Genomic DNA, 121896 nt, shown 5'->3' on the forward strand with positions numbered 1-121896 from the left:
ATATTTTTCGATCCAAAACGCGCAACGTTCAGTTCTGAATCTCTGGAAAATTTCCTTGTTATTCCCTGGTTTTAATACAAACACCGATTTATTCTGTTGCGTGTATCGAGGCCACGTGGTTTTTGATTCCGTACTTTTGGAACTGATCGGTGATATATTTGGATCACTGCTCAGAAAATAATATTGAACTGATCAGAATTTTATTACACTTATATGATACTTTTGAAGTCCTTCTACTTACCCGGTTCTCGCAAAATTAGCCCAATAACGCATTAAACTATAAGCAAAGACCTTATCTTCCTCTTCGTATTTTGACTCTCTCGTAACTTCCCCCATTAAATACCTGTTCAAAATTAATTACAATATTGAAACTCCCACAAGCCTATCATATATAAAACTCTATTAGAAAACATTACTAGCCTGAGTTCGTCTGTATGTGGCGTTCCAACCCACGGAACAAAGTCTATATTCCGTGAACGATGTGTGAAATAATAGTTGTAAACTTTCGAGCCTGATTTCGTGTACATGTCTAGGGCCATTTCCGTCGGACAGTTAAACCATAAATCCGACACGAAGTCGTCTCCACTCTTAAGTGTGCCTAGGAATATAGTTCTGAGTAAAATGCCTTTACCATGATACTTCGAAGTCGTAGGTCAATTTATGAGCTACAATATTGATATTATACTAAACCAACTCTCTTTTGACTACTGTTCACTTACTGTTTGTATTGTTATAATTTCTCCAGTCAGTATACAAGGTTTCCAAACTCTCGCGCAAACAATCGCCTTGATTCGGCAAATAAAACTTAATGATATTAACGAACTCTTCGTGATACGGATTCACTGCATTAGAAAGTGGCGAGTAAACCAAGGGGTTCACCAAGCATTGGAATAACATCCCCTCGTTTTTGACGGTTCCCATCAGGACGTCGTAGTTCGTGACCCTTTTGTTCTCGTGATACGTAGTCCAGGGATGTTCGGTGAAAAACTTTCCGTCTATAACTGGTTTAAATATGAATGGCATAAACGCTTTAACTGGTTCGTTCGCGATTAGAGTGGTAGCGTCAATATTCCTTAAACAGTGCAATAAAGCGTTCTTGTTCGAGGTGTCGGAACAGTTAAGATTCCGCCCGGTCTAAGAATATTTAAAATTTTTAATAATTTTATTAACAATTAGAACTAATTATCAACCATTATCATCAACCATATTCATTAAATTCCACCAACCTGATGGGCCAATTGAATGTTTTCATCTTTCTGAGCTATGAAAAATTCGCTGAAAGCCGTACCACTTTCCATGATACCTCTTTTGAAGAATCCTCTGGACAAAGGTGATAACATATGCCATCCAACACTCATGGCCCCTGCACTGTTCCCGAACAACGTAATCTCGTTGGGATTTCCCCCGAATCCCCTAATATTCCTTTCAACCCATTTCAATGCAAGTAATTGGTCCATCAAACCGCAATTTGGGTCAACGTCGGGATGGTCCAAATTTAAGAAACCCAGAGACGCTAACCTGAAAAAGAGTTCGCATTATAAATACAATTATTTCAACTTAAACTTCTTTCTTCACCTGTAATTCATGGAAACAATAATAACGTTTTCAACACCGGCCAATTCCGAGCCATCGAAATATACCACTGACGAACTACCAATCGAGAATCCACCACCGTGTATGAACACCATAACTGGGGCGTTAATGGGTCTTGGATTAGGAACAAATACGTTCAAAGTCAAACAATCCTCGCTGAAACCCGTCCTTGGGATGAATCTCTCCAATCCCGGAACCCCTTTAAAGATTGTGTAAGGTTGTTGCTGGCATGATTTGCCGTAACGCGTCGCGTCCAAGTAACCATTCCATGAACCAAACGGTACTGGATTCTTGAATCGTAGTTGGTCAAGTGGTGGTACAGCGTAGGGTATACCGCGGTATGACTCGACTGGCTTTCCTGTTGAGGTATACAAAATGGAACCGCTCAAGTACCCGTCTTCGATATGGGCAATGCATGATGACACTATTTGGAGACACCCCTGCAGAAGGAACGCTAGCAACAATAACCGGCCCCTCTGCATTTTGAACTAACATGACTCGAAGTCGCGATAAACCTTAAATACTTAATCTTACCATGCCATTCTCAACCTTGGTTTAAACAAAGCATATTCCTCCACCTTTTTCTTTTATTTTAAAAATACCATTAATAGTAACTCTGTCTAAAACGTATATTTTGCATATATTAGTTAAATTGAGAACCATAACATTTAACATTCAACGATGGGTTAAGTTAACTCGGTTGAAACCTGACCCACCCTCATCGAACCTTACGTAACCTAATCTAACCCCTTAAGCCTGCAAAAGAAGCCCTGTAGAAATCTCACCCCCCCCCATTAAAATTTAACCTAACCCAACCCGAACTATCACACCATAAATATATAATAAGGAAACAGTTGATTTAAGTGAGCGTGTAAGTCCTCGATAAGACCTACATTTTTAAGAAAAAGTTCCTTCTACGTTTAATAAGCGGAGATAATCATAGACTGAGATTCACGAAAGTTGACACTTTAATGAAAAATAGCTCTTTTGTATAAAGGTTCATTTTTTTTCTTTTCGTATGTATGACACTTTCATCATTAATTAAAATGGTTTCCGAAGCTATACTTACCAAAACTTTTGAAGGAAATAAAATGTTCACCACTATTGAAAAAATAATTGAATACTTTTTGACAATATTTCAAGATTTATCCCCTCGCCTTTCAATATAAAACTTATCAAAACAAAGTAATTGTAAGGTTTCGTATCTTTGTAGATTTGATTTTTTTGGCATATTTATTCAAATGATTTTTTGAATACATTTTTGTTGATATTGAGAGAATGTACGTGCTTGCAATATATAATAAGTTAGCTATGGAGATTTCGCGAGTATTATGATAGGAACGATTTTCTAATGGTTTTTCTTCATTTCTAAGGTTGTAAGCGGTAACCATTTCCATAATGGATGTTTAGGAAACGTTTGCCAAGTTTGGAAAAGCGAAAAAAGTAAAATTAAATATGCTAGCAGATACCGCGTGACGTGAAAATGATAAATAACATATTAATTACGCGAAGCCTTCTTTTGCTAATGATTCGTGCATTTTCAGCGTTATATTTTGGGACATGCGCCTGGTTTTGATCTCTTATATTCAGGGTATTTTTCGATCCAAAACGCGCAACGTTCAGTTCTGAATCTCTGAAAAATTTCCTTGTTATTCCCTGGTTTTAACACGAACACTGATTTATTCTGTTGCGTGTATCGAGGCCACGTAGTTTTTGATTCGATACTTTTTGAACCGATCGGTGATATATTTGGATCACTGTTCAGAAAATAATATTGATCTGATCAGAATTTCATTACGCTTATAGAATTGACTTGTACTCACCCAGTTCTAGCAAAATTAGCCCAGTAACGCATTAAACTATAAGCAAAAGCCTTATCTTCCTCATCGTATTTTGACTCTCTCGTAACTTCTCCCATTAAATACCTGCTCAAATTTAATTACAATATTGTAACACTCCTAGATTTAAATGAGGTCTTCATAATTTGGAGTATTTATTTCTCTTTAACCTTAGTTCTTCAGTATGTGGCGTTCCTAACCACTTAACGTAATCGATATTCCGAGAACGATGTGTGAAATAGTAGTTGTAAACTCTCGATCCTGATTTCGTGTACATGTCTAGGGCCATTTCCGTGGGACAGTTAAACCAGAAATCCGACATTAAATCGTCGCCACTCTGAAGTGTACCTATAGAAAGGTAGTTTTTGCTTAAAATGTCATAACCATGGACCTGCCCGTAACCTTGGGAATAACCCTATGACCTTCAAGACAGGGATAATAATCTTAATTTAAACCACTGGGATAATGGACTTCAAGGATAGGTTAACTCTGAAATGGCCTTTGACACCTTCATTCGCATTACTTTTCATTACCATTAGCTTACTGTTTGTATTGTTATAATTTCTCCAGTCTGTGTACAACCTTTCCACGCTTTTGTGCAAAGAATCGCACTGACTTGGCAAATAAAACTTGATGATTTTAACAAATTCTTCGTGATACGGCCCCGCTACGTTGAAAAGTGGCGCGTAGACCAATGGGTACACCATACACTGGAATAACATCCCCTCGTTTTTGACGGTTCCCATCAGGACGTCGTAGTTCATGACCCTTTTGTTCTCGTGATACGTAGTCCATGGATGTTCGGTGAAAAACTTTCCGTCTATAACTGGTTTAAATATGAATGGCATAAACCTCTTTATGGGTTCGTTAGCAATTAGAGTAGTGGCGTCAGCATTCCTTAAACAGCGAAGTAATGCGTCGTTGTTCGAGGTGTTGGAACAATTAAGATTCCGACCTGTCTGAAAAAAATATTTAAGTCTAAACGTTGTCAAACAAATAACGACTAATGGTAATGTCTAATTGTCAATCATTAACTTGAAATCGTTAAGTCGTTGTTCCTTAATAACAATAACAGGTTCGTGTTTGTTTTTATAGATTTTATGTTTAAATAAAAACAATGCCCTGCCCAATGCAAACCGCTTTACGTAGGAATATGAAACTGGTTCTGCCGGGAGGTTAATTTAAAGTGATATCAACTCAATAAGGAAGATTTTCAATCCGCCGCCATCTTGGAAAATGGCGACCAAAAATATAAAATAGCCTTGCTTGCAGAATAATGAAGTATTTAAGCCTTAGTTAAGACGGTAATTACTCCATAACCATGTCAAACTTATAATTGTGGCTCAGAACAACAGTGTAAACCATTATTAATTGCACCCACCTGATGCGCCAGTTGAATGTTTTCATCTTTCTGCGCAATGAAATATTCGCTGAAAGCCGTACCGCTTTCCATGATACCTCGTTTGAAGAGTCCTCTGGACAAAGGTGACAACATGTGCCATCCAACACTAATGGCCCCCGCACTGTTCCCGAACAACGTAATCTCATTGGGATTTCCTCCGAATCTCTTAATATTCCTCTTAACCCATTTCAATGCCAGTAATTGGTCCATTAAACCGCAATTTGGGTCAACGTCGGGATGGTCCAAATTTAAGAAACCCAGAGACGCTAACCTAGAAATAGGGGCGCAATATAAATACAATTATTTCGAACTTAAACATCACTCATCACCTATAATTCATGGAAACAACAATGACATTTTCAACACCGGCCAGTTCCGAGCCATCGAAATATACAACTGACGTACTACCGATGGAGAATCCTCCACCGTGTATGAACACCATAACTGGGGCGTTAATGGGTCTTGGATTTGGAACAAATACGTTCAAAGTCAAACAATCCTCGCTGAAACCCGTCGTTGGGATGAATCTGTCCAGTCCCGGCACTCCGCGAAACACAACATAAGGTTTTTGCTCGCATGATTTGCCGTAACTCGTCGCGTCTAAGTAACCGTTCCATGGCCCAAACGGTACTGCATTCTTGAATCTCATTCGTCCAAGTGGTGGTACAGCGTAGGGTATACCGCGGTATGACTCCACAGGCTTTCCGGTTGAACTGTACAGAATTGAACCCTTCAAGTACCCGTCTTCGATTCGTGAGATGCACGATGACACTGGCGGAACGTAAGGTGGTACCGTTGGCTTGACATAAACCCGCCAAGTACCACGATTAAGTACTACTTGAAAAATCCCGAGCAGAACGAAAGCCGGCAACCCGAACCGCTGCCACATTTTGGACTGACAAGACTCCAAGTTATGCAACGTTGTGAGGAAACTTTGGCACGTCTTACCACGGCATTTTCAACCTTGACAGAAACTAATTCAAGAAATAGATATTGCTACTGCAGCCTATACCTTTTACTTTATAACGAACTTTTATTGTTAATTTTGTATAAAGAGTATACTTTCCTTATATTAGTTAATACGAAAACCCTATCACGGATTAATGATTTGAGATTCAAGGTTGGGTTAAATAACTTTTTATATAGTTTAAGCCTTCAGGGGCAGCCATGTAGAGAGTCATTCAACCATTGAAAGGATTACTTAAAACACATTTAACACAGAAATTGTAGCCCGTTGATTGCCAATCGTTCTGTACTAAATTAGTTTAAAAATTGGGGCAACCCAACTGATTTAATTTCTCTCAAAATTTAATGTTTTCCAGTTGCTTTATTATTTTATAAAGTTTGGTAGTTAGGGTTATCAGTATATTTATTTAAGCAAATTTCTTTTAAGTATCCCTTTATTTAGTAAGATAGTTTGAAGGTCATATTACTCCTTTTTATCTAATACCAAAAATAAAAACTTCGCCTTTAGGTAAAACTTTGAATTTCGTAAATTTGTTATCAAGTTTTGGGTTGTTTATTATATAGGATTCGGAAGACATTTGACTCCTAGTCTATCGTTAACTCAAACCTTATTGGCTAGTTAAATCATCTATTCAGTGTTAGATTGAATTATTTGAAATCTGAGAGAGACTAAGTTCTGCTGGTATTTGCCAAGAATACAACTGTAAAGATAGGAATGTAAAGACGCAATTACGTCTCTCCCCCTAGGCGAGGAATAAACCATTACTAAAGTTTAGCAAATAAATATACGATATATTCAAGTTTTTATTTATCAATTAACTTGTTTACAATCGCAGTCGACGCCAAGAAAGGTAATTAAATCTTTGATAGTGTTCTTTTATGACAACGAATACAGGTTAGTGTAGGAAATGTTTCAATTCAAATCAGTGTTTAAATTTTGTAATACACTTTATTAGTTTGCTGTTAGTGTACCTCTCGCACTCCCCTACCCCTCGGTAGGCGATTGTTAAGTGCTGCCGCGTAGCGCCATTGTATTTGAATAAGAGCTAGCTTCGATTTTTAAGACAGAGGGGGCGTCCTTTACGATTCCGTACTGTCGACCCTACCTAAACGCTGAGGATGCTGGGAGGACTTCAGTATCAGGGGCTACGGAGGCAACGTTATAGGTATGGAGATTTCAACTCCATCCTTCTCTCCTTCAAGGTGGAGTTAGTGTATAAAATGTTTCAAAATCAGCCTCTAAGCTTAAGTTTTGTTGAACACTTATTTTGCTTGCTGTTTTCTCTGATTTGGGGGTAATTTTTCCAAAACGTGCACTCTTTGGTATCCGTTAACCGTAAGGTTTCATTTGACTGCGGTTCTAATACGAGAATTTCACTATTCAAGTTAAATTTCGGCCAACGAATCATTTTCAAAGCTTTGTTCGACGCCGTAGATGGTGACAAGTTAGGATTTCTGAAATAGAAATATCAATATTTTTAGATTAAGAACGGTCGAGGTAAGGGTGAAGGTTTTTCTTTGAACTTACCCGGTTCGAGCAAAATTAGCCCAATATCTTGTAAGTCTAAACGAAAATTGTTTTTCTTTTTCGGAAAATTTCTTCTGAGCCGCGACTTCTCCCATTAAGTATCGCAATTCTTCAGTATGAGGAACTCCCAACCATTTGACAAAGTCAATTGAAGGTGAACGATACGTGAAATGATATCCGTAAACATCGTTCCCATTTGAAGAGTAGAATTCGGAGAAGTGTTTTTGTGGGCATGTGAAAACGTAATCGTTCATGCATTTCACCGCTATTTTCAAATTTGCTGTAATTTTGGTTTTTAATTGGATTAATTGAAGGTTCAACAATGCAAAATAGGTTGTAATTCCGAGGTATCATTTATGAAATGATTTTATTTAGTCCTAACGTCTTGAAAAGTGGTGCTATATGCTTACTTTGAGTTTTGTTGTAATTGTCCCAATCTGTGTAGAGATTCTCTACCGATTTGTAGAAAGATTCGCATTGATTTGGCAAGTAAAACCTCATGACGTCCATAACTTCATTGTGATACGGAGCTATTCGGTCCACAAGTGGCAAGAAAATCAGTGGGTGATATAGAGCCAAGAACCAGGTCGATTCATCACGAACGGTACCAATCATGATGCTTATGTTTTTGAAATGATTTCCATTCTTGGCACTGATAAGTGGATCTTCCACTAAAAATTTCCCATCGATTACTGGCTTGAAGATGAAAGGCATCAGCCTTCGTTTCGGTTCCTTATTAACGAGCTTTTCGGGGTTGATGTTTTTTAAGCATTTCACTAAGAAATTTGGATCCGTGTGCTGTTGACAGTTCAGGTTTTTGCCAGTCTGTAAGAACATTTAGATATGTTTAAACATATCGCAAAGGCAAACTACTTCGTGTGATCTTGAATTGAAAGAGGAATCCAGTTTTAATGGAAAACAGTATACCAGACTAATTAAGAATACTTCTCACGCACACTCTTTTCAAGGTTAACAAGAAGCTTGTTTTCAAAATCGAGTACTCGCGAAAATATGTTATTTTTCGCTTAAAAGAAGTACTTACTTCGACCGCGAATTCTTCGTTTTCTTCTTTGTCCTGTAAGATCCATTCAAGGAATGGTGATCCACTTTGAAGTATGGCTTTGTTGAATAATCCTTTAGTAAGGGGTGATACCAAATGGTATCCAATACTAATTGCGCCGGCACTCTGACCAAATAGAGTCACTTCTTCGGGATTGCCGCCGAAGTTTCCAATGTTTTCATTGATCCATTTTAGGGCTAATACCTGATCCATAAGACCGCAATTTGCGTCCATTTCAGGGTGGTTCACGTAAAGAAACCCCAAAGACGCTATTCTGCGTGAATAATTTGTGAAAATTGTGGTTAGTAATTAAATCGAAGGGTCTAACAGGGAACCCAGCTATATAATTCCAAAGAAATCCTATATTTTTGAACCTGTTCTATATTATCCTATAATTTCATGAAAGGTCCTATAATATCCTATATTTTTGACTTTGTTGAAGTTTTCGTATAGTTAGAATCAAATTTATCCAAATTTTGCTCTTTTATCGAGATCACATTTTACTACACACCGAAGTTACTCTTTTCAAAGTAAAAACCAATCTATTTTGTTGAGATTTTTCTACCTAGTTTAAGCCAAAATACATGACCATTTTTGAAAAATGTCCTATATTTTCCCATAAAACCACTTTTTTCTCCTATAAAAGCCTATTTTTCCTATGAGGAATCTAAATTTTTGCCTAGCCTCCATGGTCTAATGCCAATCACATCTCACCAACTCAAAAGTAGTGACGAAGGTCACCTTACCTGTAATTCATGGAAACCACAATTACATTCTCTTGGGCTGCGAGGTACTGTCCATCGTACATAACACCCGATGTACCGCCAATTGCAAATCCTCCACCGTGAACAAATACCATAACGGCGCTTGTCTTTGGATATGGCACAGGCACGAAAACATTTAGGGTTAAGCAATCTTCACTGAATTTCGTCTTTGGGTTCAAACGGTCAAACCCCGGTAGATTTTTGAAGTAATAGAAGTTCTTTTGATAACAAGTAGGACCGTATTCCGTAGCATTTAGAACTTCGTCCCATGGGTCCGCCGGTAATGGGTGTTTGAAACGTAGGTTACCAATCGGAGCTTTACCATACGGTATGCCGCGAAACGATAATACCTTTTTTCCTATCGAATTTATATCAAGCGTTTTGCCTCTAATGTAACCGTTTGAAGTTTTAACTATATCACTTTCAAAACTAATTTGACACCATATTGGTAATGGTACGATTGTTATGAAGTATATAATATAAACAGCAAACCATACCGCTTGAAGAAAACCCATTTCGATAACCCCTACCGATCGGACGCCCTGAGATCGAATGAATCAGGTATCTGAGATTAACCCTCTCTTAAATGTTCTTGTTTGTTACTATTCCTTGAAGATTTCAAGGTTTTTAGTCTCATTACCGAGGCCTTAGACATGGCATTAAAAACTTGTTACGGATAATTTGCCATTGAAATTAAGAATTGAAAATATGATTTTTGAATTTTAATTAAAAGTTTAACGCATTATTTAACTAGGCCTAGCATCTCTAGTAAATTAGATATGGTAAATTTGTAGTAGAATGCCCATCCTGTGAATGTTTTCGTCGCAGTGTTACGAACATAAATAGTAAATAATTGACTATCAAAATTATGTTTAAGAAGGTTAAGAAAGAATGAACTTGTCTGTTTTTTTTACGCTTTTAGTTCATCGAGGTTAAACAACAGAAATATAAATTCTAATCGAAGGTAAACGCCAGAAAAATAAAATAATTAACTCTACATTAAAAAAAGAAAACTTGTTTTTTATTTCGTGTGGCAAAAATGGTGGTAGGACCCATGTTCAGTGGCTATTTTGAGTTTAAAAAAATTTACTGTGATACTTTGACTCTAGGATCGTAATTTTTATGTTTAGAGTGTTTTACGAATGACCACTTAGATTTAAGTAAATTGGAAAATGAAAGACAAAAATACCAAAAAAAAAACCAAATATTTTAGTATATACATTGAAATTCCCTCCTCGACTCGCAAGGTATTGTGGGATTGATTAAGTTGGTGGTATGGTATTACTGGTTGAATAGACAATGATGATATAATGAGAATTAAAAGGAGAATATAATGAGAATTAAAAGGAGAATATAATGAGAATTAAAAGGAGAATATAATGAGAATTAAAGGGAGTATAAAGAGATTGGAAACATATTCTGGTACAGTTTTACAAGAAGCGTAGAAGGCCACTCGGTATATATAGGTAACTAGCGCCACGGTTAGCGTATGTAAGAGTATCTAATTATCTACGGTTAATTAGTTGATCAACTCAAAATTAGGGTCTTTATAATCCCCTTAACCAATATCACTTGGAAGTAACCGCGATGGAGTTTTTTTATCTTAAAATACAATGATATATACAGTGCTATTATTATTATTATCATTAGAGTCTTGTCGGGCACCTATTCTTCCTGCTGGCTTCTTTCAACGTCGGGAAATTCTCCCAAAATGTGCATCTTTTGGAGTCCATGTGTCGAAATGTTCGGTCCGATTGCGGTTCCAAAATGAGAACCTCGCGATTTGAATTAAATTTCGGCCAGTGAATTAATTTGGTGCCATTGTTCCTCGTTCTTGGTGGCGAGATATTTGGATTACTGAAAAATTAAAATACAAGCGAAAAGAAACGCAATTAAAATAAGTACGGTATTCCCATTGCTTTAAACAGTGCTTAAATTAAATTTAGAATAACCTTGATATGCAAGAATCCTAATCGACTATCGCGGTTTGCAGGATTTGTAAGAAGTTTTTATCCAACTATACATGATAATAATTTGAACTCTTTTGTCTTACCCCGTTCTTGCAAAATTGGCCCAATATCTCATCAATCTGAAGGCGAATTTTTTATCTTTTTCGGAATATTTCTTTAGAGTCGTAACTTCTCCCAATACGTAGCGTAACTCTTCGGTATGCGGAACTCCTAACCATTTGACAAAATCCATTTCCGGTGTTCGGTAAGGGAAGAAGTAAGAATAAACGTTATTTCCCATTGAAGAATACAGATCCGATAGCTTTTTTTGCGGACATTTGAAGAGATAATCATTTATAGTTGTTACGGAGCTATTCAATGTCGCTAGAATTGAAATGGGAAAAGTTTTTTTTATTTATTACTGATTTTACCACTAGTTCATAAGATATGTTCCTTCCATAAGTTTGTCACTGGTAACTTAGAAACTGGAGCTTGTCATGAAGTGATTGAAGTAGGTCATAGATTCAGGGTAAAACGACGCCTGTTGAGGCGGGGCTGTCAAAGGCTTAGTACAGACAGTAAATAGGGGGAGATGGACCACCAAGTGTAGGACTTCAATTCTCGCTTGTCGTTCTCGAACTAGCTCGATCTGTAAGTGTTGTACTTATGGAACGTATCTTATAAATTTATGTTTTTAGCAATATCTCTGACATTCTTATCATGTCTATAAGTAATATTATAGTGAAAATCCCTTTGGGCGTGTAATTACCGATATGTAATTACAAGTTATAAAAAAAACCTCTCCCTAATGCTCTGAATTTAGTTTTTCTTTCAATATCCGATGATAGACTTGTTGAAAACATAGTTGTAAATCATAGAAATTGTTCTTTTTAATTGCGAAATATTTTTACTCGTTCTTAAACGAAGTTAAAATTAACAATATCCTTGAATTAAATTCCAATTATCTTCAAATTAAGTATTTACCGTTTTCAACTAGTCTATTAATATTCAATAAACCTTGAAGTTGTTGATGCAAATTAACTATATTTAAACGTGATGCTAATTCAGAATAAAATATTCACATTGTACGTTTCGTCTTAAATATGATCCAAGTCAGTGTCAGACTGCCAACTTCATTAGGAAATCTAATCACATCGGTGTGGACTGGCACGTACTGCTAAACAACATTTGCCTCCTCCCTTAACGAAAGCTGGCTCCCGCTTTGATCAAACTCGATTAAAAATAGGGACTGAAACGTGTAGGGTCAATTAACCACCTTCGCAAATTGGTATACGTGTTTTAATGTTAAATTAATAGAGACCGTTGTAAAGCGTCGATAATGTCCTTCTATCTAGTGTCTAATATTTCTTCTCACGAGTTTGTTTGAGATAAATGATAGCTTCTGCAGCTTGCGAACTGCATGCTGTCACGTCTTTGTTGAAGGTAAATTATAATAGAGAGGTTTAGCTTTAATTAAAAATCTCTACGTGGAAAAAGTATAGATCCAGATTGTCGTGAAGTTTTAGTATACTTAACATCTCTAACAGTCCTACCCACGTGCTTGAGGTTAATTTAAACTTAAATACCTTTTTATGGAAATCTAATATGAACGTGGAACTCTTATTTTAATTATACCATAAGTTCATAAGATATGTTCCCCATAAGTTTGTTAATTTCTGGTTACAAACTGGAGCTTGTCATGAAGTGAGTGAGATAGATCATAGATTCGAGGTAAAGCGACGCCTGGTGAGGCGCTGTCAAGGGCTTAGAACAGAATAAATAGGACTAGATGGACTACAAAATTAACCGAGTGTAGTAAATTCTTGCTTGTCGTTCTCGAACTAGCTCGAGTTGTAAGTCTCAAGCATTACGAAGTGTCATATATGAAACATATCTTATAAACTTATGATTATGCTTACATTCTGTATTGTTGAAATTCTCCCAATCGGTGTAAAGTTGCTCGACTGCCTTGTAAAAAACGCCGCATTCTTTTGGTAAGAAAAACTTGATAGCTCCCACGAATTCTTCATGGTAGGGTGCGATTCTGTCCACCAATGGTACGAAGACCAGAGGATGATATAACATCAAAAATAGTGTTCCTTCGTCTCGTACTGAACCTATCATGACGTCCATATTTCGAAAATTTCTTCCAGTCTTAGCACCTTCGATGGGATCCTCCAATATATATTTTTGATCTATTATTGGCCTAAAAATGAACGGAAGTAGTTTCCTCTTTGGTTCCTTGTTGACCAGATCTTTAGGATGAACTGTCTTCAAACATTTGACTAGTGAGTTTCGGTTTGTGTACTGGAAACAGTTCAAATTTCTACCAGTCTGAAAAGAGAAAAATCGAGTTATTACCTTGATATTTAGGAAAGATGCCAGTCAAATTTTCTTTCATGAATAATTAATTAAAGCTAATTGTTAATTACCCAAGCGAGAATTATCAATAACTTACTTCGACCGCTAGTTCTTCACTATCGGATTTTGTCTGTAAAATCCAGTCGATTATCGGCGATCCGCTTTGTAAAATCACTCTTTTGAAAAGACCAACTGTTAGCGGTGACACCATGTGATATCCGATGCTAATCGCCCCAGCACTCTGGCCGAATAAAGTCACTTCTTGAGGATCGCCCCCGAAGTAACCGATATTCTGATTAACCCATTTTAATGCCAGAAGTTGATCCATGAGACCGCAGTTAGTATCCATTTCTGGATGATTAACGTATAGAAAACCCAACGAAGCCAGTCTAAAATAATGAATAAAACGTTAGTTGAATCTTTAATGCCTGATTAGCGTAATAGGCCTAAATTAATTCATTTCAAGGCGAATCTCTACAGGTCAACCTTGATATTCTAAGTAGATTATATAAAACTGGATTTAGAATATGGTTAGTTATATAATAATTATTTTGCCATGTCGTTTATTACAGAATATTAAATCTAACTGAAAGTATTTATTGTAGGATAATTATAAAGCTAATATTAAAATCGTGTATAGAAGAAGCACGTTCCGTAGCTACCCACAAAAAAGAACTTGAAATTATTCAACAAATTTCAATATCTTAAACCTCAGTTTTGTCAATATTTTATATAAGGAATTATCGGGGTTAAGGGCTCAATTATGAAAATGTTCCTATGAGAAACCAATTATATAAAACCTGGCATGGAGAGAAATTGTAATCACCCTCCAATTAACTAAAAATTAGATCCACAACGTCAACAGAACAATTAATTTTAACTTGCATCAAAAAATAAATAAATAAAACAAACAACCAATTTTCTCGTACCTGTAATTCACGGTGACAACTATGATATTTTCTGTGGCAGCAAGATATTGTCCATCATATAAAGTCGCAGATGTCCCACCGATAGCGAATCCACCACCATGGATGAAAATCATAACGGATCTTGTCGTTGGGTAGGGTATGGGAACGAAGACATTAAGGGTTAAACAATCCTCACTAAAACGCGTCTTGGGGTTCAAACGGTCAAACCCTGGAAAATCCTTGAAGTAGTAGAAATTTTTTTGATAGCAAGACGCTCCGTACGCGGTGCAATTAAGAATTCCATACCAGGGATCCGCCGGTAAAGGGTGTTTAAAACGGAGTCTACCAATCGGTGCCTTACCATATGGAATACCGAGAAAAGATAGCACTTTCTTGCCTCTGGGTTGATCGACAATTTTGCCTCTAACGTAACCTTTTGTTGTTCTTACGGTGAAAATGTCACGAATATGAGATCGAGTACCGTAGCACGATACGTTTGTCAATTGGTATAAAACGGCGAATAACAACACCAGAGTCAGTACTTGACTGTTCATCGCTTCACCCTTTCCTTTGGATGTTTCTGAGATCAAGTGAGAGAAGCTATGCCGTGCAAATGCTTTTTCCGTTACCTTCCCAAGGTTAATGATCAGTTTTTGATAACATGTTATATCGAATACCGCGTGTCTTACGTGCATTGTCTTAATCTTCAATTCGATCTTGAAATAACGTACCAGCGTCATTACGTATTCATTCTTCTCAGCTTTCAGTACAAGTGATATTTCTTACATAGTGCCACGATTAACGAACTGTGTTCTTGTACACCGAGTGTGTAGATTGAATTTTGTCCCAGCTTCAATTACTTGAAACAACCTTTGACCAGAGCCCAAACCTGAAGTAAAACGAGAAATTAAATATAATTTTTCCTTAACTTGCGTATGGTAAAGTGTAAGTGGACCATTTAGACGTGAAATCGCAAGGTAATTACACTACAACAAGGGTACAACTTTCTATGGTACGTCTAAGTGTGTCGGGTACGTTACAACTTTGAGCAATTAAGTCAATGTTAATTTCAGTTCGTGTTAATTGTTTGATTTCATTTAGTTAATCAAGGTAAACTTGGGTGCTAAATTTTTTTTCTACAGTTTTTCTTTTTTAAATTGCATTTTAATTATTCGTTGAAAAACATTTTGACGAAACATTTTTTGCTTATGCTACCCTCAAATTTTTTTACAAGAGAGAAAAAAAACCTCTTGGGTGTACCCTTGAAAAATTTACAAAATAGACATTGAAAGTTAAATCTTACTATTTCCTTTGCACATCCATTATCAGCGTTAATGAGTTGTAATTGTAGATCAAGTAACACGGAAAAAAATGTATTTTTTTATAATTTAGAGGGTATATTATAATTTGAACACCTGAAAGGTGAGTCGCGACACATTAAGGAGTTTTCGAGGATTTTATAACTAACATCTTGACAAATCACGTTGCAATGGTATATATTAACATATATTAATTTTACTCAATTACATTATAAGAAGGAACCCATTATCCCCACAAAATTCGTTTTATCTATGCGGATATTGATCCTTTCTTTCGTTGTAAATGAGTAAATAGCCTTCTGAATCTTTTGCCCTGCAGAGTTAGATTTTATTTAAAATATATTTCCACAATGTAATTTTATAATTTTTCTTCGTTTATTTCCATGTATGCTGTAGTTAATATTAGTTATAAACTATACATAGCCCATACATAGCATGATCTACGAAATATACAATAACGCGTAGGGAAAACTTAATTACTAAACCTATATGATTAAAATCACAGACTACAATTTTCTAAAATGCTAATTTAGAATCTGTCTGTGTAAGTATATTAAAAGGTTTCATGACGACATTTTAGAATATAATTATTTGAAATGATTACTTATTCTAACCTCGTAAAATAGTAAATTAAAAATTCGAATTTATCAAGAAATTCACTTGATGGAAACGATACTTTAATTCGACCTTCAAATTTTTTTAAGATATTTGATCTATATAAAAGATTTTACTTACTCGAGTTTTTTTTTATTTTTAATTTTCCCAACTTTTATTACAATTATTTTAGCTGAATTTTAATTTATTAGAGTTAGGATCGAACGTAATTATTTTTATATCCTTATTTATAAACAAGATCTTTCTATCTCGCGAAATCAGATATAGCAAACAAACAAAGCCTAACATGTTTTCCCAAACTTTTAGAATTGAGAATTTATTAAAGGTAGAGCCTTCGAAGTTGTTAAATAAAATAAACATCTAATCAAACATCGAAGTACTTACATTTTGATTGGTTTAATTGATCAATTATCGAGGGAAATTGACCGAATAAGTAATCACGTGGTCCACATGGCTCCAAGGTTTTTTCTTTATAACTATTTCCCATTAAGAATATACATTCTTTAACTAAATGGAATCTCAAGGTCTTTAATCGTTTTAATCATTACTTACTGTTCAGAAGGAAACATTGTTATATTTTAAAGAATTCTATCAAAATTGAAAATCGATAATTCACTTTTGTAACAATTGGTTACTATTCGCAAAATAGTAAAGATGGGTGTATAGGGTCCAGTTGACGTTATGGGGAAGGTCATTTAACAACTTCAAAATACGATTTAATAAAGTTTAGTTGCACTAAAGATTTATTGAATTCACAATGAAAATATTAAGGAAATTTTGATTATAATATGTACATATACCATTAATAACATCTAGTTAGCTACAGAAACAAATAATTATTAATTAAATGTAATTTTTCAACAAGACAAGGCAACGTTGACTTATGGTAAGATTCATAAAGTATTTTTTCAATATTCTGGGCACGTGTTCCGTTTCTTAAATTCCTTCAACTGGGGATACGTCAACTTCCAAAATCTGCATTCCTTGGAATCTGTTTGTTTTACCGTTTTTTTCGAATTTGGTTCCAATATTAAGATTTCATTATTGTCATTAAATTTCGGCCAATTAATCAGATTCTTAGCCTCATTTCCTTCCGGTGAGATGTTGGGATTTCTTAAATTTAAGCGAGAGTTGAACCCATGATCAACAATGACTATATCACATTGACCTTACCCGGTTCTGGCAAAATTCGCCCAATATCGCATAATTCTGAAAGCTAATTGTCTGTCTTCTTCAGAGTACTTGTCCATTGTGGTGACTTCACCCATTAGGTAGCGTAGTTCCTCGGTATGCGGAACTCCAATCCATTTGACGTAGTCAACGGCTTCAGCGCGGTAATTGAATAGGTAAGAGTAAACGGCACTTCCAATTGAAGAATAAAATTCAGTAAATTCTTTATGTGGACATTTGAAAACGTAATCAAGCACGGTTGTTTTGGCACTCTCCAAATTGGCTTCATTATTAAAGGAAGAAAGTTAATATAATCCATCTGTTACCCGCAATTACTTGTTATCTTACCTTCGGTTGTGTTGAAATTATCCCAGTCTGTGTAAAGTAGTTCTATAGCCTTAAATAAGACTTCACATTGCTTATCCATGTAAAACCTTATTCCACCGATGAAATCACGGTGGTAAGGACCAATCTTATCGAATAGAGGCAGGAAAACCAATACTTGATACAGAGGCAAAAATAACGTTCCTTCATCACGCGTGAAGCCGGTCATCACTTCCATTTTGCGTAATTTCTCTACATTTTCAACAGGATTTTCAACTACAAACTTCCCGTCGACGATTATCTTGAAAACTAAAGGTAAGAGTTTTCTTTTGGGTTCATTATCTATCAGTTGATTTGGTTGTGCGTTTCTTAGACATTGGACCAGGTCATCGGCGTTGGTAGACAGCGAGCAGTTGAGGTTTTGCGCCATCTGTAAATTAAAAAGCATCACTGTGGTTATTAGTTTTGAAGGTAAATTGTTAGTATATTAATGTAGAAAAATCTGCATAAATTATTAATGCTGTTATTCAATTAAAAAACGATCGTCTCACCCCTCGATTATACTCTCACGTTGTACGGGAAAGTTAGAAAACATTTAAAATACACCAAGAAGTTAATGCTTTAATTGCTTTTACCTCAAAGGTTAGTTTTTCACTTTCATCCTTGTCCATTATAATATAATCAATCAGTGGAGTTCCGCTTTGTAGAATAGCTCTTTTGAAGAGGCCGCTCGATAATGGTGACATCATATGGAGGCCTATAGTCATGGCACCGGAGCTTTGTCCGAATAAGGTCACTTCTTGGGGATTACCACCGAAGAAACCAATATTTTGGTTAATCCATTTTAAGGCGAGTAGTTGATCCATTAAACCGCAATTAGCGTCGATATCGGGATGGTTCAAGTACATAAAACCCAAAGAGGCTATTCTATTTAACACAATTAGGTAAGATTACCTTGGATACATTTGCGCACAGATTTTCAAACTAAACTTTATAGGACCATTTCAAGTTTTGGCGTACCTTACCAAAGGGGACACGATGTCGTAGCTTAGCATTTAAATAATATACCTTTAGGCCTACCTGTAATTTAAGGTGACAACAATAATTCCTTCTTCAGCTGCTAGATACTTTCCTTGGTGAAATGGCGCGGATGAACCACTAATTGCGAAAAATCCCCCATGGATAAATACCATGACTGATTGATTCTTTGGTTTGGGCGATGGCACATAAACATTAAGAGTCAAACAATCCTCGTTTAACTCTGTTGTTGGTAGTAACCGATCAAACCCAGGTACGGATTTAAGGTAATTGTAGTTCCTTTGGTAACACGAAAAACCCAATTTGGTCGCGTCAAGTACACCGTTCCACGGTTCCGCTGGTAATGGGTGTTTAAAACGCAATTGGCCGAGTGGTGGTTTAGCGTAAGGAATGCCCTGGAAGGATTGTATCGCTTTGTTTCTTGGCAAACGTTCCACTTTTCCTTTAATCAACCCATTTGTTGTCCTCATGACGTTACTATCATCGAAATCTCGCGAAAACGATAAGCCTATTAATACTAACACTAATACACAAAAAGAGCAACGTTTTGCAAACATTTTAAACCTTAGTCTAGACACCTTTACTCTATGACATCGCAGACTGAAATGAAAGCAATCAGACAAGGACAATTAAAAAAAATTTTAAAATATATTCATTCCTATGATTAATTTAGTTTTTTTTTTTACTGGCGACTTGCCGCACTACATTTATTTCCTTATTCGTTTTCCCAGTTAAATTCATCTTCAATAATGATAAGATGCCTAAAGTATTTTTTCAAGGTGCTGGGCACATGTTCCTCCTCTTGAAATCCTTGAGCTGGAGGAAGGTCGTCTTCCAAAACGTGCATTTCTTGGACTCAGTTTGTTTTATCGTCTTGCCTGAATTTGGTTCCAATAATAACACTTCATTGTTGTTATTAAATTTCGGCCAATAAATCAGATCCTTATCGTCAAATCCACCCGGTGAAATGTTGGGATTTCTTAAATTTTAGCCAGAGTTGAACAGAAATTGTAGTTGTTCATTAGAAAGTTACTATGAACTTACCCAGTTCTAGCAAAGTTCGCCCAATAACGCATGATTCTGAAAGCCAACTGCTTTTCTTGGTTAGAGTACTTGTCCAGTGTCGTGACTTCTCCCATTAAGTAGCGTAGCTCCTCGGTATGCGGGACTCCAATCCATTTGACGTAGTCAACGGCTTCAGCGCGGTAGTTGAATTGGTAGGAGTAGACCTCATTTCCCATTGATGAATAGAATTCAGTAAATTCTTCATTTGGACATTTGAAAAAGTAATCTTTCAAAACTGTACTTGCGCTTTCGAAATTGGCTAATGTAATAAAGGAAAAAGCGGTTAAGTAATCCGGCTGTACTTTCTGTCGGTTGTTGTCTTACCTTCGGTTGTATTGAAATGGTCCCAGTCAGTGTATAGACGTTCTATGGTCTTAAATACGGTTTCGCATTGTTTATCCAAGTAAAATCTTATAGCACCCATGAACTCGTTGTGGTACGGACCAATTTTATCGAATATAGGAACAAAAACCAAGGGTTGGTACAGAGGCAATAGTAACGTTCCTTCATCACGTGTTATTCCGGTCATAATTTCCATATTACGAAAAAGACCCTGAGATCGTTTCTTTACGCTTTCAACTGGATCTTCAACTATAACCTTTCCATCGACAATTGGTTTGAAAACCAAGGGTACTAGTTTTTTTATTGGTTCCTTTTCCACTATTTGTTTTGGTGGTTTGCTTCTTAAACATTTGACTAAAGAATCGGCATTGGTAGACCGCGGGCAGTTAAGGTTTTGACCTAACTGTAAATTTTTAAAGACAACAATGAGGTTATAAGTGTCGTTCTCGAATAGCTCTCAGCAAGTTTCTAGCATTACGAAGTATAGGTAATGTCATACTTATGGATCATATCTTATAAACTTATGATTCACCTTATAAGCGAGTTTTTCACTTTCATCTTTGTTGATAAAAATGTAATCGGTCAGTGGGCTTCCGCTTTGTAAAATGGCTCTTTTGAAGAGACCGCTCGATAATGGTGACATCATATGGATGCCTATGCTCATGGCGCCGGCGCTTTGTCCGAATAAGGTCACTTCTTGGGGATTTCCACCAAAGAAACCAATATTTTGTTTAATCCATTTTAAAGCCAGGATTTGATCCATTACACCGCAATTAGTGTCGATATCGGGATGGTTTAAGTACAGTAAACCCAAAGAGGCTAGTCTAAATAATACTCGCAATTAGGGAAGTGCATGGTGGGAATGCAAGTACATCTTTAGGGAACCGTAAACGACCTCATTGCTAAGGGAAATCCATAGACACTCTTTAAATAATAAAATTGTTACCTGTAGTTTAAGGTGACAACAATAATTCCTTCTTCGGCTGCTAGAGAGGCTCCATTGTGAAATGGCGCTGACGAACCACTAATTGCAAAAAATCCTCCATGAATAAATACCATGACAGGTTGATTCTTTGGCTTGGGCATTGGCACATAAACATTTATGGTCAAACAATCTTCACTGAATTCTGTTATTGGGAGAGTTCGATCAAACCCGGGTGAGGCTTTCAGGTAATTGTAGTTCCTTTGGTAACAAGAAAAACCCAATTGGATCGCCTCAAGTACACCGTTCCACGGTTCCGCTGGTAATGGGTATTTAAAACGCAATTGGCCGAGTGGTGGTTTCGCGTAAGGAATACCCTGGAAGGACTGTATTACTTTGTTTCTAGGATAACGTTCAGTTTTTCCCTTTATTAATCCATTTGTTATTCTTAGGACGTTACTATCAATGTAATCTTGCGAAAATGACACCTGTACTATAAATAATATACACGTATACAAGCCTTTCGTAAACATTTTAAGCTCTAATTTAAACACCTTTACTGTATGATACCGCATACACAGACTGAAAGGAAACAGATTATTATAATTATCAACGTTCTCTACGAAATTTTAATTCAATCATTAAAATAATTTGTTTGTTTCGTTTGATTACATGGAAATTGGTCTTCATTTTTTAAGAGTTTGTGAGTTTTTCTATGGATTCTTAGGATCATTCTAAGACTGTTATATGAATAATTAATATGTTAATCAAATTCAGAAAATTACCACTTGAATTCAAAACAATATTGCTAATTATCATATATTAATTGTTTATTAAGCAATAGTTTTATTGACATCGTGCATCGCGTTGATTTCCTTATTACTTTTCTTAAGTTCGCCATCGTTCTTATAATAATTTAAATTAATGAGAAACACTTTTGTCAGGGCAAATCGTATTAATTGCTATTGTCAGTTTCAGTTCCAGGAAAACTGATGTTAATGTAAAACCCGTATCTGGTTTTTAGACTATCTCGGTTCTGATATACATGACAAATTTGGCTTTGAATTTCTTTATTTTTAAATATTAATTGTAATATTTGCATTGAGGTAGACTAGGGAGATTCTTTTTATTATTTAATTATAAATATATTTAATTTTCGTTGTTGTTAACTAGTAGGACACATTTGATTTTCATTCAAGGCTTTAAACTGCGGATAAACTGTTCTCCAAAATTGACACCTTTTATTCGCGTGTTGTATGATGACTTCGTTGGTTTTAGGAGCGAGGATTAGAACTTCGTGGTGGTCATTGAATCTTGGCCAGTTGATCCAATCGTAACTTTCAAGGCCCATAGGTGACATATTCGGATTCCTGGAAAGTCAGTTAAATAATGTCAAAACCCAAATGACACCGTAGTTATCAAATGAAATTCATTTACCCAGTTCTGGCAAAATTAGCCCAATAACGCATCAACCGAAAGCCAAATTCTTTGTCCTCTTTGGAGTAGATGTCAGATGTGGTGACTTCACCCATTACGTAACGCAACTCCTCCGTATGAGGAACTCCTAACCATTTAACGTAATCAACTGCTGGTGCTCGGTACGTTAAATAGTAGGAATAGAGTTTAGATCCTCTCGAGGAATAGTGAAGATTGTACTCTTCATTGGGACATTGGAAGAAGTGGTCGGTAGCGAATTCGTTGGCGCTCCGGAAGTTAGCTACAAGACGCGAAGAAATTATTAGTAAAGAAGTATTAACCGACTTCAAACGCGTACTTACAAAATGTTTTATTGAAATTGGCCCAATCCGTATACATCAATTCGACGGACTTGTAAAAGGCTTCGCAAGCATTCGGTATAATGAATCGAACAACGTTCATAAAATCCTCGTGGTGCGGGTCGATGTTGTCCACTAATGGAAAGAAAACCAAGGCTTCGGATAAACTTAAGAACATGGTGCCTTCGTCTTTAACTGTTCCAGTCATGATATCGAAATTATTCGAAAACTTTCCACTTCTAATGGTTTTGATTGGATTCTCAGTTAAAAACTTTCCGTCAACTACTGGTTTGAATATGAATGGTAGTATCTTCCTCTTTGGTTCCTTGTTCATCAATTCCAAAGGATCGGTTGATTTTAAACACTCGACAAGACCGTCTCTTCCCGTATTGTAAGCGCAGAAGAGTTGATTTCCCGTCTAAAACATTAGGGTTAAAGTTATTTCATTTGAAGTAGAAATTGACTAGGAGACTTCTTACCTGAACCGCTAATCCCTCGTTTTCGTATTTCTCTTGAAATAGAAAGTCCGCTAAAGGTGTTCCACTCTGAAGTATAGCTCTTTTGAAAAGTCCTTGTGACATTGGCGATATCATGTGAAGGCCTACACTCAAGCCACCCGCGCTCTGTCCAAATAAGGTCACATCTTTCGGGTTGCCTCCGAAGTAACCGATGTTTTCATTCACCCATTTTAGTGCCAGATTTTGATCCATTAATCCGCAATTGGCGTCCATGTCGGGATGCTCCACGTATAAAAATCCCAATGAAGCTAGTCTATAAACATTGAAGGTTCAATTAGTTCAACTCTTAGCTCTTTCACCACTTTTTTAACAAGTACTTGGCGAAATAATCAGCATCGAAGCCTAACATGGCAAAGTATTGTTATACATTGGTACCAAGACCAGGGTTGGCACGCTGGTATCCAGTCCGGTTTTATCCACCTGGATTAAACCGGTTTAAACCACGTTGAAAAATCCAGTGGATTTTTTAAAAAAAATATAATAACAGATTAAAGCGCAGGCACCATAAAGTGAGATGGAAGGGAAACTTTCACCCACATGTCTTTACCTCTTTATTTCATCGAAATGGTCTATTCCCATATATTGTGGGTTATTTTGACGCACCCTCCTCCCACTGCCCCACCTGAAGCTCGTGAGACTGAGTTGAATTTTTCGCAACGCTAAATGGTTTGGTCGGACCGCGCGTTTAGAAATTTTTTTATCAGACCCTACCCTATTGAAGATCACAAAAAGCCTACCCGGGCCCGACCCTAGCTGCCCTATTCAAGATCACAAAAAGCCTACCCGGGCCCGACCCTAGCCGCCCTATTGAAGATCACAAAAAGCCTACCCGGGCCCGACCCTAGCCGCCCTATTGAAGATCACAAAAAGCCTACCCGGGCCCGACCCTAGCCGCCCTATTGAAGATCACAAAAAGCCTACCCGGGCCCGACCCTAGCTGCCCTATTGAAGATCACAAAAAAGCCTACCCGGGCCCAACCCTGCCCAATTGAAGATAATAAAAATGTCTACCCGGGTAGACGGAATGATAACCCTACCCGACCCGACCAGCAAAACATTTTAAGTAATTTTCTCACCCAACCCGACCTAGGATTTTCCGACACGATATGGGTCGGGTTGGATTGAAAAATCCTGAATAAATCAGGGGCCCTACTTCTCTAAGGAAATGTCTATAGTTTTATCAACTTTTATATACAATAAAAATTATTCTCAATTAGACGGTCTAGCAGAAGACAACTAGTGCGCTAAATGTAAAAAAAGTGCTAAAATTAAGCACTAGAGAGTAGTTTAGAATAAAGCCAGATAAATCCAATAAAATCCGGTTTAAACCAGCAAAAAACCATACCAGTGGCTTTTTCAAGAAAAATCCGGATTTTTGCCAACCCTGACCAAGACTCAACTAACTTCCTGTTTTTTGTGCGATTTCATTTGCCCTTGGTCATATACTATTCCACTAATTCCTGCAGAGAAGCAAACGCGAAAGGACAGACGGCCATGCACCATCTCAGGTTATTTTCATCGTGTTAAGAAGCGCCTCTAGAGGTGGCCCGAGTTGGCTAACCTCCCACGTGACGTGTAGTAGCCTCCCTCGGGCTTCGTCTAGCGTAACCTCTTTGCACGAGGCAAATAATCTAAGATGACTAGACGTACGCGCCCTCCCCTCTTTGTTAAGCGTTTTAAGTGGGTTATTTAAAATTTCACTGACCTGTAATTCATGGTAACAACAATAACATCTTCTTCAGCTGCTAGATAAGCACCGTTGTAATATTTGGCTGATGTTCCACCAATGGCGTATCCACCGCCGTGGATATAAACCATAACAGTCGCGTTCTGGGGAAATGGTACCGGAACGAAGACGTTCAACGTTAAACAATCTTCGTTAAACGGTGTCGTTGGTAGAAGTCGGTCAAATCCAGGAATATCATTAAAGAACTTAAAGTTCCTTTGATGACAGGTAAAACCGAATTCTGTCGTGTTTAGTACACCGTTCCATGGGTTCGCTGGTACAGGGTGTTTAAATCGTAGATCACCAACAGGTGGTAAAGCGTAGGGTATTCCGAGATAAGACGTCACTTCCTTTCCTCGTGGAAGATATTCAAGTTTGCCCTTAACGTAACCATTATACGTCTTGATTATATCTTTACTGTATACCAAACACGAGACGTAACTAAAAGCAATTGCAGCAAATGCGAATACTCGAAATACCCCCATGATAACAGACGCACCGGCGACTCGAACCATTTCCCCTAAACTGTTTAATTTTAGATGAAAAACATTATTTTATACAAAAGTTATTTCTAATGGGAAGGACGAGTTTTCGCAGACTATTTTCTGAAAATTGAATTTTTCAAGGTTTTAACTTGTCTTGGAGGTCAATTTTCCGACATAAACTAGGACTTCCTATGTGTTACAATATTCGAAATAGGACCATTTCTCTATGGACTAAATCATAACGGTGACAGTTCTGACTGGAGATAAATTTTGTAACATCATGAGAAGGTTATAGATGGTTAACTAAATTCAACTGGTTCTGGCCCTCTTTTTTTTTTTTCAAGGACAAAGCGAGACCCGTGCAGCCTCTAGACTTATAAATTAAACTTTACCTCCTGTTCAGATTCTAGTCCGGGATATGAATTGTTCTATATTATAAAATAGTTAAACTAAACGCTTCAGGGATTTTAACTGTATTTTTTTTTTTGAGCCTACACGATGTGATTTTTTTGTTGTTAGATATCGATTAGAAAGTGTTTTTTTTAATACGAAAAGTGTAGTAACTCGTGGCCTGAGGTTTATGATACTTAACGCGTTTATCCACTATAATTTTCGTTAATAGCTTTATTTGATTTAAACCATGAAGATTTAAATTAGAGTCTTCAAGTTCAAATATTTTACGTAATTTCATGGTTAAATTAAAATGAGATGAAAATGTACACACTAAAGCTTGACAAGACCTTGTCATTTAGAGTAAACAGGATAAGTTTAGCAAACGTATTAAACCGGAATAGATACAATTAAGTATAATTATTTGTCTTAATGACTTAAAAATAATATGTAATAATTTTTATATAGGTTATATTTTAATAAAAATAATAATAATAGTTATGGATTTATAATTTTGTAATGTTTCACATTGACACGATTTACTTTGTTATATTTAGTATTTATTTAAACCTAACTGGTCCATGACAACCTTGAACGGGTTTATAAAATTATTTTGGAAAGTTTAGTATCGTTGTTTACTTGTTGATATTTCCTCACTACGAGCATAGCTTATGGAGGTATGGTTTTAAATTAACAAAATAAGATTGAGTTTTATTGCTTTTAAATATGGTTTGCGGAAAAGTATTCCTAAAGGCGCAGTAGTTTTCGGAATCAGCTACTATCAAACCATGAATAATGTTGTCATTTAAGTAAAGGGCCTCTTGGAATTTGATGCACTATAGATTAATGTCTAAGGCTAGGGTTTTGTGAAAGGGGAAGGACATGTTTTGTGCAAAAGGAAACAGGTTCTCGGTCGAGTTTTCACCGTAAGAAGGACCCCAAAAGTCAAGAAACTCTGGTTCTTTTTGTGGTCGGTATGTTCTTAAGAAACAGTTTTACAAGGTTATCCTAATGCACTTGATGTTTTAGCTTTTTACAGTAGGAAGAATTAAGTAATTTATGAAATTCTTAAGACAGTTTTGATAAGTTCAGTTCATTTAATTGAAATATCTTTGAAAAGAGACATAAAATTTTCACTTTTATTAGTTTAATATATACCCATAATGTGCCTCTATAGGTTCCATACAATCTATTCCGAGGGGCCCTAAACTTAAATTTAAGGGGTCCTTCCGTAAATACTCCAAAATATTGAAAAATGTTCGATTCAAAATCGCCCAAAGAACATCCCCCTAATTTATCACAGACTTATCAGATACACCAATTAATGAATTCATTAATAATTGTAAATAGATAATATTTATTTTACTTAAAACAGTAAAAGTTACATAAACTATGCCGCGATATAGTTTACATAATTTGGTTGGTTTTTTATTTGTACCGCATTTTCTGCCATATTGATTGATTATAAAGGTATTTGGACAGATATATAAAATATATGTATATAGTTATATTGGATGGAGTTTAAAAAGAGTTAAAGAAGAACCTTTAAAATGCTCTGAATCGTTATGTTAGTACTTATCTACCCGATATACTTTAGTTAATTCAGTTGATGTTAGCAAATCGTTTTCCTTCAATTACCGCGTCTTATGTACACACATCTATAGCCTTAGCTTACAGTTCATGGGAATTTATAAAAAATGAAATTTTGATAGTCAATTTAGTTTGATTTAAATATAACTGACGTTAGTAGACCATTTCTTAACATCAAATGTTGCATTTGACGAGGAATTATGATCTTCTTTTTTTCTCGTTAAGCCTGACAGAAATTTGTAGCACGCTTTTTCTAATTGAATTATTGGTGATTCGAATATGATTCTTAGTAGAAAAGCCACAATGTGACTCGAAGTGAGAATACCGAGAAATTGAAAAACCTGCAAAATGGCAATTAAAAATAAATTGAAATTAATTTAGTAGACCCACTTAAGAATGGAGTCTGGTGTTTGACCCCCTTGTATTCTTAAGATGGACGCAAAGACGTTAAATATGGCTCCAAACAACAAGGACCACTTTGGTGGACAAGTAACTTTGAAGCCCTGTCTATCGTCTTTGTACCCGTATACCAAATACTACAGGGTCGATTGAATTGTTTCAATAATTCATTAAAGGGGCTGTAAAGAAGAAACACCGGCGGGTGGGTAAAAATAGTTTGAACTACGTCACAGGTACCACGTAACCCCAAGTTACAAAGACACCACATAGAGTTGAACCGTACAGCTTGATTGCAGCGTCAATTTCCCGAAGTGATTGTTTTTCAAAATAAAACGAGCTAAGATTCTTTGAACTAAGCCTTTCCTCAGTCACGTGGTATTCTCTGACGTATTTCAAATAATTTTACCTACCCGACAATGCCTTTTTTACAAACCCTTTAAAAAGCCTTCATTGTACTTACTCGTTCAACGTGTGTTGAATCGGTCAGTCCCTGTCTGGTGTGATTAGTGTAAATGATAAGTAGCGTATGAACTAGATAAATGAGGTTGCTAAGACGAAGTAATGGCTGGAAAATTGGCATTGACATCAAATAATTTGCGACGCCTAAATATTTAAAAAACGAGGATGGTTCTGGTTAAGATGACAAGTACTTTTGCAAGACGTTAAGTTGTTGTTATTACCTCCATTTCCCGTGTAACAAGCTAAGACTACCCAAGCCAGACATAAACCCCATAATGTCCTTTGAGCGGATGAATAAATTACTGATTCGGTAACTGTAAAAGTTTTTCCACCATTCCATGGGTACAATCCATAAACGGCTACTAGACCAGCGGATAATGCGCATGTCCAACCTAGAATCACAGACCACTATGTACGGCAAGATAATGAAAATCAAAAATTAGTACAAAATAAAATTAGATATTCTTGTAAATTTAGATGACGTACTTTAGGTAACACAATCTTGGGATTTCTAGCGATGTATGTCCCCAAGAAAAGTCCAGCGGCGTAGACCCCAAAATGTACGTTTGGTAAGAAGTATACGCCATTAACGTAGTTGTTGAAGTAGCTGTTTAAAAAAGAATGTCATTCAGTTAATATTTATTACAAGTAAATGTTAAATGGCTTGGAAAACAGGTTTAATGAAATTCTTCAAGCAAACTAAGCCTCCTGTGATACGCTTTTGGATATTGTAAACAATTGTCACTTGAGATGTTTTCAAGGTTACATTTACACTTTTTAAGTTATTAAACAAATGGGTGGTGCCATAGCTACATTAATCTAAGTCAATTTTAATTAAACTTCAACTTTTCCGTGATCAATAAGGTGTCAATGTCAAAAATTCACATTTTTCAAGGACGTTTATAATCCAATTAATTTTAAAGAAATGTTTTCAAACTTACCGGTCATCTACAAAAACAGCTAGAAACGCGGGTGGGTATTCAAATATGTAGGTAAGAAGTCCAGTTGAGAAAACTGCCCCAACCAGTAAAAATGCCAGAAAAGAGTATCCAAATTTTTTACACCTTTAATTATATAATTAAATAATTAAAAATCAAACCTTTTAATATTAATTTTTCTCATGATTCTTACTTGAAAAGAATGAATAGATATGCTAATGCCAAAACTAAACATTGAAAATCAGCTGAATAATACCATGCATTGGCTAAACACTGCAAAGTAATTAAATTAAATCAATTTAATAAATAATATTTTTTTGAGAAAAATATATTATATATTTTTCTCAAAAATTAAAAAAGTGTCTTAGTTAAGCTTACCATTTGATCGTATTTGACAAAATTTCCTACGAAGATTATGTTAGTCCACCATTTTTCTCGACACATATTAGCGTAGTGTTTCATTGGTTCGCGGAAATGTGGTCCGGAACCCATTAATGGGACAAGAATTATGAACGAGCTCATCAATAAGATACTAGGCGCGACTCTGATGGTAAAATTAATTAATTTTGGATTAGCCTTTGAGTCTTAATTAAAATTATCTCTTTTATGTTCATAGCTTAATTACCTAATTGCCCGACGAAAGAAAAACGTGACTGGCGAGTATATTTTCTTAAAATCCCATAGTGTCACCAACGTGTAAGCCACTAAAGTAGAACTGTAAAGAAATACAATAGAAATTGTTAACAATTTTGCATAAATATTGCAAATAAGAGAGAGTGTGGCGCGCCTACCTAACGAACATGAAGGATTCAATTGACAACATGGAACTACTTATGACCTGCGACATAAGATCTTCAATTATGACTCGAGAGCGAATTGCCTCTCCTGAAAATTTGCAAAGAGCAAGTACATTTAGTTCACTTGAAATATGAGAGATTAGTTTTATTCTAGAAATTAAGTTATTAATTAAAAGAAGCGGGGATGAATAACACGCCTCATTAATAACATCCTGTTTATAAGGAAATTAATTACTTGAAAGGGTTCTGTCGTAGAGAAGGTATGAATGTCCCAAAACAATCCATGTAACTGAAAAATACTTGATGCCCTTCATGCAATCCAGAGATTTCTTCTCCGGTAATCTAATAGCGATTAAACTCTCGAAATTTCTTCTGACAGAGAAACTTTGAATTACTTGTTGCGGGAAACCTAAAATTATTACGCGAAAAAGTTAATTAGTTAAATTGGAGTAATTTGGAAAGATTATTCAAAGGTACAGTACATACTTAGCTCGAGGAAAGGAATTTTCCTTGGTTTTTCGACCAAATTTTTACTTCTGTATCTTACAAATTCGTCCAAAAACGAAGCGCAAATGTTGACCAAAACAATTACAACGAGGAACATTCTAAAAATTATAAATATGATAATTATTTTCCATTTATAATTAAGGTAAATTAAGTAAATGTAAATAACATACAGAATAGCCAATTGAAAAGTGTCAATTCGTGCAGAGTTTTTGACTTCGCACGATTCTACTTCAGTGTATACTTCGATTTCTTCGGAAACTACACACACAGAGTTTTTGTTAGCCACGGTGATTTTAAATTAAAGTGTCAATAACACGTTGCAATCAACTTACTTGGTTGAAGAATGTTTGAAACATCTTGTTGCGTACAAGCCGACGGTAGACAAACAGCCATTTTATATGGCGCTTCGTACATGTTGAAAAACAACACTTTCAACTGATTGAATAACTACGAAAATTTGTAACAATTTTAAGTATGTTTTGTAAAAACACCGCGACAAAGTCATACTCATCGCATGATGATGCTACTTACCTCGGTGTCAAATGTAGCGTTGATTTGTTTGAAAACATTTTGTAGAAATTTAATTTTCTTTGGCCTTGGTGGAAGTGGTGGCCTAATTTTGATCAGGCAATACTGACCAACGGTTCTATCCTTATTACTTAATCTGACCTCTGGAAAAACGACGTTCGTGCATTGTTGGTAATTGCCAAGTGCCGATGCGGTGCCACTAATTATTCCTCCTCCTGGTATGCCAAATGATTCGATCACTATAGAAAAAATAAAGTTCATATTGCTCCAATTAGAAAATATATTAATACATTATTTTAAAATAATATCGGTTTTAATCACGTGATCAAGAGGATGATCACCTTGACCCCCCTTTATTAAGTTGTAATTGGATATCGTTTATAAATTAAATGCAAGAATGTTTTCCTTATATTCACAAAATACTTAAAGCGTAATTAGTATTAACTTTTTTTGGCATCAAGGTCTAAAATCAAGTTATTGATCGATTAAGGAATGCTCTGGCTTATCGTTAATTACATTAGCATAACCACTATTTAGCGCTGAAAAGGTTGAGTTAGGCTTAGATATCCATGATTTATAATTGAAAAACACCGCTGGCGGCATGCATTTTCAAAAACATTAAAACCCTTTTTCTTAGGGATTAATTTTCTATTTGGGCATTTGACGTTTTGCGTGATGGAAGGGTTTCGACGTAACACCCCATAGACGTTAAGCGCATTAGCATAAAGTTATGGGTACGGTAAGTCTTAGCGAGAGATTCCCGGTCTCAAAAGACGTACGTCATTATCTTCATGGTCAAGGTCCTAGCCACGGGGTTTCCTTCGTTTTTGAAAAAATAAATAGGGAGGTTTCTCTAGACTTCTTTCTCGATTCATCTTGCTACTTTACCTAACCTGACAGCCCTCAAAAAGCTTGACGTCAATCCGTGACATTAAAATTTAGTTAAAATTTAATTATATTTCAAGAGCTTTACTTTCTTTTTGACTAAATTTCATTATAAAAACGGGGGTCATCTAGGGTCAAACGCATGCAAAAAGCTTGTTATATATTTTTAGCTATTTTAGAACCTATCAAACCATAAAATAACAAGTCTTTCTATGGAATATAATGAACCAGTGTACTTAATGTCAGCAGTTGAAAGGTACGGACGTTAATCCGTAAGAAAGGGTTATCACACTTTTAAAATTGGAAAATGACTACCCAAGACCATAAGTTCATAAGATATGTTCCTTCCATAAGTTTGTCACTGGTTACAAACTGGAGCTTGTCATGAAGTGACGCACGTAGGTCATAGATTCGAGATAAAGCGACGCCTGATGAGTCACTGTCAAAGGCTTAGTACAGACTAAATAGGAGATGGAAGTCCTCTAAAAGTAACCGAGTGTATTCTGCAATTCTCGCTAGTCGTTCTCGAACTAACTCGAGCTGTAAGTCCAAATCATGACTTATGGCACATATCTTTATAAACTTATGCTAATGCTTAAGAATAACTTCCCAGCAACAGATAATTAAATTCAAAGGTAGCTTGAAATATTTAACGATCCACACTTCGAAACTGTTCATTTCTATCTTTAAATTTCAATTTAGCAAACAATTTTGTCAAATACAGACAGTATTACCGTCATTTTATTACGACGTAATAAACGCCGAATGTGTCTTTGAAAATTTCAACCGAAGATAAAACTTTATTTATGTATTTATTTAGAAGAATCTTAAAGACTTGGTACGTAATCTTTTCCTCGTTATATAACCTTGAAGTCTCCTGAAACCACCACCACCTTGTTCCATAATCCGTAAATTGATAGTTCAGGAAAAATTAAACAGAAAATAAAAGTTCTCCATTGTATTTAAAAAAGATGGATATATCCTTTAGATGATTAAATTATTAAGTCAATTTAAAATTTATATCTAGGCCTAGTTTTGTTTTTAATAATAAATCTTCCTTATGTTACGAAATTATTTTGGGCTTTATTAGGGTAAAGGAACCTTGAACGCTCTCCATGGCCCCTCTGGGTATATGGTCTTAATTTGAATTGACAAGAGGGAATTCTAGGTATAATATGCCCGAGTTTCCAAGATTCAGAAAGATGCATGCAGGATCTTCTCTTACAAAATCTTGAGATGCCTCTTGGCCTTTCTAATATTATCTCGTGTTCCAATGCTCACGTTTCTGTCTATGAATATATTATTTTGAATAATGCGCTGGGTTTTGACTAGATAATTTTGTCCCGTTTTGCAAGCATTATTATATTGAATTGCAATTCATAGAATTGTTTTAAGATCGATTTCGCAAAGATATCTCAACCCAAGAATGTATACTCTACAATATAGGGGAGAACTGTTGGGCCAACCCCTTAAAGTGCTCTGGAGATGTGGCTCGCAAGCTGCGTTAACAGGGGACACCTTGAAACCGTTTTGGAGAAGTCGAAATGGAATAATTTGTTGTTAAAAGCTAAGATGTTTCATGAGAAAATGCAATTATTAATATAAAATGCATTATGTCTTTTCAAAACGTTTCCAAAGTTCGTGGTGTAAACGCGGCTATAGTTGCACCCAGTTTTGTAATGTTGTGCCACACGATACGTGTTCGAAATGAGCTTCCCAATTATTGCATAAATTGAGCTGCAATTAACTGTAAAACAATCTATTTTGTGTACTTACTCTGAACTGCCCACATTTCGAGATTCCTGAGTCCATAAACGGTTTTCAACAAAGATGACATACATCCATCGCTAAGTTCAACTTCGGAACTGTATCTCACCAACATCGGAAGAGCTTTTCGTATTATCTGTTCCACACCACCGACCAACTTCTTTTCTAAACCTTTCAGCTTTTGAAATGCTATTTCTTCATTTTCTTGAACTGCCGGACCTGGTCCGGTTAATGTCAAACTATCCACTAAAACGCCTGTACTAGCTGCAATTGCAATTGCGAAAACCAAACTAGCTTTAAACCCTGCCATAATGTTCCGCAGTCCGCACGTAGAACTCGCTGATGGTCAAGTAACGGTCAAAACCTTAGCGACTTTCTACGGCCAATTCCTATTCTTCTAACTTTCAAAATACCTTGAATGGTATTTTTAAACTTTTTGAAATATTTCCGTGTCTCAACTGTCTAACTTCTCATGGTTGACTTTGAAAATGCAACCGGAGGCGTGGGGTTTTAAAGTACGAATTTTTTCAGGTTCACGTGACGTCAGCTGTGTCACGTGGTATTCAGCTAACCGGTCATTGGATAACGTCTTAAATTTAACGCGGTTTTTATCCTATAGAAAAATTAAAGAACTTAAACGCGCGGACCTTGAAATTATCCGTAGTGTATTTGACTGCAATATGTTTTATCTGGAGGATAATTTTGATTCGAAAAAATCTTAGTGATATAATTATATATAATTTGACTTATTCGAATTACCCAGAGGAATGTAATTTAAATAATAGATTAGACTGGATAATTCGATTCATTAGTGTTTATTAAAGTAAGGTTTGACAAGGCCTTTTGTATACATATTTATCTTTACTATAGCAATGGTGATTTTGTATATTTGTTATTTTTCAAGCAGTTTATTTTAATATCAAAATATTTTCTCAAAAATGCTAGCGAAATTTCATTACAATTTTAAATGAAAAATCTGTGTCAATATCACTTTAACTCAAAGAAAATAACAAAGTTGTTAAAAATCTAAATAGATTTTTTAACTATCGTTAATACAGCAGGTGAAGAAATAAATTGTTTCACTAATTGAAATCTTATTTTCAATTAAGTTAATTATGGTTGGTTGAGGTCGTTCTCTAAAGGAAATAGGAAAGGCCCTTCCCTTATTACAAAGACCATATATAATGACCTTTGTCTGCATGGTTTATAGCTATCGGGATCGTAAATGAAAGCATTAACGGACGACAGTTAATAACTTTAATAACTAATCTTGCATTATGTGTAGAAACTTGACTTTCAGGGCCCCTGCAATTCCAGAAAGCCCCTTTTTAAGTAATCAGAATTCAACTGAAATTCGTGTAATATATGAGTTGCTATTATTTTGCACTCTGGATTAAATCTGGTTTAGGCCTAACGTTTTTCATCCCATATAAGCGGAAAGTTAGTATTTATATGGATATTAATTACCTCCTCTTTGAGACTAAAGCTATTATTTAACTTAAGAAAAAGGAAATTTCAACCACCAGGCTTATGTCAATATTATAATATTGCGAAAGAGTTGAAATACGATAGGATAATTTACTGAAAATTAAACAAAATAAATAATTTTAATGGATTTTTTGCCCCGACATTGTAAGGAAATATAATATAGTTGTGTAACATCTTATTTATCTATTTCACGAGTAAGTGACAATATGTGAAGTGAATTTGAATATTATTTAATTGAACAATAAATCCTTGACCTAATGCAGAAGAATTTAAGGAAAATCATCACCAATAAATTCGAAAATTATTTTGTCGAGGCAAATTAATCAGGTTTTACCTTAATTTAATTTAATTTAAGTCAATCAAACTAATTAACAGAATTCTAGAGGGCCGGTAGGCCCTTCTAGATAAGATCCCACACCCTCCCGTAATGTTAAATGAAAATTCACAGATTTTCGCCGATTTTCCCATAGGAATAACATGGGGTTTTTGGTGCTCCTGTACATCGAATCATTTAAAAACTAAAGCGAAGTTACGTTTCGGAATACTTTCAAATTAACAAGTAACTATTCAAGGTGTGCCTTTTTCAAGTTTCATCAAAATTAATTAAGTCTAAGTATGTTAATTTAATTAAAAATGTAAGTACCTCAAAAGATTATTCTACAGCAGACGACGCTAATTGTTCATTACTCTACAGTAGACGACGCTAATTTGCCCTTTCACCGCCTTGAAACTTTAACTTGATATTTTTCAATAAATATAACACTATATTTATTAAAAATTTCTTTGGCGGGTCTATTTTTCGTTTAATTATGTGTCTCGGTTGAAATTATATACTTAAGATACCTTTTTAATTTATATTTTAGATGTTAGTTTCGACCAAGGCTTAAGTTGCCTTACTTAGGCCATGGATTTATAATAGAAGCTTACGCTTCATGGATATTTCACTGTAGCCTTCAGTAAGGCATAAGGATAGATGGATCAGTGTTGGAAATAAGGATTTTTTTTTTTTAACTGGACCTGTGGCCTAGGTATTTTTATTAAAACAACTGGCCACGGTGCCACTCACTGTAAACGTACAAGGGCAGTGAACGCAATGTCATGGATAATTGTAATCGTAGAGTGGACTGTAAAAGATACGGATTTGATAGTTTAAAAATCGTGGCAGGATGTTGGTTTTGAAGTTGACTATTAAGCTCGGGTTCTAAAACGAATTGTGAGCCGTATCTTATAAGAATAAGTAGAAGTGTAGAACCATTTTTAACCTCGTTCTAGAAGTGAAAAATTTCGCATTTCAGGCAAAAAAATTGTTTTATAATAGATTAATACAAATGCAGACAGAAGGAACAGATATTATATAAAAAAGGACTTGGTTTGCCCAAGCCTGAAAAACAAAACGATAAGAGTTTTTTCCAATTGACTGAAGCGCGGATATTTTATTTTTCTATATAATTTTAAAGACAATCCGTATTTTACTACTCTTTAGAATTTAATTCAATCTCCTGATTTTACTGGTAATGGATTTATTTCCTATAAATTAATTGAAATAAAAAATTACTTATCTCAGATTTTTCAACAATTCCATTTTCGTAAAATTTTATCCTGAAAAATCTGAGATAAGTAATTTTTTATTTCAATTAATTTATAGGAAATAAATCCATTACCAGTAAAATCAGGAGATTGAATTAAATTCTAAAGAGTAGTAAAATACGGATTGTCTTTAAAATTATATAGAAAAATAAAATATCCGCGCTTCAGTCAATTGGAAAAAACTCTTATCGTTTTGTTTTTCAGGCTTGGGCAAACCAAGTCCTTTTTTATATATTATATAAAGCGTTATTTCACATTGAATTTTCTTTATGACGTCAATTTTTTATAAATGAACCACTTAATTATAGTAACTGCATTAATAGTTTTTAAATTTAATTTTTATGGCAATTTTTGCTTTGGAAATTACGTCAGAAAGCTTCGAGCCATAAACTCAAGGTTGAAGTGCATATAATACTTTCTAATCTGTGCACAAGTACCTCAAGTGCCTCTCAAACCTTTACTGGACCTCAGGCAATTTCACTTAAATCTTGTTACAGCGCGAGACACTCTAGTGGGCGCAACTTAGATTCTGGATGAATCCCCCTGGCGAAGTTGGCTCGCGATATGACCTCGCGCAAGGTCATTTCTGGTTCTACAAATGAGGCCCATTATAGTTCTTCATTACGAAGACTTGGTCACGTAGACACAAAATTTAACCATTTTATCATAAGTTTATTATGTAATGATATCATAAGTTTATTATGTAATTCTATCATAAGTTTATTATGTAAGGCTATCATAAGTTTATTTTGTAAGGCTACCATAAGTGAGAGCTTTGGCTAAAAGAGGTAACCCAACCTGAACCCCATTCACAGGGTTATCCACGCAGGTGCGGCGAAGTTTTTTTATACTTGATAGTTTAAATTCACAACTAAATTAGCTCAAATATCGTTCAACAACGTGGCGCAGTTGGTAGCAGCCGTTAAATGCCGGTGCTACAAATATCAACCTTCTAAGTGGGTCTGTATCGATATTGCGGCATACCGCTGCAAGTTATACCGCGATGAAGTCGTGTCTAGCTAGTGAAGTTCGTGCTCTGGTACTGCTGTACTTTTATATTGTTAGTTTTTACTTCAAATAAGATATAGTCAAACGATGTCCACTTGTATATATATCTGCGGTGTAGTGGGAGGTGACTCTGGAACTTTCCAAGAGCGCCAACTAGCTTCAAGGTACGCGGTTACAGCTAAGAGAAAACCGACTCGTCTCACTTATTTGAACCTTCAATGATTGGCTTATGGTTATGTATATAATACCTACCCGGAAAGGATGCTAAAATATACGGCGATAAAAAAATTTTAATTATATCTTTCAAGTACGACGGGTTAATTCGTAATTAGTTTGAATAAATTTAGTTCTAACACTTAATCGTAGTGTATAACATGTATAACTCGCAATTAAAACACAGCTTTAAGCTCTATTTAGATAATCCTTAACAAAAATCTGCAATATTTGCAGAAATTTATTACTTATTATCAGCGATATCCTTTATTATTGCAATACGTCATTCATCACGAAAAATGCGTTATCAGGCTAACGCAATATAATAAACTTTTTTTCTCATAATTATGAAGTTCAATATGACACCTTAAGTAGTAACCTTTCTCTAACACTATAAGTTCAGTCACTTTTTAGAAAGATGTCAAATGCTCATTGCATCATAATTTTCAGACTGCGAGGATTCATGGTATCATTTACACAAGGAGGCCAAGCTACCTTTAAGAAAAAGTAGCCCCCTCAAGTAGCCTCTGCTCCTTGTTTAAAGTGTATGAATCCTCCTAGTTTGAAAAAAAAATCTGGTATAAGTAAGACGGTATCAAAAACGTCCGTAACTTACGTAAATTAAGAAAATTTGATTAATTTAAGTTTAATTCCGTATTCCTTAGGAATGTGCTTTCATAGCATTAAAACCCATTGTTCTTTATCTAAAATAGGCATTTTTAATAAAGTACCTAACGTATATTATAGGTTTTATGCTAACCAAAAATTAGACATTTTTTTTCCTCATTTGTCTTTTGAAAACGCATTCGCTCATCATCCATCTCTTTCCTCTCGAATGACTTTTAACAAACACAATAAAACATTTTAAATCTTCACGCCGCTCTTAATGTGAACTTTGACTTTATCTTAAGCCTTATCTGCACTGAATTTAAGGAATTTCTGAAAAGATATATTTAAATTAGTCATTAACATTGAATGTCAGATACGCAACTCAACGTCTTCGTGTAAAGTTTTCCTCGTCAGCACGTGCTCGTAAAACACGTGACGTGTATGATGCGTTTGTTATAAGCGTTCCTATAGCAAGTTAATGAATGATAAGTTAATTATTAACTGTATTTTTTAGTAAATAACACGTGACTCGAAGCGAATGAGAATCTTAATTTGCATTCTTGGGTTTGTTACAAACGTTTATGACAAATTAATGATTAGTTATAATTATTAAACGTATTTTATACATATTTAAGTAGCATTTAATGGTATTTTATGCTCCATGATTTAAAATAAAGGCGGATCATTAGCATACTATTTAAATGATTCTCAAGCTTGTACACAATAATTTAGAATAAATTATGGTATTTCCTTTTGTGGAGATGTTTTTAAACTTCTAGGTTGTACTTGTACAACTAACTAGTTTCTACAAAAACATTATCAAAACTAAGGCATCTCATTACGTATCATTAAATTGATCCCCAAGCTTGTACACACTTAGAAAGAATTGACATAACGTCAAATGGTGACATATTTTTTCGCCTTAGAATTTTCCTGAACACGCCCTGTTTCAGGGATTGGTCGCATTGCCTGAATTCATTCAAAGAGTGTTATAATAATAATTTTCTAAGAAAGAAGTACGAAAAAAAAAATAATTTATGGGACCAACAAGGAAAGTCTTAACTATATACCCACGTTTATAAATTATTCTAACCCCTTACAACCTGAAACTACCACCTGACACTAGAGTAAGATTTTTATCTTAGACACCTGAACATGAATATATTTTTATACTTTTATAAGGACCCTGGTGGTACCCAACCCTTGTTGACAGTGATTACAACAGTATACAATTAGGTATTCCGAAATGTGTGGTAGAACTGTTCGCCTGCACTAATGTGTACGGATGAAACAAGATTCGATTCGTGGTAGACAAAGGTTAAGGTAGATCTTCTGCAGTTGCATATCAATGGTGCCGTGGTTAGCTCGTTCGTTTAGGACACAGAAGACCTTACATAAATACACTCTGTATATCGGTTCTATATTCATGGATGTAATGACATGAATTATACGTTTGAAAGTTTTAAATTTCTTTTTCGTGGTTGACAGATAATTAATTTACATTGCGCAAGTCTGGTCTGCTGACTTTATATATGTTTAGTTTCATTTAAACAAAATTTGATTTGATAATTAACATAAGATTCGGCCTTGATATACCAATTTGTTTGATAATATCCTCTCGTTTTTGACAATCCTTGAAGTCTAATTAAACGGTTGTGGTTGAAAATACATAAATTATATATTGTATTAAGAGGTTACCAGAGTACTGTAGAAATAACACCACTCACTGTTACACCAATGCTAACTAACAGAAAGTATGAAAATAATTTTATTTTCGTAGGCGCTTTTTTCGACATTCAATTTCTTCTGAAAGACATTATACATGACTGATGGTCAATTTCCTTAATTAACTAATACTCTATCATTATTTCAAGGTAAATTAGTCTCTTTATCTTCTTCATTTTTACCTTCACGAGTTGTATTCGTCAAACTCAGTTTAATCAATCAATTAAGCAAATTTAATAAAAAGAAACTTAAATGCTTTGAAGGTTTAACCAATGTCACAAACACGTGAAAACCATAATGTTCCTCTTAAATTTAATGTGTTTGAAAACATAAAAAACAAAAATAGCACGTGGTAGATGCACGTGGCGATAACAAAATGGTAACGTGACATAAAGCATAATCAAATTCAATGTCGCGTTTTAGGGAAAGCCCTTGTGTTTTCTTATTTTTTTATAAAATACAAACAATGCGTTTGACCATTAACGAATAAGGAAGGAAATTAAACCATCATTAATTTTATGATAATATTTAATTTAGCACGTGAAGACTATTGTAAGATAAACACCAAAATGGAAAATACATAATCTTTATTACACCAATTTATAAAAACTCCTTGAAAGGGTAAACAAAATATTAATTTTATTTTCTTCTACTCTTAGTAAGATGTTTATTAACTTTTGGTCACACTGTCATGGTGTGCCTTACCTTTTATTACCTCTATTTGCATTTGCTACTATATAGTAATCACTAATCACTAAGGACACGTGCTATTATTAAACCCGTATCGGGGTGACAAAGAATTTTCGTATTGTTATCAGTGTTTTCGAATTATTATCAGTATTGCTGAAGTATTATTCCTGGTTTTATCTTATCGAATTAGTTATTCCGAGGAGCTGTCCATTTACTTGTGACTGTACTGAATGAACTAGGCCGCGCGTAATCTTTGAAATCCCAACCCTAGACAGTGCTTACAAGTAACCCTTAATCGACGTGCATGAACTCCGACAGTGAATAGCCCCTTTGCCCTGCCAGAGATCAGTTGCAAGTACCTACATCTAAACTTATCTATACCTATATAACACACTTGGAAGCTGACCTCCTAAATAGCAAACCGTTATTATAGCGTTTCCTTTTATTGTTTTCAGTCGAATTTTGGTTTTATATTTACGAATTGAATTGTTAGCGTATTTTATGTATCATCTAAAATGTCCTGTGGTTCAACGAAGTCCATAAACTTAATTACAAAATATTCACCGGTAATAATTCGCAAATATGCCACTATGGACGATAGTTTCTCCGATAGTGGTGATGAATACGACAGAGAAATTTCCAGACTCGAAGAAGAAATACGTCGAGAGAAACTTCAAGTAAGTACTTGTGGCCTAATGTCACCCTAATTCTATTGGTTCTAATTGGTCCATGATTATTTTGCTTCCAGATGGTACAAAAAGAAGAATTGGCCAAGAGGCAATTGTTGCAGCTAAAATTTCAAATTGAATCTCAAAAACGAAGAGAAAAGTCCGTTCTTGTAAGAATGTATTTCAGTTTATAGATCAATGGACATAAGGTAGTGATAGTCGCGGATTAGTCTAGGGTCCACAAAACTACCTCTAGTTCCAACGGAAAGGGTTCTGGGGATCTGAAAACCGACCATATAGACTAACAATGGGGCGACAGTACTGATTTTTAAGTTTCTACTGTGGCAAAACATTTAGGGGTTCTAACTGAAAGCCGAGGGGCCAGTAATTGGTGTACACTGCTGAACCTTTGACTGTACTAGAGTAATCTTTAAGTCTAGACCCAGCATTGCACAGCTTTCGGTTAGAAACCCTTAAAATTTGGCCACAGCGCGGGGACTCCAAAATCAGCAGGGTCCATTCCATTGTTAGCCTCGATGCTCGGTTTTCACTTCGCTAGAACCCATCGTTGGAAATCCGCCTTTAAATTTCCTAGTCTTAGGGTGTGATTTTAATTGGACCTTCCAATACTACGTCATAAAACGTCACGTATACTAGAAATCCATCTGAAAGTGGTCGAAAGAGGGGCTGAAATATAGGTTATGGTACTATTAACAATGGTGTTTCATAGGCTGAATTGAACGACGCAGAAAGAGCTATAGAAAATGCCCAAATTGTTACCGGCAGAAACCTCAGAACATTTGCTCAAACAGCGACGGTAAGATTGCAAGAGAAAATTGAACCTGGGTCATCCACAACGGAGACAATACCCAAGCCAAAAGAAGGAAGGTCGCAATGTGTTGTTATGTGACAACTATCTTTACCCGAACTTGGTGTAATTCACATCCAACAGAGTTCTACTTACACCGAGGTAACCTTGATGAAGTACAAAACCCTTTTTCTTATTCTTTTAAGTGTTAATCCCATTGTGCCATACCTAAAAATATTTTCCCATGTAATTTTTACTTATTACCGAAATAAATATCCGTCAATCAATTTAGTTTAATTCTCTTTTATTAATTTAACCATAATTATAAATCAATCATTAAGTTTATTAACCGGAGTTATTTAAATTTAGATTTTTCTTCACGAGAAATTTCTTTCTAAACTTGACGTAAAGAGTAACGATGCTTTTCGCTAACAAATCGGACAAATGTGGTACGGACATCCCAAGCCAAATGCCCAAATATCCTCCCACGTAGCTGAATAGTTCAGTAGGCTTTATAAAATTGAAACAATGTAATTCGATGTAATACGAGTGAAGTGATAGAGAACCTACTCCAATTTGTGGTTTGTGTGTGAAGACCACAACTGCATTCCCTCTCAGTTCTTGGTAGACTTGGGTGTAGGTCAGTTGGTCAACTCTTTAAGTTCAATATAATCAATCACAGGACTTCAGTCTTATAAAATTGGCTTGAAATATGAACTATTTATAACTTACTCGTCTCTGAATGAGTAAATTTTCGATACTCCAAAATCATAATAGTCTGTTCTGTAATATTAAAAAGTGAATCAAACGTCGCTTACTCTCTTGGCGATGTTGTTAGTACTTACCTGCAAGCAACGGGACATTCTTTATTACAAATATCTTCGATGGTACTAAGGTATATCTTGCAGAGACCTTTTCACATTGATAGAAGAAATTTTGAACGTTCATTTTCAGCGATAAAAGTGTTGTATCTTTCAGAAGAGTACTTATACCTTTGGTACTAGCGTTACAGGCGATGTACCCTTCAATGAATGGAGTTGGTGAAGGAATACATCCACATATCTCCATAATTCGTGTCCATAAACAGTCGAAAAAGCAAGCCTAAATTTAGGTAATGTCAATGAAGTTGAACAATTGTAAATACTTTATTGTGAACCCAATACCTCTTGACCCACTATAAGCAACTTTTTGCTTTTGGACCGCTCTTTCTTATATTCGTGACATTTTGTTTGGAAAGGTGGTTTAAGCCGGTGAACCACAGTCTAAGGTCGTCGAATATAAGTAAATTACAATATAAGTGGTTAAAGTTTTCAATATACCGTTTTGAAGTTTATTTTGTAAATGCATCCAAAGATGAGAAAATACGATCGAATATGCCTTGTTGGTATCGAGACTGGGCTATGAACGGATATATCAACTCCGTATGGCTGTCCCAGTTTTTCCCGTAACTGGTTTGGTAAAGTTCCGTGCGAATCGACCGAAAACATGAATTCTAAATGAAGATAGATGATCATATGTTTTGTCGAGCCTTATGGAACAATTTTAAATACGTCTTACCACCAGAACCTTTCTTGTTCAATACGGGTTTCGCCCATTCCGAGTTTATAACGTTGCAAGGTTCGTAACCATTAAAAATCCAAGAACTGTTAAAGCGAAAAATCAGTTTTAGCTAGTGTTTAGCTAGCTAAATTCATGCATACCTTATACATTTATTGAGAGGTACGTCGGAGTCGTGGTTTGTAAAGGACCGAAATAGACATCGTGAAAGCATTCCAATATGATAATCCTTTCTACTCATCAAAGCTATGGCGTTGTCACCTTTGGGTTTGTCCTATTGAAATTCAACTTTTATGGCCGTTTGTTTTATCTTTACCTTGCGACTTACTTTCAGTTCACAGTATTCCTTAGACTTCTGACACATTAGATAATCCAATAGACTAAAAACGGTAAAATAAAATTCAAGTCATCGATCCTCTGACCATGAACTTGAGAACATATGTCACTTACAACTCGTTATAACAGACCGTCATCCCAGGAACTTTGCAATCTTTTTCTATGATGACATCAGCATCAACGGATGTTTTGTAGGACAAATAGTGATCTAAGAATTGAATCAAGTTGATGGTGCACGTGATGCTGCATATTAGGAACACCACTGTTCTTATGCTTTTGTGAACGGCGTTGGCTTTCAACCGCTTGTACTGCATCGATATTTTACCATGACCATTCCTGAACCAGAGCAAACATCCATCGGTGCCCATAAAGAGTAAAATGTTCCAGACGGTGGTGCCAACGCCTATGAAATTAAACAGTTGGGAAAAGTGTTTAGGTTACAAATAAAAACCACCAAAATCATTCAACCGGATTGTCAAGGGACTAATCGCAATCCTTAATCAACACCGATCATAATTTAGATTTAATGAATTCACCCTTATGTCTGATCGTAACATGAAACATTCACGATAAAGTTTAATGCTGTATAGCGTCTTTTCGAAAGATTACTCGCGCTATGATTAGACATAAGGGTAACTGATACAAATGTCATTAGTCTTGAGAATAACGCTTGCACCTTTTATGCTAAACCGCGAAACAATTGGATTTCGTAAATTTCGATAGTGGTCACTCTTGAATCTCCTTTTCATTAGCTAAGTTTATACAAATTTATCACTTTTCGAAGTGTCTCCGTTTAAAATCCTCACTAGTTTGGTTTACCCCTAGATTCTCGGTGGAAAAACAAACCTGAACTACAAATCTGATTCCTTATGTTTTGGAAAAACAACGAACGGGCGTTACAACACTTTACAAAACCTTACCGTTTGTGCAACAAACACACTTAAATAAACTTTAGAATTGGAATATTACGTGACAGTTTTGTGGACACGTGTCGCTCTCTACCCATTGTTATCATTTTGATGTATCGGTGGCCTCGTCCTTTAACGGTGGCACTTTAACTCCATTTTGAAGTATCGGTCTCGTCCCTTAACCGGTGGCACTTAACTCCAGTATGACGCGAAGTAAAAAGCCCTTTGTCCACTACCTATATGATTGATTGTAGGTTTTCAATGCCCTTTAATCCGCCAATATCGATTTCTGATACGTTGTTTGTATCAGCCAACGATGTTTTTTATGGTCCACTTTTATTCGAACAATATTACAGGTGCGCACGTTATATTGGATTTTATATATTGTAAAATATTCAGCCTACAAAGCAAGTCGCCAGTCCCGGGGGAAAACAACAGTTTTTTTCTTGCTGCATTGCATTGATGCGTTTGTTTGTCGTGCGTGTAAATGCGTGAGATTAGCCGTGTATGCTATCCTCGATTGTAAACTTTATTGGAACATCGAATGCATTATTTCAATCATAACGAAATCATACTCTCAATAAGTGTAAGTCGAAGGGATATTTACTACGAGCCGGTATCTTTCGCAAAAATGGGAATATAGTGTCTCCTGGTGACGTATTTGTACGAAAGAGAAGCCATGATTGCCTATACTGTGATTCATTCCATCTTTACTAGTAACTCTACTCGACTCCGAGAAAGAAATAGTGCACAAACCATGCTTCTATTCCGTTCCGTTTTGGACGAGAAATGAAGATGGCAGTAATTTGATCTGTTGAATTTTGTATCGCATGGACGGAAAATGCCTTCATCGTAGACCCATATTTATGGAGATTATTATAGTGTTATGTTTCAATGAAAATAGCACGAATCGGATCGATTTTTCTCACTATGTTTGGAATACGATGGCTCCTTCGATAAATTCAATATTAATTCTGTCGCCCGCAGTGTTGGTAACATAAGGAAAGTTTTCCATAAAAATATGTCTTAATTTAAAATAAAGTTTACTTTGAAAATATGTTGCGTGTAGACACCTAGTGTACGAACGACATAGTTTATAATCGTAAGTTCGATTCAAGTCATAGTTAACTTATTATTAAATTTTCCACTTAAATATTTTTATTAATTAACTTTCTTTTTGATATTAATATCGCGTATTTTATTTTTTGTGTTAATAATTTTTCAATCTGGTTATCAGATGGAAGCACCGTAATTCCCAACTCCCAATAGAATTTAAAATAAGTAGGTTTCCTTAATCCAGAACAGGTTTTCTTTTAGAATTAAAGTTAAGACGCGGGTTATGTCTAGCAGGTACGATATAACTGGTTCGGAGGTAATAAAACCATCGGGAAAAGATATGCATTATCTCCCTTAGTTTTCTACTAATACCAAAGGCAAATAGAAGTAACGGAAAGTAAAGTAGTAGTGCCCAGTATGATGCGAAGATAGTAAGATGAACTACATAACCGAGTGTAGGACTTCAATCCTCGCTTGTTGTTCTCGAACTAGCTCTCTCAGTAAATGTCTAGCATTACGAAGTATAGGTAGTGTTATACTTATGGAACATATCTTATGAACTTTTGTTATGATAATCGTAGATTTATTTTGTAGTCCAAACCTTAATTGGAAATTTAATTCGACATGGCGAATTTTCTCTAGATGTTTGTAGTAAATATTTTTGTTGCCTCGCAGATATTATCAAATGTTCACCACAGGGCATGGAAAATTGGGTTTCAAGTAGAACCATGAACCATGTATATCCACTTATTTGGTTGCGTACACTAGAAACAAGTAACAAATCTATTCGCAAAGTTGTAGCTAGAGGTTATAAATCAAGTTTCAAGCTTACAATATTTAGATCGAAATAAAAAAGCTTATGACAACGATTCTAGGTCAATTATTCACGCCATTACCAATAGGAATAAACCGAATCAAATAGTAATTCGGGATTCTTTCCTTATTCACACATTTCAAGGCCAAGTTTGAAAAAAGAAAAAATTAAAGAGTAGATCGTTTTTGACATGGATACGCTCCAATTACATGTTGAAGAATTTTTATTTTCAACTTTCGGAGAAAATCAAGACGAATGTTGATCATCCAGAACCATTATGTTAATGATGACTTACAATCTATGAACATTAAACTTTGTACATTTTTGAAATATTCCAGCGAAATTGCAAAATACAGGATTTTCTATCATTTTCTGGGACCAATTAATCATAACCTCTATAATCACTTCCAAACAATCAAATAGCAAATTTTTAATATTAAAAAGAGAATAAGTGGAAAAAGATTTAGTTTTCCATTTTCATTTTAATGAAGTGATGTCATAGAGAATATAAAGCAATAGGAGTAGAACACTCTTCCTCCACTATGAAGTTTTTTCACGCCTACATTTTAAATCTAGAAAATCCCACCTAAAGCACCAAACTTGATACTCTGACCTTTGTCTAGAATATAGGCCTAACAAAGTTGAATTACGGAAGTTACCAGCGTTTAAACTAGATTACTAGACGCATCCCGCTATAATTCTCTCTGGTTACATTATATTGTACAGAGATGGGCGCGGTGCTTTCACTTGAATAAGAAGTTTCACTTTAAACTCTTATTTTTAATTATTTTGATCCCAATATAATCTTAAAAATGTTTTATCTACCGCGTGTCTCGGAAAGTCAAATACGTGCGGGGTTTTCTAGGAAAGTTTATTTCCAGGAGCTCGACCTTTTATCGGAATTTATCTCCAATTTTATTTATATGAACTTTAAAAGCAAGCTTCGGTTTCTTAATCTTAACTCTTTGCGTAGGAATTTTTTTGGGTGAAAAACATAGGAAAGTAAAATAAATATTGAAATGCTTATTTTTGGAAATGGGGTCGGTTAATTCTTTTTGTAAAGTAAAATAAATTTGTCGTCACCTATTGTGGTTATATAAGACTGAAAGGTTATCTGGGATTTTAGATTTACCGGCTTTAATTTTACTTTTAAGTTGCATTCGAATATTTTACCAATCCTTTTTCCCATGGTAGGTTTAAACACTCTATTTAAGTGTTCAATTCAGTTCAGTTATTACTTCCTGAACAAGGAATGAGAGGTATATGAACTTTGTATAGATATTATTGACCTTAGTGAGTGCAAACAATATCTATTTGCGTCGTCTGCTTATCGTTCATAGAAAGTTTGAGAAATTGCGACACCAATTCGTGCGTGGAAACGTGTTAATTCTTTCAAGTTTTAATGGCGCGAAACAATTAACATGTTCTTAATAATTATCATTCTCAAATTAGGTCTAAAACACAAGAGTTCTTAAGTTTACCACTAAAGTCCATATCGATCTCTTCCTTTGTATTTTAATTCTGTATATTTCCTCTGGGGGAAATGGACCGTTAAATTCTGACACGATGACACTTTTGTATATAATTTATTATCGTCAAATCTCACGACGCTCGTACATCATCTTAAAAGTTTCCGCTAATTTTCATACTCATTAAGACACCCTAAAATCATTATGTCTTCAATCAACTCAACTTTACCGAAAAAAAATACCTAGCTTTCCTCCTTAATAAATATTTTTTTACATAGAAAGAGTTTTCATCTCATGATAGACCAAAACTCTTCTTGACTTATTCAAGGGCCAATTAAATGGTTTTAAATGTTACATTTCAATTGGTAAAATTTAAGATAAACCGTAATGACTAATAATTTCTGTTTACATGGTGGGTTTTCCCATTCCCTAAGTGTTGCCAGATAGTTGTGGAGCATCTGAGGAGAAAATGATTAGTAGTTCAGTTTTTATCAGTTCCAAAATGGATACTCCGAACTTGAGTTTTTTTCTTTTTTAATCGAAAGAGCGTATTAAATAATGAATATATCAATTGGAACCATGTTTCTAACTACAATATTAAAGAAGATACAAGCAATTTTCGTTAACGTCATGGACACTACGCGTTAGGCTTATTCTTGAAGCACTCTATTGGACGAATAGTATCACCTGACTGAGAAGCCTAACGCGTAGTGCCATCGGAACTTAATTGCTCGTATCTTCCTTAATATTCTAGATAGAAACATGGTTCCAATTGATAATATGCATTAATTTACACTCTCTTTCAATTAATAAAGAAAGAGAAAATAATATTCCGGACTATTTCTTTAAATAACTTGACTCATAGAGGGCCTTAAAAGCAGAGCGAGAGAGGGGAAAAATCCCTTTATCTCCTTTAGTGAAAAATATCTTTAGTTCAGTATCACTTTATTTCCTTCTAGAACAGAAATGGCGCACCCCCAAAAATGTTTGAACCAAAAACTAAGACGAATTTTAGGGAAACTGTTTGGGGGAGGGGGGATCTTGTCCCCCCCCCATCCCGCCTTAATAAACTAACTTAAAAATTTTATTAAGAAAAAGGAGGAAAACTTGATGTACGCATCAGCTGTAACGGGCCATACAAAAAGATTTGAGAACCAGTGGGGTGGGCCAGAAACGAAACACGAGCAGACGAGAGAAGAACTTGCAACGGAATCAAGACAAATATTATTCAAAAATATTCCACGCTAGGGTATAGTTCCAAATTCCATCATTTGGAAGGAATAGATAGGAGATAAGATTTTATTCAGCAGGGTCATTTTGGAAACGGACGGTAACCCTTTCGCACATTTAATTCAGTACTCGGTTAAGTTTAAATTACAAATTAAAATCAAGGCACCACGATGAAGACGGCGGTGGCTTTACTAATTTTCGGAGCCTGTTTAGCAGTGTGTAAGTATTTATTCATAAATTAATTAATTTTATTTAATTTCCTTAATGAGGATTTTATTATATTTTTGGGGGTATTAGTTTTTATTATAATTTTGTAAATTAAATTATTTCTTTTAGTTTTGTTAATGGGTTAGATTTATAATATTGATTTGTGGGTAGTTTATTGCTAGATTTTGCGCTAATTTTTTAAGGATTTTACGCAAATTTTGGAAATTATAACAAAATTACTAAAATTGGCTCTGAAAGTTAGGATATTTCAAACATTTTCTAAAATGGCCAACGTAATTTAGCTAAGATTTCGGAAATGTTATTTATAATTTAAATTATGTTGCTATAGAAATTTACTAGTATTTTTGAAACTTTTAGCAAAATTACTAAAATTCAGCTACATTTCAGTCGCATTTCTAAATTTCTTTACCAAAATTTTATTAAAATGATATCGAGGCATTTATTTTAACCTTGGAGTTAATTGCAAGAGTGTTAATTGAATATTTTAGAATACGTTCAAATAATTTAGTTAACCTTGGAACGACATTCGAATATTAAAAATTTTAATTGCTAGAGAATAAGTTTGCTTTAGGAAATCAAGGTAAACACGAGACTTTTAAATTAATTGAATAGAATGTTTATTTTTTGCAAAGAAAATAAGAAAATCAACAATTGCTAAATTCAAAATTTCGCAAAACAAATATTAGCCTATCTCACACGTGTTTATTCGGTTTGCAACTGCAAAATTGCAACAACACCAAGTTATCGGTGTGAAAAGCAATTTAGAATATCTATATCAACAATGTAAAACAAGATAAACTTCAAAATGGAAGAAAACCCGTTTCGAAATCGGCGTTATATTTAATTTGAAATTGTTATCTAAGAAACCCCACGTTTTATTGATTCAAACCAGCCATAGTTTGTTTTTCCATTGGCATCGTTGCTTTTCATGATAAGAAACTACAGTATTATTATTAAAACTAAATCACGTGACCAATGCACTGCCAAAGTAATACGCAAAGATGCATAAAAACTTGAATGTATTTCCGAAATTTTGAATCTTAACCACATATCCGTCGCATCCGGTTTTAGGTTAGCTCTAAAACTTAAAAACTAGTTATTTATTTTGGTACTCAAGGTTCTTGGGATATTGGGCGTTTTCAAGTTATTATTTGCTAGCGAAAAGAAAAGAAAAGCACTAAAGGCTATTGTTTTTAAATATATACCCCTTTAAATGTATTAAATGGTTAACAATGGGTTACGAATGGTCCATTTAAAAAGAAGTTAACGATAATTCATATTGGTAAAATTTTGAAGAACAATGCTTATCAGACAATGCTGGCAGACTAAAGCACTTATTTTCTTTAAAAAATAAGAATTCAATTGGGTGTTTGGTCAGGTTTTCTTTTTAATTCGAAAATTGAAAGAAATATGCTAATTGGTTTTGATAAATCTGCCATAAATTAGAGGGTCACGTGTTCTTTAGGTCGAAACTGATTGAGTTGGCTCCCAAACATTCATTGGCCCTTAACTAAATATTGTGGACCCCGTGACCTTTGACACTTTGCACTCAGTTTGACCGTAATTGGCCTTTTAATTTATGGCAGACTTACTAACTCCTCGATATTTGCGAACTGAACTGAATAGATCAGAATCAGATCTACCTTAAAATTAACTATGTCCATGCAGCCCTTTAGTTTTAACTTACACTCTTTTTATTGAATATTTAAAATTATTCAATCTTGCCAATTTTATAATTCAGGTCAAATAAACGTGAATAACAGCTATAATTTAATTTAGTCGAATCCATCTATCTTGTTAATTTTGACATCTTAGCACGAGCAAACACAATAACCCCGCCAAAATAACCATAACAATAGAATTAAAATAATTTTTGACTTTTTATCAGCTCCACCTTAATCTTAAATTCAATCGAAAATAGGACATCAAATTGAAAAAGGAAAAGAAACAAAATAGATTAAAGAATTTTTTTATTTAGTCTTTGATTAGCACTCCAAATCTACTCCCATCCGTTTCCAGCGGTAGTGACGTCAAAGTTTGGTGTTCAAAATATTTTAATCATTTTAATTAGGAGTTAATTTAAAAATGGGCATAGTTAATTGATAATTATATTTTTTAGATTCCCTTAAATTTCTAAAATAATTTTATTATTATTACGAGTTATTCAATATTAATCTTACAACATGTCAGATGCCAAGTAAAGAAAGCTAAATTGTCCTCGTAGTAACTTTAAATAGATTAAGTTAAAATTTATTACTTAAATCCGTACGGTATATAAAAAAAACTTGTCTGAAACCGCCCAAATTTTGTTTCAAATGTAGATAAGCTATCACTTTAATCTTATCTCCGTGACTTAAGAACTTAAAGACAGTTTGAAATATATATAAAAAGGAGTCTTAAATTTGATAAATACATTTTCAAACTTCTAAAAATATCAGCCCATGTAGTTTTAATTAAAATGTGGGTCAAACTTTACGGAAAGTGACTTGTCAGAGTCTGGGTTCAGCCGCAGCCGTTGGGGCTTTCACGAATAAGATGTATTTAAAACCAGTTATCTATTACCCGGACAGAAATAAACCCAGAGTTGATTATATTTCGAGGAAACGAAAAAGAAATCTGCACCTTTAAATATTTATTAAGATTATATTTAACGTAGTTTAGTTATCGTTTAACTTTAACTAATGTTTAAATGATATAACTAAATTTGCAATTGCAACAATTTCAAAATACTTGGATACACTCAAGTATTTTAATCTTTTCTTTTTTTTAATTATTTATATTATTAATTTTTTTTTATTCCAAATTATTTCACCTTTTTTAATCTGAGAACCGCGCATCACCCAATAAAATTCTTTATAAGTATGGGTTAAAAGTATACAGGCTAGGAACAATCTCTACTCGACAACTCCGTGCCTCTATAGACCGTTTTCGGCGTAAAAGGGGGTAGACAACCCTCAGTATCGGTACATACAAGGGGGTTGATACAATGCCATCTCTTGTCACTCTCATAATACAAAAAGACTACAGCGCAGGCGCCAGTAAACTAGATGGAGGGCAGAGTTTTACCCCCGTGTCTTTCCCTCTCACTTACATCGAAATAGTCTGTGGGATAAAAAACATTTTACAATAAAACGGCGTCGCAGCCTATTTATTTAACTTTCTAGACAGATCTCCCCAATCAAACCCAAACTTATAAACATTTTAGTTGGGTTATGATATTAATAAACGTTAATTGTAGGCTCGGGCAAAATCTTAATCTTCTAACTTCACCTTGTTTAAAGAAGAAATTAGGCAACAGATAGTTCCTAGTTCTCCAAATTCCTTAGAAGAAAGTTATAAGTTCTATTTAAAAACTAGACGCACCCAAAAAAGTTACAAAAGGAATGTTACATTACACGTATGTATGTTTCGGAAGTTGTCCCGCTGCTGCTGATGCTGTTGTTGGTGTACCTTTCTGTACTCTCCGTGACGCCCTAAACCTCCAACTGGGAGCCGACAAGTTTAACGTTTATAGTTTATTGACCCACTGTTCCACTATTTCTTATTATATACTAAGGTTTTAAAACAAAAAAGCCATAACAGTAGTGAGTTGAGAAATTTCCCCTCAAGTAGTGTAGTGAGTCTATTGACCCAAAGAAAGTGTTTTTTCATTTTTACTTCTACCTATGTTTTACTTTTTAGGAAGAACTACCTGGCTTATTATTATCTTAGGAAATACTTTCATTTTGTGGGTTTTTATTTCTTCTTTTGAGTTTGGGTGTATTATGGATAGATCTTTAATTAGAGGGTACAGTTATGTAATTGGCAGAATTGTCACGATTTCATTTAGTGAAATTTAAAGGTAGCAAAGCGTTGATTTAATAAAAACTCCCCCCTCCCACTTTTAAAGCAATATTGGTAGGTTTAAAATATCAAACTTTATAGACCTGTGTAACAGAGTGTATAATTAGAAATTGGCAAGACTTACTTAGTTAATCTAATGAGTAATAACAAACTAAACTAAATTATTAATAAGTGGATAACGCTTATATTTGTGTCGTGTTTATTTATTTATTTAGGAAATTGTACACTATTTCACATTTGTAAACAAGATGATAAAACGTGTCAACGAGTTTTCCTTTAAATAAATATAAAGTAAATACAGGATTTGAGAAGTAAAATTTAAACATTCTTTAAATTTTAATAGTAAAAAAAAACCAGGTTTTTTATTTGTTTGGGGGTTTTTTTCATCAAAATTATTTCAAAAATACACAACGGAGAGTCGGAGATATGTTTGAATGGTGTAAATAAAGCAAAATCGCTTGACCTAAATTGTAGATGGGTCATCAATTTCAGTAGACAATCTTCAATAGGAATGTTTATATAATTATCTTTGATTCTAAAGATTAAGTTATTTAAACTTTTTATAGCGTCTGGAAAGTTTCTGTGGCATTCCCATAAAACCACATAGACTTTTCAAAAACCTAATTTTTTTTAAAACTCTGAATATTTTAAACATCTTTATTAATATCACATTTAAAGTCCCTTAAACGCGTTATATGGTACGCTTCAATTGATATTTTATTTAAATTTTATTTTAAACTTATTATAAACCCAAAAACAAGAAAAAGCAGACGTTATAGATTACCATATATTACAATTTATAAACTACTTTTTAAAGTGGTTAAAACCAGTTCATTTCCATACTAGTCTGACATGATATAAATGAAGATACAGATATGTCTAACACTTCTAAAATTCTATTAAACGTCTACCTAGACTAAGAATATAGACTTAAATGAGTGTCCTGTCCCTTGGATGGTAGAAAAACATCCATGTGACATCCATAATTTCAAGGACAAAGTTATAAGTATAAAAAAGTGACTTAGAAATTTAAATCTCATCTAAAGCAAAAAGCATATCCCGTCGTTTTGCTGGTAGAATACTAATATCGCTTTGAACCTAGTCTATTTTATTTTAAAGGGAATATTAAGCCTCTACAAGTATTAATTTATGCCTATTTCTCAGTAATGGTGACATAATAACTTTCTACATCATTTACAATCCCTTTAAGATATTGAAAAACAAATGTTAAATGCAGTTTGGTAACATTCCTTAGTAGAATTTTAGGAAAATGGGAAAATTTTTAAATCAATAAATTTAGATCTTTTATGGACTTCTTTACTTGTCAAATTTATCTTAAACATTGTTAGACGTATATTTACCGGTAACCGGTATAAAATAAATAATTCCAAGGTCGGAAATCTAACTAGGCAATCTCGATTGGGGTACCAAGAAATGAATAAGTAACGTTTGAGCTTGAGGAATGTTTGACAATTATATATTTTTTGTGGAAAATCAGCCCATACGGGCTCGTAATTGAGTATTATAACCTTGGTAAATGACAGATATGTTCGGAGAAGACCTAATTAGTAACGGGAATTTAGGAAGGCATATCTTTATGGCGCCTTTCGGTTTCAGTATAAAAGGAAAGTGGGTGTTAAAAGGTCATTTAAAGGTAGTTGAGAAAAATCAGGAAGTAATTAAGGGTTATAAGGATTTAAATACACTTTGGTAAAAGATATGAGGGTTTCTATAAGCTTTGGTAAAAGGTATGAGGGTTTTAATATACTTTGGTAAAAGATATGAGGATTTTAATACACTTTGGTAAAAGATACGAGGATTTTAATACACTTTGGTAAAAGATACGAGGATTTTAATACACTTTGGTAAAAGATACGGGGATTTTTATACACTCTGGTAAAAGATACGAAGGTTTTAATACACTTTGGTAAAGATTTGAGGATTTAAATATACTTTGGAAAATGATAGGAGGATTTAAATACACTCTGGTAAAAGATACGAGGGTTTTATTACACTTTGGTAAAAGATATGAGGATTTAAATACACTTTGAAATTATTTAGGGTCTGTTGAATTGAACTTTTTATTTATTACAATTTTTCTTATTTCTTCCATGCAGCTCTAGCGCAAAGAGATAGAGACAGGGATAATAACAACAATCAACCCAGAGACAAAGTGTGCAAGAAAGACTCTGGTCTCTTCCCACACGAACAATACTGCGATTACTATTACGACTGTTTAGATGGAATTGCAACACTTCAACTCTGTCCCAATGGTCTGGCTTTCGCTGGTAAACAACGTGGATTACTCAATTCCTGCGATTACCCTCATCGTGCTGGATGTCCCGATGAAGATGGAAGAATCATGGGCCGTAAGTTCACTTACATTTAATTCTGATGTTTTAAAATGTTTCATGACAATTTGTCAATGAAAGAGGCGGGACATTTTAGTTACGTCACTTTTTAAGGAACTTAATTCCATTTAGTAAGGAGAGTTGTTCAGTCACGTGGTTTATGACGCATTTTCAAAGAAATCATCACAATTAATCAATATTTATGTCGAAAATTTAACTTTAAACGGGCCCATTAGATTCGCTAACTAGTTTTAAAATTTAAAATAATTTATCTCTTTTTTCTGGGAAATTTTATTTGTAACTTATTCAAATATAATTATATAGAATTTACACACATTATAAAATATGAGAAAAGAAAGGCAGTTTCTTTCAGTAAAGACCAACTTACGGTAGTTACCATTAATAAAATTATAATACAAAGACAAAAAATTCCTGTTTTTCAACTTTTAGGCGTTTAGACGGCTAGCCCATCATAGTTTAGTTGTTTTTTTTTTGTTGAAATTCATGTATTTAACTTCTCATTTAAAACATCTTTTTAGAAGTTAAAAAAGAAACAGGTATATATTAGGTTTAAACAGAAGAAAAAACAACATTTATGTCGTGTGCAATTTTTTTAATGTTTTTAAAACGTTTTTAACACACCAGGATTTCCGGGTATATTCACAATGCCAATAACAATGTTTTCAGGCAATTTTCAATTAAATTTTTAAATTATTAAATTTCTTTTATTATATACCCTTAAGGTTATTAAAAACCAAAACATTAAAAGATTTTTTTTTTCAAATCTCAAACACAATTTTGGAAATAATTTTTTTTTATAAAGAAATTTCCTTGGCAAGTCAAACTTTTAGAAAATCACTTCGACAAAAAAATTAATTTTAAAAAATGCGGAAAATAATTTTTTCAACTTCCGATAAATTCCATTAATTTTTACTTAATTTTATTTAATTTTTTTATTTCTTTCTAAGAAAAGATTATCTTAGTTTGGTATAGAAAAGAAATACAGTGGTGGATTAAGGAAACATTTGGAGATAGATTTATTTTTAGATGGGTCAGTAAGAAAAATTTATTTCGGTGTTAGTAGGTGATCTAAATTTACTTTTAACATCCAAATTTTTGTTGGATTTAAACAAAGAACTAGTTCAATGTGATTTATTTAATTCTAATATTAATACATATCTATAACCCAATACGCCGCAATTATGGAATACGAATTAAGGTTATTCTTAATTACGCTAATTAAATGATACACTAAATTAAATATACCGGTTTTACATTTAGCAAGATCCTTTTGATTTTGATTTTTTTTTTTTTGTAAGAAATAATACGAGATTTGAAACCCGTATAAATGAAAATTTGGTTTGCTAAACGTAAAGTAGGTTAAAAGCAAGTTGAATAAACAAGTTTGGAAAATTTTGTAGAATCGCAAAGGATACATATCGTGTATTGGCGAAAACGGAGTTGCTCTCATTTTGTTTATTATATTTAAATATATTTCGGGGCTAATTTTATCGTTTTGAAAGATGGAAAAACCGGTAAACAAAAATTAATATATTTTTTTATTTCTTAATTTGAGGTCAAAAGTTTACGCTTTTTTCGTCGCGACAGAGTTATTGCAAATCTGTTCACGAGATTTTAGTGTTAAGCCTAAATTACGAATAATATTCGAACATACCCTAGCTTAAGGCGAATTTTCTTAAATATCCCTTATTCGTGGTTTGTGGTTTTAAAATTGTATCAAGGTTGAGTGAAATTTTTCAAAAGGGGCCTAATATTATTCATTACACGTTTTGGAAACCGAACATTTTAAAAAAAAATCACTTTTATTTTATCATTTTGCTTATTTATTTATTTATTTATTTATTTTAATCCATAATTTTTTTGGTGTTATTTTACAGAAACTCCAATTGGATCAGATAACTGTCAATGGCAATATGGAGTCTTCGCTCATCAGACCAGTTGTACTCGATACTGGCAATGCTGGAACGGAACCGCCACCCCTCAACAATGTCCCTTCTCCCTACTCTACAACGATGACATTCACTCTTGCGATTGGCCCGATAATGTCCCCGATTGCCAAAAACATCGTAATGACACTTTAAAAATCAAAAAAAATCAAATGAGATTTCATTCATAATCATTTTTGTAAAGAGACTTCGTTATTTAATCATTCCAATAAACTATAGTCCTTCTTTCTGGTCCATTGCCCGCATGTCCTATCATTATCACTTTAGTCCCTGCAATAGTCGTCTTTAGTTAGTAATCAAGTCAGGTCATGTCATTCATTGCTCGTTAGGCATATTTAGAATTTAAGCCTAATGACAATTTGAAATTCACAGCTCTGTGCAAGGATACTCCCAACGGCAAAATCGCTATTGACAACGCTTGTGTCCGATTTTGGCTTTGCGTCGGTGGATACCCCAGACTTCAACGTTGCGCCGCTGGACTCGCTTTTAACCCTGTCAACTTGAGATGCGAACTTGCCAACCTTGTTCCAGGATGGTTAGTATTATATTTTTCATTTGGAACCTGATTTCAATTGATCCATCCATATCTACTTGATTTGTTCTGGCCTTTCGTTGGTTCTCTTAGGCCAAAGACCTGCAGATAACGAAAGTCCTTTATATAGTCTTTGGGATCAATAGTTATCACTAAAAGGGCTAGAGAAAATTCCACTCTCTCTCTCTCTCTCTCTCATCTTCCAATTCAGTGCAGTGTTGTCAGCCCTCTGTGAGCCAAGAAAGTCAAGTATTGATTCAAACTGAACTGCACTAGTTTGGCTCACAAACGGCCTGGCAACTCTTGGGTGAAAAATATGTATAGAAAGATCATGAAATTGCATTACAGTCCAAACATTAAAACTTTATTTGATAATTTCAGCGAACCACCACCAACTACTCCCAACCCAGATGAAGACCCTGAGGAAGCTGACCGAGCCGCTAGACCAGAAAGGCCACTCAGAGAACGCCGGCCAATTGCGCCAGCGAGCCCCGCTCAAGACCTCGGTGACGATGACCGAAGCCCGGCTCAAGCTCCTCCACCAGCCCGTGGTCGTCGCCCCAACACCAGGCCCCAATTCAGACCACCCCCACCAGATGTTCAAGGATAAGACCTAAAACATCCTGACGTGCCATAATATAAACTTTTTTAATAAAACCGTTTTATTTCATCTTCGTTCGTAGAAGATACATGTAACAAGATTCCATTTCACAATTTTTAATTCTCGGGGCTCACGGATTTCGAGGATTTATTTAAATTAATTAATCCTTTAAAATCGTCAGTCACGTGATTCACCCACTACTGTTTATTCGGGTGCACTTAAAGCAGAAAAAATGCAACGTTAGTTAAAAACCACCAAAACTCTGGAATTAGTTTTATGTAATTTAAAGCTCTTTTTTGCACTCTCTGTAAATATTATTTTTATATTTACATATTTTAGTTGTTTCACGTTTTATATGAAAAAAAATTCCCCTCCCATAATTTTCAATTTCACAGTTGGAACAAATCTTTTTTTAACATTTTCGGTTAATTTAAAAACAAAACCGAATGTGTGTATGCGTGTATCTTGTGAACATTTCTGCGTTTCAAAAATAAAAAACCAAAATATCCCGCCCCGAAAATCGTAATTTAATTTTTTATTTATTCAAAATGAATTTTTTTATTTTAATTTTGAGGCAAGATTCATTTCCAGTTTGGTGATTGTTACTGTAACATACAGTTAAATATATTTGCTCTTCAATTAGTTATAGATAATTAACATTACGTATATAATTTGGTAGAGTATGGCGTCCAATAACATTACTGGATTCAATACGCATAATTTAGAAATGAAATCCTCAAATAATGCACACGATGTTTGTCAGAAGAACGTTGACAAATTACCAGTTTACAATTTCGCTATGCCAAAAGCCATGCGTTTAGAATTGGATGCCAACAATATTACTCACTTTTTGAAATTTGTGGATCAGTTCGCGTTGTCAATTGTAAAGCATTTTGAATCATTACCATCAAAAATAATAGCTTATCAATTTGATGAAAGGAAATCCGAACTGGAAATAACTAATTCTCTGACATCTATTGTCAACGTTTTAGAGTTGGTAAGCATTTAAAGTTGCATATAATAAAATTTAAATACGAATTAACTCGGTTTAATTAGATGACGTCATATCCTGAACTCTCGACATCCGTAGGCAGAAACGTACTTCGTGATTTATTTTCGGCTACAATTAAAGCCTTTGTTGATTTTAAAGACAAAATAGTTCATCTCGAAGAATTAACAAATAAAATATTGGTAGTGTTGATAAAAAGATGTGATCACACCAATGTTTTGTGGTAAGTAATTTATTATAACCTTAGGTCCAGAATTTAATTTTGTAACAATTACAGCGCTCTTATAACATTACTGAATGAATGTATCGAGAAATCATTGTAAGTCTTAGTTACAATTTTTTTAAATGTAAATTTGGGGATAAGAAAATTGATTAACTTCAGGGCTTTACGTGAAATTTCAATGTCGGAAAAAGGTGTATGTACAGTTGAACGCGAGTGTGATCCCAGAGAAGAATTAACTATGAAAGTGAGTTTAATTATTATTGGCAAATATTATATTTCACCTCTTAATTATGTAAATAAAATTTCTTAATTTAGTGCATATGGAAATTGATCAGAATAATGGAGTCGCAGTTTAAAAAATTGGAATTCGAAAAAGTGCTCCACGATTGTCACGTGTTTCTGAAAATGTACCCTGAAGAATTTTGGAATTCATTGAAGTGGGATACGCCATTTAATACAGTTCTAACTGTGGTCACGTTTTTAATCAAACATTGCGGAAAATCGGTGCGTATTTTATGTTGTGTTTATTTCATAGTTTTTGCCGTATCAATGAAATCCAACTTGACTTTTAATCTTATAGTTAGTTTTGAGTTGTACCTGAGATATTACTGACATTCAGAAATAATAATTGCTGACACAAGTCTGTAATATTTCTTGTAACTTGACTGTTTTCTTTGGGTACCAAGGTCAACATAAACGTAAAATAAGAAACTGACCCTAAAACAATTGTCAGCAAAAAACTACGGTCAATTGGGAAACCATTCAGAAAGGTGAATTGCAAATTTGCCTTTAATTTGCAATATAAATAGCTTTCAGTTGAATTTCGTACGCACGACATTGCCCCTATTTTAGTAACTCGTTTGTGCCAGCAATGTTTTAAGTAATCCTTACAATCTGCCATTAACGATAAATTGAACAAAACGATTCCAGTTTCCAAAAGTATGGTAACAGTCTGAACCATTATTAAGAAGAAATATTTTTGAACCTCGAAACTTGCAAGTAGCGTGGTAAAATTGAAGCAAAAAGTGCCTACCCAGTCGATAATCCATAAAAACAGGCACCATCTTAACTTGGAATCCAATTGGTCTAAAATTACCATATATCGCGTATGTTGCTTCGCAAGTTTTTGAACGTCTGCATTCGTTGCGGTCGCTACTCGTACACCAAAATGCCATATTTGCACTCGTAAACTTTCCACTGTAAATGAAGCCATTGCTTTCAATGAATGTTCAAAAATGAAAATGAGTGACTCCAATACTAAACATATTCTACAAATCCATAATTTCAAATTTCTATCAAACTCCAATTTGCCAAACATTATTACGATCTCTTCCTGCGCACTTTCCTCTGTTGAACCGAATATGTACGTGTTAATGATTGCGTGACTTATTGACAAAATTGCCAAAACTATTTGAAAACCGCCAAGAATCTTCATTTTCGAGTTAACAACTTCAGCTGAATGATCAGATGATTTTTCGTTCTCGATCAGGTATTTCAGGCAACTGTTGGTCGGTCCATTTTCAATCAATGACCAGTTGATGACGTATGTTACGATGAATACTTTCATTATCAACATAACAGAAAAGAAAGACTCCACGGTATTCATGAAATGGAAAAATCTAACAGGGAGCGCGTGGTCATTTGCAAGATGATCAGATTGAAGAAAATTATTTTCATTTTGCTTGTTCCATCGCGTCTCGTTTGGATCTCTTATTGCTCCTAAAAATTTTAGAAACTTTACTTCAATGTTAAAGACGGCGTTTTCCGTAACGCAAGATGGTAGAAACATGGTATCGGTTCTAATGCCTACCTAAAGAAGTTCGTTATTTATTCGTATAATAATTTGTATATTTTCTGCTGGGAATTCGCGTGACATAAACAGGTGTAGTATTTTATCGTAAACTGTATTCGTAGTTCGGAAACGTTTTATTTATATAAAATACTTACCGTTTTGGTATCGTTTTCGTGGCATAGTTACGGTTACGACTGCCATTATATTCGTTTTGAGCCATGTACAATAATTGTTTTCCCATGAGGGGATAGTTTTCAAACTTTATTCGTGAGATATGTTCCCATAAGTATAACACTACCTATGCTTCGTAATGCTAGGGACTTACAACTCGAGCTAGTTCGAGAATGACAAGCGGTTAATTTTGCAGTCTATCTTCATATTTATTTAGTCTGTACTAAGCCTTTGACAGCGTTTTACCATGGTGTCGCTTTACCTCGAATCTATGACCTACCTCCTTCACTTCATGACAAGCTCCAGTTTGTAACCAGTGACAAACTTATGGCAGGAACATATCTTATGAACTTATGCTGATATGTAATGTTCATTTGACTCACTCATAACGTTTCAGTCTTTTTATTATTGTTGTTATTCTTATCATTTTTATAGATTTTCAATTACTTGACGTTGGTTCGATTTACTGAGAAGTCTGATTTCAATTTGTATGATTACATTAAAAGTAAGCTTAGTTTCAAGAGGAGAACATCTCAATTACACCAATTTTATAATCTTTTGGATACGGAGAAAGACTCAGAATTGTGTCTTCAAGTAAGCAGTCCAAGTTTGGGACTAGATTCCTTTGTATAATTCAAAATATTTTCAGTTCGAGAATACATTTGAAGTTACTGAAAACTACGTGAAAAAGTCTTGCCATCTCAAAGTAGTTGATGAAAAGGTCAACCGTTTAGTTTCATTTAAATTTTCGAATGATTCTGAATTTACTTACCCGATGGATTTTGATATTTCTGGTATCGTAACTAAAACCGAATACTAAATTACAAAAATTCTAAATATGTAACTTTTGCAGAGTCGTGTAACACGCCAAGATACAACGCAACTCCATTCGAATGTGTAGAATTTTTGAAGAGTTACGCAACAATTCATCAAATTGAGGAGTCGGAAGTACTTGTAAGTATTCATTGGTTTAATTCTGAAGTTTGTGTTTTCGGTTTATGAATCTCGGAGATTATATTAAATTTCAGTTCAAAGATCCGAATTATTTGCGGAAGTTCTGTGATGATATAAACACTCCGGTATGTTTCTAAAACGAGTCTAATTATTTTTCTAATTACGGATGTATTTTAAATTTTATCAGATATCAAATAATCTCGAAGAGGAATGTGAGCTAATTGTAAAACATGCTCTAATAGAATTTTAACAGTTGGAGAAATTTTATGTTGCTGATAATTCACCCGACCTTTGACATAAAATTTATTTGACCTATTTATGGTAACTTATTTTGTAACATTTGTTCATGTTAGATTGTTTTAGTTCAGTGTTTATCTTCATAAAAGTTTTTTTAAAATACCTTCAATCAAAACGTAGTTAAATAAATCTATTTAATCACTTAGACAATTATAATTATTGCAACGAATTAGTTTAATGGCCATATTTATTTATTTAATAATTTAATTTGATTGATTTTCAATTAGTAATCGCTATTTAAAATTTACGGGAAAATTTATATAGGGTGGCGACGTCTAATTCGGAACACGTCTAATTCAGTACACTTTTTTAAAAATCGGCTTAAATTTGTTTTGGGGGCTTCAATTCGGAGAAAACGAGGCCTAAAATATCAATCATTCATCGCGAATCCATTAAAAATCATCCCGAGATTGTAGGAAAACATCCCGAGAAGATACGACAAAAATTAGCAGAGTACCCAAATTAAGCATATTAAATTAATGGAAATTTTAGGGAATGTCACTGCCATGGCCTCAGCAAATAAGGTTTCGAGAACGACTGAGGAAAGGTACGCTCACTCACCTGATTTCAAACGAAAGTACCACTCTTTAGCTACAATTTATGACCATTGGGAATATGGTAGAAAAGATATTTCACTCACAATTCCTAATCAAAAAAATATGCCCATTACGTCTAATTCGGAACGATGAAAAATACACCGCTTGCCCTCTTGATTACTTGTACTAAACTCATCCTAACCTATAATTATGGTAATCGTGAACATCGTTAAGTACAAGACCAAACTTTTAAAGACTGTATAACACCAATAGCAGACTATTTTTTCGCTTCGCGCCAAAACGCGGTATTTCCACCGCTATTTCGCGGCCTCTAAATATTTATATTTATTAACCTCTTTGAAAGTGAGTTTTCTGTTTTCTTAGCCTGTTTACCAAATTAAAACAACCCTGCTCGGATTTGAAACCACCCTTTACCAATTAAAACCACCCTGTTCCGAATTAAAACCCCCCTGTTCCGGATTAAAACCACCCTAGTTCCGAATTAGATGCAATTGTTCCGAATACGACGTAACTACAAAGTTTGGGAAAAACCTATTTTCTCGCTTAATAATTACATTAGAAAGATGAAAAGGGGCTTAAAATATGCGCAAAGGTTCGATCTACAGGTCTACAAACACAAATAATATCTGCAATTGCCAAAAATACGCTATATTATGTAATTTTAAAAAAGTGTTCTGAATTGGACGTCACTACCCTATACTTTTTATTAACGAGATATTCGAATATAACAGAATTAGAATGAAATTGTTTTAATATAATTTAAATAACATTTGTCTCCATCTTCATCTTGGAACGTCTTGTTTACTTCTTGTAATAAGCGGGTTTGCTAAAGTATTTAAAAACCTTGTAAACACTGCTCAGCAAATTAGGCCTAACTTTCATTAGATTTAATTACCATTGAGGGACGTTCTTAATGTCGTCACATCCATAAGTATCGGGGTTGAAAGCCGAACCTTCTCCGCAACCAATCAAACGGGGTTTCTTGTTGACGCAAGTGATAAGTCTGGTGCAATCTGGTGGGTATGGGAAACGTGGGAATGGCTCGAATCTAGCCGAATATCCAGTCACCTTATCAGGGCACTTAAATCCAATGATGGCTGAAAAAAGGTTCAATTCCATTTAGAGTTAACAAACAACTTTACTTGGTTCCTACTACCACGGATGATGTAGGTAGGATGCAAAATTTGAGAGAAGTAGCCGCGCTAACTGTGGAACTGCTTAAGTTGGGTGGGACGCCAAAAATGGGGGAGAAATAGGCGGACGTATTGGTAATTGGTCAAGAAGTGTTACAGACGAACCAATGACAATTGAGTCCGCCTATTCTTCCCCCATTTTCGGCGCCCCACCCAACCTGAGCCGTTCCACAGTTAGCGCGCCTATTTCTCTCAGATATCGCATCCTCTCCCCTTCATCCTTCCTACGACCTTCCCTTTTTGGAACACCTTGTCTACATCTAACCATCTATAAACTCTTAAATTTAAGATTTTGTGAATACCTTCAGAATCACAGCCGGGAACTTCATCGGGCCAATTGCACTTGTGGATGGAGTCTTCGTAGGCCAAACCTGGTTCACAATCGGACAAGATGGGTTGTCCCCATTCGCACTTGATGTATTGCGTGCAGGACTCGCTTTGGTACAAACCAAATTGCCACGGGCAACCTGGGGAGCTGATTGGTCCGGCTAAAACCATCGTGGAAAATTATTAATGAAAGTTCAATTTAAATCTCGTTTGGTAATTGAAACTTACGAATATCGGTACGATCACCGCAATCCACGGCCCAGTTGTAGTTACAGAAGTCGTAAACTGATGGGTGTCCGGCGAAAAGAAGTCCATTTGGACAAACTTCTTCGCTGTAGGTACCATTTTCGCATTTGTAGTAAGCGTCACAGGCTGTCTTGTGTGGAGACGCGAATACACCTTCAGGTGGACAGTTTCCATCTAATGGAACGACTTGAATTGGCTCGGCCAGGCACACTATACAATGAACATAACTCATTATTTTTACTTGATTTTAATGAATGATTATTACATTGCTCATGACCTACTATCAAACAATTGAATTACTTTAAACCAGATCTAAGTCTATTTCTAAGAAGTTTTGGGAATATAGGCTATAGACTACGGTAAAAGGCTTATGGCAAAATGTCTAGGGTTCGAAGTATTGAATTTGATGTGGGTCAATGGATCGTTTAATCATAATTGGTCTAGCTACGAATTTTAGTAGATAATTTTTATCTTTATTTTCTTGTCAAATTATTTTCCTAATTAGTTAATGATTTAGACGATCTTGGCAGTTTGCTTCAGCGGCATCTAAGCTAACACGTGACTTGCTTCTTTAAAATAAGGGAGGGTATTAAACCGCCTACTTTGTTTATCACTTTCAGAGTTAATTCGGTTATTTTCTTTTTTGTTAATTGGCTGGCTGGTTTGAAAACCAGATTTTTAAAGGATAGGTGACACGGTTTAGAACGAAGGTGATTGGACAGTCTTATAAATTCGACTTTTAATCTTTTTCTTAAAGTTAGATCTACAAAAGCTAAATCTTTAGAATATTTTTAAGAGGTTCTCGCTTGAGTGATTTTAAGGATTAATTCTGTTAATTAAAAATTTAATTTCATATAAGCTTTACACCTACACTTCTCTCAACATTGAAGGTTATATTTCGCAAAAACGAAAGGAAAATTTTTGCATTTCAAAGGGTTAAAATTACCGAAAAACTTTATTACCCTTTGCATTTAAAATTGGTTTCAATTCAAGGCCTTTTTGAAAAAGACGAATTCTTACGTGGAAATACTGCTAATTTAAAAGTGCCTTATGGTATACTATAATACTTCGTTAATTTTATTTCGGCTTCAAAGTTAGACATTAATGAATTTATATTAAATTAACTTAAAATGAAGATAATTTAATTGGTTTCATTTTAGGGATTTATTATATAACTACTACAAACGATTAGCAAAGAAAATTTAAAATTAATAAAATTTAACATATGCCGTGGTTTATACACTATCTACCCCTTTGAAATTTTGACATTTCGAAATGAAGGCAGTTAGAAAAAACTGTCCATTGTGACACAATCATGCGTAACCAACATAAAACACCCAATATAATTATCAAACACTATATAACAGAACTAATTTCTTAAGCCTTGGTCAATATTTCACCACTAACACCCTTAAAATAATATAACACCCATAACAACGTTTTTCCCTAAAATAAAATTCCCTTTTTTCCGCCGCTTTTAATTTCTACTCTGTTACTTCCTGACCTGGTAAAGCAGAAAAAGCGAAAGGCTTAATACGTGGGCACGATCAACAACAAGAATGAATGAACGAACCACTTGTCGTCAAAACATGAAGAAATTATAATATTCAAAAATAAATCTTACCCGAGGCGAGGAACACGAGGAAGGTGACCTTAAGGATCATCTTCGCGAGTAAACGTTAATTGTGTTTGGACGTTTCAAAATTAAAACCGAGAAATTGCTTGGGTTACCTCTCGACAAGACGGTGCCAGATGTTTTTTTACAAAGGAAATATATTTCTAGATATCTGGTTCTCCTTCACTTCATGAACCACCGCCACCACCACCAACCAATATTTCGGGGGGCCAAAATAGAGGCCACGTGGTGTTACTTGTCGAACAGGTTACTGGGCTTTATGGTCTTGATACGTGGATACGCGTCTAAGTTGTTTTAAGTAATCATTACTGATTAAGTACGAAACGTCATGTTAAGGTGAAAATGTTACCAAAGTGGTTTTTATATTTTAGTAATTGTGGCAAGTGAAAGGTTTCTAAGATATATGAATTATTGAGACTTTTAAAGGGAAAGTTTAATTTGTTCTTATGTTAATCTGAAAAATTTTGAAGTTATTATTGAACTTTTAGAATGTTTTAATTATGGTTAGTTTTTAACATAGATATTAATTTCCTTTGTAATTAAAGAACAACATAAAGACCTTTTATAGCTTCCCTTCTCTATGTTAAACAAAGAGGGTAGAAATAAACTTTACAGAAGGTTTCTAAACCTTTCTCATATTTCTCGTGAAACTGTGTCTTTAAAAAGCCAATAGAAGTTTTTTCATCTAATGTTTTTAATGAGAGACTGGGGGCTATGAAAAAGGGAAAGCAACATATTAAAAGTCTGAGTACGCCGCCAAGAACCCGTTATAAGGAGGGGTGCTGACCCAAATTCGACCCACAAATTTTGTGAACGTGGATAATATACTATATCCCTAAAACTACAGGTATATATATACCGCGTATTAGGCCATGCAGGTAAAGTGGAATAATGATTCGATACTCGTTTGAAGTTAGAGGGTTTTTTTAAATGTATTTATTAGAAAAGCAGTTTACCTCTCTATCAATGAAAAATCACAACAGGTTTGTTACTCGAGTCACTTTGGGTACGTTTCTAACTAGAAGAGGTTTTTTTTCTTATCAAGATACATAAATGTAATTAAGATCATTAGGAATTTTTGCCCCTTAAAATTTTTATACCCTTATGCTGTCTATTGGCATTTGAACCTAAATTAATTAAAAGAAAAATCAATTTTTGGTTTGGGGAAAATGATATAGATACATACTTATATGATCCAACTTAATGAAAATAGTTATGCTATATTAGGAAAGTATAACCATACCAAAATAAGGCAGCTCGAGGTTGTTCGGATCGCCCTCACTTTTACCACAATATAATAATACAACTCCAAAGGAACAGATGCTTGTTTTCAATATAGACTCTACTATTTGTGAAGTTTGCATAGATCGCCATTGGAACTCGCGCGAAAAGATAAAACTCTCCAAAAACTGTGCGACGAAAGCATTGGGGTATTCAAATTACGCTTACCAGAATAAGTTCGGCCTCATTTTGGCTACGTAATTTTTATAAACCTTGAGGATATATCTTTAACCGAGATAATCGATTAACGACTTAGTCATGTCCAAGAAAAAAAAAATACTGTAAAACTTAACAATAAATAAATTATTAATATTAAAAAAAGAGAATGGTAATGCTGCAAGTTGTTAACTTTTAGTTGTATTGTTATCGTCTACTTTTAATTTGAAAAACGAAGTTTTGGGCATACTTTATGGCGCTGCTAACCAATACCTTGTTGAACGACTCGTACTGCTGCAAGTTCTTCCCTTGCAGATGTATTATTACCGTCTACTTTTAATTTGCATTACTTAGTCGTGGCCATGAAGTGTGTCGCAAGTGCTAACCAAGAACTTGTTGAACAAGTAGATTTTTTCGACTGACTAGAGTATTAACTAATAATTATAATGCCATTTTCTTTGCTTCCAGACTGTTCATAGTTAAGTTTTGTACGTTTAAATTTCGAGTCTCTTAACCCGTTATTATATATAATGACCAACACTTATACCTTACACAGATGCATTTCGAAAAAGATTTTTAACCAGGCCCCTTTTGGAACTTAACCAATAATTGTTCTAACGACAATCCAATTTCATTTTGTAAAATCAGTTTGTTCGGATTTCTATGCACAAGAAGTTCAAACCAACTAATAATGTTTTCATTTTTAGTTAAAGGATTAACTATTCTTTGCATTGTAAACGTAACTAATTGTGGTTTATTATTGGATAATCCGTCGACTGAAGCCACTCAACTTGCGGCGTATGAGAAGTTATTGGAAGGCGAAAACAAGCTTTTGAATGGAGTTGAACTCATAATCAAGAACATGTTGCCAACCGTAATGAGGGCTGCTTACGAAGTAGAATTAGACGCCCAGTGTATGGGCTCTTTGTTGAAATTAGTCAACGGATTAAGGGAGCTCAAACTATGGGCTGTTGAAAGTAAGTTGGCGCAGAATTTAGGGTTTATGTTAAAAAACGTTAAATATAATGCTTAATTTCAGTGGTGGACGCCACTGCCAAGCCGGAAAGTGGTATTGTCAAAGGAGCTATAGGAAATTTAGGAGACTATCATCAATGTCTCAACATTTTGGGACCGGAGACAACAGTCACTGATAATCGGATTCGTGGGAAATACTGTTTGATAAATTTGAGAGTCGCATTACCACCGAAACCTCATTACGTTCGTTTATTCGAGCCGCTCTTTGACCAAATTAACGCCACTTTTAGAACAGAGGTAAAATTAATTTGGATCTTAGTTTCAATATTTATAACTCTACATTTTTTGCAATATAGATAATGAATTATTTGGTAAGAAATATGCTATTTTCAATGTACGATGGTGCAATAAAGTGGGCAGTGTGCGTTCCATCACAATGCACGGCTGATGACGTTGCTAAGATTGCCAAACAAGGTAAAATAAGTTTTATTGGAGACTTAGAACTATTTTAATGGATATTTTATGCAAATTTAGTTACGAAACAAGTGGATATGAAAGCCGAGCTACATTCCTGCGAAATTAAAGGGATAAAGGCGGCGGATGGAATTCAACTTGGCATCATGTAAGAATATTTGCTTGAAAGCTTAGTTTACTCGAAAGAAAAAACCATTATTACCTTGAACCAGCAAACGAATTAAGGTTTTCCATTACAGTTTCACAATTCTAATACTAGTTGTAACCTGCATCTTTTCAACATGTCTCGATTGGAAAGGCTCGTATAGTGCCTCCTCGAACGGTAATTAAAATAATTAACATTTTCTAATAGATAATACGCTTTAAATAAATATATTTTAATTATTCATATAGTTCTGCACCGACAGATTGTCCGTGCATTTTCAATTAGGGATAATTTTGTAAAAGGTTTCGATACAAGCCGAATGCAATACAACAATTTGGATTTTATCTATGGGCTTCGTTACATTTCAGTGCTATGGTTCATGTACGGCCATAGTTATATATTAGTGGATAAGCACGTTCACAGTAAACACTTAACTGTTTCACTTCAAAATTAAAAGTGTTTAACAAAACTCTTATTTAATTAAACTAGAGAATTTAATGAACATCGATAGCCATAGAAATCAAATTCAGAATACTCTGTTGCACAATTTTTTTCTTTCTGTGGATACATTTTTATTTGTTGGCTAATGAATGAACTGCAATAACTAGGCCTAGTAAATACAAATTTTGTTGATATCAATTCATTTCAGTGCAACCTCATTGTCATACTTGGCTATAGTTCAATATGAGAGAAAATCAGAACATTTTCAGTATATTCGCACTATTGTATGCAGAATTTGGAGGTACGAATAACAACTACTTTATGTTTGAATTATTTTCTTTAATATCCACATAAATCAACAGGCTTTTGCCATCGTCAATGTTAACTGTTGGAATTGCAATTATTTTCCCTTTGTTGTCTTCTGGTCCATTGTGGAACACAGAGGCCGGAAACATCGCAACAAAATGCAGGGAAAGCTGGTGGATGAATTTTTTATTTATAAACAATGCTTTGTCGTTTCACAATATGGTATATTTAAGTCTTAAAAAGCACATACTTACGTGTTAAAGTGATATGGCATAACGCGTATATTATAGTGTGTTGTATCAACGTGGTATTTGGCTGTTGATGTGCAGTGCTATTTACTTGGAATTGTATTTATCGTCATTTATATCAAGTAGGTTATGATTTAACACATTGATGGAAATTTGAAGTGAATTTACTGGGTTTTTTCTTCATATTCAGAAACCCAAAATACGGCATAGTATATTTGATATTCTTGCTTTTAACTTCAATTTTCTCGAGCGGGATTGTAACTTACCTCTATGAATACCCTCCATTGATAGTATACGCGGCTCTTTTTATGACAGATGCCAAGTAATCAGTGACATTTTTCACACATTGTATTATAAACCATAAATATGTTTTATAAATAATTATGCGCAGATACGGATCTGAATATATGACAAGAATGTACACAACTCCAAACGTTCACTTGTGTGTCTATGCAGCTGGACTCTTCACTGGAACAATACTTGCCAAGAGAGATTTCAAAATGAGTTTCGTAAGTATACAAAGTTCAAAATTGGGCACATCCTTTAATTTTTACGTAAATGCTCTTAATTAATATTTCAGCTTGTGTTTTTAATGTCTCGAAGTTCTAAATCTCTTATCTAATAATTACGTAATTGTCCTACACCTACGTTGTTGTATTCGCAAAGTGTTAGGCCTATATACACAAACTACACGTTACTGAAGATAAGATAGTTAATTTCCACTTGGAGATGAGTTTAAATGCTGAACAAATAACCATGAAGTTAAAAGAGTACTCTTATTTGAAATGATAAACTTATGGAGTACTTTCAGTGGTGACGTCAAATCCTAGGTCAAAGGTCAACGTTTTAGTGAGCAGTTTTTTTTCCCCAACTTAACAATTATGAACAGATTTTTTTATGGATTTATTCATGACTCAACCACCTTTCATAATAATCAAGAGTTGTTGTTTTAAATTCACTAATACCCAAAGCCGTTCGCAACGTAATGCTGAGCAATAAGGTCTACTTAATCATATTGCCTCCAATCTTACGCATCTACAGTGTATTGATTTCTGCGTACGAGTTAAGGTAGAGGGGAAGTCAATTCTAGCGCCGGAGGAGGAACTACGCCAGGCTTATCGATCCGTTTCGCGCCGTTTATAAAGGCCAGGGACCCTCGCGACGTCTGCCTAAGCACGAAGAATGCTTAAGCTGAGTTCGTTTCCTTCGCATTCATAGAAGCGTGCAAAGTTCCCTTCTCTCCAAAAAGGAAGAGCGTTCGGCGCTACTACGGCGTCCATTTTCGTAGCCGGTTTCTAAGGGCAAAGTCGCAGTCTTTTTGGGAGATTCGCTAAGTTGATAAGCTGCGTTGTTATTAAGAGTTTAAGACGCGCTGCGTTTTAGTATACATTGTAACGCAAGTTCAGATGTTTTTTCGGTCTCCATTTACCGTATGGACATTTTAGTTAAGTTTGTTAAAGGAACCAGTAACTGAGAACAACTCAGGAAGAAGTTGTTGAGTACCTCAAGTCTAGAAACAATTTGGTAAGTTCCTAGGCTTAGCGTTGCTTAAGGGACTGCTGGTATCTTGGCTGGGGTTGTAAGGGAGCGCGGCAGGTTCTGGGAAACGTTGGCATGGCGGGAAGTTGAAAACAACCTCGCCTGACAGTAGTGGCGATATGTCGTGGCCATGATATAAGGAAGTGCGGCAAATTGACTCTCTGGTGGCTTAAACGGGCTGTTTGGGTTGTAGATCTAAGAGGGTGGGACAGACCTTTTAATAGAAGGCAACGTAATTAGGGAGGGAACCAGCAAGGTTGGCGTCTTTTTCTACGACCTGAGCCAAGATACAGTTCCCTTTTAATGACCTTGCTTGACCTAGGGAATGGGTAATAATTAACATGTTTTTTATGCATTTCAGAAATTAGTCTACTGTTGCCATTATGAAACGTCGACCAAATTTTTCCGAAGACGAAAAGTCGGCTCTAGTTAACTCCGTCCTAGAGCGTTACGAGTTGATATGCGGTCGATTTACCGACGTAATTACACCAACCACTAAAGAAGATGCTTGGAAAGAGGTTATGGAGTCGGTCAATTGCGTTAGCCAGTACACCAGATCCTTGACTGAAGTGAAGAAAAAATATCAAGGACTTAAAAAAGAAATCTACGGCAAAGCAGTCAGTAACGGATTAATTATCAATGGAGAAATTGATTCCATCAACTTTCAAATTAAAGAAGAATTGGAAGAAGAAGATGAAGAAATTGATGTTGAACATGAAGATGAGTCTCAAGTACCATCGGATGGACCCATAAGTGAAAATGGTAAGTAACCGAAAGTTTCCCCTAACCCGGCCTTTGTAGCCAAATTTACGATTCTTCTAGAATCAAACCAATCTGATCAGGGATTACAAGAAGCGAAAAGAGCCGGCGCTAACTCGAAAGTTTCCGTTTACAAACCAAAACCGAAATCGCGACAAAATTACCGCCGCGTAAATGATACTCCGCCACAAGAGTCATCTCCAATACCTCAAAATTCACACTCTCAAGATTGGTCAGACAACTTTCCATTTCCTCAGGATAACCATACTGTCTTACTTGCCGCCCAATTGAAACAACTCAAGAGAATTGGTGATCTCATGGAAGAAAGAAATCGAATTGAAATTGAGAAATTACAACTAAAACGAAGGAAAATGAGCCGTGTTACATAGTAGTTGTTTCGACCCAACATTTGACCTCTTTCAAACACATCTTAATTTCTATCACCATTATAGTACTTGTTACCTGACTTTATTTGTAATAAATAATATTTTTTTCAAATAATGTGATATCTTTGTTGTAATTCATTTACTCCCATACCCCAGCAGAACCTTCAAAATTACTCCAAAGTAATTGTGAATACGTTTACCTTCAAAATTCAGAAAATTCAAGTTACTGGTTGGCTTTTGTCTGCTGTTCTGGTTTTTACCATTTTATCAGTGCCCTACAATTGGCATAGAGGTGGACCATATTCCATGACGGAAGCTGTGACGTACGCTTCATTGTACCGAACTGGATGGGCGTTGTTCTTAGTATGGCTTTCAATTGTTTGCTACAACGGATACGGGGGTAATATACCAACAGCCCTAATCGTTCCTAAACACTGACGTATTAATTAATCAAAAAATGTAGGTGTGGTTAATTACTTATTATCATTTTCAATCTACAAGCCACTGGGACAAATAACATTCATGGCTTATTTGTTGCATTATTTTGTGATATACTTTTACGTTGGGTCTATGGTGACTCCCGAACCACATAGCCACATAACTTTCGTAAGGCAATATGGTCTTAAAATTTAGGTGTGTGTGTTTGTAAATAATTTTTGCGGTTTCAGATTTACAGGTTCTTCGCTATCGGGAGCATCTCCCACGTTCTTGCCTTTATTTTCCATATGTTTGTCGAGGCTCCGATGGCTCAAATTGGGAAAATTGTTTCTTCATACTTGCCTCCTCCTAAAAAATTTATAAACACCGTGCCACCTACCATTAATGATGGCAAAACTCGTGATTTAGAGTCGAAAGACATTAACACTAAGCTATAAATAATTTGCGTGTTAGTGGAGCTGTAACTTCTTTTCAGTTCTCTTTGAATTATCTGTCCTTCGTGTCATATGCCGTTTTTATCTATTAACATGGAGCTATATTTAAAGGAGACGTAGCTGCATTGTAAAGCACTTTTAAGGAAAACTGTAACTTCACTCCAATAAAATTACTCCTTGGAATAGGCCATTGGAAAAAATTCATTCATCGCGAAACAAGGACCTTTGGAATCACGTATTAGACATTCGTGTAAGTTCGCCAGCCGAGCTTCTTTCAATTTTGCTTTTTCATTTGCGCGTTAGTCATCGTGGCCTTCGAGTAATTTTCGTGTCGGATTTAAATACTTAATTTGTGTAACGGATTATTAAAATATGTGGAATCAAGTTGAGTTAATTTATTTACAAACACATGTTTTAATTAGTTTAATGTTGATAGTATCACACACGGACGAACTAAATAATATTACATGTATAATGATTAAATTGTTGAAGACGCGAATTGGAAAGTTAAACCACGTGATTGGTTAACGCCTGTGTTGAATCGTGTCACGAATGCGAAAATGTGTTGTAACTTGTACGTGAACCACGTTGATGTCTTAATGTTGGTGCTCATTTACTGAAGTCGTCTGGAATGAAGAGTAATTGTGAGTACATTAAAAATTTTACGTAGTAAACTAATTAAGGCCTACCATAGTTGTAATCATCATTAGCTGGCGCGGCTTGCGTAGTAGTAACTGGTCGTCTAAAAACGACTCTTCTAGCCGGGGGAGCGGTTGTCGCGGCTGCTTCCGGTTCTTCGTCACTTGGCGCTTCTGTGGTTCTTGGTGGACCACGTCTTAGGTTAGGGTTTTGTGATCTAGTAGGTGCTGGTTGGGCAGGTTGCGCCGGTTCAGCCGCGTTTGAAAGATCTACGGGTGGTGGAGGTGGTCCGAAGTTGGGGATTCTTCGTACACCTGCTGGTGGTTGGAAGGGAACCGGAACCGGAAGTGGTAAACTAGGGGGTGCGGGTGGGGCTTCCGAATTATCATTAGCTGGCGCGTCATTGCCTCTTTGTGGCGCAGTGTATGATGGGAATCTCCTAACATTTTGGGGTGGTTGGAACGGAAGTGGTACAGCTACCGGAGCTTCTTGTGGCGGTGGTGGAGGAGGAACTGTAGCTCTGGGTTGAGATTGCCTGTTGCGACTTCCGGCGCGAGAATTACGAGGAGGTTGAGTTGGCTCATCCGTGGGTTGGGCTTCTGGGGCGGGAGATGGACGCCTGGATCGACTTTGGGTACGATCTCTAGATGATTGTCTGTTGGTAACCTAAGACAAGAAATGCGTACTGTTACTTAGAGACTGTTTCTGATAAAATGGTACCTACGGGTCTAGCGGTAGTGGTAACGGTAATGTGATCTTCATCATTTTCCACAACTGCTGGTCCTGGTGCCCCATCCTCGGGGTTTTCGCATCCAGGTACTAGATGGGGCCATTGACAAGTTCCGGTAGTAGGGTTGAAAGCTAGTTGACCTTGGCATCTAATGACACGGGCCAAACCTCCGTTACATTGGTAGAAAGCGCTACAGTCTTTGTCGTGCGGATAAAGACCATTGGCTCGGGGACAATTCCTACGGGATTTTGCCGGTTCTGTTTTGAATAGTATTATCAGTTAACGTTTTAGTTTGATGGTTAAGTGTGACAGGGACATACGCAAGTTTTCACGGCCTGTACAGTCAATGTAAAATGGGTATTGACATCTTTCGTACAAGGGGCTATTGGGGTTGAATACCAAACCATCGGCGCAAAGTTTCGACGTGGCCTTGCCCTTTCTGCATTCCCAGTATTTATCACATTGGTTAGGGTCCGGGTAGAAACCGGAACCTGTCTTAGGACATGGATTTTGACCCAATACTAGAAATATATAAAAAAAAAATCCAACATTTAGTGAATTTCTCGCAATCATTTTGAGAAATTAAGATTTACTTATTGGATAAATATGGTCATTTTCATTGACGCTAACGAAAGACCTACTAGGAAGTATTGCCTATTTTCTAAGCCTTGGTTGATTAATTCTACTTTGAATAATCAAGCAGTAATTACAGCTTATAATTACCGAAGTAAAACTAGCGAAAGTAGACCTTATTTTTAAAAATTTCTCGAAAACTTCAAATTGAGGTTTAGGCGCGGTTGGCATACATAAAGGGCCATTCCACCCTTTCCTTTAAAACTTTTTTAACTTTTTAAAAAAATTGAGGTTAAGCCACGTACGATGGTAGCGTTGTAGTGGCACATAACGACGCCTCGTTTATACGTTAAAATGTACTGTGGCATCAATTGGTACCGTAATTACTACCGGTATTTGAAGAAAATAGAAGATTTCTTGACACACCTGGTTAAGGCATTGGGAATAGGAAAAATTATGGGGTGTTTATATTATGACAAGTGGTTATTTAACACCTCTTACAAATTATTTACTGAAGCTGTTAAGACTTGGCGATAATTTAAAGCAAAATTGAAGAAGCTGTAATGCACGACTAAAATCTAATTAGCAATCACAGATTTTCAAGCAACATCAAACTTAGAAGGACATAGTACATTTTTTAAGAATTTAGTTATTTATCTTTTAGCTTTGACTAAGTTAGGCCTTTTTTAACGGTTTCTATGACGTGCATATACGTTACATACTTAACACTATTAAATTATTGGTTTCGCAAAGCATAAACTGCAATTATACACTTCCTATGCTCTCAACCCGTGCATAATTTTAAAACTAAGCTAATTAATAATTTGCTAAAGCTCGATAGTCGTGGAGCGCCTTGGTTTTCCCCAAATTTTCCCATTGAAAAACCGCTTAAAGACTATACAAAACAAGTACATATATCAACAATTCTTTTAATCTCGTTAATCTCTTCGATTAACATCCCAAAATTAAGTTTCAGCTGTCAAAATCAATTTTAAGAAAGATTAGCCTGTTTTTAATAAAAAAAATGAAAAATCTCTTGAAGAGTCAAGATTACCAGTATTACTTAGTTCCCAAATAAATTACTAACACCTTCAACCTTTGATATCCAAAATAAATAAATCATAGGAACATATTGAATAATCCTTAATCCAGGAAAAATACTAAAATAGAAACCTCTAATATAATAACCCTTATCTTAAGTTGGGTTTAAAATTATACCGCCTTAAGCATCGTAACTTTAAAATAAAACGCCGGCAACGTCTTGAACAAAATAGGGACACCAAGAAAGGATAGAAATTATAATTAAGAACGTGATTAACTAAATTATATTCTCAAATTTAATTCTTAAAAGAAAAACATAATTGAAATCGTGAAATGGAGTTTAATAATTATTATTAATGAAAAAAATAATTTTTTCTTACCGAGTACGGGGACCAATACGGTAAAAACGAAAGCTAAGGAAGTCCACATGATCTTCCTCTATTAACGCAGCAGCGAGTCTGCCAAGTCGAAACGAAAGTTCTTTTTAAACTAGTTTAAGAAGAAATTTTAAATTCGTATTCACGGATACTCGAGAGTAGGTCAAAGTTAGTGAGAGAGAGAATATGAGGGGACCATTTTTTCTTTATCCTCGTAAATTCACCACGTTTCTTAAAAGTAATGTTTGAATTTAGACCCCCAAGGGGTGGAGACATAGACAAAACACGAGATAGTGCCGAAATACGGACGGTGGAATATGTTATGTTAAACCTGTTTCTAAGTTAATTTTTTTACACGGAAAGCGAACTTAACAAGATGACAGGTGTATAAATGTGTCACTTTTACCGCATAAGAAGAATCCCAGAGCTCTGTAGTCATAATTCTTGGTCTTTGGTTTTTAATACACAACGAAATGTTACAGGAGTTGTAATAAGGGAACTGCAAAAGGCTGGGCTTCAAGAAGGCTCCACCCTTTTACATCTACATGGTGGAAGATTTTATTAAGTGAAGTCAAGTGGGGGAGTGAAGCCGATTGGGCAAGCAAGGGTATGACGTCAGGTAGGAGGGGTTTCCCCCGTACTGCTTGGCCCCAATTGGCCAAATCCTACTATTACCTACTCCAATACTGGACACAAGGAGATAAGATAAGAAAGTGTACAAACCACAACCTCGTTCAGTAAACATTTTATACACTTGAAAGTAATTTGGGATGAAGCTTATTTTGATTTTGCAAAATCTATAAAGAGGTCGAACACACGTTTCCATAAGTTCTTTTAAAAAACCAGAAAAATCAAGTTTTCTTCAGCAATCACATCACGGATACTTATACTTTTAAAGCTAATTTTGTCTTTACCTGTTAAACTTGAATCATTTATTAATAGGAAATAATTTTATTAATCTTTAAAATGAAATAAAATCGGTACTGTTCTGAAATGGAAAGTGAGTCATGGATATAACTTCAGGCGTTTGATTCTTTATGGATGGAACCAACGCGGGGTCCTTCAATAAGCAATTATACCTATAAAACACTGACGTTGGCTATACCCTTATTAATATTTATTTCCACGAATATGAAATTACCAAATAAAAATATCAAAAACAGTCTCTCCTTGGACTGGTAACATTATTGATGCGTCCTTAAGTCGCCGCCACTCTAACTTGTTTTTATACCAAATGGAATGAATAATACGTCATCTTTAGAAACTCAATATATATACCCTCATTGTTTTGAAATCTTGATTTATTTCCAAGTATTACGTGATAATTAATTAATGTTAATTATGAAGATTAAAGCTTGATTTTTCAAGGTAAATCACTTAAATTAACATGACCTTTGTATAAATGGAACAAAACATTACGTAAAATGAAATTGGATCCAAGGATACGCTGATTTTCATATTAATGCCATCAGGAAGGAACTCTAAAAGAGGTTCTGAAGTAATTTACTATCATAACTCCATCCATAATTCATAAGTCTAGGTCTGCTTAGGGAGCCCTATTTTAATATAAAATGCTATATTTTAGGTATTATCCTATATAAGCCAATTACAGGTAAAATAATCTGTGTACCATTATGTTGACGAGACAATTTCTCAAAGTAAAATGGCAAATCGGCAATTGCGTATTTGGTCTCCCCGTGACTGGGGGAAAGTTCAAACTGTTTATAAGTAAATGGATGGACCCTCGAAGGTGATAGGTGATTTTCGTTGGGATTCAGTTAGTCGGATATCAGATGTTACGGTTAATATTGATTTAAATGGGTTTAATTTATTAAATTAGTGACATTTTTTCGTTCAAAGATAGATCAGATCACGTGACACTTTGATTTATATTTCCTGGTGGGAATTAAATGTCCCCAATAAACTCAAAATATTCAGAGACGTTTTGGATAAAAACAACTTTATTAACAAGTTCAATTGCATTTAATATAATAAAAAATACGCGGCACTTCCACACGTTGGCGATAAATATTCATTAAACTAAAATATTTATAGTAATTAAGAAATTTCGAGAGACTTTTAATTACGGCGTTGAATATTTGAAAAGGTCCAATACAATATTTAAATAGTTTCACGTACTGTGAGATACGAGGAATTGAAAAAAGGTTCCAAACATATTTAATTTATTACTAAAATGTAAATTTTAAATTTTTCTTTCGTGGGTTTTATCTATTATAGGAAAATGTATGTATTTAAGTCTCCCGCTGATTCGTGTTTATAAAATACCTATTTAAAGTAAAAATTGACGGTGGTTTCAAGATTTCTTTCATAGAATATAAGAATATAACGCTGCTTCTTGAAGATTTTTAGGATAATTTATATGCGGATGTTGTCTTCTCACAAAGCGTTGGGTGCACCAAGGTCATCAGGCTCAGGGGCTCCGTAATAGTTTTCGCTGAAATATCATAATTTTTTCAGTAAAAAGTTAAATTTGTTGAGGTTTCTGGGCAAAAAACTATGTTTTTTATTTTTTATATCCTAAAATGTACGATAATTTTCTATTCAAGGATGAAGATTTGTGAGTTTAAAGGGTCAAATTTTGTAACCTTAGTTTGAATTAACGTTACATTTACGAACATTTTATGCAAAATTAATATTTTCGAAATTTCTCATCACTTGTATGGGGATAACTTAAGTTGCTTTCAATGGTCTGTAACATTTGACTATTGGGTAGATAGTAAAAATTTGTTACATACCATCCAGGAACGTTGATTGGTCGGTCACACTGTGAAGTTTCAATGTTGAAAACGAGTCCTTCTTGACACGCTAAGAGTCTCGGATGTAATTTGTTATCGGCACCATAGACGCAAACGAAGTGCTTTCGACAATCGGTGTTGTGGGCAAAGACATTGAGGTCGTACCTTGAAGCGTATCCTGGACCAGGTTCAGGGCATTGGAAGTCCAACATTGCTAATAATTATAATGTATTGATTAACTACGTCTTAATAACTTAATGACTGACTGAATGAATGTCTTACTTTCGGAACTGCAACGATCTACTTGATCGGGCCAATCGCAATGATTACTTTCGTCGTTAAAGGCAAGTCCTTCTGGACATTGGAATCCGTATGGTGTACCATCGACGCAATTCCAGAAGCGACCGCAATCGTTTTCGTGGGCGAAGAGACCCCAACGACGAGGGCATCTAGATGTTGGTTTTGCTTGTTCTGAAATTACACGTAAAATTTGTTGGACTATCACTGCGGTATTTCAATGATTACATTTAAGACGTAGTTACAAATCCGTATTTCAAAATTGTTTACAATTTAAACAGACCCTTATATAAAAATATTTCCAATTATTAAATTAATTCCGAATTTTTGTAATTAATAAAGTTTGAAATCATCAATGTGGTTCTAATACGCCATAGGAATAATAATTAAAAGGTTCAGTGGAAAAGGTTAAACTTGACTGGGATGGTAATTAAAATTCATAATGCATCATCGAAGCTAATTAAACTACCGGCTCATTATTCGAAATGAAGTTATGTCGGCATCGCCATCCTGCGTTTGATATAGTGACTACTAGCAAACGACAACGTAAACACGTTTCGGGTTTTTTTTTTCTCGTGAAATTTCTTAATACCTTCCGTTGACCCACTTAAAGTGTTTATATCATATTTTATTAATTTTGAGTTCGTAGAGTTTATTCGAAAGTGTGTGTAATCTTTTAGTTTCGACTTAAATACCCCTAATAAAACCGAATGCGAAATTGGTTACCTACAAGCTCCTCAGAGTATTTAGTAACGTAAATGACAAATTGAAGTTCAAATTATAATCTTAACAAATTTTGCAATCAACGACCTATTTATGAACTAGTACCATGTTTGATTTAGTACAAAAAAAAGTTTTGTTGGTATCAACTTGAAAAGTAAGCACTTACAAAGCTAGGCTGTCTTAACTATCTCTGAAGTTAGTTAACCCATCACCTGATTGAATCAGTTTAGTTACAATTTTGAGGATTATGTGTAATATTTTATGACCAAAGCGGGGTTAATTCTGTTGACCATTCACCAGATCCCGTTAATCTACAGTTAGGGGTGACTCACGAAGAACGGGTCTGTCGGTACAATCCACTTCTGTCGGGTAATCGCAGCGGGCGGACTGAATGGAACGCTTTTCGTTGAACACGAGGCCATCGGGACATTTGACCTCGGTTTCGGTACCATTAATACACTCGTAGTAGGCGTCGCATTGTTGAGGATGAGCGTAGAAGGCAACTCCATCGCGAGGGCATTGAGAAAAAGCTAAAGTCACAGGGATTAATGTTTAATTAATCAAATTTAATGATTTCAGTCGTTAATTTATTTTAGGCTAAGTTAATTATGTATTAGTTTCATTGTGTGAACTCTTTGAATTTGAGCAAACGCTTTAACGATTAGTAAAAGTCCATCATGACCTTCAAGTGTATCGTCGAGGTCATGAAGAAATTTTTAACAGATTGGCTTAAAATTTTAATTGGTTCATGTTGTTGAACAGAACAATGATATTCCGAGTTTACCAAGCCGCTCAATAAGTATAATTAGTGACGTCAACCAGTTTCAAACTGGTAATTCTTAATCGATTGATTCTTGCAATGCCACTGCATTTCCCAAACCATTACTCTTAATTTGATTTTAATTGCGAGTTAAACTTGATTGTTATTTGTACAAAATAATTTTCCTCATTCAAATACTGTCAATCAATAGTAATTACAAAACCCCCTTGACACGTTATTGAGTAAATAATAAATATCAAAGGTTATTGGACATTAAATTTCACCTTGGAATGTCATTTTAATTTTATTTTTTTTTATTGAATGTGGTATTGATTTTTATATTCGAACCAGTTATCGAAAATCTACACTACAAACACTGGCTAAACCACCTGAGACGACATTCAGAGTGTTTGAAATTAATAGGAATTCAGGCTAAAGGTTAAGTTAAAGTGCCGTTTATTTGAGCCATCTTCTTTTCAACTTTAACCGGTATGATTATGGTATGCCCGTCAAAGATGAGATCCGGTTGGCTATTGGCCAATTTATACTTGGAGGTTTTTGAATAATTTCATGGCAAGCTTTATGTAAAGTGAAATTTAAGTAAACAGGCACAAGGGTTAAAATTTAAATTGAAACCCATGCTTAGAGACACTATAAATCGCACCTTGGCAAAAATTGCGAAATACGAATTTTATGTTAAACTCTATCATCATAGTTCAATGAATATTTAATAAATTCCCACGGAAAAAATTAAATTACTTCTTAGTAACAAATTAAGGAAATTTGATTAAAAATACGATACTATCTTTATATAAAAATATAAATAAGTTTCAACAAACGTGGCCAAGGTACATACATCGTTTAGTTTTTCATCGCTTAATATACATCGTAACTCACGAACTTATCGCCCCATTCATTTCCTCATAATGTAAAATTGGAAACCAACACCTTTCCCAAAGGTCAAAAACTGAAATGAAGATGATACTTTTCTTCCTTAATTCTCCCCCATCTAAATTTATGTTGTATAATAAGGAGGTCAAGTAGCAGAGATTCACTTTTTCTTCACGACCTACACAATACGCCCTAAGGTTATTCCGTATAAACAAAAACCCCCACAATATAAATTTTCCCTTAATATTCCAAAAACCATAAAGTATAGTTTGGTAATAAGATAAAGATGAAAGATTTGTAATGGGATGGGCAAATATTTTCTGTCATTTGCGGTAAGGAATTGCGAGATAAAAGCTAAGGAAAACCCAAAGTTATAGGCGTCCATGCTGACGACGTAATTCAATGATCCAACCTAAATAATTACGGCATCAACTGTTTCGAGTTTGTCACGATTAGAAATGAGAAGATAATAATGGCGAGACCCCTACTGACCTACTGACGAAAACTAAAAAAAAATTACCAACAAAATTCTCTCTGCTCCGAAAAATTGGCAGTTTGAACTTTGGTAAAACAAGACGATCAAGTCTTAATGCAATGTTTTACATTTGTGTTCATAATTGAGCTCGTTAGGAAAATATAAAGTTTCATCATACTGTAGGAGCTTGTATATTTAATGTAAGCTGTTGAAAAGTGCAGACGGTTATCAATGATTACAAGGTTTTTGTACATTTCTAATTGCTTTTTTTCCAAGATGGCGGTTTTATAAAGAGACCTAGTTACTACTTTGAAGTAAGGTATGTTGGAAAATTAGCTTAAAATTCCTTAAGATAAATCGTTTTGTACTGGGCAAGACTTATACTGGGTGCTGGGAGATTACCTATTAATATATTACGAATTACGTATAATCATTTCAGCACTGTCAAGGGTAGGGTTTTTAAAAGTCAAAGGTAAGGCCGTATACACCGACCAATTACACTAAGTGACCGGTCCCTCGGATTATCAGCCCTAAATTTAGTCATTTTCCCAACAACTGGTGCTATATCCTGATTTAAATGTATTTCAACAACACAAACACTGTTAAACTTCTTTCTTCACCCTCCAATATGGCGCAACTAAAAAACTAACCTCACGAGACACGAGGTTGACTATGACGCAAGTTACAATTACTTTTACCCTCAGTAAACTCGCTTCGTCTCGATTTGTACCCCCTAGAGACTAATTAAAGTGTGGGCGGTCGCAGTCGCATCCGAAAAAAAATAGAAGTTAGGTTCTCGTCTAATGATTATTGCCTCACAAGCACTAACGTCTCACGCTCCACAAAGCTATTGATTGTTTTAAAGGTACCGAATTCCAGGTTAAACATTCGATACCGTGCCCATATCGTTCGCCACAAAACAATAGACATCGAGGGTACAAAGAAAATGCTTTCACGCCTTTTGTTTTAAAAATAAGAAGAAAAAAATGTTACTTGGTATTATTTACGATATTGTCTCGTGTAATACAAGATTGTATATAGATAAGAACACATTTAGGAACCGAGAACATTCAAATATCGATTATAAGCTTAGCTTTATTCCAGGTTTTCTTACGTATCAACCACGATACGTTCTCAAGTTTTAAATGAGTTCTTGTTAGAGAAAATATTGTAGATCAAAGAAATTTGCTGTTAGGCTAGTTTGGATGTAATTCGGGGCATGGATCTAGATTATTTCAGAAAAAAAAACTATTTATAAGAAGATATGCAAATATAGTAGCGTATCGGCCATAAATCTTTGCATTCTATTGTTTGCCTATCGTATTCTTCAATTTTGATGATATTTACTTCTATTTTTTATTCATCTTGAATATTCAGAAATATATGCAAATTATTTTGATTTATTGCGCCATGGAAAATATGAGAGCTTAAAGTATTTGTGTTTGATAATAGCTTCCATCCAGATAAGGGCCCATATAGAGAATATGATAGCATTATTTACGATGTTAAGGAATTGTCTGTCTGTAAGTCACGCGGTGGAGTGGTGCTATTCGTCCAATAGAGTTTTATCTCCAAACATTATCTCTACTTCAATTCATCATATCCTCTATAATATTGTAGAACATTTATACTTAATTCTAATTTAATATATTAATTATCTGAACTACTTCAAAGTAGAAATGTGAAACGTTCTACTCTAGCAATTACAGGCGTCTACAAAATGTTCTAAATTATATATTGTCAAATTGCAACTTCAGACTCCTTCGCATATAATCCATAAACAAAATACTCTACTTTACAGTTCCATAAAACAAACGAAACTATCTTATAAATTGTCAAAAATAATTGTTGATGACAGCTCCTACATGCATTGCTGCTTACAAACAATTGCCGTCAACATAAACGTACCCATTTCCGTAATATAAACCTGCAAAAACCACACGCTTATGATTTTTATAAATCTAGGGCCTAGAAAGGACTAGCTCTTCTTTAAAGGTCTTTATGAATTAGAAATACTGTACCATATCAACGGCGTAGAACACCATTCACGCAACTCCGACAGAATATGACCCCTTTTTCTATGATAATGTTAAAAAAAATTTAAAATGTAGAATTTTTCATCGCCTAGACATAATGGTGCCTTAAAAACTATAATTTTTTAAATATTTTCTCACGACGAACAAAGGTCTTAGTGAAAATCCCCGAATTCCAACGCCAATATGATTAAAACAAATACCCGTCAATAGAAATAACCTTGGGTATCTCAAGACTGGGATTTTTCCAAACTTCTACGCATGGAATTATTTGGTTGGTGTATGCTATGTTTAACCAGCGAAGTTGAATATAATCGTGACCGGTTGTAATTTGATGAGCATGAAATACCCAAAAGTTAACTATGACTGTCTGAAAGTGTCCTTCAAAGGTTGTTGCGAGAATTAACTTCATGGTCCAGTAAAGACAGACGAGAAACGTGAATTGAAACTGAGATTTTTATCACGGTTTAGATTGGTCAATATGCGGTTAGCTAAAGGCAAATTGAAATAAGTAATTATATATTAGCATTTCGCAGTGCCCAGTATGATGTTTAAGACTCAAAGTATCTTTTGGTCGACCAATCGGCGCTCTTAGAAAGGGGGTAGTAGATCTATGTATCATTTATAATGGCAGTGTTTAATTGATCTTCAATAAAATTTTCAACTTCCCATATATAAGTTCCGTATGGTTGGTCGACCAATCAGCAAACGGCAGTAACTATTTCATATTTTATTGATGTTTAATCATATCAAATTTAGGAGTTGTATGTGAAAATATTAATTAGTTACGTTATTTCTAATAAAAATTAATAATTCAAAGTAAAAAATCAAAACTTGAAAGAAAATTTCTGTCAATTTCAAAAGCTATTCATCCCATTCGCAAACTTATAAATAATTAAATGAAAATTATATTTATAAATGTTTATGTTTACATGTTTATGTGACTGTCGATGTATACTTCCTCTGAAATACAAACTAATGTCAATTAAGTCACATTCTATTCTCAAAGTGCCGTTACTTTTCAATGCAAGCCGTTAAATACTAGTTAGTATTTAAATAGGGTTATGACATACTCACCTATAACCTAAAAGTTCTTAACAAACACCTTTTTAACAGGTTTTAATATTTTGGTTGGCCCCCGGTTTGTTTATCACCAAACACATTCCTCAAAACTTTAAAAATCACAAGTTGTTTTTGGCTCTCGAGAGGGTTTTTGCAGGAAATATTATTTTATTTATTTATTTTTATTATAAAAAATCTAATAGAGGGTATAATTTAAGTTAGCAATAATCCAAAAAAGGCCTTGTCTAGACAGGTATAATTATCTATCATTATTTGGCTCTTCTTCAAAATTCATCCCATGCGCATTTAAAATTGTTAATAGCCTCAATGAGAATCATTAAGGTTGTAAAGATTCATTTATATTTTATTTTTATTTTAATAATTTAATTACGATTTAAATAATGACATCAGAGAAGGAAAATAAACCTAGGGAGATATCGTTTGAAGGAATTTCATTTGTATATTTTTAAATATTCAAGAGGCCTTATATCTAACGGGTGTGTTTCAATATATATAGAATTTTCCACCGTTACGGTTTTGTCTGAGCTAGGGGCCTTTGAAATTAAGGCAGTAAATATTATACCAGACTTACAAGTAAAAGCCACGAAAAACCTTGAAATAATGGTTAAGGTACATTTACTATGAGGCCCGATTTATATGTTAAAAAATGTAAGGCATTTTTCATACTTAATAATTAACCTTTTATAATAATAATAATAATAATAATCTTACAATTTTTTAAATAAAAGATTAACTTTATTTAAAATCACCATTATTCCTAATTAATTCCAAAGATAAAATCCCACATTCATTCTAAAAAAAAATTCCATGCTACAAAATGTAACGCATTTTTCATATTAAATAACCAAGCTTAATTTTTAATTAGTTTATTAAAAAAAAGCACGTATCCTAATTAAAAGATTAGATTAGATGACATTCCATTCATTAGAATCTTTTAGTAAAATACAAATATAAATCAAAAATATCTTCAAATAATTTCACACCCAATGCGATAACTCTGATAAAACCGCAATAAAAAGCGTATAAATAAAGAATAATTACCTGATTGGGCCCAAAAGCAGACAGATAAAACGAATAACACGAAGAATCCCATGATGGTAATCACGATAACGTTTGTTGTTAATACTTTATCTTCAGTTCCTCCTCTTTATCTCTTTAAACGTTTACCCGAAAGGCAAAGCGAATAGAAAAACTTCTTTGAAATCTCTCCTTAAAAATCGGAAACTTGGGTATATCTTTTAAGTGAGAGTGAAGCCTGTGTGATTCTCTTTGATATGGCACGAAGAATGATCTTCAAAATAGGTTCCTTTCCCTAATAAAAACGGAGAGACCTCAAATTCTCAATTTACGCGACCCATGACCCCCGACACGGTACTATCTTTCTTCCCTACACACTATACGAGTGAAGCAGCAAATATGTAAAGGAGTGGTTTTCCTCCAATCAGGAATGGATGATGTGATCATCCTTCCTTCTTATTCGCCGCCGACAAGGAGGTCTCCTCTGCTGTATAGGATCTTCACTATCTACCTTAACTTCTTTCCCCTCTGGCGGTGTATTAAATTATTTTGGTCCTTCTATGTCGTAATATTAACAAAAAACGGTTTTACTAGCTTCTATGCTCTTTGAAAGTGAAAACATTACCTTCCTCTCTCTTACTCTCTCACTCTCTCTTGCTCTCTCTTACTCTCTTTCTCTCTTTCTCTGGGAAATAACATTTTTCCATCCCTGGGGCGAAGATTCTAGGATTTAGGGATTGAAGAAGGTGGATGAATTTAAGACTCTCTTCTTCTCCTATTTTTTCTTTGACTCTTATTTCTTTCTTTTATTGGGTTTGAATTTCTTGAGGAGGGAGTTGTGATCATCTTCCATTCTACCCCCTATTATTATTCTGCTACCTGTTGGAGTTTTTGACTGCGAAAACATTGTAAGTCGTATTTAGACTAAACCAAGAGAATATTCAGTTAGTGGACCATTTCGATGTGACTAAGAGGGAAAAACACGGTGCCTTCCATCTCGCTTTTTGACGCGTGCGCTGTAGTAATTTTGTACCATGAGAGTACACAGAGACTGCAATCAATGTATCAAGTCCATTGTAAGTCCCTTGCCTACCCAGTTTTTTACGTCGAAAAGGTCTATTACTTGCCAAGAATCCAACACACAGGCTTGAGGTTATTTCCCTGAACATAAACCAAACCATAGCCTTACCTTTATTTATTTATTGTTTTCACGTAATTTTAACACTTAGTGTTGGCAAAATTTAACGAAACTAATTCACACCTTCATTGTTTAATGTTTCAAATAATGTAAATCTATCTATGATTTGGGTCAAAGTGAAATTATCGATAAATTTCTGTCGAATTAATAATTAATTGAATTCAACCTGATTTTATTTCACTTTAATCTCGAAAACTTACGAAACTTAATTCGATTTAATATATTTTAACACTGCGTCTCTCATAACGAAGTAGCTAGCTTCGATAAGGAATAAATCTTCAAACGCACAGGTGATGTACCAGGAAACTGGTTTCTCAAAATCTCTCCTTGACCCAGAGAGAGAGAGGCAAAAGATCCACTCTAAACGAATCCTCCTTTTGCGTTCTGCCTTTTTTTTCTTCTTCTAAATTTTACCATTAGGGTCCGTAAAGAATTAAACAAAATGAAGGCTTTTTTTCAATTCGTCTTCTTCTATTTTTCCAAACTGGATACACTCCTATTATTATGATTTCGAAAATAAAAGAGGAAAAAAGAAATTCTGAATTATATTAAAAAGCTTTGTACTTTTATGATGGATATTTTTTTATTTAATTTTTCAAGTGACCTTTAAAGGTGACGGGCTTGGATTTCAGGTTTTTATTAAAGTATGATGAAGGATCTGTACTTAACTCCCACTCATTTACGAGTACTTAAAATTAATTGTTACAAAACGTATTTAATAATGATTCATCATAAGAAATTTTTAAATTTATATATTTTTAAAAAAAATTATTATTTTCATTGCCTGTAGGTGATTGAAATAATTATCGAAAGATCGCGATAGTTAGATCGATTTTGTAAATATATTTACTAAAGGGTTGTCAAAGAAGAAGAGCAAATACATTAGTGAAATATCAATATGGTTAAAATTTAGAAAATCACTATTTATGTTATGAAAAATCAATTGATTTCAAGAAATAAACTTATACCCTTTTTATCTTTCCGCTTATGAACTCATGTTTAAGTACCTTAAAGTTTCGCAACTGCATTTAGTCAAAAGTGAGGTTTGATGCCAAATTAATAGATTTGTATGTGGTTGACCGTGTTTTTTGTATAACGAAGGTAGTTAGTTACCTCATCATTTATATTTATTACCTTGATCTGACGCATCACACTGTCATAAATACAGGTTCCTTTAAATTAATTTTGGCAAGGACTCCTAGATAAGATTCCCAAAATTTACCCCACGCTCGACATGAAGTTAACGAAATTAAAAAGATCAATTCAAGTTTTTATTTATCTCGTGCAATTAAGTTTTCACAATTGTCCTGACTGGAGATCAGTTCCCATTATAATTGTCTGAGCTTGGGTTTGACATCTGTTAAAATTCCGTGACTTTTAAATCGAATTCCTTTGACATTGTGTGCGTGGTAAAATTAAAATTAAAGTTGATTGCTATTGTCAGTTTTTTGACAATGGAAGCACCAAACCGCAAGACTAAAAAAACAAAACCTCGTACACATCCTGTCACGAAATCAAATGAATATTTTGATAACGGCTTTCATTTTAATAATTCTATTGAAGTTTTGCAAGTAATACCGGTGTACGAAGTAGACTTAATTGTTTTTCGTAATTACGTGTTTGTTTTGTATTTGTGTATCATTTAAAAATTATTAAAATGATTAAGTTACAACGATAAGAGGTAGTTACCAAGGGAAACCTAGTTCACGCGCAGAAGAGATCCATCAGCTGAAGTAAAACAGTTTGCTGCACGCCTAGATGTTCAGTAATTGAACTGAACTGGAAGTACCTAATTACCCCTAGCTGACACTGTGATACAATTACACGTGCTAAATGCCAGACCATGTTTTCTAACCTATTTCTTCTCCCTTAACTACAAACGAATTATTTTTATAAGAATGTTCATTATTTATACTATTTTTACTTCATGCACTCTTGAAATAACTCTTCAATTTAAACCTCGTAGCCTTTGACCTTTGCACTGTAACTTGCACGTTCGAAATCACCCAAAACAATCACTTACGCATCCATAAATAGCTAGACTTTAAACCGTTTCGTGATAACCCTGTTAATAAATCCGTAAATACATCAAAATGGCCTTATTTTTGCTATACCAGAATATCCCAAATAATTTCCTTATAACTTAGTGTGATATTAAGTTAAGTAGTTAAAAGTATCTTTTTAAAACATTGTTTTCAAACTAAACCCTAATATTTACATTAAACTATTTTCAAGACAAAGAAGCATAAATGAAGATTCACATTTTTTATATTGGTTTTGTTATATTGTCCCTTTAAAAAAAGGAAAAACTTATTTGTGGGAGTGTAACATTAAAAAATATACCTGAAATAATTTTTTCCCTAATACCAAAATAAATATCAAGCTAGCCGTGCTAGGGAACAAGGTCAAAGCAGGGATTTCACGTTTTCATTTTATAAAAATATTAACTTAAATAAAATTCACTATAAGAGGTCGGGGCTACGAGTGCTCATCTTTCTTTTCTTTCATCAGTCTGGTAATTCACCGCACCATCTTTGATCCATCCTTCTTCCTTTTTTTAAGAGATTGCGTCATTGTTACACTAGAAACCGCCCTTAATCCTCCGAGCAACGTTAGTTAAGACTATGATCTTAAATTTTACTGTGACTCAAACCTATTGATGTCAGTCGTGAGCTGACAAATGAATTTTTCGTTGATGATTTCACTTTTAATTTTTTTGTCTTTCATTTTCTTCTTTACATGTTATTTTAAATGAATAGAATTATTTTACTTAAATACCGTGCTAGAACAAATGGACCTGCACCTGCCATGAAATTACATAGGGGTTTCATCCTTTATCGAATTTACGTGAACTTTTTCTTCCCATAACCCTTTTCCAGTAAATTTTTTGAACTTAATTAACATATAGGTTTTGAAATTTATGTAACAGTTCAAATAGTTTTGAGTAGAAAATGTTAGAACTATGACATTATGCCCTAAGAACCATCGTCTACAAATTAAAGAGTGAAGTGTTTTACGGATAACCCTTTAATTTTAATTAACATTGTATTTCATCTTCTTAATTAAAATTAAAGGGTAATTAATCCAATAATCTTAAATTGAATATTGTGACCCTAGATGGCAAGATGTCGTTTCAGAATCAACCTTTTATGTAGTTTACACATGCGCACATTAAACTTGAAACTATAGACCTAATGACCTCACGCCGCATACATGTAGAGTGTGATCGTGACGTAATGTCTGAGACATTCTTGTCAAAAATGTCGCCCCTTTTTGGAATTTTTGAGGTTGGCAATGCACAAGCCAAGCTCAATTACGTACAATAGAGCAATATACACGTAGTATCTTTGTCCATAATGCGTACGAAACAAATTGACTCGATGAACTGTTTTAGTTCTTTAACTAACTTCCAGTTTGTGTTTTTACTAAAGTGTGTAACATTTCTGGGGTTTTATTTTAAGAAAAAAGTTTATCTTGTATTCATATTGGTTTTATGGGAAGTACAACGCCTAAATTAGTCAAGCACCTACGCGGGGTGGATAACATTCAACATAATAAACGAAGGTAGAAGTTAATTATGTCTCAATTTGAACAGACTTGCACCTTTTTGTGCCCCTTTTGGCATTTGTTGTTACCGAAGAATATCTATGATAATTTCTAATTTATCTCCTTCAGATGCAAACAAACTACCCTGGGTTAGTTGTGTGAAAACTCTGAATAGACCATTTCGATGAAACTAATTGTTAAAGACACGGTGCGTTCCATTTAGCCTTTTGAACATGCACTGTATTACAATCCCTTGTATGTCCCCTTTTTACCGTCGAAAAGGTTGAACCGTGTTTGTATGTAAGCATTTGTTGACGGAAATTGAAAGTAATTTCTCTAAAACCCTTTCTTTCTTTCTTTTGTTTTGGAGATTTATTTAAATTATTTTTTAAACTTTACGGTTTTTAGCTTATTTGGTCTTATCCTAAATGGGTGGTGTTTGGCAACGTTTGCTTAACTACTTATTTGTGTGATTTTTAAACACTTTGGTTTTTTCAAAAGTATATACAAAGTATTTAAGCATTTAAACTTTATTTTCTTCTCATCGGTTTAGGTGTACGCTTTTTATAGGTCAAGCAATGAATGGGTTTGAAAGAAAGGTTTTGGATCTTATTTTTTCTTCGAAAATTGATTTTTGTTTTTCATTGTCTATTGATTTGCGGAAAATTTATGGGTAATCCCATCCCCAAATGTTTCCTTAGTGGTAATTAAGTAAAATAGTAAATTATTTAAACTAATTAAAAATCGAGCATATTTCTCTCTAAAAATAATTGCTAAATTAAATATTTATTTCGAACTATGATTACTGAAGGTTAATTGCTATTATTTTCATACTAAATACTTGAATTAAAGTGTAGATTATAACAATACTTAATTGGGATTTAATTTGAACTTTGAACGCATTCCTGAAATTCCTAACTTCTATTAAAAATTGGTCAAGGTCTCGAATTTAATTTCAAAATCTAATTATTTATGAAAATTAATAGTTTAACTCTTAAACGTGATGCCTCTCTCTCTCTTTCTGTCTCTCGATGATAAACGTTTGATATAAGGGAATATACCTTTTATAAAAAATGAGACGCCAATGATATAATGAGAACCAGATGATGTCACGTTAAAAATGCGTGGATAACGTTTTGATTACTGGCCTTTCGGATAAAACCCGCTATGAATTTTTAAAATTAAGAAACAAAGTGTCCCGTAATATTGAAAACAGATATAAAACATAAATAAAGCCAAATAGAAATAACAAAACGTTAGGAACTGCTTACAGTTAAGCAATGACAGACTTAAACACCATTCAAATAAACCTCTACTTAATTTCTTAAATCTTGAACGACTTTCTTTTGGTTACTTTTTATGAAGTCAAATCTATTATTCTTTAAATCAGCTTCGTTAATATATTTTTTTTGAAACGATATATCTCGGGAAAGAATTAAAGAATGTCTGCAGGAACCGGTTGTCCGTCCTCGCTACTCGGATTTTTTTAATACTTTAATTAATCAATAAGTGACTTAACTCTTCTATTTCTTCTTCAGAAATTTACCGGAACTGTTACCGTACTTCTTAAAAAAGAAGTTATTAAAATAATTTTCAAATTTTAATAAATAAAAAGGCTTGGTAAGTTTATTCCAAGATTGTTTGTTTGTATGTTGTGGCTTGAGAGATGTTTTATTTTGATAACTTCTGTTTAATATACTTCTATACTGAAATGGGTTATTTAGCCATCTTAAAAATTAATTTATATAATGATCTAATCCATTAAAATATTTTTATTTGATTAACGAAATTCATTTTTTTATGTGATAGAAAAAAACTTTTTTTTTATTATCTGACTTCAATGATAATGATAATTATAATTATAATAAGGTTTCGAATTTGATAATTTGAAAACGGGTTTGTAATTTAAACAAAAGCTAAAAAAATACATACTGCAATGGTAATTTATATTTTATCATGGGAACCTTCCCGAGATTAAAAGAAACGTAACTTTAATAAGTATGACACTATAATCCACTATTGGTTTGTGAAGCGCTCCAAGTCCAAAGATGTTGAGCCAAGGCTTGGTTCTTTGCTAAGTTAGAAACGGTTGAAACTTCACGACAAACAAAATACTTTCCTGAAATCTTTCCAAGTGCTTCGGAGACTGCCAAATGTACTAGATTCTTGGCAGCTTCTTTCGGTGTAATTAAAACTAAAGGCGCTAAATATTTCATTAATAATGGGAAATCATGAATTAACGGCGTGTTGACATTGCCTGGATGCAAACAATTAATGGTCACTCGACTTCCTAGCAATCTTCGACTCATTTCCAATGTAAACGCGTTTAATGCTAATTTTGAGTCGCAGAAGCAATTAAACGATGTTTTCCCTGAAGTATCACCAAAGTTATCAGGGTCTAGATTGCCGTATGAGTGCGCCGACGAAGTTACAACTATAATCCTATAAAATTAAAATTACAAACTACTTGGTTTTTCTGCATGTATTTAATGGAATAGTCCATTTGGAAAACTGATTCCATTTTACGTGAAAGGTAAAACTGACTGATGTATCGGCGAGTGCTGCCACTTAGTTTAAAAACGTGAACTATTAACGAATAATTAGTTTTAAATTGTGCATTATGCATTAAAATTTAGAATTTTTTTGGCACTAATTAATTTTTAGGAAATTCTCAATAAGATTTGTCATTTTTTTCTATATACTTTAGTTGCGAATGCCGTGTAAGGCCAATGTCTGTCGCCACCGAAGTACAGTATTATAAAAGATAATATCTTTATTATTTAACTAATTTAATCACTCTTAGCTCATTTATTTACAAACAATTTTATGAGTTTATCATTATGTAATTGAAATTGGACGAAGATTGGTTGTTAGAAAAACGAAACATTTTCCTAAGTTTCGATTTCAAATAATGATATTTTAATATTTTTTTTATTAAATATTACGAGAATGAAACTTGACATTAATCCCCCCGACTACGTTATTAATAATACTAAGTAATATGATCATTTTATCACGTGGGACGTCGGAAGTGACTGAGAAACGACGCAAAATGTGACTTAGAACAACTTTCATCTCTTCCATGGCTAACTTCCAACCTTTAATGTAAAATTTGCGTATGATTTATGTTAGAATTAAAACCGTGCTGTTTTGACTATTGTAAATACCAATGCAGTTCCTCATGCCGACTGAAAATGGTATGAAACCGTAAGGATCTATCGTTTCTTCTAGGAACCTTTCAGGGTTAAAGAGTTCGGGGTCTTTGTAAACGTCTGGGTCACGATGAACCTCGTGAATATTTATTCCGCAATTTGTTCCCTTACGAATGAAATGTCCATCTAAAAATCATATTTAACCAATAAGAAGTTTGTTTTAACCGGCTTGACAAAAATTCGCACCTATTTCAATGTCATGTTTTAACGCCCTTCCAATGACAGCGACAGCCGGATATAGTCTCATAGCTTCCTGCAAAATTATGTAATATATTATAAAGAGTTTTATCGAAAGTGTTACTCGGAAGTAAGTTCCGCTAACCTTTATGACACATTCTAAATACTTCAATTCCTTAACTTGTTCTAACGTTATTGGTGCTTCAGGATCTGTTCCAATAACGTCGTCCAATTCTTCGTGAACTTTGCGTTGTCTTTCCATGTCTTGTCCAAGCAAATATAATGACCATGATATTGCTAAGGATGATGTCTCTGTTGCCTGTAAAAGATGCAAGATTTGTTAATAACTTATTGAATGCAAGTTATATCATAGGAAATCTTACTGCGAGTAGAAACCCTTCGACTTCATTCTGAACATCCTCAAATGCAAATTTCTTTTCATTCAAATGAAGGTCAAGAAGGGTATCCAAGAAACATAATCGTTTTGGTTCCGTTATTTCGTCGTCTGTCCTTTCATTATCTTTTAATTCTTTGCTCATTTTCAAAAATATTGGCGTTCTCATTGCGATAATCTAGGGACATTTGTGGTGTTTAATATTTAGTACCTCCACCCTATTTCTACAACCAGGAATGCATACAGCTTTTAGGAATAATTGTGTGGCCATCCATTTTCCCTCATTTTATATATAGGCTGATTTTGTGGGAAGAGTAGCTAGACGAATTTTACCTCACGAATAATCTACTCTTGTTGCTACCAACCAATGAAATTACGTAAGTTCTCAAGGCCAGCCCACAAAAACCCGCATAGAAATTAACGTTGGAGATATAGTAACACAATTATTCCTAATGTCCGTATGTATCCTGCCCAAGGCAAAAATCTTAGATCTAATCAAACGCTTCGATATAGATGGGATCAACATAGCTACATTTTGCCCAGGGGGTTTTGTCCTTCAAGAGTTTAATTGATTCGTCAATTACTTTGTTCGTGAAATTTCTGGAATACTTCAGGGCTTTGTACCATCTCCTTCCTAAAGGAAATAATTTGAACAAAAAATCTGGCCAGTAATAGAATTTGATAATGCGATCCATTGAAGTGAAACTTAATCTATAGAGTCGTAATTAGTTATTATCGGTGTTAATTTGCAGTTAGTTTAAGTTCTTACGTATGAATGCAATCAATATAGTAAAAGTCCTCGTCTTTCTGGACATCTAATTCAACACCCATTGCGGTTTCTAACCAAGAAAAACAAAATTAGCAAGCAGATAATACAATGTTCAAACGATAACAAACTCACCAATTATAATATTTAAAAAACACATGCTCGTTACGTCTATGATGCTAATTCGCTTGTCGACTTGTTTTTCAAATTTTTCAACCAGAATTTTGGCGTGTTTTTCGAAGCTTGGATAATAGGACTCTATTGTTTTTGAGCTTAAAGTTGGATTAAGCGCTTTACGATGAACTCTCCATATGTGTTCCTGACTTTAAGATTACATTAAAGAATTGTAGTGTAAATAACAACTTGAGGTAATTTGTACAATAAACCAACATACCTAACTAGCAAACTTTCTCTTAACCAGTCTTTAAGAAAGTAATACTGATATGCTTTTCCGACATTGTTCGTACTTCTTAACAACGACTGTAAATTGATAACGTTTTAACGGAGACTTAATTACAATTAAGTTAAATTTAAACATTAATTACTAAAAAATTTCATACTTTGACAGTACGAGCTTTACACAGAAGTACAACTGGAAATGTAAACATGGATGATTGAATTATTCCTTTCCCTTCAGTTAATTTTGCGGCTCCATTAATCGCCTCAAGAATCTCTAATAATAATAGTAATTAAAAATTAATTTACATTGCTTTTTAGAACTGTACCAATTACACAGTGTTCCAAAAATGGACGAACGAAGTACAGTTGGTTTATGGGAAATTAATTTTGAGTCTAAATTGAATGACCTTTTGCCCTAAGGGCCACCAATTACGAGTTATAATTCTAGAACCCCTTAAATTTAAGTAAGTAATTGAAAGATAATGTTAATTTAATTAAGGGGTCATTGGTAACACATCATAACTTGTTTAGGGTAGAACTCTTGTCAAAATGTCATAGAAATTACATTTCTCCCTTTGGAACACACACACACACAAATGTAAAGTACAACTTACTGCACGTTGTTCCGAGATAATTCCTAGTGAACAATGTAATGCTGAGTAAATTTATAGTCGATGTCATTCCATGGCCGAAACGAGGTACTCCTGGTATCGAAGATAAAGTTGTGTAACCAGACAGCAAGGTTTTATTAAATTTAGGTAGATTTATATTTGATATAATGGTCACGATACATTCGGATAATTTTAGTCGTACACTATATAGAAACTCGACTAACAATATCCATAATGGTCTTTCCATTTTGTCTTTCCCCTGAACTACAAAGACTTGTGAAGAGCGGAAACTTTCACTTGTCTTGCAGATGCAGCTTGCCCAAAAGTTTTAAACTCTTGTCAAAACATTTTTCCAAATATATATACTGAATGAACAGTAAATTCTTTGGGTTTGAATCATGATTGTTCTTAAACTAAGAGCAGAGTATGCCTTGGGCCATAGTTTCTTAGCATCTAAATAGGTTTATAGCATCTGATGTATGTTTGCACTGTCGCTTATTGAGGAACGATTGGTTTTGGCAAGGTGGCTAAGTTTTAATTTTTAAACTCTTCTTTGGGCATGATTGGAATATTAAAAACTAAACTTAAGTTATTTGATATTTTCGCGTTTCACTGGATAAAGAAAAACCTTGACGCTATAGTGTTATTTTAACAATTTTTTATAAAATCGTTTAAAAAAAATCGTTATCGGTAATTAATGCAATTTTTTTCTGTAAAGATTAAAGTGTTTAAGAGATAGTTAAATGTACTAACATTTTTTAAATCTAATATTTGCTTCAAATATTGTTATAAAGTTAAGATATAATTATATACGCCATATTTTGTCTGTAAGTAACGCTCTGATAGTTAAACTTGAATTAAAACTACTTATTGTAATATTTATATTTGTTATACGATTTAACTTAAGTATGTCTTTAAAGTTAAATTGGAATCTTAATTTTTTTTAATCTTCAAGGTTTAAAACTAATCGAAAAAAGAAAAATCGAAAGACTTAATAAGAATGTTTTTCATTTCAACGGATTATATTATGTTCCGACGTATGTAGTGGTTAAAATTATCATAGATAATTATGCAGAAATGTGATATAAAATCCTCTACATTGACAGGAAGTGGGAGTGTTTTACTTCCGTGTTTCCATTTAAGAGAATAAGTTCTTGTTATGTTTTGAAATATTTCGAAGATGTCAATATTGTACATCCGTAATTTTCGTTAAATTAATTTAAAAATAAATGTTGAAGTCAAACTCGATCGCGAATTTTGTAGTAGATATAACATACTTCAAGTGTGAGATAAGAAATTTTACTACATGGATAGGTTTCGCTACCTAGCCATAACTTATTTCGCTGTAATTGCTGTATTCGTGATAAATAATCGCTGTTTCTCAATTAGTGATAGTGAGTATATTTAATTAAAAATATATGTCTGTTAATTAGCGATTAGTATCAACATTCATTGTTATTTCAAATGTTAAGACTTAGAATTTTCGTCTCTAATTCAAAACAAAAGTTGTGAAACGGAGGTTGTTGAATCATACGGTGAATACGCGAATATTGTAAGTATTTATTCTAATAATAATTCCAGAAAATTTTAAATTAAATTTAAAATTAATTATAGATTAGATGCATGAAAATTAACATCCTTGACAGTGGAAAATCAATCCCTGTTGGCGTTACGGCCCTAATTTACAGAGAATCTAATGAAAAGGTTCTAAATGAATCTGTCCTTCAACATCTTGGAGAAACTCTTACAGTTTTAAAAATATTATCGGGTAGATTGCGATTTCTTACATCGGACTTTTTCAAGGGTAAGTAATTAAACTGTTAATTAATGACTTAAACCACTGAAGCTTTTTCATCTTCTATCAAACGTCAATGATTTGATCTATCTCTAAATTTTAAATAGGTTTACCTAAATTGATACGAATTAGTTTAAGAGGTAATAACATCTATTCGTTGCCGAGAGATTTACTGCAACATAACCCAAACGTAGAAGAATTTGACATTAGCGGTAATGTGGTTCGATCTTTGAAGACAATTTTTCACGTAACGGTTAATCTTCCGAGATTACTAGTGCTGAAAGCTTCTGAAAATAAGGTAAGTTAATTGTGAATCATTCTATATTTATTTACTGATGGTTATAACAGCGATAGCTTTTATCGTTTAGATTTTGGAAGAGATTCATGATGATGATTTTGACGATGTACGCAATTCGCCGATGGAGCATTTGTACCTTAGCGACTGTGCGATTAGTACCATTACAAGTCAAAGTTTCGCGCCTTTAACTAACTTGAAAGTTCTGGATATTAGCATTAATCCTTTAAACGAAACTGGGTTTGAAAATATGACCTTTGGTTTAGCAAATTCTCGACTTGAAATTTTAACAGCTGGGACGTTGTTTCGACTAAGAAATATTCCTACGAAAGCTCTGTCGTATTTGAATTCGACTAATATAACAGAAATTCGAATGAGGTATATTGCATAATGTAGTGATAGGAAATACAGTTAATTGGAAAATGGCTGCATAGTGATTCCAAGTAGCTCTATGTATTCCTGTTTGTACCTCTTGTTATTGTTTACATTTAGGTATGGAAGGATTATATCACTTGATGAGTTTGCGTTCCCGTATTTACCTACTCTAAAAACACTTGAACTAAATGATGGTACAATTAGAACAATTCATCCCAAGGCTTTTTCCAATTTGCCAAATTTGGAAGATTTAATTTTAAAGGAAAATGAGCTAACTAATACTGATGGACTTACTAATCTAACGCAATTAATCAGATTAGAAATGGCTGAAAATAAACATCCGTATGTAAAACTTCAATCTTTTCTATATTCAATCTTAAACTAGGTTTAAACAATTTAATTTCAAATTAAATTTCAAAGAGGAATTAGTTTTCATCTCTCCGAATATCAACTCACAAGATTAAAAAACCTACAGAAACTATCATTTCGAAGTTGTACCATAAACTCTGCTTTTAAAAAAGGAATTTTGAAAGGGTTAATTTCCCTTGAAAACCTTAATTTGGATGACATGACGATAACCTCCATTGAAGATGGTGCTTTCGAAGATTTGGGGAACCTAACTGTTTTACATCTTTCCGCTAATCGATTACAAACTCTGGAACCCAACGTGTTTAATGGATTATCCAATTTGGATCAGCTATATTTGTACGAAAATATCTTTAACTTTCAAGCTCATGTTAATCCTTTCAGAGACTTGGAAAATTTAGGGTACATTGCGTTGTCGAATAACTTAATTACTGTTAGTATTAATACGAATAAATTTTGTAAAATTATTTCTAATTAATAATTTTAATTGCAGATACTACCAAAGGGGCTCTTTACTCAAATGAATAAACTTGAAATTGTAAATTTGTCTAAAAATAAGATACCATATTGGATATACGATGTTTTCCCAACCAACGCCAATATGAAAGCAATTTATCTTGAATCTAACATGATTCAAACTGTTTCTCCTCGTATGTTGGTTGAATTTTCCAACTTAGATTATGGAGGTCTGTTCTTGGAGTACAACCCGCTGGATTGCAGGGTATATTGCGCGTTTAAAACGTTTTAAAATTGACAAATGTAGCATAAAATATCGCGCTTTGTAGTTAAGTGGAATGTTTGAGTTTCAACAATGGCTTCGAAATACCAGCGTGGTTTATAGAAAAAATCAACTGACTTGCAAAGTTTCTGATACAACTTTTGAGAATTTAGTCTTGGCAAATATTACCGAGCCACATTACCTCCCGGAGTCTGATACTTCGCCTTTAAAAATTGCACTTGCGTCCATATTTGCAGCAATTTTTGCTATGATAATTATACTTACCGCTTACAAGTTGCGTTGGTACTTTAGATACTGGATATTCCTTATGAAAATTAAGGTAAATTAAACATTTATCAAGATTGTGATGTAGATTCATTAAAATTGTGTATCTTAGGCGGATAAGAACTACAAATCCAAGAGCAAACTGTTGTACGAATACGACGCGTTTGTGTCCTACAGTAACGAAGACTCCAATTGGGTTATCGAAACTTTTCTTCCATATTTGGAAAAGTATTCCGTCAAGTTATGTTTGCATCAAAGAGATTTCGAAGTTAGTTTGAATTTAATCTCCCATTGAATCATTTGAACCAGCTGTTAATGTTTCACAGGTTGGAATTCCAATTACGGATAATATACTTCGAGCAATTGAAGTTAGCAAACGAACTGTGATTATATTATCGAGAAATTTCATAAACAGTAACTGGTGTATATTGGAGGCTCACATGGCTGAACACGCCTTGAGAGAAGAGCGTAGAGATGGCATTTTAATTGTCAGTCTTGAGGATATTAAATGGAAAGATATTCCCAAAAATTTAAGGTACACTTTTAATTAATTTTACCTATCATTTAAAATGTACATATATATTATTTTTTAAGTTATTAAATAATAAATTCACAGGTTTCATGATATCCCCTTTAAATTTCTCAGGTATATAATGAAAACCAGAACGCATTTAATCTGGTCGGACAGTAATCAAGGTCAGATTAATTTCTGGAAACAAATGAGATCTGTCTTAGACATAAAAATAGAGAACGAAATTGAAGCTGAAAATTAACTAAATTTTTTTAACTAATAATCTGTCAGTCTGTATTATGACTTTCTTGAGTCCGGTAAGATTTATTTCGAAGTATTTGGAATGTAACCGTGTCGTATGTATTTCCGTCAACAACGTCCTCGCTTGAGTCATTGTTGAAGCAATCTATCTGTAGAAAGGCTGACGTTGCAGCCACGGTTAAGGACACCTTAAACAGTCCACCCTTTACTAGGGATTGTTTGCAAGTAGATAGGAAATTTAGTATTCTGGACGATCTACCAAACGTGTTGAAAGTTTCTTTGGTTTGACTGTTGGGCGAGTAAAATGTGACGGCTTTAGTTGTCGTATCGGGAATGAATGTGAAAGACGTGAACTTGTTTTTAATCGTAACAGTCACCGGAATTTCGAGACTCGTGGTGATCACTTTGGACGTTAGTTGAAGAACGAAGGATCCAAAATCGGTTGAATCGCTAATGTAATAATCCGAGCACCTGTGAGAGTTTTGTGTGAAAAATCTGTTTGCAATATTACTAAAGCCGCGTTTACACGAGACACTTTGGAACCGTTTTCAACCGTTTTGGAAAGGCCTAACACTTTTTAAAAAATAATATTTGCATTTTCTCGTGAAAGATCTCTTGTTTTATCAACTTAATATTCTTTATTGTACATTCCAAAACGGTTTAAAACGGTTTCAAAGTGTCTCGTGTAAACGCGGCTTAAAATATTGATGAAAGCGTTTTATGGCTATGATGTAGTTATATAGTTCCTTACCGTAATCCGTGTTGCAGCAAATGAGACAACATGGTCTCCAGTTGAACATCTCCGTCTGACACCCCACGAACGTAAGCTTGCACGCTGCAATCATTCTGAAAAACGGATTGCAGTAACTGGTCCGAGTTGAAGAGTAATTGCGGATTGCATGACAATATGATAGTGTGGGAAATAGCGGTACTTCTCAATAGCATCTTGACAGTTCTTTGGCAACAGCCTTTACAAAATTCGCAATTTAATTTTCCTTCGGTATATCGAAAATTGCTGATGCTAGGGTAAGCCCCAACGTGAGAGTCAGGGTATATTAAGGGCAATTCTGGGGCTTCGAGAAAACATCGACAATCGCGAAATATGTGCAAGATGAACTTGTATCGAAAATTCTCGCCATTGTCGAATGTTAAAAAATATTCGCTCGGATGTCGGAACTGTCTTGGAAAATAAGTAGCGTGGTTCTTATTCCTAAGACTAATTACCGTTTCACTTTTAACCAATTTTGGGTCGCGATCCGTTACTTTTTGGAATCTTAAAACACTTCTGTAAGACACGAACTCGATGTTGACTGATGATGGACTTGGGTTAAACGTCTTTTTCGCGGTAACCATGACGTAGATGGTTTTCAAAATTATTACTGTTGTAAAAATAGTTACTGTTTGATCCTCTCCTTTGTCGTATACCTTTACTCGAGCTTCGTATCGACTGTATTTCATTACTAGGTTCGAAACAAATTTTTTCTTCTCCATGTCACTTCTCAACGCGATTTCCTGATTGAGGTAAGACACTGCCAAAAACTCCAGGAATATCTTGTGTACCGGTTCGTAACTGGCGCTTTCACGTTTCTCAAACTTGGGTGGCTGTTTCAAGACTCCGCAAGCTTTGATAAAGTGTTCGTCTTCTTTGAATATGGCCTTAATCGTTTCATCTTCGATGTAATACTTGTTTTTCTCCAAGCAGCTAATGAACAACTTGCCCAGTTTAAGGAATAACTCCCATTGTTCGTGCTCGTAGTAGGATAGACCTTCCCGGTACATACATCTTTGAGACAAGAGTCTTAACATGGCTTTCAAAAGATCGTACTCGTGATCAAACAAGCCAAATTGACCGTTTTCGTGCAAGTAACACATGATGTATAATAGAAGCGGCGACCACATTGAGGCAAAGTTCATTTTGGATATTTTTGCTTTTAAGTTTTTCACGTCTTTGGGGTCTTTGAAGTACGTGTTCAGGAAAGTATCAGGGTTTGAAATCATCCGAATTCTTGCGTTTCGGTCAATTAACGTGTAAAACGATGATGGTATCCTGTTAGGCCTTGTCGTGAAGACAAAGGTGCAAGTACGTAAGAAGTTAGGCTGCGTTTCCTGAAAATCTTCGTCCTGGTTGAATGTCAATAAGTCTTGGATTGAACCGAGTTTTTCGTCGTTAATTTCATCTAGACCATCCAATATCAATAGAACTTCACTTCCCAGATCGGATATAATCTCCTTTATTAAGTTTTCTTCAACTCGCGTGCCAAGATTATTTAAGCAAAAATTTATAACGCTTTGGTTAAGGGAGGCTCTCATCGACCGTAATCTCAGAAGTATGACTAGTTTGAATTTCTGCAAGGCAGCGATGTTATCGAGGGCCCAGTCGTGGGCGATTTTGACGCACATGGTCGTTTTACCGTACCCAGCGTCTCCTTGAAGTAAGATACGTCTCGGACCCTTTGGCAAGACGCGCATGGAACCCTCGGAGTTGGATAAGAACAATGCTTCCCAAGGTATATTTTCTCTTCGAATTTGAGTTCCATTACGGTTAAGTTCTTCCAAGTCTAACTTGACAAAGTAATCTTCGGCTTCGTAACAGTTGCTGGTCATCCATGGGAATGGGACGAACCAAGCATTCTGGGAGCTGAAAAGGGTCCTGAGACTTTCTTGTAGTTGTTTTAATACTAGGTAAAGTATTAAAAATACTCGTGTTAATTTATGGAGTTCAAAAAGGTGAAAGTACTTCGGTTATAAACGTTTTGCGAATTGGTAACTTATACCTCTTTCAGTTTGTTCTTTAGAATACCCTCTTTGTTCAGATCCGTAAATATCCCCTTGGTTAATTGTCACGTCACCCTTACGAAAAGAAATACAATACTTAAAAATAATTTAAATTAAAGCTATGGTTAAGGTTGGGTTAGTCTAAGAAGGTGTGTTTACTTGGTTCACTTTGATAGTTGTTTTTTCACCTACTCTGATCGTACCCTTTCCCTGTTGGATACTTAACTGAAACATGATTAAATTAGAAATTAGTCTTAATTAATAAATTAATGAAGGTCTAATTTATTCAACAAAAAGCGAGTCACGAATGCTAGGAATTATGTAGAAATTAATTATCTAGAACTGATATGATAACAGATTTAAATGTCAAAACGAAAGTTCTGATTTAAAGTAAGATATTTATTTTGCTTGGTGATCGAGGATTTTACTCTGCGTGATAAGGCTATTGTCTGACTTTATATGTATTCGCCGAGGGAACAGTAACTTAGCGTAAATGATTACGAGTAACCGCAACCAGTGTAGAGGAAATTAGCCTGTGATTTACCCCTCGCATTACGCAATACACCCAAGAGCGTAATGTACAAGTAGACCTAAGACAATGTCGAGGATATAGTAACGAAATACGTTAAGAATAAAACGTAGAAAAATTAAACAGGAGACGAAACTTGGATTGGAAAAAATTTAGGACAAGAGTTCTACTCTCTTGAAAGATGAGACATCATAGTTATACTGTATAGCTAGCGTCTTTGTAGTGTTTTTATCAAGATATATTATTATACTAAGCAAAAAATACACTATAATAGTACTCCGTGGTTTTGTCTAGGCCATATTATTTTTTAAAAAATATTGCGAATTAGACTTAATTAAAATTAGTAAAAGAACACTCAACAATCCCAATCGAACTGAACGAAGTCAGGTTGTTTTGTAAAATAAACATTTGAATAACTTATACAACAAGCACACTTACGAAAAGAAAAAGCTGACAAATTGAAGTCCAAAACTTCTTACCTTTTCAGCCATTATGATAGTCACAATATATTTATAAGAAATTAGTTATTTTCAAAAATAATATCACCATCACCATGCCCATGCACTGTTCCTCACATAATTAGATAATTAAGTTTATTAAACATTAAAAACGTTATAAATTTTCATAAATTATGCGAGATTGTCTAACTCCGACCGCTGTCTGAATACACTAATTTTAGGAAGCAGTGTCTCAACATTTCTATGAATTCTAAATGACGTTAACACTGTACGTTATCTAAACTTTAAAGTTAACATTAAGAGATTAGATTAACTATGACCAAACTATACACCTTTATATATTTTTGATTATGTTCAAAATTTGCCTAAAATACTTTGAAATCGTTTTATCGCCTTGGTTTATTGTTAAGAGATAAATTTTACATCTATTATCGAACCAATGGAAATCCGGTTTTGTATGAGAACCGGGAACTTCTCTCTAAACGAAGTTAGAAGAATTATCTTTACTGGAAATCCCTCGTACACTTTTAAGCGACATCACATTTAACTCTTAGAAGAACTATAAACTTCACTAATTAGTTTTAATTGATAAAAAACATGTATTGTCAGTTTATAAAAATTGCGAGACTTAATTGTGTATATCAGCTTAATCATAATTAATTTTATATATATTATTTTATTTTATTCATATATATTTATAGATGGAGGCATAAAGACAGCAAAATTCAAAAATTTAACTACTGTTTATAAATATATTTTTCTAATTTTACATATAATTTCTTATTACGATATTCAAAAATCAACCCTGCCGTTTTTAGGTCAAGCAGTTTTTATCATATTCTGATGTCACAATTTATTTACTCGCTTGTTATCAGATTCTGATTTTATTAAATATGTTATTTTGGCTTAAAATATGTTAGAAAATGTTGTGAAGTACATAAATTTATAGAATATATACTCTAACACTTCTTAGGCTTTGTAATGCTACATACATCCTGAGAGACCAGGCATCGCTTTTTTCTAGAATCAGTGACGTTTCAACTACGTCAGTACCCAAACTCTCAAACCTATGTATACTTAATACATCTCATAAACTTATATTAATTACTACGCCGCGACAGTTTGTACAGATTTAGTTTGAAACCTGTCCAAACACACATCAAATGACCATATTATACCGCCTATTACAACAAGAAATCCTAAGGTGATATAAAAATTCCCAAAATTGAGGCTTCCTCCGTTGACCAGTCTTATCAAATAGGGTGAGATGGCTGAAGCTAACCCGCAAACAAACGAAATTATACTGGTACTGAATGCCACAGACTCAGATCCCAATTGATGTGCCAAAACCGTGTTTCTCACGGACAGAAACGGTCCTGACAGAACGCCAGTAACCAAAAACAACGCCAGCAAAATATGCGCGGATTCAAAAACACCACATAGTACCACGGCGCACCCCTTAGTTATTAACAGAAATATTGATAGGGTAGCGGGTTCAAATACACCCTTATCCGATAAGAAACTGAATATAATTGGTCCGAGTAGATCACCAACGTGGTAAATCACGACTGATAATACAGACAGTGATTTTCCAGCTCCAACTGAATCCATATGGGTTACTACCGTCGCTGGAATAAGTTGATTTGAAACTTGCATAAAAACACTTCCAGCGCATATGTAATAAAAACGTGAGTCTTGAAACACACTGCTCAAAGAAACTGGACATAGTAACAATTTGAATCGTTTCAAATGCGTAACCTTTGAGATTAGTTTAGCATTTTCAGACTCGTAAATTTTAATTTTTTCGGTGACGAGTTCAGTCGAAGGTTGAATTTTTGGTGCATGAGGTCGGAGTAACGATGCACCAACTAGGACGTGCGATACTAGACCGCTGAGTATTAAGTAAGCGCCACTCGCGTCATACTCGTCTAGAAAGTACTGTATTAAGACGGGCAAAATCATTCCTCCAATAGTAACTCCGCATAGGGCTAACCCATTTCCAGTGGTACGAAATCGCACAAAGTATTTACTGATCATTGCAAATGCTACTGGGAAAGCCGCAGCGTGAGCTAAACCTGTTATGATTAAATTTATAGCTGATTTAAATTACATTTCACCAACTGAAGAATTTAATCGTATTTGTTATTTACCGAAAATAAAACCGTATCCAATTGTGAAACACAAAATACTAGACGATCCCATGTAACATATGTAAAATCCGGTCGTTGCCAATAAACCAACTACTAATGAAACTTGCTGGCAAGTGAAATGTTCCAGAAAATAACCCACGAAAATACCTAAAATTACTTACTATTACTTCCTTAAGACTTAATTAAATGACGTTTTCTCTTACCGAACATGAATTTAACAGCCAAATTAACCGAAAATGGTACCGCCGCTATATCCGAGGGTACATTGTAACGTATCATCATATCTCTGTACAAAACCCCCGATGAACGCACAACTCCAACGGTGCAAAAACATATTAACCAACATCCAAAAGCTATAAACCAACTGTAGCCTTCGTCAGGCCCGGGATTATCCCAACTCCTTTGGAATTGCTTTAAGACGTACGCGAACATCCTTGGTAACCAAGTCCTAGTCGGTCGGTCTAAATTTGTGGTCACATTTAAAACTTGCACGTGCCCACTATCAATTCGAAATGACTAGATATTTCTTTGCAAATCCTTTTAATCCTTGACTCAAGATGCATTAAATTCATATTTTTTTTCATTTTTTCATCAAAAACAGATAGAAAATAATCTCTATTAGATAAATCGTTCCAAAATTTATTGCGTATGAACTGTTAAGCTGGACGTACTTTTTGGGGTTTTTTTTTAATTTAGTTTAAGTAAATAGTTCAAGATTAATCTGAAATATAGAACGTTCTGTTTACGCATTTGTTTACATTAATAAGCTCTCTTTAAGAAACTTCTTATGCAACCTTTTTTTTGCTTTTTTCGGAGTGCCATTGAGTGTTGTATTTCACGATCAATTGTTTTTGGTCCATATTTTTGAACTTGACCGTATATTGAATCTATTATCCGATAAAGAGTAATAGGAAGGTCTGTAAATTACCCAGACTACCAGACATTTACTTCAGATCACTTTCTCAGCTAGTAAACTCCGAAATCACTCGATCATTTCGACTTCGTTTTTAGTTCACTTTCTAACCCAAAAACCATTTACGTTTTTCGTAGTATTGAAGCGTAAGACCATCTCGGATCACTATATTTACGAGGACCACGACCCCAAAAACATTCATTTCCCATCTGCGGAGTAAAACACGTTAACTAATGCTTGGTTCACGTTGTGACATACAGTATAAACATTGGTTATATTCATCGCCACCCCACGAAACATTCGAAGGAAATTTGGCGTCTTTTAAAATAAACCATTCATAATCTGCACACATTTTTGGAATTATCAACTCGGTGTGATTTCCGTCTGGTCCCCCCTAAAAGTGCTATATACGTATAGTATAAATGTTGGATTGAAATCGTCCTATATTTTAAATCAGTACAGTGTTGATGTATGGACGACTCCAATTTCAATCGAGATAGCAAAAATTTACCAATACTTAATTTAGTTTTATATCGGTGTTTGGGTGAGTTGGTTTCCATTTGTAATACTTAAATTGGTATAGAGAAACTTCAACTTAAATACGTTGTTGTCGGTCCTTTTGTGATTCGTAAGCCCTTGGTCAAGTACTGACCAGTTCTTTCTGCACTCTCTTAGCTCACCAACGTTCTGCTAAATTTATTAATAGGTGTACAGGGACTCGAAAGTAATTAGCTTCGTAATACATTAACTAACTTATCAAATTAAGAATAAGTAAATCTTTAATTTCGCAATTTCCTAATGCGTTAATATCATGACTAAATAAAGGCAAAAAATGTGTCTTTCATAAAAAGAATGACTATAAAATTACACGCTTTGATTACCCTTAAGGGCTCTGGCGTAAATCATTATAAGATTAAATAATTTCGGTAATTCGAAACCGGATTCATTAAACCAACGTCTTTTAATAAAATCATTAAGATTGCCGCCGCCTTTGATACAATTAGGAATGTATAATTTAAACTCCTCTAGTATAAAACCCACGCTACAAAATATTTGTAGGAACACTGACTTTATTTGAAAATATAGAAGAAATAATTCATAAGGCATTTTTTCAATTAGAAAATAAACATTATGTTTATTATGTACCGGGTGTTCTTAATTTGGGCGATGTTCAGTGACATTTTTCCGTCCAGTTCACTGTTTTCATGTTAAGATTGCAGTGTATTAAGGATAACCCTTTAACTATCTGACACAAAAATTACAATATTAATTAAGTTTAAGGAGTGGTTAACATAAGTCTTAAAAATCAGGGCAAATAAAACCACTCATTTTATTTTTAATAAACATATGGATTAACCGCCCTAGATTGTATATCATTTGTATATACACCATAATCTTTAACAAAATTATCAGTAATATTGTTATATTAATCTTATGCAAAAGATAAAAGATTAAATGGAGAAAATGATGGTACCTACGAAAAGGTATTGAAATATATAAAGAATATCTCGTGTATAATATTGTTAAAGAACATGGTGCCATTGTTATCTTAGATAAAATTGGATTATTGATATTCATTTTATTTCACCATAATGTGCAATAAAACTTGTAAACAATTGGCAGCTTTTTAGTAAGGTAGATGAACCACATGTGTTAGGGCGTTACTACACCTTCAAATACAGTATAAGCCTGCATCTATTTTAAAACAAAATGAACTAAACCTAAAACGTTTAAACCCTCTTATCAAAATTTATCAAGCATTGAAGTTCGAGAACAGATGAAATTAAATATTATCAATTCACGAAAAAAAATTGATAAAATTCATTACATTATTAGAGCAGATTTTATAATTAATTTTTATTCGTTAGTTTATATCGCGGAAATTTTCTATGACGTAATTAACTCTAATCAAGACTGCTGCGCAGATTCTTTTGGAGGGTATATAAATGGAGCGTTTATTTGAGCAGTTTTTTTACCGATGTTTGTGAGATCGTTAATTCTCTCCCTCTCTCTCTCTCTTATCACATTGATTTGATTTGACACGATTGTTTTAATTCAATCAATCAATAGTTGATTTTATCGAGGTACCTGAGTTTTTTATCTAGGCGGAATTATTTGACAGAAAAATAATAACGGAGATTTAGAATGTATTCGAAACCAGCTCGTAACTGGACCGACTGCGAATCTTTGACACACGCTGATCTTAAGGTAGGATCAATTTCTCTTAAATACAGAGTGCTTCTGATAATTAAGGGGATGTTCTTTGGGTTATTTTGAGTCGAAAATGTTATATCTATGATATTTTGCCGTTATGATTGGAGTATTTTACGGATGGTCCCTTAAATTTAATAAAGAGACTCAAAGACAATGAAGGATTTTTAACATGCATAGACTAAATGCGTAGTTATTAGTTAAATATCACAACTAAATATCTCTCAAAAACCACCAGATTTCCGGTATACCTTATTTCAAAATACTAAGTAATCTTAATAGAACTTCACACCAATTTATTTGCGTGTTAGTTCAACCACAGAGGATAAATATCCCTTTGATGTACAACATTACGTATCAAACCGCGTCAACCTTCGCGGTATTATCAAATTGAATTGAACAAAACAGTATATCATTTATTCTATCCGGCATTCCTATCTTTTTAGAATCCAGGTTGCAAGTATTAATTACTTTCAAATAATTTAGAATTTCGCACCATCAGTTTCTCACTATCTAGAAAAGAAATGTCAGATTCGTCGAAAATTAATTAAGAACTAAAAACTGTCTTTAATTTAAAATTCTTATCACGCTTTTTGAAAGTTCTTTCGAAATGGTGGATAAATAATTATATTCAGTGGAAGTTAAGTTGTTCATAGGTGTTTAAGTTTTACTTAATGTAGAATTTTCGTTATGAAATGAACGTTTAGAAATCGCTTTCGACAAAATTTGAAATATTGTTGAATAAATCATATAAAAGGTGTTATAATCTGTTGAAAAACCTCTAACGCCTTCGACTCCTTCTTTTTCCTTTTAGTATCTCTTTTATGAATTGATAACATTATCATACCGTATTTGAAAATGATATAAATTGGTTTATATTACAAAGGGGTCTATTAGTTTTCAATACGAATTTCAAAACCAAATCTTAATGTACAAAGAATAAGTCATTTCAAGTAAAATTGTAATTCAATTGCAGGCAATGGTGGGAGTTTTCACGACTTAACACATACGTGCAATTCAAAGGTGCGTTTCTCTGTTAAGCAAACACAAAAGGTGAAATAAGACAGGTGAAACTACCTTAGTTTGTGGAACTGTTTAAAGAAACCTCACTTTAACTGATTTAGTTTTGTAATAGTTCTGGAAAACGTTCCCAAATTCGAATATCTTTGAGAGATTACGAGACGTTAGGCTTAGCTAGTTCTTGCCTTAAGAGTTTCGAAGTATCATCGGAAATTGGTAAGATATAAATTTGCAATCGTGTATGCATGAGGTATTTTTTGTTCAAATTCGACGTCTTGCAAACGCAGACTTTGCGTCTACCCTGTATCTTTGGTTCATTCCTTGGGGGTTATAAAAGGTTTTGGTTACCTTTGATTTTTTTTAGAGTAGAGTTCAGTTAGGACTTTTCACCAGTCTTATTATACCTCGCTTAGTCCTATGAAAGCGTCTGTTACTGAAAATTCAGAGTAAGTTTCATTTTTTTTATTGTCTTCAAGTATAGCCAGGATATCCCCTTCGGATACTATATTATCTTTTAATTGAAATTAGCTCCTAGAATTTAGCGTCTATAGTTGATTTAAATTACGGTTAAATGTTAGACCGACATTATCATTAAGTCCAGAAATAATAAACCAGAAATAGTTTATAATTTAATTCTTGTTAAATTTGATTATTATTCATTTTAATTGACTGTGATATTAGAAATCACACTCTCGGCGCCTCTGAGGCGATAAGTTTAATGTCTGGGTAATTTGAACCGCAAAAAAAATGTATACATAGATTTTGTCAGGAAGGTTAGAACGTCTGTTAATTATCAGTCAACAGTATAAACAATTAACATATAAAATTTTTTCTCCAAGATAAGACCAGTAGTGATATTATTGACTTAATTAGTAGTAACTAAACTAACGGTATAAAATACCTCAGTTTTTCTACCTCAAAGTATTTTACCAAATAAGGAAATATCTTTAAATTGAAAAATTCCAAAATTCCTATATATCTTTTTTAAATCACGTAGTATGAAGCCAACCAAATAAAGGTCACTTAATACCAGAAATATTTGCCGAAAAGTACATAGAACCAATCGTAAATTTTACAAAGATACGAGCTATCGAGCTATCGTTTCTTCAACGCCCATATTTTCTATTTTGACAAATGGCATTAGACCTTTTAACGTTCCTTGTAATTAAATCCTTCTTAATATAACTGATATTTGCTCAATTTGTAAAATCTTTTGAAAGCCTAATAACTTAAGAAAGTCTTTTTTTTTAATATTATTATTATTTCCTTGGATGGTTTTACAAATTGAATAAAATGGAGAGCCTCGAGCTAAGAACTCTAGATCTCTCAGCCGTAGCCTATCTCTCGATTCGTGCGGGGTCATTCGTGAGAGCGCGGGAGCCGTACGTGGGCGACTCCTAGCGTCGACGTCACGAAACTTAAAATGTTTCATACTTCCCTAACTATACTTAATGTTAAACTCTTATGTTGTGACTAGTTTGTAGTTTGGGTTGGTAACAATGGCAAACTTTATTGCTTCTGGAGACTGTTCACAAATTGCGTCACGCCGCCAGGGGGCGTTTTGACCAAGCTACTGTGACCACCATTGCTAAAAGCATAGGGACGTTGTGGTCAAAACATTCAGGAACGTGTGATAAGGTTAATGAATCGATGAATTATAGAAGGCAAAATGAATTGTGACTTTTAATCACCGTGTTTATATTTTGAGCCAATCAGAGGTCTGTTTAGTCACGTGGTTAATTCATTTTATAGATGGTTTGCACTAAATTGCTAGAAAAAAAATTCCTCCCCTCTCAGTTTGCTGTGTGATCATGCCCACTGAGCCAAGTTTGTCAAGAACTGGTTCAAACTGAACTGCTAGCCTTTCTTTCTGTAGTATCTTGGCTTACAAACGGCCTGGCAACACTGAGGTGAAAACTATGCATAAAAACATTGGCGGTGCGCAGTAAGAATTATGAAGTGAAAAAAATCATATCAACTTTTTATTTTGGAAAGTGAAACTAGCGAACATTACGAAACATGCAATCTTGTTTTAATATCCAGCCATTAAACACTGATACGTAGGTATCTTAAAATAATTTATATGAAGCTAAGCCGCTTTAAGAGACTGCGTGGGAGCAAGCTTCATCTTGATTAGACTGGTTTAGCTCTCCTCCCCTAAAACTAACCGCAACTTACATGAACGTTCCTCCCTCATTTCTTAAGATCAACACTACATGTCGACAACACTGTCACGTGTGCCATAACCCTATAATACCCAAGAAATACCAAAAATGCAAAATTACTGTCAAATATTAAACCCCATCGAGTTATAGTTAAATATAGTATTTAAACAATTTAAATGACAAAAAAAATGAGTTTCTAATCTATTTCTTTGAATGAGTTACAACATATTGATACTGTCAGTGGTTTTGTATGGCATCATCACTAAAGTTGGGGTCTTTGCACTAAAATGTTTAGTATACAGGCGTATTTTAACTTGGCGTTTAGATCCGTGAAAGTTACAAATCTTTGCTTTATGGTTTAGCCTAAGAATGCATGATATCATCAAAAGTAGACGATTTATGATCTTAACTGATATGTACGGAGAAATTTCGTGCAATTCTTTTACCTAAAACTATGCCTAAATTTTCTGTTGAAGAAGGGCAAAGGTTATTCTCGTTATGGAATAATAATTATATTTTTAACTGAAGTTGTCAACATAGAATGTTTAAATAGTTACGTTTATTTTCCGTTTCAAAATACTATGCCTAATAAGCAATTCACTCTAGCTTTGATTGATGGTTTGGTTTGAAACTGTTTTAACTGGCACACACCTTTTAGTCGTTATAATAAGAGATTTTTGAAACATTAGAGTGTAAAAAAGACATTTAATCATTCATTTACATAATGGTAGAGCCGGTTTATCCAGGATCCCACGTTCGTTTTTTCGGAAGTCATACTTAAATTTATACGATTTATTAAGCACCATTTAAGTTAAAATGGTGTGAGAATTAAGATGACCCGCATTCAAAATTATCTTGTGGTAGAAAAAACTGGTTTTTATGGTACATTATTTCTTAAATTAAACAGAAACATCATCGAGTGTTTTCGAAAATTGCATCCACTTAGTCGAAAATTATCTTTAACCAGATATCTCGAAATTTAACTACATTATCGATAGGGTTTTTTTTTATTATTTTAAATTTTTTTAAATTTTGGAAAACCAAATCGTGACTAAATATTCACACTTTTTAACACGATAAGTCTAACGATAATAACTTGGTAGAATTGCGTGGTACCTCTTGATTGGTTGTACACCTTGTAATTGCACCAAACTAATTTTAAAGATTAAATCCTTAGTAGTAAAAGAGTTTTTTGAACTGAAACCTTGTAAAGATGAGTACGTATGATAAACGTGATAATTTTGAGAGATTTAAGCCTAGGTTCTCGGGTTTTAAATGAGTTCTTGCTGTAGATCATAGGTACAAATCAAACAACAGATATTTCTAGAATATTCCTAAATTATTTTCATTCTCAACAGCTCATTTTTCATCAATGACTCCTCCATTCATAAGCCTAACACACTCCAAATATATTTTGCAATGATTGAAAATTCGTAGTAAGTAAACACTCACTACACTTCAAACTTGATACCTCATACTTAAATTACACGTAAGTTAATGCGGTATTTAGTTTCGTAAGGCTTAACTAATGTTTAAGAACCACGCCATACAGTTGAATCTTCATTCTTGTAAGTAATAGCTAGCCACTCTCTCCTTAAGTCTTTTCGATTCTTGGAAAACAGGCAAATCCTTCTCTTTCAATTTCATGATGTGGCAAGACATAATACGAACCTTGAGTCTCGTGATTTTGTGACTCAATTATTATTAATCCTATGCCTAACTCTAAGAGGAAAAAATTTTACAAACTGCGTAAGTAAGTTTATCAATCATAGCTCGCTGTATTAGAAATATTCTGACGATCGACCCCAACATCTTTTGCTCGAATGACATCCATCTTAACTTGCGTCATGCTGCGAGTGACGCTGATGTTGGCTTTTGTTTGTCAGATAAGTAGTCATTACGTTGTCTGCAACGTATATTTTTCTATCGAATACTCCTTGTCTGTCAAAAATTAAGATCTGCTCACTTGTTTTGGTCTTTGTTGCCGATAATAAAAACCAATTTTATCTATATAGAATTATTCCCTCAGGCCACACCTCGTAATGACCAATTAAACTGATGTTTTCCGGGCCTAGGGCCAAAAAACTGTCAAAGTAATCATTTATTCCCACCTGTTTATACGTATATTATTTTCTCACGAAAAGAAAGATTGAATTTCGGTTTTAAAAGAAATCATTCATGACTTGCAAATCAACATTGAAGAAAATGATGATATTCTTTTAAACTAAATTGCCTATATTTTAGACCTTCAACACAATCAGAAGATTATAATAAACTTCTGATACAATCTTCTGCGCCTAATAAACAAGCCTAGTTTGAAGTGCTAATGAGTTCATTGAAGCTTCCATACCATATATGAGGAATTAGATTATCAAAACATCTAGCAAGTCAAAGGGTTAATCGATAAAATGGAACTTTCAGGGTATACAGGGTGTTTCTGATAAGTCAGCCATAAATTAAAGGGTGTTTTAACTGAATGGAAAGTTTCATCAAAGAACATGGGATCTACGGAGATATGAGATCCCAAACATTGATTGTTAACCCTTTATCTAGCAAAAATATGCAATTAAATGAGTAAAAGTGTACTTAAACTGGTAAAGCTAATTTCAATGTTGTAGACCAGCGTGTTCTTTAAGACTTTCCAAATAGTTTGACCCCTAAATCTACCCGTTAATGTATGGAATACTTATCAGAATCACCCTGTATATATTTATCAAAACAAACTAAAAATTGGGCTGTCTGGAACTCTTTAGATATTAAAAGTGACACATGTGTTTAAAAATTGAAAACCAGGCTAAGGGCGCGAGACTTTCCATGATGTAAGGGACGGACGCTCTTCCACGTACACTGAATTTACCACTGCGTAGGATTGTAATATTCCAATGTCAGCCTTGTTGTTTCGCTAGAAAATAAAGGCTTTATCACATCACGATTTTAAAATGACTTGAAAAGCGATTGCCGACATCGTTCACAAATGTGGGTGTGCGTGATTTAGGAGCAAGACAATAATTTTGAAGGTTCTTGTGCGTGTTATTGTCTAAAATACTTGGAACAGTATACGTATAACTTTCGATTTCTTGATAGCTTTAAAATAAGGTGTGAGATAATAAAAAGGAAGTAAACATATTTGTTCATAGATAAGGTAAGGTCACAAACACACCACATTTTGTTTGGTATTACAAGCTGCTTTCTTCACACAACTTATAAGTTGAAATCTTTTGCTATCTAATGCGAAACCTTTCTCTTAAAGGCCCAGTCAGACTAAAACTAAAATCTTACGTTGACGTCGGTGAAGTTTTCAAAATTCTTGGTTTGAAAGTCACTACATACGCGACTTGTTTTAAGTCGTCTGCTCTTACATCTAAGCCTAAACAAAACTAAAGAGGCGACTAACGGGAACGTTAGATTTCTTTGTAGTCTGAACAGGCCTTTAGGACGAAGAGTTTTATTTCTTTAATATCAAAACAATAACTTATTTTTTCTTTCCCAAGAATTAACTTTGATATTATCAAAAACTGTTTCATCTGGATCGTATTGATTCAGCTATCACCTCACCCTCTCAAATTGTTTACCAGAAACAAAGTTTAATAAGTGAACCTTGGTATCCCTTTTACCCTATTGATACCATGAAAACATGGCTCTAAGAGATATTATTGGGAAATAGAATGAATTTTGAAGAGAAACTATTACAACTCTTTCTTGCTCAAAAGTGCATTCATTTAACAAGGCGTAACTATCATTAAATTCGTACGTAACCTCGAGTAACCAATGTTTTCAGATAAAGGCCTTATAAATACGAAATTAAGTAAACTAAAAACAAAAACAATTGTTTTCCCAGTAACTGCTCTACTTTCTAACATTGCCAAACGTTTCCCAACAATACGAAGGTACATAATATTACCATTTATTGTTAATCTTAGGATTTGTGTTAGAAACGAAACATTCGTTTCTTTAACAGACAAATTTTCTGTTTCTTATTGCCCCCGGTGTTTTAGCGGAGCCCCACCGTGTACTTTAGTCCCGTTCAATAATTTCCCCCTTAGGTAGTAAATAGCATGATGTTTCACAATAAACTGAAATCTTTAATGATCCAGCAAAATTTTAGATAAGACCACGCGTCTGGTGATTCTGAAGGTCTAACACAAAGGAATATAGCCGGGTTGAAAGTCTTCAACTCAAAAGAATTGCACCGTACCATATTTATTTATCTAGTTTAGAAAACATTTTTGACTACGTGCAAATGCGAGCGTCGGACACGAACGCAACGTTGCTGTAAAAAGTCATTAAATTTAGGAGTTCTAGAAACATACCCAGTCAAAAGAGGGAAGGTGCGAGCGTCGGACACGAACGCAACGTTGCTGTAAAAAGTCATTAAATTTAGGAGTTCTAGAAACATACCCAGTCAAAAGAGGGAAGGTGCAGTGTCGTTGGGTTATGAGGGAACAAAGACGTTATATAGGGCTTCACAGTTACCAGTCCTGCACCAAAGTTCTTCTGTGTAAAGCCAAATTTAATGTCTTTGTCGTCCACATAATAAGCAATGTTAAGACTTTAGACTACACTCTATCTTACCCAATACTTTTAAATAAAGGTCTATAGAACAGACACACGAACACGAGAGATTATTATAGCACTTCCCATAGTTAAGAACAGCGTTTTACTCCTTACAATCTCATATGGTTGACAACCGCAAACTTGCATTTCACGCGCGAATTCTTTCACTTCCTGGTTGTAAAGAAAGGCGTTAAAATGCGCAATTTTGAAAACTAAGCATTAATTGCACGCGATGTGGTCTTTAAAAGACCCTATCTCCCTCCCCTAACATTTGATTTTATGCGAAATACCTTAGTTTGAGTAAATCGCTATTTTTAGAGACTCTTATAATGCGAGGGTTTAATGTTTATCTAAAGAAATATAAATAAAATTCCTTCAAACCTTTTCATTTTCAAGTCACGATTTTGATTACCCAGAATTAAATAGAAATAGAAAAGTAACCGTGAGAAGTTTATGGTTAATTACTTTTTTTCTTCTTTAGCTTTTAGTTAGGTAAACGAATACCCTTAAAAAATACATATACCTTACAGCCAAATTGTCGTAACTTCCAAATTAAATAAATTTTTCTGTGAAAATTTTCCCGAAATTTAGAATTGGCCCTCTGGTTATCGTTAACTGTATACTAAGAATGATTACTGAAGTTGAATTTTTGAAGTAAGCAGCTGCATGATTAGTTTAATTTCGAATTATTTTAATTTGCAGTGGTTTAACAAAGTCCCATAATGTTAAATTTGAAGTCAGATGTGATATTCTTACATCGAAAAAGGCTTGTTACATAGTTAAAACTCCGGTGCCAGACCATAGCTTGGGTAATTTTTGAGTGTGCCTTGGGCATTTGATAAGGAATGGATTGAAATTCACCGAAATGCGTAAAGGAACCCGCACTGTGCTTGGGGCACTTTGTGGATTGTAACTTGCTGTTTGTTCTTAATGCTTGGAAATTCGAGGAATACCTTAAAATTTGCCCTGATAGTTTATAATATTTATTTCTTAAATTCCTTTGTTATACACCTCTTTTAAGCATTTTCAGATTTCTCTATTGAACAATATCACGGATATTGCAAAACTAAAAGAAATGCATGCGCGGTCGTAATTTTATTTCTTTTTTTTTATGATTGTAATTCCGATGTGGTGTGGGTTCAAACAGATTCCGTATTTTTTTTTTTTCAAACCAACTGTTTGTTTACGTAAATCCGCTTCCTTCCTTGATAAAA

General features: G+C 34.3%; 20 protein-coding genes, 2 long non-coding RNA genes and 1 pseudogene across 24 annotated transcripts in view; 7 read left to right on the forward strand and 16 right to left on the reverse strand.

The window, feature by feature from the left end:
• LOC149690535 (cholinesterase-like) overlaps nucleotides 1–2075 on the reverse strand; it is a 2123-nt gene extending 48 nt beyond the window's left edge. Inside the window, exons 1-5 of the mRNA XM_089870513.1 lie at nucleotides 1576–2075; nucleotides 1227–1518; nucleotides 755–1134; nucleotides 242–343; nucleotides 1–166 (exon numbers count right to left, since the gene is read on the reverse strand). The exon at nucleotides 1–166 is cut by the window's left edge and continues 48 nt beyond it. Of these exons, the coding sequence (XP_089726639.1) occupies nucleotides 1–166; nucleotides 242–343; nucleotides 755–1134; nucleotides 1227–1518; nucleotides 1576–2075 (1440 nt within the window). The remainder of the gene's footprint in view (nucleotides 167–241; nucleotides 344–754; nucleotides 1135–1226; nucleotides 1519–1575) is intronic.
• Nucleotides 2076–3139: 1064 nt separating this feature from the next.
• On the reverse strand, nucleotides 3140–4754 carry LOC149690536 (acetylcholinesterase-like). The gene is made up of 5 exons (XM_089870514.1): nucleotides 4744–4754; nucleotides 3976–4328; nucleotides 3602–3779; nucleotides 3417–3518; nucleotides 3140–3350 (listed from the first exon to the last, which is right to left on the reverse strand). Exons 1-5 carry the CDS (start codon nucleotides 4752–4754, stop codon nucleotides 3140–3142), a joined length of 855 nt encoding a protein of 284 aa, XP_089726640.1.
• On the reverse strand, nucleotides 4733–5830 carry LOC149690537 (acetylcholinesterase pseudogene; annotated as a pseudogene).
• A 1201-nt stretch (nucleotides 5831–7031) lies between these two features.
• LOC149690538 (acetylcholinesterase-like) lies at nucleotides 7032–9666 on the reverse strand. Its single transcript, XM_089870515.1, has 5 exons — nucleotides 9134–9666; nucleotides 8370–8661; nucleotides 7738–8152; nucleotides 7328–7607; nucleotides 7032–7254 (listed from the first exon to the last, which is right to left on the reverse strand). Exons 1-5 carry the CDS (start codon nucleotides 9664–9666, stop codon nucleotides 7032–7034), a joined length of 1743 nt encoding a protein of 580 aa, XP_089726641.1.
• A 484-nt stretch (nucleotides 9667–10150) lies between these two features.
• LOC149690539 (uncharacterized) lies at nucleotides 10151–19305 on the reverse strand. Its single transcript, XM_089870516.1, has 11 exons — nucleotides 18878–19305; nucleotides 18433–18724; nucleotides 17822–18227; nucleotides 17477–17756; nucleotides 17308–17416; nucleotides 15240–15258; nucleotides 14391–15129; nucleotides 13559–13850; nucleotides 13020–13434; nucleotides 11205–11484; nucleotides 10151–11008 (listed from the first exon to the last, which is right to left on the reverse strand). The coding sequence occupies exons 1-11, from the start codon at nucleotides 19303–19305 to the stop codon at nucleotides 10798–10800; spliced, it is 3471 nt and encodes a 1156-aa protein (XP_089726642.1). The 3' UTR covers nucleotides 10151–10797.
• Nucleotides 19306–19609: 304 nt separating this feature from the next.
• LOC149690540 (acetylcholinesterase-like) lies at nucleotides 19610–22065 on the reverse strand. Its single transcript, XM_089870517.1, has 6 exons — nucleotides 22048–22065; nucleotides 21189–21589; nucleotides 20775–21066; nucleotides 20225–20645; nucleotides 19880–20159; nucleotides 19610–19814 (listed from the first exon to the last, which is right to left on the reverse strand). The coding sequence occupies exons 1-6, from the start codon at nucleotides 22063–22065 to the stop codon at nucleotides 19610–19612; spliced, it is 1617 nt and encodes a 538-aa protein (XP_089726643.1).
• Nucleotides 22066–22329: 264 nt separating this feature from the next.
• Nucleotides 22330–25668, reverse strand: LOC149690541 (acetylcholinesterase-like). Its single transcript, XM_089870518.1, has 5 exons — nucleotides 25163–25668; nucleotides 23419–23710; nucleotides 22943–23357; nucleotides 22602–22881; nucleotides 22330–22534 (listed from the first exon to the last, which is right to left on the reverse strand). The coding sequence occupies exons 1-5, from the start codon at nucleotides 25666–25668 to the stop codon at nucleotides 22330–22332; spliced, it is 1698 nt and encodes a 565-aa protein (XP_089726644.1).
• A 1731-nt stretch (nucleotides 25669–27399) lies between these two features.
• Nucleotides 27400–34301, reverse strand: LOC149690542 (nose resistant to fluoxetine protein 6-like). Its single transcript, XM_089870818.1, has 15 exons — nucleotides 33938–34301; nucleotides 31280–31515; nucleotides 31081–31195; nucleotides 30919–31006; nucleotides 30728–30846; nucleotides 30477–30650; nucleotides 30236–30329; nucleotides 30070–30159; nucleotides 29823–29988; nucleotides 29638–29717; nucleotides 29448–29570; nucleotides 28993–29113; nucleotides 28728–28914; nucleotides 28508–28650; nucleotides 27400–27989 (listed from the first exon to the last, which is right to left on the reverse strand). Exons 1-15 carry the CDS (start codon nucleotides 34236–34238, stop codon nucleotides 27786–27788), a joined length of 2241 nt encoding a protein of 746 aa, XP_089726944.1. The 5' UTR covers nucleotides 34239–34301; the 3' UTR covers nucleotides 27400–27785.
• Nucleotides 34302–40717: 6416 nt separating this feature from the next.
• LOC149690543 (uncharacterized) lies at nucleotides 40718–43000 on the forward strand. 2 transcript variants are annotated; one of them, XM_089870820.1, is made up of 4 exons: nucleotides 40718–41603; nucleotides 41704–41925; nucleotides 41997–42086; nucleotides 42647–43000. In XM_089870820.1, exons 2-4 carry the CDS (start codon nucleotides 41764–41766, stop codon nucleotides 42824–42826), a joined length of 432 nt encoding a protein of 143 aa, XP_089726946.1. In that variant the 5' UTR covers nucleotides 40718–41603; nucleotides 41704–41763; the 3' UTR covers nucleotides 42827–43000. The 2 variants fall into 2 exon arrangements, with proteins under 2 accessions (XP_089726946.1, XP_089726945.1); XM_089870819.1 differs by having other exon boundaries at nucleotides 40718–41925.
• A 69-nt stretch (nucleotides 43001–43069) lies between these two features.
• LOC149690544 (uncharacterized) lies at nucleotides 43070–44985 on the reverse strand. The gene is made up of 11 exons (XM_089870519.1): nucleotides 44732–44985; nucleotides 44610–44661; nucleotides 44425–44555; nucleotides 44282–44367; nucleotides 44044–44216; nucleotides 43888–43986; nucleotides 43717–43825; nucleotides 43570–43636; nucleotides 43457–43507; nucleotides 43295–43379; nucleotides 43070–43234 (listed from the first exon to the last, which is right to left on the reverse strand). The coding sequence occupies exons 1-11, from the start codon at nucleotides 44983–44985 to the stop codon at nucleotides 43070–43072; spliced, it is 1272 nt and encodes a 423-aa protein (XP_089726645.1).
• Nucleotides 44986–49920: 4935 nt separating this feature from the next.
• On the forward strand, nucleotides 49921–60136 carry LOC149690545 (protein obstructor-E-like). Of its 2 annotated transcripts, none has more exons than XM_089870101.1 (6): nucleotides 49921–50194; nucleotides 50257–50313; nucleotides 56283–56534; nucleotides 58415–58603; nucleotides 58856–59018; nucleotides 59397–60136. In XM_089870101.1, the coding sequence occupies exons 2-6, from the start codon at nucleotides 50265–50267 to the stop codon at nucleotides 59623–59625; spliced, it is 882 nt and encodes a 293-aa protein (XP_089726227.1). In that variant the 5' UTR covers nucleotides 49921–50194; nucleotides 50257–50264; the 3' UTR covers nucleotides 59626–60136. The 2 variants fall into 2 exon arrangements, with proteins under 2 accessions (XP_089726227.1, XP_089726226.1); XM_089870100.1 differs by having other exon boundaries at nucleotides 49923–50113; nucleotides 50175–50313.
• Nucleotides 60137–60298: 162 nt separating this feature from the next.
• On the forward strand, nucleotides 60299–63631 carry LOC149690546 (cytoskeleton-associated protein 5-like). Its single transcript, XM_089870520.1, has 7 exons — nucleotides 60299–60613; nucleotides 60673–60848; nucleotides 60903–60944; nucleotides 61008–61092; nucleotides 61164–61352; nucleotides 63247–63405; nucleotides 63461–63631. The coding sequence occupies exons 1-7, from the start codon at nucleotides 60299–60301 to the stop codon at nucleotides 63629–63631; spliced, it is 1137 nt and encodes a 378-aa protein (XP_089726646.1).
• A 35-nt stretch (nucleotides 63632–63666) lies between these two features.
• On the forward strand, nucleotides 63667–64204 carry LOC149690547 (uncharacterized). Its single transcript, XR_016383754.1, has 3 exons — nucleotides 63667–63765; nucleotides 63840–63890; nucleotides 63953–64204. It is a non-coding gene; the product is annotated as an uncharacterized LOC149690547 (long non-coding RNA).
• A 1132-nt stretch (nucleotides 64205–65336) lies between these two features.
• On the reverse strand, nucleotides 65337–68209 carry LOC149690548 (protein obstructor-E-like). The gene is made up of 5 exons (XM_089870102.1): nucleotides 68010–68209; nucleotides 66368–66595; nucleotides 66115–66300; nucleotides 65515–65716; nucleotides 65337–65445 (listed from the first exon to the last, which is right to left on the reverse strand). Exons 1-5 carry the CDS (start codon nucleotides 68047–68049, stop codon nucleotides 65421–65423), a joined length of 681 nt encoding a protein of 226 aa, XP_089726228.1. The 5' UTR covers nucleotides 68050–68209; the 3' UTR covers nucleotides 65337–65420.
• Nucleotides 68210–72511: 4302 nt separating this feature from the next.
• On the forward strand, nucleotides 72512–76008 carry LOC149690549 (O-acyltransferase like protein-like). The gene is made up of 4 exons (XM_089870109.1): nucleotides 72512–72556; nucleotides 74945–75131; nucleotides 75195–75337; nucleotides 75400–76008. The coding sequence occupies exons 1-4, from the start codon at nucleotides 72548–72550 to the stop codon at nucleotides 75604–75606; spliced, it is 546 nt and encodes a 181-aa protein (XP_089726235.1). The 5' UTR covers nucleotides 72512–72547; the 3' UTR covers nucleotides 75607–76008.
• LOC149690550 (uncharacterized) lies at nucleotides 73152–74851 on the forward strand. Its single transcript, XM_089870108.1, has 3 exons — nucleotides 73152–73571; nucleotides 73948–74348; nucleotides 74409–74851. The coding sequence occupies exons 2-3, from the start codon at nucleotides 73970–73972 to the stop codon at nucleotides 74732–74734; spliced, it is 705 nt and encodes a 234-aa protein (XP_089726234.1). The 5' UTR covers nucleotides 73152–73571; nucleotides 73948–73969; the 3' UTR covers nucleotides 74735–74851.
• Nucleotides 73363–75331, reverse strand: LOC149690551 (uncharacterized). Its single transcript, XR_016383756.1, has 2 exons — nucleotides 74992–75331; nucleotides 73363–74931 (listed from the first exon to the last, which is right to left on the reverse strand). It is a non-coding gene; the product is annotated as an uncharacterized LOC149690551 (long non-coding RNA).
• A 115-nt stretch (nucleotides 76009–76123) lies between the features above and the next one.
• On the reverse strand, nucleotides 76124–79193 carry LOC149690552 (uncharacterized). The gene is made up of 5 exons (XM_089870107.1): nucleotides 78967–79193; nucleotides 77293–77493; nucleotides 76967–77229; nucleotides 76293–76908; nucleotides 76124–76229 (listed from the first exon to the last, which is right to left on the reverse strand). Exons 1-5 carry the CDS (start codon nucleotides 79013–79015, stop codon nucleotides 76213–76215), a joined length of 1146 nt encoding a protein of 381 aa, XP_089726233.1. The 5' UTR covers nucleotides 79016–79193; the 3' UTR covers nucleotides 76124–76212.
• A 1713-nt stretch (nucleotides 79194–80906) lies between these two features.
• On the reverse strand, nucleotides 80907–89622 carry LOC149690553 (protein obstructor-E-like). Its single transcript, XM_089870821.1, has 5 exons — nucleotides 89023–89622; nucleotides 83072–83269; nucleotides 82002–82190; nucleotides 81720–81933; nucleotides 80907–81418 (listed from the first exon to the last, which is right to left on the reverse strand). The coding sequence occupies exons 1-5, from the start codon at nucleotides 89072–89074 to the stop codon at nucleotides 81361–81363; spliced, it is 711 nt and encodes a 236-aa protein (XP_089726947.1). The 5' UTR covers nucleotides 89075–89622; the 3' UTR covers nucleotides 80907–81360.
• Nucleotides 89623–96676: 7054 nt separating this feature from the next.
• Nucleotides 96677–99548, reverse strand: LOC149690554 (cytochrome P450 4C1-like). Its single transcript, XM_089870521.1, has 11 exons — nucleotides 99305–99548; nucleotides 98852–98964; nucleotides 98686–98771; nucleotides 98427–98614; nucleotides 98295–98364; nucleotides 98110–98236; nucleotides 97515–97703; nucleotides 97277–97450; nucleotides 97141–97207; nucleotides 96910–97080; nucleotides 96677–96840 (listed from the first exon to the last, which is right to left on the reverse strand). Exons 1-11 carry the CDS (start codon nucleotides 99546–99548, stop codon nucleotides 96677–96679), a joined length of 1593 nt encoding a protein of 530 aa, XP_089726647.1.
• A 2786-nt stretch (nucleotides 99549–102334) lies between these two features.
• LOC149690555 (toll-like receptor 13) lies at nucleotides 102335–103430 on the forward strand. The gene is made up of 4 exons (XM_089870522.1): nucleotides 102335–102565; nucleotides 102626–102853; nucleotides 102918–103190; nucleotides 103248–103430. The coding sequence occupies exons 1-4, from the start codon at nucleotides 102335–102337 to the stop codon at nucleotides 103428–103430; spliced, it is 915 nt and encodes a 304-aa protein (XP_089726648.1).
• Nucleotides 103431–103730: 300 nt separating this feature from the next.
• On the reverse strand, nucleotides 103731–108131 carry LOC149690556 (uncharacterized). Its single transcript, XM_089870822.1, has 5 exons — nucleotides 107691–108131; nucleotides 106842–106907; nucleotides 106682–106757; nucleotides 104659–106585; nucleotides 103731–104378 (listed from the first exon to the last, which is right to left on the reverse strand). The coding sequence occupies exons 1-5, from the start codon at nucleotides 107700–107702 to the stop codon at nucleotides 103934–103936; spliced, it is 2526 nt and encodes an 841-aa protein (XP_089726948.1). The 5' UTR covers nucleotides 107703–108131; the 3' UTR covers nucleotides 103731–103933.
• Nucleotides 108132–108669: 538 nt separating this feature from the next.
• Nucleotides 108670–111125, reverse strand: LOC149690557 (monocarboxylate transporter 12-like). The gene is made up of 3 exons (XM_089870823.1): nucleotides 110023–111125; nucleotides 109820–109966; nucleotides 108670–109744 (listed from the first exon to the last, which is right to left on the reverse strand). Exons 1-3 carry the CDS (start codon nucleotides 110249–110251, stop codon nucleotides 108777–108779), a joined length of 1344 nt encoding a protein of 447 aa, XP_089726949.1. The 5' UTR covers nucleotides 110252–111125; the 3' UTR covers nucleotides 108670–108776.
• Nucleotides 111126–121896: the final 10771 nt, after the last annotated feature.

This window comes from Phalangium opilio, unplaced genomic scaffold (assembly GCF_054372755.1).
Source record: "Phalangium opilio isolate 3A_F unplaced genomic scaffold, DU_Popi_V2 ptg000031l_1, whole genome shotgun sequence".
In the NCBI taxonomy this organism is placed as follows: Eukaryota; Metazoa; Arthropoda; class Arachnida; order Opiliones; family Phalangiidae; genus Phalangium; species Phalangium opilio.

Excerpts from the sequence above, each read along its gene's own strand:
- LOC149690536 (XM_089870514.1), bottom strand. Across the intron at positions 3,519-3,601 it reads CCACATACTGAAGAACTAAG|GTATTTAATGGGAGAAGTTA; the intron begins GTTAAAGAGAAA and ends AAATTTGAGCAG. Across the intron at positions 3,351-3,416 it reads GCTAATTTTGCTAGAACTGG|TGATCCAAATATATCACCGA; the intron begins GTGAGTACAAGT and ends TTTTCTGAACAG.
- LOC149690538 (XM_089870515.1), bottom strand. The coding sequence starts at position 9,666 with ATGGGTTTTCTTCAAGCGGTATGGTTTGCTGTTTATATTATATACTTC. Across the intron at positions 8,153-8,369 it reads ACGAAGAATTCGCGGTCGAA|ACTGGCAAAAACCTGAACTG; the intron begins GTAAGTACTTCT and ends ATGTTCTTACAG. Across the intron at positions 7,255-7,327 it reads GCTAATTTTGCTCGAACCGG|AAATCCTAACTTGTCACCAT; the intron begins GTAAGTTCAAAG and ends TTTCTATTTCAG.
- LOC149690539 (XM_089870516.1), bottom strand. The coding sequence starts at position 19,305 with ATGAGGACAACAAATGGGTTGATTAAAGGAAAAGTGGAACGTTTGCCA. Across the intron at positions 17,757-17,821 it reads TAATTTCAACACAACCGAAG|CCAATTTGGAGAGTGCCAAA; the intron begins GTAAGATAACAA and ends TTAATAATGAAG. Across the intron at positions 11,009-11,204 it reads GCCAATTTTGCAAGAACGGG|TAATCCAAATATCTCGCCAC; the intron begins GTAAGACAAAAG and ends TTAATTTTTCAG.
- LOC149690540 (XM_089870517.1), bottom strand. Across the intron at positions 20,160-20,224 it reads CCATTTCAATACAACCGAAG|CCAATTTCGAAAGCGCAAGT; the intron begins GTAAGACAACAA and ends TTATTACATTAG. Across the intron at positions 19,815-19,879 it reads GCGAACTTTGCTAGAACTGG|AAATCCCAACATTTCACCGG; the intron begins GTAAGTTCATAG and ends CTAAAATTTAAG.
- LOC149690541 (XM_089870518.1), bottom strand. The coding sequence starts at position 25,668 with ATGGGGGTATTTCGAGTATTCGCATTTGCTGCAATTGCTTTTAGTTAC. Across the intron at positions 23,358-23,418 it reads ACGAGGGATTAGCGGTTCAG|ACGGGAAATCAACTCTTCTG; the intron begins GTAAGAAGTCTC and ends CTAATGTTTTAG. Across the intron at positions 22,882-22,942 it reads CAATTTCAATAAAACATTTT|CTAACTTCCGGAGCGCCAAC; the intron begins GTAAGTACGCGT and ends CGCGTCTTGTAG.
- LOC149690542 (XM_089870818.1), bottom strand. The coding sequence starts at position 34,238 with ATGGCAGGGTTTAAAGCTAGTTTGGTTTTCGCAATTGCAATTGCAGCT. Across the intron at positions 30,330-30,476 it reads CTACGACAGAACCCTTTCAA|GAGAGGCAATTCGCTCTCGA; the intron begins GTAATTAATTTC and ends GCAAATTTTCAG. Across the intron at positions 28,915-28,992 it reads CCAAGATTGTGTTACCTAAA|TGGTCTGTGATTCTAGGTTG; the intron begins GTACGTCATCTA and ends TGCCGTACATAG.
- LOC149690543 (XM_089870819.1), top strand. The coding sequence starts at position 41,764 with ATGTCCTGTGGTTCAACGAAGTCCATAAACTTAATTACAAAATATTCA. Across the intron at positions 41,926-41,996 it reads TACGTCGAGAGAAACTTCAA|ATGGTACAAAAAGAAGAATT; the intron begins GTAAGTACTTGT and ends TTTTGCTTCCAG. Across the intron at positions 42,087-42,646 it reads GAAGAGAAAAGTCCGTTCTT|GCTGAATTGAACGACGCAGA; the intron begins GTAAGAATGTAT and ends GGTGTTTCATAG.
- LOC149690544 (XM_089870519.1), bottom strand. The coding sequence starts at position 44,985 with ATGGGCACCGATGGATGTTTGCTCTGGTTCAGGAATGGTCATGGTAAA. Across the intron at positions 44,662-44,731 it reads ACGGTCTGTTATAACGAGTT|TCTATTGGATTATCTAATGT; the intron begins GTAAGTGACATA and ends TACCGTTTTTAG. Across the intron at positions 43,637-43,716 it reads CTGTAACGCTAGTACCAAAG|GTCTCTGCAAGATATACCTT; the intron begins GTATAAGTACTC and ends CAATGTGAAAAG.
- LOC149690545 (XM_089870101.1), top strand. The coding sequence starts at position 50,265 with ATGAAGACGGCGGTGGCTTTACTAATTTTCGGAGCCTGTTTAGCAGTG. Across the intron at positions 50,314-56,282 it reads CGGAGCCTGTTTAGCAGTGT|CTCTAGCGCAAAGAGATAGA; the intron begins GTAAGTATTTAT and ends TCTTCCATGCAG. Across the intron at positions 59,019-59,396 it reads GCCAACCTTGTTCCAGGATG|CGAACCACCACCAACTACTC; the intron begins GTTAGTATTATA and ends TGATAATTTCAG.
- LOC149690546 (XM_089870520.1), top strand. The coding sequence starts at position 60,299 with ATGGCGTCCAATAACATTACTGGATTCAATACGCATAATTTAGAAATG. Across the intron at positions 60,614-60,672 it reads TTGTCAACGTTTTAGAGTTG|ATGACGTCATATCCTGAACT; the intron begins GTAAGCATTTAA and ends CGGTTTAATTAG. Across the intron at positions 60,945-61,007 it reads GAATGTATCGAGAAATCATT|GGCTTTACGTGAAATTTCAA; the intron begins GTAAGTCTTAGT and ends GATTAACTTCAG.
- LOC149690548 (XM_089870102.1), bottom strand. The coding sequence starts at position 68,049 with ATGATCCTTAAGGTCACCTTCCTCGTGTTCCTCGCCTCGG. Across the intron at positions 66,596-68,009 it reads CCTCGTGTTCCTCGCCTCGG|TGTGCCTGGCCGAGCCAATT; the intron begins GTAAGATTTATT and ends TTCATTGTATAG. Across the intron at positions 66,301-66,367 it reads CGGTGATCGTACCGATATTC|CCGGACCAATCAGCTCCCCA; the intron begins GTAAGTTTCAAT and ends CGATGGTTTTAG.
- LOC149690549 (XM_089870109.1), top strand. Across the intron at positions 75,132-75,194 it reads TTGCTACAACGGATACGGGG|GTGTGGTTAATTACTTATTA; the intron begins GTAATATACCAA and ends CAAAAAATGTAG. Across the intron at positions 75,338-75,399 it reads CACATAGCCACATAACTTTC|ATTTACAGGTTCTTCGCTAT; the intron begins GTAAGGCAATAT and ends TTGCGGTTTCAG.
- LOC149690550 (XM_089870108.1), top strand. The coding sequence starts at position 73,970 with ATGAAACGTCGACCAAATTTTTCCGAAGACGAAAAGTCGGCTCTAGTT. Across the intron at positions 74,349-74,408 it reads TGGACCCATAAGTGAAAATG|AATCAAACCAATCTGATCAG; the intron begins GTAAGTAACCGA and ends CGATTCTTCTAG.
- LOC149690552 (XM_089870107.1), bottom strand. The coding sequence starts at position 79,015 with ATGTGGACTTCCTTAGCTTTCGTTTTTACCGTATTGGTCCCCGTACTC. Across the intron at positions 77,230-77,292 it reads TACAGGCCGTGAAAACTTGC|AACCGGCAAAATCCCGTAGG; the intron begins GTATGTCCCTGT and ends TATTCAAAACAG. Across the intron at positions 76,909-76,966 it reads TTACCACTACCGCTAGACCC|GTTACCAACAGACAATCATC; the intron begins GTAGGTACCATT and ends TTCTTGTCTTAG.
- LOC149690553 (XM_089870821.1), bottom strand. The coding sequence starts at position 89,074 with ATGGGATTCTTCGTGTTATTCGTTTTATCTGTCTGCTTTTGGGCCCAA. Across the intron at positions 83,270-89,022 it reads CTGCTTTTGGGCCCAATCAG|CTTTTTCTCAATGCCCTCGC; the intron begins GTAATTATTCTT and ends CTGTGACTTTAG. Across the intron at positions 81,934-82,001 it reads AGATCGTTGCAGTTCCGAAA|CAATGTTGGACTTCCAATGC; the intron begins GTAAGACATTCA and ends TATAATTATTAG.
- LOC149690554 (XM_089870521.1), bottom strand. The coding sequence starts at position 99,548 with ATGGAAAGACCATTATGGATATTGTTAGTCGAGTTTCTATATAGTGTA. Across the intron at positions 98,237-98,294 it reads TATATTGATTGCATTCATAC|ATTAAGTTTCACTTCAATGG; the intron begins GTAAGAACTTAA and ends ACGACTCTATAG. Across the intron at positions 97,451-97,514 it reads TCGAAGGGTTTCTACTCGCA|GCAACAGAGACATCATCCTT; the intron begins GTAAGATTTCCT and ends CATCTTTTACAG.
- LOC149690555 (XM_089870522.1), top strand. The coding sequence starts at position 102,335 with ATGACGATAACCTCCATTGAAGATGGTGCTTTCGAAGATTTGGGGAAC. Across the intron at positions 102,566-102,625 it reads TGTCGAATAACTTAATTACT|ATACTACCAAAGGGGCTCTT; the intron begins GTTAGTATTAAT and ends TTTTAATTGCAG. Across the intron at positions 103,191-103,247 it reads TATTCCTTATGAAAATTAAG|GCGGATAAGAACTACAAATC; the intron begins GTAAATTAAACA and ends TGTGTATCTTAG.
- LOC149690556 (XM_089870822.1), bottom strand. Across the intron at positions 106,758-106,841 it reads CAACTATCAAAGTGAACCAA|GGTGACGTGACAATTAACCA; the intron begins GTAAACACACCT and ends TCTTTTCGTAAG. Across the intron at positions 104,379-104,658 it reads TTGCTGCAACACGGATTACG|GTGCTCGGATTATTACATTA; the intron begins GTAAGGAACTAT and ends AAACTCTCACAG.
- LOC149690557 (XM_089870823.1), bottom strand. The coding sequence starts at position 110,251 with ATGTTCGCGTACGTCTTAAAGCAATTCCAAAGGAGTTGGGATAATCCC. Across the intron at positions 109,967-110,022 it reads GGCTGTTAAATTCATGTTCG|GTATTTTCGTGGGTTATTTT; the intron begins GTAAGAGAAAAC and ends AAGTAATTTTAG. Across the intron at positions 109,745-109,819 it reads TGGATACGGTTTTATTTTCG|GTTTAGCTCACGCTGCGGCT; the intron begins GTAAATAACAAA and ends TAATCATAACAG.